Source organism: Gobio gobio, assembly GCF_949357685.1.
Source record: "Gobio gobio genome assembly, chromosome: 19".
Lineage (NCBI taxonomy): Eukaryota > Metazoa > Chordata > Actinopteri > Cypriniformes > Gobionidae > Gobio > Gobio gobio.
Window position 1 is genome coordinate 41,661,052 of NC_137112.1, and position 144,179 is coordinate 41,805,230.

The 144,179-nt window shown below is 37.9% G+C and overlaps 4 protein-coding genes across 6 annotated transcripts; 3 read left to right on the top strand and 1 right to left on the bottom strand.

Moving 5' to 3' along the window:
* Positions 1–43,206: 43,206 nt before the first annotated feature.
* On the bottom strand, positions 43,207–49,463 carry traip (TRAF-interacting protein). Of its 2 annotated transcripts, none has more exons than XM_079843815.1 (16): positions 49,313–49,463; positions 49,080–49,184; positions 48,664–48,721; positions 48,501–48,587; positions 48,368–48,407; positions 48,141–48,268; positions 47,945–48,039; positions 46,439–46,552; positions 46,168–46,255; positions 45,972–46,061; positions 45,662–45,750; positions 44,986–45,141; positions 44,861–44,900; positions 44,656–44,766; positions 44,015–44,065; positions 43,207–43,905 (listed from the first exon to the last, which is right to left on the bottom strand). In XM_079843815.1, the coding sequence occupies exons 2-16, from the start codon at positions 49,175–49,177 to the stop codon at positions 43,789–43,791; spliced, it is 1,362 nt and encodes a 453-aa protein (XP_079699941.1). In that variant the 5' UTR covers positions 49,178–49,184; positions 49,313–49,463; the 3' UTR covers positions 43,207–43,788. The 2 variants fall into 2 exon arrangements, with proteins under 2 accessions (XP_079699941.1, XP_079699940.1); XM_079843814.1 differs by having other exon boundaries at positions 49,038–49,184.
* Positions 49,464–49,710: 247 nt separating this feature from the next.
* mon1a (MON1 secretory trafficking family member A) lies at positions 49,711–65,463 on the top strand. Of its 2 annotated transcripts, none has more exons than XM_079844916.1 (6): positions 49,711–49,780; positions 50,410–50,681; positions 53,429–53,845; positions 56,277–57,042; positions 59,023–59,170; positions 62,378–65,463. In XM_079844916.1, exons 2-6 carry the CDS (start codon positions 50,537–50,539, stop codon positions 62,516–62,518), a joined length of 1,617 nt encoding a protein of 538 aa, XP_079701042.1. In that variant the 5' UTR covers positions 49,711–49,780; positions 50,410–50,536; the 3' UTR covers positions 62,519–65,463. The 2 variants fall into 2 exon arrangements, with proteins under 2 accessions (XP_079701042.1, XP_079701043.1); XM_079844917.1 differs by having other exon boundaries at positions 50,444–50,681; positions 62,378–65,184.
* A 9,625-nt stretch (positions 65,464–75,088) lies between these two features.
* On the top strand, positions 75,089–78,103 carry LOC307143389 (uncharacterized protein). The gene is made up of 5 exons (XM_079844918.1): positions 75,089–75,150; positions 75,348–75,455; positions 75,556–75,687; positions 76,376–76,480; positions 76,632–78,103. Exons 1-5 carry the CDS (start codon positions 75,099–75,101, stop codon positions 76,850–76,852), a joined length of 618 nt encoding a protein of 205 aa, XP_079701044.1. The 5' UTR covers positions 75,089–75,098; the 3' UTR covers positions 76,853–78,103.
* A 5,685-nt stretch (positions 78,104–83,788) lies between these two features.
* mst1rb (macrophage stimulating 1 receptor b) lies at positions 83,789–111,874 on the top strand (the record flags this gene model as incomplete). Its single annotated transcript, XM_079844799.1, has 20 exons — positions 83,789–84,991; positions 94,416–94,592; positions 94,674–94,796; positions 94,962–95,132; positions 96,460–96,620; positions 97,222–97,360; positions 97,499–97,635; positions 99,214–99,393; positions 99,483–99,582; positions 103,087–103,305; positions 103,576–103,722; positions 103,831–103,984; positions 104,123–104,215; positions 105,369–105,581; positions 106,071–106,151; positions 106,420–106,601; positions 106,786–106,895; positions 109,757–109,922; positions 110,022–110,158; positions 111,643–111,874. The coding sequence occupies 20 exons, from the start codon at positions 83,789–83,791 to the stop codon at positions 111,872–111,874; spliced, it is 4,125 nt and encodes a 1,374-aa protein (XP_079700925.1).
* Positions 111,875–144,179: the final 32,305 nt, after the last annotated feature.

The window sequence follows — 144,179 nt, forward strand, 5'->3', positions numbered from 1 at the left end:
GTTGTATTTAATCTTTACTAATCACTGTCAGTCCAGCATCTTTGCTCATTATACCAGTTTCTCTCACAGTATATTGATTAAGACTGAACTAAATTGTTTTTAACTCAAGGCTACGTATAGTAACGAAACAGCATAGTTTACCACAATATGAATAATCTGCCATCATTTATTTACCAATCAACTCATGGAAGCATATTGGGTAGCAATATTCAATTTGAAATGTATTATATAAAATGACAATGCATTTCTGTATTTAAATTTACTTTTTCCATATGATATGTGCAACGTCTGGTGCAAAATTCAATTATAGAATTTACATTTGCCATTTCATACACTAGTTTTAATATGAAAATTGAATGCATTTTTTAATGCTTTATAAGTTTAAAAGCAATCACAAGTATCTTAACTGTGAGTGTCAATGCAATTAAGAAAAATTTAAACGATCATTTTGCTATAATTTTAGCTTGAAGGTGTTAAACACATCTAATCATTTCTGTAATACATTTGCAACTTACAAAGCATTAAAAGATGTTTAAATGATATGTTAAAACTATTTATTGTAAATTGTAAATGTAAATTATAGTATTTAATTTGAATTATCATTTTGCTCCAAATTAATTTGGTATGAAAAAAATGAAATGAAAAATGAAAAAATGTAATATTGCTACCCATATGCTTCCATACCAATGGCATCATTGATTGACATCCAATCTGGTGTGATTTTTGAGAGCTTGTGGTGGATGGGAAATATTTTCAGTGAACAAAAAAAGTTTATTTGAATTATAGTCATATATATATGGACCACTTTAATGGTGCTTTTTGTCCCTTCTTTTTCGGTATATATGTAAGAGCTGTGTCAACATTATGCTGAACTTCTCCTTTTGTGTTCAAAAGAAGAAAGAATGTTTGGAAAAATATGAGGGTGAGTAAATAATGACTCATTTCACGTTTTTAGCTGAACAAACCCTTTAAAACAGGATCATTTCAACACAGATAATTTACCAGGAGACTAACATTAAGAGGTTTCCAATGAGAATTAAGCCGGGTGCACACTGTGCGATTTTGGCCGTCTGAGACAAATTTAGCAAATCCTAAAAGATTCCTCTGATCCTAGGCTAAAATCTGAAGTCTTTGATTGTTAGTTTGACATGTTCACCGACAGCCGATTAATGACCGCTGCGATCAAATTTTTCCTCAGACCAAATTCTGTCAGTGTCAGAAGATTTGGCGCACAATCCTGCAGTGTGACTTCTCCTGCGACGACCGTCAAATTGTCTTCATTTTTCATGGCCAAAAGGAGCGCTAGAGATTTCTTTGTAGCCACCATTTCAGTCCTGCATGTAATGCAGCTCACTGCCACCGAACAAGTCTTTGATTGATGATATAAAACTCCAGACAAGTTTTCTTGCGTGTCCGTTTTAACCCTTGGCTATCGTACAGTCTGACATTAATGACAACTGAGATCTTACAGTGTGACATGGCTTACAGCGGGGATCATGTTCGACACTCTGACAAGGAACAATCATAAAGAACTATTATAAATCGCACAGTGTGCACCCGGCTTTAGGAGGTTTTTACTATACATTAGGAGGTTCTCTATGAGAATCCGTCTCCAAACCAGTGAGGCAAAGAGAGTTTAGCACAAAACAGTCTTAAAGGGATAGTTCACCCAAAAATGAAAATGACCCCATGATTTACTCACCCTCAAGCCAACCTAGGTGTAAATGACTCTCTTCTTTCAGACAAATAGAATCGGAGTTATATAAAAAAAGTCCTGGCTCTTCCAAGCTCTATAATGGAGGTTAATGGGGGTTGAGATTTTGAAGCCCTAAAAGTGCATCCATCCATTATAAAAATAATCCATATGGCTCCAGGGGTTTAATAAAGGCCTTCTGAAGCGAAGTGGTGCGTTTGTGTAAAAAAAATCCATATTTAAAACTTTATAAACTAAAAGTAACTAGCTTCCGACAGACGGACGTATGCATCGATCTGCATCGATTTACATCCTACGTCATACATCGTGTCTGGGGTTACTCTTTTTGGCGTAAGCCGACTTTCATAGGCCGTCTGCCGGAAGCTAATTATTTTAGTTTATAAAGTTTTGAATATGCATATTTTTCTCACACAAACCCATCGCTCCGCTTCAGAAGGCCTTTATTAACACCCTGGAGTCATATGGTTTACTTTTATGATGGATGGATGCACTTTTTTGGGCTTCAAATTCTCAACCCACATTCACTGCCATAGAGACAGAGCGCATTTAGGCCACACCCACACCGGGGGGAAACAATCCAACACTCTCCATTGACTTTGTATTGCGTGAAGCGGTCTCCTTGTCATTTTTGACTTTTAACAAAAAATAGAACAGTGTCTAAAAGCTGATATGTGACAAGATGTACAGCAAACAAGCTAAAGAAACACAGAAGTATGCTTTTATAAGCTGTCGACCCAAAAAAACGAGACAAAAGTGGAGACAGGCAATTAGATGTGAAGCATCAGCAGGAAGAATGGGTCCATTTTGGGATCCTGACACTCAGTATGTGTATATGTGCAGTAAACATTTTGTCACTGTTTAGTCAAATATCCAAATGTCAGTTTTATAGATTATATTTCCTGTCGCTGATTACGTTCCCCTCTAGTGGGTGTAGTTTCTCTATTGTCTCAATTGTCTGTATCCAATTTTGTGTCCTTAAACGCTTGTTTTTTGGGTCAACAGCTTATAAAAACTTCTGGGTTTTTGGTTCTGGGTTTTTGAGCTTGTTTGCTGTCACATATCAGCTTTTAGACACTGTTCTGTTTTTTGTTATAAGTCAAAAATGACAAGGAGGCCGCTTCAGCCAATAAAAAGTCAATGGAGACGGTTTGATTGTTTTGTGGACGTGGTCTTCAGATTATGACTTGTGTCGCTCTGTCTCTATTAAAAAGCTTGGAAAAGCCAGGATATTTTTTTAATATAACTCTGATTGTATTCGTCTGAAAGAAGAAAGTCATTTACACCTAGGATGACTTGAGGGTGAGTAAATCATGGGATACTTTTCATTTTTGGGTGAACTATCCCTTTAAGTGTCCCTCGCCAATGTGATCATAATAAGTGCCAGATCGTTTGCTTTGTAATCCACTTCCTAACACACATTTTATTAAGCATCTGGGCAGCCAGTGGCCCTGATTAAAGAGAAACAGAGTCCCTTTAAAAGAAAAGGGCCGGGTCTTTAATGTGGCATGCTGAGAAGTCACACAAAGTCTTGGTAAGTTTTACCCGAACCAGGCCCTGGAGGCATCCGTCCACGTAACCGCTCTTTAAAAGTGCTGCATGAAGGATGTTGTGCACAAATAGCTGCTCTCTTCTCCCACTAAACACATTAGCATTTAAACGGCGATCATGCGGATAGCATTTTCTCCTCTTTTTCCATTCTTTTTATGCTCCCTTGTGAACAGAAGGGCTTTGATGACCAAAACTAAAACATTCTTTGTCAATTATTTTGACATCGATGTATGTCACGTTGTGCTTTATTTATTTCAGCATTACGTCAACACACAAATAATCGGCTCTGTCTGCTTTAAGTTTCCTTGATGAATTCACTTTTGATGGGTTTTTTTGTGTTTATGGCAGTGTTTTTATGAACATCTGGTAGACTGTTGTATGTAACGGTTTATGGATTGGAGCCGTTTTAGTAGTTCTGATGACAGATCTGAATAATAAAGACTTTTTGATGTTACAGGCCACAGGAAATGGGGCTCACTTTTAACCTTTGACCCAGGGCGTAGCACAGGGCCCCAGTCAGTTTGTGTGTGTGTGTGTGTGTTTGTGCCTGGGTGAAAGGATGGAAGGATGGTGTGTGTGTATATGTGGATGACTATAACTTTTCTGTTGAGAAGATAGGCAGCATAATTATGATTTAAGCAAGTATGATAATAACTATGCTGTCTTCAAAGAGGCCGCCTTTTAGCTAAGTTTCTCAGCATTACAAATATCCTTCATGATTACCAGAATGGATTGTGAAAAAAAATCAATTGCAATGCAATAATAATGACTAAATTCATAATAATTCATTGTGATAATTGATAAATGATCATTAGTGTCTATTGGAGAGCCTGTTGTGTTAGCAACAACATGCTAACATCAAACTCTACTGGATTCAGCTGAGACACAATGACAGATAGACAAACTGACTTTGAATAATGGCGGCTCCCTTTTGGGACACAGCAGATGTCAGTTTTATTTTTGGCATTTAACTCAGTCTGCTGGGTCAGACTGAACCAAAAAGGACCAGCTGTTTTGAATCTTGGCTCCGTCTGACGGTCAGTGTAGGCCGTGCTGAAGAGATGGTAATTACAGGGCGGATGTATTTCAATAAGTTGAGTGGGAGCTGGTTCATAGCATTGTGTTGCACCTCAGATCTGGAACAAGAGATTTATGATAGATTAGATACTTAAATATTTCACTATCATATCACAGACTTTTTTACGGGTTATATTGTTCTCTTGTAGAAAGTAGCCTATGTTTATGGTCATTTTATGTCCGATGAAGATGATAAAGATGCAAAAAGGTTCCAAAACAAAAGTATTTATTAAATAAAACAAACTCAGATAATCTACAGGTTTGAAGACAAAGTTAGAGCGTGTTACATGACAAACACAACCAATACCAAAGAACTGAATGAAATGAGGAACTTAAATACACAGTGTGAATGAACTCAATGACAAACAATTAACAACTAATTAATCAAAAACCATGGTAACAAATGAAGAGCAAATGAAACAAATGAAAACGGATAACTGAGAGAAACAAACTAAAAGTCCATGAAAATGAAAGTAAATAGGCATAATGCAACAGTTTTTTTTTTCTGTCTCAAGACCATGTTAAACAGATTTAAGCACCATTTTTTTATGAAACTATCTGCTGAATAATGGGACTGTTTCTTCCCCCCTCAACCTGCACTGGTAATGCTGACAATATTGTTTCTAGCCCTTATGTCTCGTTCACCTTGATTAAGAGCTGTAAATCTAAGCAGGCCAGCTGACCTCAGTCATTCCCTGCTGGGTTAAGTGCAATCACTGCACCAATTTACCCCAAATCCCTTGTGTGTTCCGCCTCTACTGCTGTCCTCATATCCAGTTACATCTAAGCTGTGCCGTTCTCACACCTGACCACACACCACCATATGCATATATACAGCTCTGGAAAAAATTAAAGGGGTGATGAATTGAGAAATCAACTTTCCTTTGAGCCTTTGATATCTAAAAGTTCATCGTGATATAAGAATATCCTGTAAGTTTCAGAGCTGAAAACTTCCTTGTTAGTCAAAGAAAAGCTTTTATTGACACCAGGCCCAGAAAACGAGAGATCTCAGAATATGTCGACCATTGACGTAATAGAATGCAGAAGCACCGCCTCAAGCCCGCCCACCGACTCGTGGAGCTAAACGGGTCACGCTGCCCAGCAATAAACATGCCGGTTCCAGCTCACGTGCGCAAGACATTACACGTTTGTTCACTTTGTTTCACCGCGGAATCGATTGTAAACAAGATACAGGTCGAGACTGGATTTGCAGACATATTGAGATTAAAACACAATGATGTGCCTCCTATATTGAATGAATCCGACAGGAATGGTGCAACACACTTATGTGAGTAAAACATGTTTTTATCTGTGTTAGTATTGCATTGTTACAGATCGTTTGATATCTATTGATTACATACCTAAGCACGCTGTCACAGGCTCCTTTATTTGAGGTGTTATTGGTTAATTCGTGATCAGACTCGGACTTGTAACGTTATGGGCCAGGGCTCGCAAAGCCCAACGTCCTGGGGCTATGTGTTTTTCAGACGGGCTACCAAAACATATCACTGGCCTGCCGACTGGCTATCTTTAATAGTGAAATAACATTCCTTTCTTGTGCGTGAGTATGTGTGTGTGCGGTTTGCGGTTATATTCACTGATCGGCCGGCCAAGTAATACAAAAATAACATTCCAATCAATCGCGGGTGGATGAGAGATGAATCATTGTGTTTGTTTGATAAAGATATTTTGCGAGTCCTGTGAGCGTTTCCCCAGACGCTTTCAAAACAATCCCCACATGTACTGAGGGGAGCTGAAGCTCATTCAATATGCAAATCTTATCCAATCCTAGCCGTGGGCATTTACTTCCAAGTCTTCAGTGCGGCACGCCCATCAAAACCGAGCGTTTCTTCAGAGACCCTCTAAACCAAATAGCCTATTACTTATTCATTATGATGTTTTTGAATGTAAAAACAACGTGAACGTCATAAGTTGACCTCAGACAACAGTATACAATTTTTTTTTAAAAGCCAGTTCATGACCCCTTTAAGAGACCATTTAACATTGAGAAATCAATGTTAAGTGGTCTCTTAATTTTTTCCTTAGTTAAAAAGTTGTGGTGCTTAACATTTTTGTGGAAATCATGAGACATTTTTTCAGGATTCTTTGATTAATAGAAATTTCAAAAGCACAGCATTTATTTCAAATAGAAATCGTTTGTAACATTATAAAGGTCTTTACTGTCACTTTTGATCAACTTAAAGGGCACCTATTATGCAAAATTCACTTTTACATGGAGTTTGAACATAAATGTGTGTTGGCAGTGTGTGTACACAACCACCCTATAAATGGTAAAAATGCACCCACTCCTTTTTTTTAATCACCATAAATCATAAGCAGTGTCTCAGAACAAGCCGTTTGCAGAATCCTGGTAAAGTGACGTCACATTTCACATGCCCCGCCCACGAGTGTTGATGGACACTGCCGTATTAGTGTAGACCCCACCCTCAGAGAGCTGTAGAAAGTTTGCCAGGTTTATCTCCTCGCCAGAGCATTAACAGCAGCATTCAAGTCAGAAATGTGTTAATAAAGCTACTAAAGTTCATTCAGTCAAGAGCAGTGCGTGATTTTCTGTTTATCTTTTGTTGTTTGATTCATATTAACAGCAGATATAGCAGTAGGTACTGTACATTACACTGCTTTCACTTTAGCACAGATCTAATATGCACACGGGATTTCTGTACTTGCTGCATACGTGCACAGACATAACCAACTGTTTACATGTGAACTTTGTGTGTTTCTGACATAACCTTTTGTGTTGACAGTTTCAAAAATGGTATATTAAATGATCTGTTTGGAATTTTGATCTGAAACTTCACAGGCACACTCTGGAGACACCTGAGACTTATATTACATCTTGTAAAAAGGGGCATAATAGGTGCCCTTTAAAAAATCTTACAAACTTGTGGGTGATAATAATAGACACATGTTTGACTTCATTGGAAGTTTGTTTGATAAGAGTAGAAATTATGGTGTTTATGTATTTTGTTCATTCACATCAGGATTAGAGTTCAAGCAGTATGATGTGGTCTCCTGCTCTGACTCTATAGGCGATCATTTGCATTGCAAGTATACAGAGCTGCTTTCAGCCATCTGGACCTCCAGCAAGAATATCAGTGTCATATATAATGAGGGCGAACACACACACACACATGCACACCACAAACCATTCACAGCAAAAACCACCAATTAGTCTGTAGAAATAACAATCCATTTGACAGTTGAGAGGAAGAGACTGAAAAGCCACATATGAGATTCACATGGCTTTATTCTTTTCTTCTTTACTTGTTACCCACAAAGAAGGCAATATCCGAAATCCTTGTCCTTGTGGGGACATTTTTTGTGTGTGCTTATAAATCATACAGAATAATGTTTTTTTGCAAATGTAAAATGCAGAAGGTTTTCTGTGATGGTTAGGGTTAGGAGATAGAATATACAGTTTGTACACTACAAAAATCATTGTCTGTGGAATGTCCCCATGAAAACCCAATGTGTGTGTGTGTGTGTGTGTGTGTGTGTGTGTGTGTGTGTGTGTGTGTGTGTGTGTGTGTGTGTGTGTGTGTGTGTGTGTGTGTGTGTGTGTGTGTGTGTGTGTGTGTGTGTGTGTGTGTGTGTGTGTGTGTGTGTGTGTGTGTGTGTGTGTGTGGATGTCTTGATTAGAGCTTTAGATCAGACTGTGCTGTGAAAAGAAAGAGACGCACAGGTCCCAATTAACATTCAGTGCTTTAGGCCACTTAATTACACCCACATGCCCAAGACCCAACACACACACACACTCCATCTATCCATTTATCTACCGTTCTGTCTATCATTCTATCTATCAGCCTGTCATACATTCTTTAGTTCAACTGTTAGTTCTTTTGTTCGATGCTTATTATAACAGGTTTTTACAATGTAAAATTTTCCACTACATCTTTGTTCATAAGTGCAGCTTCTGTGACTGTTAGCTCCTCTTTTATGCGCATTAGTTGCTAACTCGACTGACTACGAGCAGAGAACATTTACAGCAGTGGTTTGTTTGAGAATACAGTGTGAGCTGTTCACCCTCCTGCTTGAACACTTTGTCACAAGCCATTCCAAAAGAAACTGCCTCTTTGAACTCTGTCAAAGCGCCTGTTTATTCTCTGGATCACTTGGTGTACAAATATAGGCAAAATCTGCGGAACAGAATGATATACTGCGGCCTGTGCTTCCAGCAGCCTGTTACAGAAACATCCCTGCTGCTGTTGCCAAAACTGCAGTGCGTCCCGGCGCTGTGCGGCTCCGCTGAGCAGATCCAGATTGAGCGCGAGCGGACTCAACCCGTAATTTCACCCTTGGATGTGCTGTGCTGTGCGTGACACTCAAATAGATCTTTCTTTTCTTGATTTCATGGGCGTTTCCAGTGACACAACCACACATATTTTCTGTTTCGGACCGAGATAGGTGCGGCCCTTGATTGACTGCACAACGGACCACAGTGGGTTTCAGTTTTAGTCATACTGCATCTCTTGTGAGATTATAAACACATTTATGTCTTTTTCTCAGTAAATCATAACCAGTCAGATTCAAGGCCGTAACCATGTCTTGAACATTGTGGGGACCAATTTTTTATAAGGCCTATAGAAACAGAACAGTGAAGGAAAATCTAGGTCTAATTCTAGTTGGAAAATAATCATATTGAACTATTTGCAAATAATATTAGTATTAATTTGCATTAAAATATGTACTTTTATTTGTATGGCTAAAATGTCGAAAGCGTGAAACGTTTCTTGTCTCTTCACACTAATATTTTCAATTCAAAACGGCCACATTTAAGACAAAAAGTTGAGTAGTTTGCGTCACTGGATGTTACTGTCAGTCGTTTAACTGCTATCACAAAACAGTTCACATGTATTAAATGTTTCGCTTACCTCACTTTCTTTCAACGTTAAAAGACAACTTCGGTGAAAAATGAACCTAGGGGTAATTAACACATGGTTACCGAGTAGATCGTTGTGCTAAGCTGCGATAATTCCTATCGACCAGCTCACTTAGCACAGCATTCGTGGCTCGACTTGTCGTGACTGTTTTCCAAGATGGCTCCTGTCTGTATACTCGTAATGTTCTGTCTTTGTAAAGTATCTTCTTATTAAACTGTTTGTACACTTACAAAGTTCTCAATGCTTCGGTTTGCATGTAGGGACCCTCATTATGCTACCGTGTTAGTGTGAGGCTATTTTGAGCCTTGTTAGTGGTTTTAACTAGCGATTTCATTTTACTTATTCTGTGCCCCATTTACTCGCGTTATAAGCTAATCTGTTTTTAGAGATAAAACTCTTTACGTTCGATTTTCATGAAAACGCATCCCAGAGAACGATCTACTCGGTAACCATGTGTTAATTACCCCTAGGTTCATTTTTCACCGGAGTTGTCTTTTAAGGCCTGTGCACACCGGGACGATTATGGTGCACGCTTATCGCCAGCGTTTTTTGAGACATTTTCCGGCGCGTCTTTGTGTTCACACCCAAGCGATTTTCACTGGCGATGTGGCGAGTGAAAGTGCACATTCAGTAGATGGGGCTCCCGGTACACAAGGTGGTGCTGCGCCACTTTACTCTTCTGACACTCGCTTGTCACAGAAGAAGAAGAGAGACAGTATTAGCAGCTCATCTTCTTCTTTGTCTACTTTCTTTTCGTCGTATCAAAGTGTGCTCAGCAAGACCATTTTGTGCTTGAGCGCCACCAAGTCGTGTTGTACTGTAACTTCAGCAGCTCCAGGCACGTGAAAAAAAGCACCAATCTCATTGGTCGGCCAGTTTTTAACGCGCCATGTCAAAACAAAAAACTAGCTTTTTTTTTTTTAAATTACGCTTTTACGCCTGCCGTTTTGCGCATCTGTGTGCACACTTACATTGCCGCCGTTTGTTTAGTCACAAGGCGTTGAATGCACGCGAAAATCGTCCCAGTGTGAACAGGCCTTTAAACGGATGCTTAGCGCTGGAATTTGCGCTGGGAAACCCCACCTACTTTGGTTTGATTGGCCCTCTCAATCATTTGATATTGATGAGCGCTGTTAGACCGCTGAGGCAGACCAGACTAAAATGCTACTAAAAATCCCAACAACATCATACATAGCGCTTTGTAATGAAGTGCAAGAACTTCAAATATTGAGGAGGACAATTTGACCATTGGAGGGGACTTGTCCCTCTCAATGTCTGTGGTGGCTACGGCTATGGTCAGATTGCAACAGGATTTACAGTATTATTTTGTTCTGAATATATATATATATATATAAGTTAATTTTAAATCTAAATGTGCTATACCTATATATATGTTAAAAAGGTTTTTACATACTTTCTAAAGTCTACATAAAGAATCTGATCCACTGACCAAAAATAAAATGAAATAAAATTGCATATAAAAAATAAAAAAAAATTCTAAATTATTTAATCTATTGATAGCTGCAGTTTTAAAATTGTATGGTGTCTACTGTCTAGGGTCAATCATAGACCATGTGTTTTCACTTGAGACATGTTGGCGGCAATGCTAGTCTCCCTTATTTGTGTGGAACCTGATAATTTAGGACGCAGCCTCCCCATAGATTCACAACTGCCCGCCTCGGCTAACCCTCAGCCCACCTGCTGGGTTGCTATAGGAAACCTCCGCCTGGCTGCCAGCACCTGCCCAGGTAAAGTGAAGGGCTTACCTCACCGTCCAAGAAAACAAAAAGCTTTGAAGACGGCAGGCTGTGACATGCACTGGCGCAGAAGAATCTGCTCAAAGAAAAGAAAAGACTCAGAGTGTGATGAAAATTCGAGGAAGTGAAACAAAATACATTGACTAGAAAGGTGAAAGAGACTGAAGTTAACTTGCTTAGATAAACAAAGAACTGAAGATTAGCCTTGAACGCCAAAATGTACTGGCCATGGGGACCAGTATTCAAAAGACAGCTCAATTGCGTTAATGATTGGGTGTACTGTGTCTAGATGTTTTCAGACTTACAGTCATGTAGGTTGTGTCAGAATGACTCGGAAAGGAAACTTTAATCTTGTGTCCTTTTGACTCTTTTGTCCTTTTTAAACTAATTGAACCTCCACAAGTTACTGCAGGGAGCTTTTTTTTTTCTAGCGGAACTCAGGTCATCTACTCACAACATCGTCATAGAATGACAAATCTTTCCATGTCTTAACACTTTTCAGCACTGTTCATTACACAAATAAGTGTATGGAAAAACTAAAAGTTTGATTGGAATTCTGTGACATTTGTGAATAGAAACAAATACTGATTTGCTGTGGATCTTTCCTCTAGGATTACGTTTTACAGAGAATATAATGAGTAATATGTGGCAAAAACCACGGCCATTTCAAGCATGGGGTGCATCCCAGTGCAATATAGAGAAAGTGGGGCCCTCCTATGTCCGTCCAGTCACGATCGCGTTCCTGGTGTGTGTGTGTGTGTGTGTGTGTGTGTGTGTGTGTGTGGGTGTCCGTTCCCCCCTCGGTCTGGTCGCCACTGGGCCCCTGTTGCACCTCTCAAAGAACGGCCCTGGTTAAAATCATTCTCCAGCCAATTCATGCATGATGTTGCTTTTTAACATTATTTATGTAACACAATGAAAGGAAGATGGTGTTGATTTAAACCCAGAACATTTTTAAATGTAATGCTCATGATGTTATAAATACCTACAAGTCTCCAGGAATGACCTATCTTCCCAACTGACTTCACTTTTGGGAGTGTGTTCAATTTGAAATATCTGTTAGCCTCCCATATAGACTTGCCACATTCTTACAAAAGGGAAAAGATCAACAAGGCATCCCTAGCGCTACAGTAATGTACACAGGACAGCCCAGGGGTCCTGCCTCAGTGTGGGGGGTCTCACTCTGGCACACTTCCTCCGACCCCAGGGTCATCTCCATGACAACCCACTTCTACAGCTCCCATAGGGAACGCTACTGGATTGAACTCAGATGATCTGTCTGGTGATATTAATTTAATATTTTATTTTATTTTAAAGTAGCCTATAATAAGTATATCTATCTATCATTCATCCATCCATCACCTATCTATCTATCTATCTATCTATCTATCTATCTATCTATCTATCTATCTATCTATCTATCTATCTATCTATCTATCTATCTATCTATCTATCTATCTATCTATCTATCTATCTATCTATCTATCTATCTATCTATCTATCTATCTATCTACCATCTAGACCAACCATCCATTCAAACGGTTTGTCCATCCATCCATCCAAACGGTTTGTCCATCCATCCATCCAAACAGTTTGTCCATCCATCCATCCATCCATCCATCCATCCAAACGGTTTGTCCATCCATCCACCCAAACGGTTTGTCCATCCATCCATCCATCCATCCATCCATCCATCCATCCAAACGGTTTGTCCATCCATCCACCCAAACGGTTTGTCCATCCATCCATCCAAACGGTTAGTCCATCCATCCATCCAAACAGTTTGTCCATCCATCCATCCATCCATCCAAATGGTTTGTCCATCCATCCACCCAAACGGTTTGTCCATCCATCCACCCAAACGGTTTGTCCATCCATCCATCCAAACGGTTTGGTCATCCATCCACCCAAACGGTTTGTCCATCCATCCACCCAAACGGTTTGTCCATCCATCCATCCAAACGGTTTGTCCATCCATCCATCCAAACAGTTTGCCCATCCATCCATCCATCCAAACGGTTTGGTCATCCATCCACCCAAACGGTTTGTCCATCCATCCACCCAAACAGTTTGTCCATCCATCCATCCAAATGGTTTGTCCATCCATCCATCCAAACAGTTTGCCCATCCATCCATCCACCCAAACGGTTTGTCCATCCATCCATCCAAACGGTTTGTCCATCCATCCACCCAAACGGTTTGTCCATCCATCCACCCAAACGGTTTGTCCATCCATCCATCCATCCATCCATCCAAACGGTTTGTCCATCCATCCATCTATTAATAATGCAGATGACATCCTACAAAACTGAGAGGAAGACATGTGCTTCTCCCAACCGTATAAACAACAAAATAAACTACTCTGAATAGTTTAGAAATGCTGGCAGTCAGTGTTCATAAATCCAAATAAATATTATGCTCCATAAACAAATATCCCCTGACAAACAAAACCGAACCGAAGCCATCCCCTCAGTGCTGGATGCATGAGGTACGGGACTGTTACACAATCAAGCCATAGATCCTGCTGGTCAGCAGGTTATATAACTATAACAATCCTCCGCTAATGTAACCACCCTGACAAACACACACACACACACATTTCATTTGAACATAATCAGCTGTATTTTTATGGCGTGTGTGTGTGTGCTTGAAGTTTCAGGAGTTCTCCAGCGCAGCAGGACGGGGATGTTTGGGTTGACGCCAGGGTCAGTTGGCTCTGCTTTGACAGTTTTATATATACCCAATAGATGGCTGGCTACATTCACTGGAAGGTTTCATATCTTCACTCCCACCGGTATGGCTTTCTCTTGATTCTGAACTGGCTGTATTATTTACGTTTGCCGAGCTGATGAGACTCAGCCTGCGTGGGCGGCCCGTGGCTCCTCTCATGATTGGGTGTCTCCCATATTTGGCTCTCCTTTGTGTTTATATTTGAAAATCTTGCCCTGAAACAGGAGCTGACTGAAGGAGGAACATTCAGAGATGGAGTTGATATTTCTAATAGATAAAAAGTGAAAGGAAAAGGAAGTGAAAAGACAAAGTGGATGAGTTTCAAAACCTCCTTTTCCTCCCCTGGCTTCTCTCTCTCTCTCTCTCTCTTTCTTTTTAGCGATTAGCAAAGAGGTCTAGATCACAGGCACCGACGGGAGAGCAAATCTGTTTCCAATATGACTTCTTCCTGTGAAGGCAGGAAATGGCCCTTCACTCTCAAAAGCCCCAACAAAGCCTCCCTGTCTTCTGCACAAGCTCTGAAAACTGCTTCGCCTGCGTTCCTAAGGTCAGTTTCCCCACAGGAAGCCACATTAGAGCTGCAGAGGCCTGGGGTGAAGCCGTACCCGCCCGCCTTCAAAGGTCACGGAGTCACCTGAAAAATCTGACGCCCGTCAGCAACATGTGGAGCTGACCTGACACCAAACTCGATATGATAATGATATTTTCTTAGGCAAAAATATATGGGTCCCCCCCCCCCTCCCCCCCCCCCCAAGTCTGGGCTGCACACCTTTCTATGAAGCGTATCAGACAAATATCTGAGCGTGAGGTTTGGGTTTCCACATTCACAGAAAACTCCAAATGTTGCACTCATTCCAGATCCCCATTTGATAAATATGCAGGGAGATTGTGATTGGAAAGGCAGATGTGGTTGATGGCACAGAGTTTTCCTTGAGGAGCCATGAGATAAGAAGTTGATCTCACATTCTGGATTCATAAACGGCATCAATTATCTAGGTTATTTCCTATTGGCCAACAGCATTAACATTTGTACTTTATTAGTAGTAGTGTTTTTTTAAAGGTAAGCATTAATTAGGGATATACTGATATTAAAATTACAGGTAAGCTGAATATCATGTTTCATATAATTTCCAATAACCGATAAATGGCAGATATTAAAAGTCTATACTTTTTTGTATTGTATAAAAATTAACACTTATTAATTGTTTTAAATACTAAAAGTAAATAAGCCGTAAAAACAGAATACTGTACATTATGAAATTAGATGTTTATTTAGAGATAAAAGTCTGTTATTAAATTTATAATTGTTTTATAATTTAGTAACTTTGCAACCTCCTGGAACCCTTTTTTATTTTGTTATTTAATTTTTGTATTATTATTTAATTACATTTTGTTTGTCTTTTTTTTTTTTTTAATAAAAATGTAACAGTGTTACTAAATTATGTATAAACCTCTCAGCATCCTAACATTCTGACATAGACTTTTACATTTTCATGTACCACTCAGATTTTCATTAAAAATAATAATAATAATTATATATATATATAACATAATCTGTTGATCATATGCAAATAATACTCAAATAATAACCTCAAGAAAAATAACCCAATTGCTGTGTTGAAAATGGACTAACCCAGCGATTGGGTCGTTTTAACCCAGCGGTTGGGTTAAATGTTTACTTAAAACAACCCAATCGCTGGGTTAGTTCATTTTCAACACAGCTTGGGTTATTTTTAACCCAGTATTTTTTAGAGTGAATGTCCTGTGTAAAGTGTGTCAAGCATGTACTGTGTATGCTATTACTGTTGTCAGATGTCAGTGTTTTTTTACTTTAGTTAAGTGTCTAATATAAATATATTTGGAGGAATGCCATGTACCCATGTTTGAATGATAATAACATTTGCCTTAACTTGTTTTTGTCCCTATGCAGTGTGCATCATAAAGCAGTTGCCAGACATTTTTAGTCTGCATCATTGCATTAATGGATTGTCCTGTTCTTCTGAAAGTAAACCCTTCTCATTATCATTGCTCAGCGTTTTATTTTGTTATACTGCTTGTGATATTATAAATGAATGCTGTCTCTGTCTTTATCTGTCTCTGCAGGTGATTAACCTGTGGTCAAACCATCTAATGACCGACATCCACCATCATCGAACGGTACGATGTCTCACCTCCTGCAGGATGATTAGCTTCTTTTATATGTTTGACACTGTTAAAATGCCTGTAAACATTCCAACTGCATGTTCTCTCCCAGCATGGTGGCCATTAGTGTCTCAATAGAAACTGTCCATGGTGAAAACAAAGAAAGAGTTTGCCAAACACTATATTATATGGAGATATGAGGAGCATTTTGGAGTGTGTCTGGGTCAATGACAAAATACGGTTGTCTGAGATGATAAAATCTTTTAAAAACCTATATTAAATCCTTTAAAGATGTTTGGGATGTGGTGGAATGGGAGATTCGCATCATGGATGGGCTGCAACAAATCTTGTTGAACTTGCTGAATCTATGCCATGAAGAATTAAGGCTGTTCTGAAGGCAAAAAGGGGTCAAACCCGGTACTAGCAAGATGTACCTAATAAAGTGTATATATAATGTATACACACACACTTATGCTTTAATCATATTCAGGATGCTGTCGTTGATATCTTTTTTTGATATCTTTGTCTTTGATGTATTTTTTTGAATAACTTTATAGATCTGGCCAAAATTGTGCACCACGTCATTGACTCATCTGAGGCATGAACTAACCCATTCGTTCTGGGCAGCACAAAGTGAACCTCACGCCAAGGTCTGTGTATTTTCAGCAACACACTCACACACCCTGTGCTTTGGTGCGCCAAGTGTTTGGTGATATGAAATAGTAACTGCAGTGTAATTAAATACGTGTTTGCATGATGCTACTTGTGTGTAATTGTACTAGTGTACACAGAATAACCCTTTCTGAAGGTCTCATGGGCATTTAGGGTAGGTGAGCTGTAGATGAGTGTGTGTGTGTGTGTGTGTGTGTGTGTGTGTGTGTGTGTGTGTGTGTGTGTGTGTGTGTGTGTGTGTGTGTGTGTGTGTGTGTGTGGACTGGTAATCATCACGTTATGGGGACAAAATGTCCCCACAAAGATAGCAATATCCGAAATCCTCATCCTTGTGGGGACATTTTTAGGTCCCCATGAGGAAAACATCTTATAAATCAGACTAAGTGATGTTTTTTGAAAATGTAAAATTGCAGAATGTCTCCTGTGAGGGTTAGGTTTAGGGGCAGGGGCAGTGTAGGGGGATATAATATACGGTATGTACGGTATAAAAACCATTACGCCTATGGAAAGTCCCCATAAAACATGAAAACCCAACATGTGTGTGTGTGTGTGTGTGTGTGTGTGTGTGTGTGTGTGTGTGTGTGTGTGTGTGTGTGTGTGTGTGTGTGTGTGTGTGTGTGTGTGTGTGTGTGTGTGTGTGTGTGTGTGTCTGTGTGTGTGTGTGTCTGTGTGTGTGTGTGTCTGTGTGTGTGTGTGTCTGTGTGTGTGTGTCTGTGTGTGTGTCTGTGTGTGTGTGTGTGTGTCCAGGTAAACCCTACATTATGAGGACAAAATGTCCCCCCAAAAATCTGAAAAAAGTCAGAAGTTCTTGCCTACATTTTTTTTTGGTTCCCATGAGTACAAAATAAATCATAAATCAGCTTATAAATCAGACTTAATGGTGTTTTTTGAAAACGTAAAAATGCAGAGAGTTTTCTGTGATGGGTAGGTTTAGGTTGAAGGGATAGAATATATAGTTTGTACGGTATAAAAATCATGTCTATGGAAAATCGCCATAAAACATGAAAACAACATGTGTGCGTTTGTGTTTGTGTGTGTGTGTGTTAGCACGTTACTGAAGGTCGCTGGTGCAGATCAGGTAGCTCACTTGTAATCTGAGAACCTAATTAGTGTACTCCAGCGCCGTGCCAAATGCCCTGTTTCTCTCTGCCTCATTAGGCTAACACACACCACTATGACCATTTACAATTTGCCAAGAACATCTGAAGACTGTTTTTAGGTCCAGTAAACAGTTTGTGAAAAAGCAGCATTTTACAATGTCAGCCTTCAACATTGTGCACTTCACTCTTAATGCAAAAGCACAAACATTAGCTCTCAGAGAATAATTCAGTTTGGCGTGTGGGTTTATTTGGATTTAAATGAAACGTATGTTCACTTCCTGTCCTTCATTTCTGCCATCTGTATAGTAGCTCAGGTACACCAGACTCACACAAAGGAAGCATCATGAATTACCGCTATAGGGTAACTAAATACAGGGGCAGACTAAATCCCATCTGGCCCTTAAATCTCCTACCTGAGACCGTTCACCACAATGGGATGTTTTTTCCTTTCAGTTGAAGTCATGGATTTGATGTGACTTATTATTATGGTTTTGTAATGTTAAAGATGTGGTCAGATTTTGGATGCAAAATAGCATGTAGCCACACCTAGGAATCGTGACTTACATACAGTACAGTTCAAACCTTTGGGGTCAGTAAGATAAATTAATAAGAATACTTTTTCCCCCAGCAAGGATGCATTCAATTGATCATAAGTAACAGTAAAGACTTTTACATAATATATAAAAAAAAAAATTCATATGAATGCTGTTCTTTCCCAAAACAATATTAAGCAGCACAACACTGATAATAATGATAAAAATGTTTCTTGATCATCAAATCAGCACATTAAAGTGATTTCTGAAGACTGGAGTAGGCTAATGATGCTGGAAATTCAGCATTGCATCACAGGAATCAGTTTAATTTAAAAATATATTAAAAATAGAAATCAGTTATTTTAAATTGCATACACTGTCAGAAAAAAAGGTATAGTGCAGGTACAATTTAGTTCCTAGGGGTACAAAACACATTTAAAAGTCCACAATGGGTCCTTAGGCTTAAAAGGCTTATAAAGGTACAACGTTTAAGGTTTAGATAGTTATAAGGTACAATTTTGTACCTTGCTTTAAAGGTACAAAAAGGTACCTTTGAGGGTACCACCCCAGTGATGGCCACTTGTACCCTAAAAGGTACAGTTTTGTACTTTTTTGTACTTTTTTTTGACAGTGTACCATTATTGTTTTTTCTGTATTTTACAGCCTTTGTGAGCATAAAAACTTATTTTAAAAACATTTAAACAAAATCCTACATACCCCAAACTTTTGAAAGATAGCATACATGACATAAAATATCAGCCTTATTGAAAAGACATATGATTTCAAAATGACACATTAGTAAATTATGACAAAATTGTTCATTATCACTATCCCCTTACATTTTTCTGGTCAACAGCATGGCCTAATCCACTAGCTAGTTTCGAGCCAGACCAGCCAACACCATCATAAAAGCAAGCTTATCTTTTCAACAAGTAAAGGAAAACTGACAAACTTTTCAATATTATTATTACATTTATTTATTCATACAACAGTTATTTCTAGTCATCTAATTTGATTGACCAGTTAGAGTGGCAGTGCTGATATTTTGTATTTTATCCCTTATTGCACAGCTTGTATAAAGTGCCCCTGTTATGCTTTTTTGGATATTACCTTTCGTGCAGTTTTTAATATAGATGTTTGTGAATGTAAAAGGTCTGCAAAGTTTCAAAGGTCCAAGTGCACGATACATGGAGTTATTGTCTCCTAAAAGAAAGAAATTAACTCTGAAAAGAGTCGTCTGTAATTCCAGGCTTACTTTCTGCTCGAACCTCTAGGTTTGTATAAAATTTGCATAATGCCATCCTATTGTCTTCATTGGCTGCCCGTGAACGACGTCTTCTTTGACCCGCCCTCAAACACTAGTTGTAGCTGAGGCCTGGAAGAGTTTGGTTCGGGTTGTCGACATGTCGAGAAGACACTGTTTGGTTTCCGATATGTGCTTAAAGCAGTTGACAAATCCCAACAGACTGGGCCATATGACCAATCAGAGCGGAGTAGGCTCTCTGAAAGGAGAGGTTTAGAGAGAGCGACTCCTTTATTGAACCGTTTCAGACACTGCGAGAAAAGAGGGGATGCTGCAAAGTATATTATGATAAAATTGATTGAAGTGTTTTCTGACCTTGGATGGATGTAAACCTATTGTAGAAGACCTCCGAAACAAAACTACCCATCTTTAAAATAGCAGAATGGGGGCACTTTAAAATCAGTGTGTAGACGCAGGTTTTCACAGAAAATAGACTGCTTTATGAAAGCACAATAGAGAGGATTACACTATCAGCACGACCTTCACATGAAAGCTAATATAATCTCTCCCCCTCTTCTCTATCACAGACACTCGTTCGCCCTCATAAGAGCTGCATTCATAATTCTCACCTGAACTGAAGCACTAGTTCAAGCTCTTACTCGCGGTGTCCTGCACGTAAACACGTCATATACTGTAAATCTATTTTAGATATTAGACTCAGCTTTCCTTCTCTCATTATCACAGGCCTGGTGCCCAGAGTGGCGCTTGAAGATGCTGTAATTCATCCCAGATGAGTGTCGGTCAAAGCAACTGCCACTGGTTCAGGGGTCACCAGGGGTCACAGAAAGGGGTTACGATTGCCCGAGGGGGCAAGAGGTGACGGCAGTCCTGAAACAAAGCCACTTGAGTTACTCCCCGCTCAATGATCACTTCAACAAGGAGCTTTGAGTTTTTGACAAGTTTAACCGATAACCGGCTGTGTCTGATTTGAGATCTGATACTCATCAAAGCATTTTTATCAGACCTCACTTTTACCGTTAACTGGTTGCCATGCGGTATCCGTGTTTAATCAAAAGGCCTGAAAGGGATAGTTCATCAGTACGTTTAACTTCTGTCATTATTTACTCACCCTCATGTCATTCCAAACATTTATGACTTTCTCCTTTGGACCACAAAAAGAGCTTAGCAAGATGTCGATGCTATGCTTTTCCATACAGTGAAAGTGAATGGTGACCAAAAGCCACCATACAAATGTTGCACTATAGCTTTTTGTGAGTAAAGACAATTTAAGTTAAAGGATAGGATAGTTCACCCAAAAATGAAAATCACCCCATGATTTCTCACCCTCAAGTCATCCTAGGTGTATATGACATTCTTCTTCAGACGAGTTAAATTTAAAAAATGTCCTGTTTAATCCAAGCATTATAATGGCAGCCGAAAATTTGAAGCCCAAAAAAGTGCATCCATCCATAATAAAAATAATCAAAACGGCTCCAGGAAGTTAATAAAGACCTCCTGAAGTGAATCGATGGGTTTGTGTAAGAAAAATATCCCTATTTAACACGTTATAAAGTAGAATATCTAGCTTCCGGTGGACCTCCTTCTGTATTCAAACCCCCCGGAGCCGTGTGGATTACTTTCATAATGGATGGATGCACTTTTTTGGGCTTCAAATTTTGTGCTCCCATTATAAAGCTTGGAAGAGCCAGGACAATTTTTAATATAACTCAGATTGTATTCGTCTGAAAGAAGAATGTCATTTACACCTAGGATGCCTTGAGGATGAGTAAATTATGGGATAGTTTTAATTTTTGGGTGAACTATTCCTTTAAGTCATAAACTTACACACAATAATAAATGATGATGGAATAAGATTTTTGGGGGGTGAACTATTCCTTTAACCATGTCAAATCCATCTATATACATTAGCATGATATTTTTTATAATAAACACACTCGCTTGCGACAGACCATGAACCATGATTTTTGATCTTTAGCTTACAAAACAGCTCTGGAATTTAAGGAAAATGGGGTGTTTTTCGTGAGAGGCCCAGTTACAACTTCTGGAGGAACTCTCTGGCCCTCAAGCATGGCTCTGAGCCCGGACTCGCTCCTCTGACAAAATCTATTATGTCAGAGTGTGGTTACATTCAGTGTAGGGTGAACAGAGACGTGTAGTTAAATGTGTTGAGTGTGTAGAGTGCTTTAGTATGGTTGGTGCATGTGTGTGTGTGTTCGTGTGGAGAAAGTGAAACGTACACTACTGTTCAAAAGTTATATATTTTTTAAAGAAATGAATACTTTTATTCTGCAATAATGGTGAATTAAATTGGTGAAACGTGACAGAAACATTTATAGTATTATAAATTAATAGTTCAATAAATGGTGTTCTGTTTTGAATTTTTTATTAATCAAAGAATGCTGAAAAAACATTATCAAGGTTTCCATAAAAGTATAAAGTAGCGCAACTGTTTTCCAACCGGCCTCCTGTGCTGAAATTCAGATATGGTAAGGAAGGTTTGGTTTCGTGCTGCAAGCAGTTGACCAATCACAACAGACTGGGCCATCTGACCAATCAGAGAAGAGTAGGCTCTCACAAAGGCGGGGTTTAGAGAGAGAGAATCCTTTATCGAGCCCTTTCAGACACTGCGAGAGAAGAGGTGATGCTGCAGATATTATGAGGAAAATTTAATTAAATTGTTTTTTGACCTTGGATGGATGTAAACTTATTGTAGGAGACCTTCAAAACTGAAGACTATTACTACTACTAAGACTATGAGTTATGATGCTGAAAATTCAGCTTTGCCTACACAGGAATGCATTACATTTTAAAACATAAAAAACTGTTCACAATATTACTATTTTTCTATATTATATTTTTGATCAAATAAATGGGCAAAAAACTGCCTTCAGTAATCTTACATACTAAACGTTTGATTGGGAGTGTATAAAGTTTACATAAAGATTACATACATCAATATGGTAGGAAATACAAGAAAATGAAATTGACATATTAAGAATAAAATACTCAAGTGCATATACATAATAAATAAAAAGAATATGATAAAAATGGGAATAAATAGATGTCAAAATTGCATGTGGAAAGGCCCTAGTAAGCGAATGTTAATTGAATAGGTTGCTTACAGACGTTTTTGGAATGAGTTCCCCAGCTCGGGAGTGTGTGTGAAGTTAAAGTTAGTGTGTATGATGAATGTAAAGTGTGTTTGGCTGGTATGAAGATGTGAGACTGGGGACAGTCTGATGAATGAGCTTTGGACCAGAATGACATGTGGAAACCAGATGGTGGAGAGGGAGAGAGAGAAACTATGAGATGAGGAACAAATAGAAGAGTGAAAAAAAGAAATTGCAATAATGACAGCATGACCATCATCATAAAAGCTCGTCCTGTTATAGGAAAGAGACAATTAGTTACATTTTTGCGAAGAAAAAAAAAGTGGTGTTTGTTTGTGCAAAACATGCTTCCAAGTAGTTATGGCATTCTGGGTGGTCACCAAGGTGTTGCTAAAGTGTTTTAAATGCTTCTAGAATGTTACTATGCAGTTGCTAGGGGATTCTGGGTGGTCACTAAAGTGTTACTATGTGATTGCTAAAGGCTGGAATACACTACAACACTTTGCCCAGTTTTTTTTTTGCCCCAGTTTACAGTCTGGACAAGTTGACACTATAGTGGTTGAAAGTCAGAGCCAGTCTGCAGATTTGAGCTCAAAGTTTGATTGCATTCAGTCGCAGGATATCAAACATGTTTAATATTTTGAGCAGATTTTAGAACACATATTGTTTTCATTTGTCACGTGTCTCCTAGCAGCAAGGCACGTGTTTCTGCATGAGTTTTTTTGTTTTCTGTTCATAAAGACTTGAAAGTCTGGCAGTGTATGAAGCAGTTTTAGTGTATGATGTCCAGTTTTTCCTCTGTATTTGCTCCTGTTTTCCTCCTATTTACAAAGTCGGCAAGTATATGATGCCTAGTGTTTTAAAGTCTGTAAGTCTATGTGATTCTCTAATTGTATTCTGCATATTTCTTATATGGGGTTTACAAGTATGAATATAACAATTTTAAGAACATATTGGTCCAGTTCAAAACTCATTCTAAACTGTATATAGACAAAATATGCTTTTGTTCATGCAACATGCTTTTATTTGAATGTGTGTGTGTGTGTGTGTGTGTGTGTGTGTGTGTGTGTGTGTGTGTGTGTGTGTGTGTGTGTGTGTGTGTGTGTGTGTGTGTGTGTGTGTGTGTGTGTGTGTGTGTGTGTGTGTGTGTGTGTGTGTGTGTGTGTGTGTGTGTGTGTGTGTGTGTGTGTGTGTGTGTGTGTGTGTGTGTGTGTGTGTGTGTGTGTGTGTGTGTGTGTGTGTGTGTGTGTGTGTGTGTGTGTGTGTGTGTGTGTGTGTGTGTGTGTGTGTGTGTTTGGTCCTGGTAAACCCTATGTAATGAGGACAAAATGTCCCCACAAAGATGGCAATATCCTAAATCCTTGTACGTGTGGGGACATTTTTTGGCTTATAAACAGCTTATGAATCAGACTAAATGGTATTTTTTGAAAATGTGAAAATGCTGAAAGTTTTCTGTGGTATAGGTTTAGGGGATATAATATACAGTTTGCAAAGTATAAAAATCCTCATGTCTATGGAAAGTCCCCATAAAACATGAAATCACAACGTGTGTGTGTCTTTGCCTTGAGTCTGTTTATGCACGCTCTCACTGGAGGACCGCCCGGCCTTCACATGTCTGCCAGAAGAGTGTGTGAGGGAGTTGGGTCAAGCACACTCACACACACTTTCACACACATAGATTATTTCTTCCCTCCACCTGGCTTGGCTGTTTGTGAAAAGATCCACTGCGGTAAACTGTTGGGTTTGGTCTTTGGATGAATGTTAAGTTAGCCCTAGTAATGCTGGGTTTTCTCCAGAACTGGGCCGCCTGTCTGACCTTGAGGTCTGGTACCCATCAGACGCCGGAAACAGAGAGCCACTTTAAAACATGCAGGAAACAAGGTCTGGACCTTATACACTCCAACTCACACTCTTAGCTCCCCATGAGGACCACTAGCCAAGACCCCAGCCGACAGAGCTGACAAGACTGTCTGACGTCTCTCTAAGGCTACACTCACACACTTCGCCATACATTCACTCTGCCTGTTCTCCTCACTATAATCTCTTTCCAACTAAAATCACTCTTCATTGAGGGCTTGAAGATTTATCTGAGAAAAGCACAATCCATCTGTAACCCAAGGACTGAAGTCTACCCAAGATCCTCTGTCTTTCTTTGCTTTCTCTCGCTTGGACATGTAGATAATGACCAAATACAAATGAGCATCCATTCATCTTTGCAAGTCCGAGGAAGCAGCTTTATTCATTACCCTTCCAGCTGAGCTCCGCGGAACAGAGCGCGGCTGTCGTCACAATCCCTCTCTGAGAGAGATAATGAGCCGCCTGCGTGTGTTTACTCTCTGATTAATCACAGTAATTATTTTACCAAGGCCTTTTTCACCGTGCCAGAATATCTGTTGATACCTCAAACTCGTTTTTCACCTCTATGTGGAAGAGAAAACAGTGAGTGTTTAGTGTGGCGGCAGCAGGGAGTTGAACTTGGATTTTTGTTTGTTATGAAGGTGTTAGTTCAACTGAGAAGAAGGTAGTGAAGAGGGAAATTGTTCAAATGCTGCTCATTCATAGCACAGGATGAAATAGAAATATACTGTAGATGTGAGACAATGGTTAACATGCTGTAAGTTCATGGAGCTGAACATTTATTGTATTTATTGTAATATAGCTTCGATTATTTGATTTTGAGTGAATTTGAGGAGAATATTTTTACTTTTGATTGCAGACTTTGGAATCTTGTCTAGTCTGAGCGTAGTCTGACAGATTTTCGAGGTCTTCTGATATAACTAAGTGTAGTCTGATGGCAAAAGGATGACTTATTTTGAACCAGTTCTTTTAGTGAATTAAAAGCTATAGCACCCACTTTAGTCTGATTCCTGAACGAATGACTCTTGTTTTTTAACACTTTTATCAGCGTTTGTAGTTCTAATCGAATCCTCGTCCAACTCGCAATGGTTTGTGGTCAATATCAGCCGTTAGAGTGAGCGTCGATCTGCACTTCGAATTCTGACTGGAAATAGTAGACCATCCGAGTATCTTTGGAATACTCTTTTCAACATACTACGATTTGGGACATACTAATTCTATTTTCGAATACTATTTAGGATTATAGTATGTGAATTGGGACGCACCATATGTGAGTCTATAATTGTATATAACAAATGTAAAAACATATTGGTCCAGTTCAAAACTCATTCTAAGCTGTGTATAAAATATTGTTCATGCAAATGAGCAACATGCTTTTAGTTGAGTGTGTGTGTGTGTGTGTGTGTGTGTGTGGTATTACGACGTTAAAATATGAGGACATTTCATATTTAAATAGCTTTAAAATCATTCTAAGCAATGTTTTATTAAAAATGTAAAAATGCAGCATGTTTCCTGTGATGGGTAGGTTTAGGGGTAGGGGTAGTGTAGGGGGATAGAATGTACAGTTTGTACAGGATAAAAACCATTACGCCTATGGAATGTCCTCACTTAGATAGCAAAACAAACCTGTGTGTGTGTATCCTGTAGGGACATTTTTTTTGTCCCCATGAGAAAAACAGCTTATAAATCAGACTAAATGGTGTTTTTTGAAAATGTATAAATGCAGTTTATTACTGAGTGTAGTCTGATGGCAAAAGGATGACTTATTTTGAACCAGTTCTTTTAGTTAATTAAAAGCTATTGCACCCACTTTAGTCTGATTCCTGAATGAAAGACTCTGTTTGGTTTAGTGAATAAAATCAGTGTACCCAGTGTAATCTGATTCTAAAACGAATGACTCTTTATGAGCCAGTTTGTTTCAGTAAATCAGAATCATATGCATTTCACCCGGGCTGCATATCGCATATAGTATACTATATAGTAGGCGAAAAACAGTATGTGACAAAAGAAGTATGAACGAATTCACAGTAAAAGAGTAGGCAAAAAGTACCCGGATGACCTACTACTTCCTGTGAGATTCTGAAGTGTGCATACGATGGAAACTTTAATATCCCATGAGGCCAGAAAAATGTATGGGAGAAGATTAATGAATGGTGAGACACAACTGACACTGGTAGGGCAACATGGCGAATGTAGTACATCCAGATTAGATTCATTCTACACACACTCATACTATAGAACATAATTTTTTAGTTGTTGTGAAGTAATTACTTAGGCCAGGGGTCTTCAATGTTTTTCGGAGGAAGGAAGCATGGAGCAGAGACCCCCGATACAAAATGTGTCAAACAGAGCTACATATTAAGCATATAGCCTTCAATATTAATAGAAACTAACTATATTATGATTGTTCTATTATGTTAAGATAGTAGATCAGAACTATGCACATTATTGTTGTTGCACGCATGACTGAATTTAACTTTTCATTGTTAAAACTGAGATTGATGCATCATAATAAACAGCATGCCCGCGATAAAAATCACAATTCATTAGTTGTTTGCAGTTGTTGTAAATTATTTTAATTGATTTACAGAGTCATACATTTATTTTACTAATCAGATGGACAATTAAACATTTACCTGAAACTTAGCGACAAGTTTATTAAAAATGTCCATTTAATTTTACTGTCAGATGGGCAATTAAACATTTACTTAAACTTTAGTTTCAATTTTACTAAACGTTTTTACTGCAATTTCGAGAGTGAGTGAATCGCGCATAATCATCATAATCTATAAGTATATAAGTAGACGAAAAACAATACTTTTTTATTCAGTGGATTATAGATAGCCTCGAAAGAGTGCTCACTTTACAATCACAATTAAGCGGTCACTCATCTCAGTTCGCGATCTCTCAGCGTTCCATCAAAATAAGTAAAGTTGTCTGCACTGAATAATGAATCTCTTACTTACATCGTGTTAAAGAGAAAATTCACGAGATCGAGCAGAACCCAGCACTGAATAAAAACTCTGGCGGTTTGAGCGGTGCGGATTCTAACTTAAACACCCCCGATTGGCCATTACGTTCCAGAGATCATCAAGCATGTCCTTAGGGGTCGTGGACCCCCGGTTGAAGACCCATGACTTAGGCCTATTCTAAATAAGTCAAGTCAAGTCACCTTTATTTATATAGTGCTTTTTACAATGGATTTGCAATTACGATTGTTTCAAAGCAGCTTCACAGTGTTTAACAGGAAAATAATGCAACAGAATTTGATTCGGCTGAACAGCCGCTCTGGAGAAAATCATGATGTCATCAGCTACTTTCAATTATCAAATAGTGACAATGCGGGCAGATCAGTAATTTAGTTGAAAATGTATTTGAATATTTAGTTGAAAATGTTGTCCCCAACTAAGCAAGCCAAGCCAAAGGCGACAATACATACTAAAATAAGCACCTACTCAAGAGAGAATGCGATTTCGGTCACAGCCTCAGTCTGAATACGTTAGTTTTTTGGCTTTATGAGACTAGCAGTATAAGCTACATCAACATTAGAACATCATAGTGATGATATTCTAATATTTCATCGTGTTCAGCTACATAACATTGATTTGTTTTATGAACATCTGTCTAGGTGAGCACATGCAAGAATGGCATCTCTGTCGAGTCGAAGTTTGTTGCGAAGCTCTTGCCATCTTGGAAACGCCACGTCGATACAGGTCCAAAGTCTGTTTGCCATGGTCCATAATGTTTGAACAAAACTACAACAGTGTGCCGCGATACGTTATGTAGTTGTCCATATCTGTTACCATGGTTTCTACGGCAGTAAAACCATAAACCGAGTGTAACGTGGACATGACGCCATTGACAGGCGACTCCCTCACACGTTCCTTGGTTAAAATCGCAATTTTCTCATGATTTAAAAATTGTTAAAAACATTTGGGATATTGTAAGTACTCCACTGAACAAAATATATAACACTGGCCTAGTGGTGTTTTGATATTTTACTGCAAAAATCCTTCATGTTGCACCTTTAATGAGCTGGAATCAGAATTGGAACCTACATTTTGTGTTTTTCTTTCTTTCATTGTGTTCTGTGTATTCCCCCATTCTGAGGTTAAATGCCCAGCTTTAAGAGGGGCAAAGTGGGGAAAGGGTTCTCTTAATAACTCTCAAGTTCACAGGTCGCCCCCACTTAGGATGAAGCCTGTGACAGAATAAAAGCATGTGGCTCATGTACTGCAGTTTGAAAGGAGGAAGACATGGGTGGGTGGTTTCTCTTCAGCATGTTCAGACAGTTCCACTGAAACTGACGCACCGCAGCGAGTTCAGTCAGCACTTCTGCTCCCTGTGACACGCGAGCCTGTGTGAACACACACACACACACACACACATACTGATACCCACATTAATGTATGCTTAGTGTAGGGGGAGGGAGTATTCTTTCATCACCTGTCTTTTCTGTCCTGAGTGGGCAGAAGGTGCTTAATTGTTTGTGTGTGTATGGATGGCTGCTCACACAAGTTTTTACCATCATTAGTTGTGTGCCTTTGGCTACAAATTTTGCTATTACAGGGGCGTACGCAGGCATAAAACTAGCAACACAAACTGATTTCACAAGTAATTTAAAGGAATAGTGCGTTACAAAAATAAACATTTGATTTTCTTTCTTCTGTGGAAAAGATAGATATTTCAAATAATATTCACACTTTTTTCATAAAACAATTGTGAATGTTAATAAAGACAAGTAAAACGTCTGATTTTAAGCCATTTATTTGCAAACATCATTACATTTACATTTATTCATTTAGCAGACGCTTTTATCCAAAGCGACTTACAACTGAGGAATACAGGAAGAGATCCATCATGAAGAGGCGAAAAATCACAAAAAGTGCCTGAAATACTAAGTTTTGGACATTGCTTAGAGTAGCATAAGGTCTCCAATTGAACATTTTCTAGTGAACGATCACATCAAAATTTTTCAGTTGGCGAAATTCTGTGAATGGATGCAATTTTTATTAACAGAAATTCAATTTGGCCAACTAACATTTTTTGATGTGATCAGTCACTAGAAAATTTTCAATTGGAGACCTGATTTTTTTTTACAGTGTAGAATAGGGAGGGAATAGAGGAAAAATTATTTTTTTTATTTTAGTTTTTTAAGATGAGGTTAAAGGGATAGTTCACCCAAAAATGAAAATGTGATGTTTATCTGCTTCCCCCCAGGGCATCCAAGATATAGGTGACGTTGTTTCTTCAGTAGAACACAACTGAAGATTTTTAACTCCAACCGTTGCAGTCTGTCAGTCGTATAATGCATGTGAATGGTAACAAAATCTATGAGAGTAAAAAACATGCACAGAGAAATCCATATTAAACCCTGCGGCTCGTGACGACACATTGATGTCTTAAGACACGAAACGATCGGTTTGTGCAAGAAACTGAACAGTATTTATATAATTTTTTACTCAAATACACCACTTTGTCCAACAGCCTTCTGTGCACGATCACTTCCGGTAAGTGAGGTCTGTATGCGATATGGCGTAGATTAACCAAGCGCCAGAAGTGATCTCTGGCGCGTATCTCTATGCCATATCGTGTACATTGACCTCACTCACCAGAAGTGATCGTGTGCGGAAGGCTGTGTCGTCACGAGCCGCAGGGTTTAATATGGATTTCTATGTACAAGTTTTTTTTTTAAATGTTTATTTACTCATAGATTTTGTTACATGCATTATACGACTGACAGACTGCAACGGTTGGAGTTAAAATTGTGTTCTACTGAAGAAACAGTCACCTATATCTTGGATGCCCTGGGGGTAAGCAGATAAACATCACATTTTCATTTTTGGGTGAACTATCCCTTAGGATCATTGGTTGTAAAGTGCCTTGTAAATAAATGTGATGCAGCAGTTTAAATATGTGGATATGTAAATGAGATTTCATATGGATGAGAGGGTTTAGTCAATCACACCCATTTTATCCCCCCTACACTGGCTACCCATCAAATTTCGTATTGATTTTAAAATATTAGTTTTAACTTTTAGAGCTTTAAATGGTCAGGCCCCACAATATATTGCTGATTTGTTGTGCACCTACTCCCCTTCGATCCTCAGGCCACTGTCTTTTAAAACCTTCTTTTTAAAACCCGGGGAGACCTGTCCTTTCAGGCTGTAGCCCCCAGACTGTGGAACGCCCTGCCCCTGTTCCTCCGTGTGGCAGACTCTGTCAATTATTTTAAAAGGCAACTCAAGACACTGTTATTTAAGCAAGCTTTTAGTTGACTGGGTTTTATATTGGGCTTTTAAAATGTTTATAATTTTGTGGTTGTATATTGCTTAATTATTTTGGATGCACTTTGTAAAACACTTTGTGATTTTATCTGTGAAAAGTGCTCTATAAATAAACTCTACTTACTTACTTACTTACTTACTTACTTACTTACTTACAATAACATCTTACATTTTAGTCTGTTTCTCACATATTGTATGACTTCAGAAGACTATAATGCTTAAGTCATGTGGACTACTTTTTAATGGTGCTTTTGTTGTTCTTTTTGAACCAGCGTTATTGTGACTCAAACTATTAAAAAATTAAATACAATTTTTTTGATATATTGAAGTAAATCTGAAATAAAATCAAATATAAATATTAGATGGAAAAACTTAAACTATAGAAATAAAAATAAAATGGAAATAGAATAAAAAAAAAACATATAAAAGTACACTGAAAATATAAAAATAAAAGCTCATTAAAAAATTTATAAATGCTATAATAGTATATAAATAACATTAAAATAGTTATTTTCACTTGCATTTTATAAAAATGCTAGAATGAGCTAAATTATAAATATAAAAATTATGTTAATTTATAATGATATGAGTAAATAATTATTAAATGACTTTTTTTTGCGTGAACTTAGCCCTCTGTCTTATACAAGTGACTAAATAAAACGCAAATTTCAGTTTTTCTTCCATATCATTTTTTCTGCATTGAAAGCCTATGATGTCACTTGAAATATCTTGCTGAAAGCAACAAGTAAGCAAATGACAGCAGTATCATTTTCATAGAGCAGCTACAGACTGATTTAATCGTGACTGAAATATTGTCGACATGAGGTCACTCTCTTTGCATTGGTGTTTGAGTGTGTATAAAGGATTTCGTGAAGTGACTTCTAGAGCCAGAGGGATATTTGCAGGATTTCGTCGTTTGTTTTGGGAAATCCAACACCTCTGGAATCCCAAAGCGGCCGTTCTGTTCATTGGTTGGCTACCTGCACAGGTACTGAGGTCAGTGATGCGTGATCCAAACCAACACCTCCGCTCTGAAATCATCCGTCCATAATGCGCTCCGTCATCTCCCACTCCGGCTGCTCATCCCCAAATCTGCGTCTCAGCTTTAGTGTGGGGAAAAACAGCAGAGCTCGGAACAATAGGACCGCCACTCAAACCAATCTCCTGCTGGAGGGAGTGTGTGTGTGATGCTTCAAAGAATGGAGGGACTGTGGTGTCATCTAACCGCAGGGTGAAGACTGTATTCAAGGGGTTCTTCAGAAATGTGTGTGTGATATTTTACTGGACGCCCCCTCCTTTCACCTCATATGCTTTTTTCTGTTCGTCTATTCATTTTCCACTTACATAATAAGAAAAAACACATTTTTGAGAGCTTGAGTTATGCACAGTAATGGATTTGAAGAGAGAGATTAACAGAAAGAAATCTTGCCCTGCCAAAAGTTTTTGCAAGAGAATGCAAAATATGTGTTTGAAAAAGAAAGAAATTGAGGGAAACTTTTCACATTCATCAGCTATTTATTTGTCACATGTCAGGCGATGTTTGGGATAATGCCTACTCAATACTGCACATTATATACTGAATATGTATTTAAAGGGATAGTTCACCCAAAAATGAAAATTAGCCCATGATTTACTCTCCCTCAAGTCATCCTAGGTGTATATGACATTCTTCTTTCAGGCAAATAAAATCAGAGTTATATTTAAAAAATCCTGGATAATCCAAGCTTTATAATGGCAGTGCATTGATGGGTCATTTATGAAGTCCATAAAAGTGTATCTATCCATCATATAACTGCTCCATACGGCTAAGGGTGCTTTCATACGCCATGGCCAATGAGTGATGTGGATGTTGTCATGTGACTGCATTTTGGTTCGTTTCAACTGGTTCGGACCAAAGCAATCAGTGTGGTGTGAAAAGGAACCAAAAAAGCAGAAAAATGCCTAAAATGTATAATAGTTTGCCCTTGGTTTGGACTAAATGAACCGAACTAGAGATGTGAAAGCAGCCTAAAATAACTAACTTACGGCGGAAAGCCGTACGCAAAAGAGTAACCCCTGACGCGATGAGAACCACAAGCTTTGACGCCTCTCACGGATAGTGCTGGGCAACAAACTCAAGCCCCTCTTCTCTTGTATCGAAATCCTCCGCCGTTTCTCTTTAGAAAATCTAATTTTAGACTCTAATCCATGACTGGTGTTTTATTTTGCTCTATCCTCTGCGCTTCTGCGTTCGACAATACGCATGCGTCAAGGGTTACTCTTTCGCCGTAAATCGATGCGTACAGCAATCCGCCAGAAGTTATTTTAGTTAGTTATTTTAGTCTATAAAGTTTTAAATATGGATATTTTTCTTTCACAAACGCACCACTTCGCTTCAGAAGGCATTGATTAACACCTGGAGCCGTGTGGAGCAGTTATATGACGGATAGATGCACTTTTATGGACTTCATAAACGACCCATCAATTCACTGCCATTATAAAGCTTGGATTAGCCAGGACTTTTTTAATAGAACTCTGATTATATTCGTCTGAAAGAAGAATGTCATATACACCTAGGATGACTTGAGGGCGAGTAATTCATGGGCTAATTTTCATTTTTGGGTGAACTATCCCTTTAATTATTATTATTTTTTTTTTACTTTTTTAATTTATGTCTGTGAAACATATATACGATAGCAAAACAGTTTGAAAAGTAGTTTTGGTGCATTCAAAACAGTGTTAATTTTGACAGCAAATTTTGATTTAGTTTTAGTCATAGTCTTTTGACTAAAATGCCATTTAGTTTGTCATATTTTAGTCACCTGAATTGTTTTTAGTTTTAGTCTAGTTTTAGTCGACTAAATATCATAAGATTTTAGTCGACTAAATCTACAGTAGATTTAGTCTCCTAAAATCGAATGAGTTTAGTTAAATTGTAATACATTAAGCATTTAAGCATTACATAACCGACTGTCACTTGAACTGATATTGACATCATTTTGTTTTTGACATTAAAAATACATGAAAGAGAGCTCTATTCACGTTTTTTGTCTGTTTTTTAAAAACAGCTATATAGTTTTTATAACTTTGTATTTGTGTTTTAGTTAGTAGGCCATATCAGGTTAAGCTAAAGCTTCAAATAATTGTTTTTATTTATTTCTTTTAATTTGAGCCTGTAGAACGCGCCACAGCACCGTGTTTTCCAGCGGTTAGATCAGCGCGTTCAAATCAAATGTTACACAGGATATCAGTTCTGACTGGATCTCTTCCCTAATCGTCCCTCCCTAACATTTTCGTCTCGTTTTTATTTGTTGACGAAAATGACAGTTGATTTTCGTTATAGTTTTTATTTAGTTATCGTCTCGTTTACGTCAGTGAAAAAAGGTTGTTGACGAAAATTATGACGAAAATTATTCGTCAACGAAATTAACACTGATTCAAAATAATATCAGTTTTATTGTAGTTTTGAGCTAAAAATGTACACTAACATTCAAAAGTATGTAGTGAGTAATATTTTTTTGAAAGAAATGTACACTTTTATTCAGCAAGGATGCAATAAATTGAACAACAGTACATTTGTTACAAAATATTTCTATTTCAAATAAATGCTGTGCTTTTGAACTTTCTATTCATCACACAAAATATGTATCACGGTTTCCACAAAAAAATATTGAGCGGCATGACTGTTTTCCACATTGATAAAAATAATAAATGTTTCTTGAGCAGCAAATCATCATATTAGAATGATTTCTGAAGGATCATGTGACACTCAAAACTGAAGTGATGATGCTGAAAACTCAGCTTTGATCACTGGAATAAATGACTAAATACAGTAATAAATAAATATATGAAAATAGAAAACAGTATATATCACAAGATATTTACTGCTTTTTTATATATGAAATAAATGCAGCCTTTTTGCTACTTTACAAAGAAAAAACTAAATAAAAAACAGTGTAGTGTACATACTGCAGAATATGTAAGAATTACATGGTTGTATGCAAATTCAAACATAACCTTTAGCAATTTTCCAGGAACTAAGCATCCTTACTCGGCTCTTACCTCATTTCCTCTAGCCCAACACCTCCTCACTAGCCACACTCAGAGGAGTGACGCTTCACATAATGAGACAAACGTGAATAGCCAGACTGGTTTTAATCATTTTGAATGTGTACAGGTATGAGTCACATGATTTCCCGTAAACCTTTGTCTCCGTGTTTTGCTTAATTTCAAAACCGTCTGTTATGTCACCGAGCGGGCAGGCTCAGACATGGATCTGGTCAGGTGAGAGGTGGAGTGGCACAAACAACCCAAAAGGCCAGTATGATCAGATGAAGACCAGAGTAACTGCCCTAGTGTTGCATTATAGGGAGGGTCAACCTGTTTTCTTGCAAACTACTTCACTGATTTACCAACAGCTTAATTCAGTGTGTGAATTAAGGCTAGCAATTTTAATGAAAGAAATGTAATGATTTCTAATATATGATTATGATTACTAAAATGACATTTTAAGCATCAAAACAGCTTTTAAAAAATCACATCGGGCCTTTATAAAGTGTAATCACATTATAATCTGATCATTAATACAGTCCTTTGTGATGGAATATACACATTATCATTGGACTCTATTAGTTCAGTTTGAACTGTTTTTATGCTCTTTTTATTGTATTCTTTGTTTTGACCTTTTCACAAAGTCTGAGATCAGTAAAATAAACATCAGCACTGTCTCAGGTAAAGGTCAAAGAATTAAAGAAACTGTCATCCGTTCTCCAGACAAAACAGTGTCTTCAGCAGTGGATGAGTCACGGTCCACCCAGCTCACACGTAACCTCTGACATTTAATAGTCAATACACTGATCTGAAACCAGCTTAGCTGATCCTTTGGAATCACACAGGAGAGACTGTTCCTGGATCAGAGCGCAAGACTGACATTTACAGTAGAGCCATCCAAACACAACAACACAGTAAAGATGGTACTGTAAATTTTGTGAAAATGTACAAGTGTTCATGGCTTCAGATCTCTATAGGACACACTTAGAAACTTTCTAATCTTTTATTTTCCCATTACTTCAGATTTGCATGTATTATTATTGTAAGATATTCCAATCTTAGTCATGAGGCAAGCTTCATTATTGTACATACAAGATTTATTTTGTAGATTCCATAGTTGTGCATACAACATATTTCATCGGTCAGGGGTTTTCAAACTTTATGATGCCAAGGACCCCTAAATATGATGAACCTTTATGAGGGACCCCCTTCCTAAAATCCATCTATTTTTATGTACGAAAAAACATTTAAACTGTTAGATAAATAGTAAGTGTGACATTATAAATACATTGTTTCCCTACTTAAATTGGCTATTAATGTTGGATGTATAACCCCGAAGAAGAATATTTTCAATTAAAAATTATTTGTATAAGCAACTTTCACAATAAATGTATGTAAGCAGTTTACATACTGTGTTAAGAAAACCCCAGTGAGCGAGATAAAGGGGACTATAGTGAGAAAAACCCACTAGAAAGATACAAAGCAAACACAATTCTGGAATGTATATGGCAAGAAAGGAGAGAAACATTTAGAAATTAAACCGTAGACTTTATCCGCTGACATTTTCTGGGGACCCCTTAGAACCTTCTGGAGGACCCCAGTTTGAAAACCCGTCATAGGTGGTCATGGCTGGTATCTTTACATTGTATTTATTGACACATAACACAGATTTAATTTCACATAACATGGCATATTTCTTAGGATTTGTGTTATTATGATTTATTCTGCAGCCTCAAAATGAAATGGTCCGTCTGGGATTAATAAAGTTGTATTGTTTTGGCTCCCTCCCTACAGAAAACAACAAAAGAGAGACAATGAGGGTAGATCTTCTTTCTGTGTCCACACCAAACCCAACACTTCTCTGTTCATTAATGTGGCAATAAACGCCTGTGCATGAGTGAAGTTGATGTCAGAGCAGGTCACTTCATTTGAGAAAACACAGTGGCTCAATGGGAGTCTTTCCTGTTTATGGCTCGTCCTTCTTAATAGAGTTTATTCCCATGCTAAAATGAAACTTTGACACAGGATGTGAGCTTCTGACTGATGTCTGGACCGTCCATGAATAGCAGCAGTCAGATTTTCACACTGTCTTTTTTCTGTTTTGTTCCTTTCTTCCAGTCACCCCCATACAGAGGTTTTATCTCATGAGAAAGTCCAGTTTCTTTTTATTGATGGAGAGACTTTCCGAACAAACAAAAACCCTCTTAATCTAGTTTTAATTCAACCCAGAGGATAGTGTAAGAGTTTCATATAGTGCATTTCCATCAATCTGCATTTACTTTTTTTCATTATGGCTAAAACTCTTATAAAGAAGCCGTTTGTTTTTAAGATGAGATCATAATCATCTTATACTGCCCCCTAAAGGGCACACACTGTCAGGATTTATTATTCAGTTTTCCTTGAAAGTCAAGGTCTGTGGGTTTCCATGAAAATGTGTAAAAACATAACATATGTAAAAAGATATTTGTACCAGAAGTAATGACCTGCTCTTTTATTTTTGACCCTATACATGTCTCCCAGACAAGTAAAGTCAAGTAAATATATTTTCTCCAGAAAATGTACAAATCACATTCCACTTTCATCAGCCAAACATAAGATGAATTCAAAATAGCAAATTAGCTTACTACTCTTACTATTTCTGCCATATAAAAATATATCAGACTATATTGCCAAAAGTTTTGGGACGTCTGTCTTTACATGCACATGAACTTTAATGACATCCCATTCTTAATCCGTTGGGTTTAATATGGAGTTGGCCCATCCTTTGCAGCTATAACAGCTTCAACTCTTCTGGAAAGGCTTTCCACAAGGTTTAGGAGTGTGTTTATGGGAATTTTTGACCTTTCTTCTAGAAGCGCATTGGCTCGCAGTCTCCGCTCTAATTCATCCCAAAGGTGTTCTATCGGGTTGAGGTCAGGCCAGTCAAGTTCCTCCACACCAAACTCACTCATCCATGTCTTTATGGATCTTGCTTTGTGCACTGGTGCACAGTCACAGGAAGGGGCCGTCCCCAAACTGTTCCCACAAAGTTGGGAGCCTGAAATTGTCCAAAATGTATTGGATTGCTGAAGCATTAAGAGTTCCTTTCACTGGAACTAAGGGGCCAAGCCTAACCCCTGAAAAACAACCCCATACCATAACCCCACCCTCCACCAAACTTTACACTTGGTACAATGCAGTCAGGCAAGTACCGTTCTCCTGGCAACCGGTAAACCCAGATTCGTCAGATTACCAGACAGAGAAGCGTGATCACTCCAGAGAACACCTCTCCGTTGCTCTAGAATCCAGTGGCGGCGTACTTTACCCCACTGCATCCCATGCTTTGGTGATGTAAGGCTTGTTGCAGCGGCTCGGCCATGGAATCCCTTTCCATGAAGCTCTCTACGCACTGTTCTTGAGCTAATCTGAAGGCAACATGAAGTTTGGAGGTCTGTAGCTATTGACTTAACTATTGATTTAGTTGTGAGGAAATTTCATGAATGGACTTTATGAATTGCACATGTGGCAACCTATCACGGTACCACGCTTAAATTCACTGAGCTCCTGAGAGCGACCCATTCTTTCACAAATGTTTGTAGAAGCATCTAGGTGCTTGTCCCAATCATTTTGGCAGTATAGTAGTGGAAATTAGCCTGATTCCACATACAAAAAACCAACAGGTTTTTTTCAACTGGCTTTTGGATTATTGCAGACAATATGATCTGTGACCAACAAGACATTTATCAAAGTGCAACGGCTTCTCGAATAAGAAAAAATGTAGATGGGACTTGATTTTGTCCATTGGGAATTGATTGGATGGTTGTGGTTGGCTATCCATAGTTTTCAGTCACGTGACTGTCGCGGAGCCTTGGAGGGCAAAACCGCCATAGAACTCCATAGACCGGCAGCACAAGCCTGTCAAATTTCCATCTTAAAACAAAAATATGTGAACAAGATGCACGCTTTGGTTACTTATGATCCATATACAGCACCTGCTGCAGTATTTCAATCACTGAAAACAGCGGGACGTTTTTAAAACGCTTAACCTGAAAAACACTATTGGGTGAGTTGCACCATTAAGGATTAAATTAAGCAAAGTTGAAAGGATTTGTTGATATGGGTTTTATTTTAAATCGAGTCGTTGCACCACTTCATTTTAAATAGATAAATTACGCAGTAAAACCGTTCTAGAGCTGATCAAGCAGCAGACGGAGGGTGAACTGAAGACAGGCTAAACTTAGTGCAACCCACCCTTAAAGTGCTGTAATGTACTAAAACAGTGATATTAAAAGATCAAATTCAGTTTACACCTTTTTGCTGATGCATACTATATACAGGCGAGTAGATGAGGCAAGAATATGAACGCAACGTGTTTTCTTTATAATGGGTTTTGATGGGGAAAACACCTAACGAGAAATCTTGTGTTGCACTAATATTCTGTGTTCGTCTGCTTTCCTGTACAAAGTATGCAACATCAATAAGGTGTATATTGAATTTGGTATTTTAATATCACTTCTTACCGCATTAATACTGACTACAAACCTGGTAAAAATGACTAGCGGGCAATGGAGAAGAGCCTTGTTTTGCCCTCCAGGTGGGCGTTCCTATAAAACTATGGATTGGTGGATCTCATGTGAGTGACAGGTTGGCCCGCCCTCATGCCATTAAACACATCATCAAAGTGGAAGTGGAAGTTATTTTGATTAAAGATTACAAGAGCACATGAATTTAAAAAAAAATGTGCACAAATAAATCATTTATAATAAATACTGCAATATTTTGATTTCATGGTGATTTTAAGAAAATTGACATAAAACCGGCCCCAGGAAAGAAGAATGTAAATGTGCACGTGTCTACCCACATATATTATTGGTGTAGTATACTTGGGAGCAGCAAAAATGGAAACCTGTTATATAAGATGGAAAATTCGGAGCATTTCTCACTTGCTTATAACACTTGTCAAGCGTCTCCCGCTAGTGTTTGGGGTGATAAAGCATTTGTGCAAAGATCTCAACACAAATCTACGTGATCTATGATTAGTTTCCAGATCTGTATAGACATAAAATAGAGGAAACGGAGGCCCAGCGGAGACCCTCTCCTGCTTTAGCTCTGCCCACTCGCTTTAGTTCACATGCTTGTCTGGCTGCCCGTTCCCCCACTGGCTCTATGTAAACACTCCAGGATCTGCTTTAAAACAGCCCAGAGGAGCAGAACGACCAAATCAGCCACAGATGTTTATACTGCCGCCCCAGCTGCTGCCCTGAACAGGAAGTGGCCATGGCCAGAGCAACTTAACTCATCGCTAAATGTGGCAGTAAATATTTTCTGTTTAGGGAACATGAGAAAAGCCACTAATTTCTCAATCCAGTCTTGTAGGAAGTTCAAGGCACTAGGGAGAGAGCGAGAGAGGTCAGTTCAGCTTAGTACGTTCTGTGGGACTTTCATGCACAGCTTCCTGTCAGTTCTGCTTTCCCATGAGCCTCATGGTCCATAAAAAGACCTTGTATCTTATCTTCCAGCTTCATTAACCTAATGAAAACAGTTAAAGACCACAAGTCAGCCCAGATGGTTCTTATAAAGCGAGTGCACTGATCTGACGGGAACACCTTCTGAGAAACATTCAGAGAAATCTGAGAAGGGAAACTTTCACATCAAAAGTCCAAAACCACGAACAGGACTCTTAGACGAGATATACAAATATTTCCTACGACACTGAGATCTTTTATATTGACCTTTAGATTTCCGTAACAGAACACTTTTTCGTGTTTCCTGGAATGTTTTTTATTTCTCAGTACAACATTGAACCTTTGGTTGTGGAAATCATAGAATTATATACATAATATAACTCCAATATAAACCAAATATTTGTATTTCTGATCGCCGTCTTTCTGAGAGCACTTGGAAAATTTCCTCTTTCCTAAGATAATATTCAGCCACTTAAATGTAATTAACAAATTATTAGCAAAAATGCAGTGTCAATATGTTAATGTGTTAACTGTGGCATTGAGGCTCTTCAGGTTGTGGCCTGTGCCTTGAAACGACCCTGACCATGTCATTCCAAAAGCCTAGACGGCATGGCTATTTGAACAGGATAAGTAGAGATTGCTCATTCCTTTCAATAGGAGAAACAATCTTCCCAAAGGAAGAACAAAGACATAGAGACTAAGACATAGGTGAAAATTGCATGAAAACATCACTCAGTGCTCCATTCGTGTACCTCAAAGAGAATTATGGGTACTCCGAGAGGCTGTGGCGAAATAATAACCTCTACAACACAATTACCTGCTCCATGAGAGGCTTTCAAGATCAGTAATCATCCCATCAAAAACAGATTCCCTTTGTGCTCGCTGAATAAACCCCAGGCTCCGCGGCCTGATGGAAGCCTTCCAGAGTATGAACAGCATTCAGCAGGTCGTCCACACACCTCATAAATGAAAAATATGGGACAAAATTGGAACCGAGAGGACCCGATGCACAAGAGGCTTACAGGCGTGTAATGATGTTGAAGTGGCAGAACTGATAAGATCAAAATTATTCTCCACAGGACGTCACAATACCTTTATGGTGATCTATAAGCTATAAGATTTTCAAATAGATGGGGTTTGCGGTGTCTGCACTTCAGTGTTAAGCTGCTTAAGGAGTCTTTCCATGAAGGATCAGGATTGAAATAATTATTTAATGGAAAGATGTGCCTGGAAATAGACACATTGGATACAGTTGTTCATGGTATTGACAACAGCTAAAAAAAAAATATTTAAAGGCACAGTATGTAAGATTTTTTAATTAAAATATCTAAAAATCACTAAAACAATGTTATATATGTTGTTGACTTGTGCATTATCCCAAATGTTTCCAAGAATGTTTAAATCCAGAGAAATAAGCAATTTTAACCAGAACACGGACCGTGTCCATGCGTCGCCTATCAATGACATCATACCCGCGTTACCCTCGATTCCTGGTTTTATTTTGAAGAAACCATGGCAACACCAAAGACATTTTAAAGGGGGGGTGAAACACTCCATTTCAGTCAATCTTGTGTAAATCTTGAGTACCTATAGAGTAGTATTGCATCCTTCATATCTCTGAAAAGTCTTTAGTTTTATCATATTTAGAAAAGAAAGATATGCTGTACCGAGTCTTTCCGGAAAAACCGAGTGGCTGGAGGTGCGTCGTGTGGGCGGAGCTAAACAGCCACGAGCGCGCGCAGCTATTGCGTTTAGAGCGTCTGAAAGCTGTGACATCCTTAAACGTGGAAAAAAAAAACGTTATCCTAAATAAACCATGACTATCAATCAGATTCAACCACACATAAATGATCCAGAATCTGATCTGGAGGCCGAAATTGAACAGGCAGCAGCAACTACTACAGCAGGACGTCTCTATGGTATGGACTGTAACTGTATATATTTGCCAATCGGCTTGTCATGTGTATTTTTCGCACAGAAATACTCCATCAAACGTCCAACTTTTTTTTTGTTGAAACTTTGTCCATGTTTAGGATGGGAATCCAAGTCTTTAACAGTGTAAAAAGCTCAGTATGCATGAAACAGCCTTTCACCCCCCCTTTAATATATTGTGTGTTTTATTATACAGGTGAGCAACTGTTGGATACATTCATCGAGAGAAAACGAATGATTGTTATACAGATCAACACAGTTAGTCTTATTGTTTAAATCTCGTTTTCATGATTTACCGCGAGTACCATGTTTTACCATGCCTGATATCGATCTAGCTCACTGCAGTGTGAAAAAGGGTCTCCTAGTAGCCGCTGAGCAAACACATAGAAGCATTATAACATAACTTTTACCACTCAAATGTATCTAATATGATAAAACAGTGCCGCGTTACCCCACATACGCATGAGCAGAAGAAGTTGTCTGCGGGCCAGACTGCGGCATAATAAAAGCTCCGCAAAAATCAAGACGTCATCAAGCTATGCCATTGTTTTAAATAAACGACCTCTAGCAGCGAAAAATTACGTATTGTGGCTTTAAAAATGCTTTTTTTCTCATCAACAGACCATTTGGGTGTCTTCATGACGTGTTTTGTGTGCGGATTCTACCTGATGGCAGAAAAAAATGACAGTTCTGCAGTGGCAGTCTATGGAAGCTGCGGAATAAAATTGTAAACAAGGTAATTCCAAGTTTATATCTCACAAGTGTTTCTATTCTTATATATTTTAAAATATAATTTAGCTAAAGCTTAATGTTCAGCTTTCTAATATGCTGATTTGGTGCTCAAGAAACATTTATTATTATTATCAATGTTGAAAACAGTATTTTTTGTGGAAATCATGATGTGGTCCCAGTTCGTGTTTTCAATTGCTGGATTATCGAAAGGAAAAAAAATGCCCTCAAAAACAAACATTTAGCGCCCTCTGCTGCCCGTACATGTACACTCTACACCTCCACTTTTTGTCTGGCTTATACTTTGATGTTTGATATATTACAAGGCACCTTTTTAAGAATCCTTATAGGGATTACAATGGAGATGTAAATATTATTTTAAAAAACTATAGTTTATTGTTTCAAATTATATTCATTTGTACAGAGATAAAAGAAAAATATCAAAGAACAAAGACAGAAACTTCTACAGATCAAAGGAAACAAACAGAAACTGGACACAAATTCTGACCTAAAGACACTGACGCCAATGACAGAAATGCAGCCCGTTAAACTTTGATGGTGAGCGAAGTCCAAGTAATAAATAAAACTCATGACAAGTTCATTCCAGCGTAATCTGAGGTGCCCACTACCCAGTGGCACGATTCAGTCTGTACAAGGAAGAGCTAAAATACAAACACAGAGAAACATACAGATGAGCTCAGAGTGGCCATTGAGGTTTCCACAGTTAAGCACTAGACAACTTCATTTTCAGTCTCTACTGAAAAAGTCAGAAAGCAAGTGGCATCAAGTGTTCTCTGTTTATCACCAGCTCCCAGCAGATACAAATCCTCCTGAAACTGGTCAGACGCACACTAAAACTGTTCTTAGCGAGGGCCCAATGGAACCACTTCTCTTACTGAATTTGCTGTAAATAGTTGCTTCCCATATTGCATTATTTTGGCAAGCATCATAAGGGAGATATTTTATTCCAAGAAACCATCCAGAGTTGTCAGGCTGGAGGTGGGCTTGCTTGTAATGGGCCTGGAAACCTTCTTCCTCTTGGACTTCATGGCAAGGGGTCGGATCTCAGATAGAGGAGACTGGTGCACATAACTGTAGTTAAGGAAATGTTTTGAACAAAAACAATGACTCAAATAATTATTTCCATGCACAGCGGTAGCAATATTACATTTCACTGGATAAGGATACAGGTTGGATAAATTTGGCTCTTCCTCCAAGTCCATCATAGCCGGATCTTACCTGGAATAAAAAGCAAGATACATGAAGGAAAACTGCACAAAAACATTTAAAAAGTTGGGGTCAGTAATATATATATTATAAAAAATATATTTATACATTTCTTAAAAAAAAAAAAAAAAAAAATTATATATATATATATATATATATATATATATATATATATATATATATATATATATATATATATATATATATATATATATATATATATATATATATATTTTTTTTTTTTTTAAAGAAATGAATACTTATTCAAATAAATGAAACCACAACAAAATCATGGTTTGAAGCAGCACAACTGTTTTCAACATTGATAATAATAATTAATATGTTTCTTGAGCAGCAAATCAGCATATTAGAATGATTTCTGAAGGATCATGTGACACTGAAGACTGGAGTAATGATGCTGAAAATTCAGCTTTGATCACAGGAATACATGACATTTTAAAATATATTAAAACAGAAAACATTTATTTAAAATTGTAAGAATATTTCACAATATTACTGTTCTTACTGTGTGAAATAAATGCCTTCATGGTGCGCATAAAAACTACATGAATGATTTTGGAGAATATATAAAAGTCTCTCACAGTGCCAAATTTGCATGGGTCCAGCATGCTCCCAAACGCGTTCTTTCTGAAGAGCAGCGAGTTCCTTAACATGGGCCCCATCATGGCATCATCGTCTTTAACACGAGCATTCTAAGAGCAAAAACACAAACATGTAAATATTACACCCTCCATCTAATCCAATGTCTTATTCTTCAATACCAGGACAGCCCGCTTGAACACATACACTACGTCCGTGCTTATTTTCCATGTTGTTGGATGAGGATCTGTGGAAAAATGAAAACAAAAGGATATCACTAGAAATCAGATGAACAGTGTAACTAAACAGTACGGCGCAGACTGAAAACTCACGCCGAAGGGTCCAGACGAATCTTCTTAGATGGGAGCTGAACGGGTTTCTTCTCCACCTGTTCAGGTGTGTTAATGTCAAAGGTCAGGTTGAGGTCAATTTCCTGAGAGTCTGTCATCAGACCATAACCAGGTTGTTTATACTCCAGAGGTGCAGGGCTGGAAATGCAGAAATAAACATCTCTTTCAGAACAGCTCTATCAAATTAATTTAAAGGGTTAGTTCACCTTCAGGTCATCCTAGGTGTATATGACATGCTTCTTTCAGACGAATAAAATCAGAGTTATATTAAAAAAGTCCTGGCTAATCCAAGCTTTATAATGGCAGTGATTGTGGCTCTGTTTTTGAAGTCCATAAAAGTGCATCTGTCTGTCATATAACTGCTCCACACAGCTCCGGGGGGTAATAAAGGCCTTCTGAAGCGAACTGATGCATTTGTGTAAGAAAAATATCCATATTTAAAACGTTATAAAGTAAATAAGCTACCGGCCGATCGCCTTCCGTATTCAACTTACGGAAAAAGTGTAACGTCTGACGACATTGCATGTCATATACAGGTAGGATGACTTGAGGGTGAGTAAATCATGGGCTAATTTTCATTTTTGGGTGAACTAACCCTTTAAAAGTATATGATCTACCAAAGGAAGGATTTCCTTCAAAAATAAATGTAATTCCTGACCTTTCAAACACCAGTCTGCTGATGGCCTCATTAGTGCGAGTTGGAGTGCTTAACGTCCGCTGAAGAATTTCCACCTTCTTCTTCAGGCTCTGCGAAACATCAGATATCAAACCAGGGGTTTAGAAACACAGCTGTTGGAATAACTAACATTCAACTCAGCCACAAGAGGGTGCATCTTTTTAAAGCACTTGGACACTTATATGAATGCATTTATATAAGATTATGTAATATTTCTCAGTTCATCTTTCCCTTGAACTTCATTTGCATACGTTTGTGTATATTTTACATAACAAAATAGTGAATTTCTAACCGTGATCTCTTTGTCAGCGTTGGACATGTCATTCTGAAGCGCCTTCATGTCCTCCTTTGTCCTGTTTGTCTCTGTAGTGGCTTTCTGCAACTGCAGTAAAAAATAAAAATGTGAACATGAATGGATGGCTAAAGAAAAGTATAATACAATCAATAAAAAAGTATACATTTTAAAATCATGATATTTTTGATGTAACCTTGCTGTTAGAGGAGATCAGTTCCCTTTTTAGCTTCTCGCACATCTCATTAGTTGATTTCTTGCTTTCTTTCAGGTTTTCGTACTCCCTAAGGACAAATACAAGTCTGAGCAAGTTCTAGTATATATGAAGAAGCACAACTGGTGTTTGGGGGAGGGAAGTATGGATGGTTTAGGAAGTAAAACTACTGAGGTTTTAGGTTTAAAACTACACAACTGCGCTAAATATACAGCGGTGAGAGTGTGTGTATTTGCTGGAAAGTAAAACTTACTTTTTAAGCGAGATGCAGTATATGGAGAGCTGTTCAACTGCAGACTGACCAACACCCATATCAGTAATCATGGCCTCCACCTCTGACCTTTGACCCTGTAGGACCACATCTAAACTAAAAGCACAAAACAACACAGAGAGCACATAAATGTGTAAATATTTATTATCCATATAACTTGCATCAAAACCTCAAAAGACCATTTGGAAGTTTGCAAACAGTAATGACGTGTTTAGTAGGCATATATATAGTTTATATCTAACAATTCTGAGAATAAAAATCAGATTTGCAAGATATAAACTCAATATTCAGATTTTTTCCCCATCAGAATTGTGAATTTAAGTTTATATCCTGTAATTTGGAATTTTTTTCCCTTAGAATTGTGATATAAACTGATAAAGTCCAAATTGGGTGATATAAACCTGCAATTGCAAGAAAATGTCAGAATCGTGAGATAAAAAATGTTATAGGTTAAAATATTATTTCATGCTGTAACTTATACATTACGCCCCCTATGAACTGCACATGTAAATATTATATTGATCAATTGTTTACAGTCCAGTTTGTCCGTATAATAACTTGCAAACATAAACGTCAGCATTTTGCTTCAAAGTGCCTCATCGACAATGGTTTTCAATAAAAATAAAGACCATCTTTTTATGCATTCCGATTCTGACATCCAAAGGCACAACGAAATATTTTTTTCCCTTTATTCAGTGGCTCTTGTCCGTTTTCCTTCACTTGTTCTCACTGTTTTTCTGCAGTGATGGAACTGTGACATCTGCTGCCAAATGGTCTCTAGTGATTCACACTCAAAAATCAAAAGGTTCATTTATTTATTGATTAGATAGGCATATGGACACAAGGACTTCTTTAGTTTGTCACAACAGAAAGGTTTGTGTCTATCTCTCCATGTGATCGATAAAAATAATTAAATTAGATTTTTGAGTGCAAATCACTATCGAGGTGTTCATAAAAATACACTGAATTATTGATGTTAGAAAAAAACAATCATTTACTCGCTGTCTATTTCTTTTTCTATCTCACGCATTAAACCAGTGTTTTTTTTACTTTTAGATGCCAGGAACCCCCAAATATGGTCATCCTCATATGGAGGTCCATGCTAAAATTTAAAAGCATCCATCTCTAATAATAAACATTATAAATATAAAATTTGTTTCTAAGTTACAATATATATATATATTTTTTTTTTCTTTTTTTCTCTTCTTCTTCACTATAGTACTGTTAAATGTATAATTTATTTATTTAACTTGGATTTTTGTTTATTCATTTGTATTTATACATTTTTATTTATTTTAATATAATTTAATCTATTTCATTGAATAATAACTACCTATTTTTTATTTTAATTAAATGTATTAATTTATTTTACATCATTTTGTAATTTATACATCAAATGTTTGTATTTTTGACAGTTTTTCCTCTAGAATTTTCCCTTGTACCTCTGCACTAAACAACAAAATCCTGTCTTAGACACATGACTTGTACCTCTCATAGGTTTTCATTTTGACTCGGAGGCGCTTGGCTTCCTCCTTGGCTGCGTGTCCTTCATTTTTCTGACTCTCCAAGAAATTCATCTGTTTCTAAGAATTTCATACACAACACAAACAAGACCAGCATTAAATTACAGTGCAGAAAGCATGTCGGACTAATAGACAACAGTTTTCCACTGAAACAAACGTACCCGGAGGACAGAACACAGCATCTCTTTATCTCCGATTTCCTTCCGGACTCTTTCCAGGTCCTTCTTCTGCCTCTCAATTGTGTCTTTTAGAGTGTCCACTGACTTCTGCTTTTCCCTCCAATCTTTCTCTGAAATGCACAACACATGCAAACATTTAATATGAATGAAAGGATGGATGGACATTTTATGGATCAATCAATAACTTGTGGAAATGATTTCCGTCTTACCTTTTTCAGACAACACTGCTTTCATGCGATCAAGCTCATTCTAAAATCAGGACAATAAAACAAGGCAATTTTGTCAATATACTTCAGTGTCAAACTCTGAGCACTGAAGACATTTAACGGCATGCTTTATCACCTGTAAACTTTCAGGGTCCACTGGCGTCCCATCATCCTCTGGGGCTATGTCAAAGAACAGCTTGGTGATAATGTGTCGCGTGCTGACCTTAAACAGAAAGAGTGAGGGTTTCATTTCAGTCCATAAATTAATTTAATTACACGCAGATCAAGCCAATGGTTACCTGTTTCCTACACTGTGGACAGGTTTTGCTTGGGGCCGACTGAAACCACTGGAGAAGACTTTGTTGAAAGGGAAAGAAACATGGAAAGTCTTTAAATGTCACAAAGAAACATTTTTCACAGTTTAACATCCATACATTGACAATGAATTGTCATACATTTTTCACCAGGCATTTAAAATATATATATTTTTATAGACACTACATAAAGAGCAATATCTAGCCAATTAAATATTGTTAAGAATAGGAAAAATATTCACATTCACTAGAAATTTACATGACTTTTCCATGTCTTTTGGCAATGAGGATCCTGTGTTAAGCAATATGTAATGCAATAATAATTGTTGATATTATGAAGAAATGTATAAAAGTCTCACCAATAAAAACAAACATGCAGTAGGATGAAAAAAGACACTGACCAGGCATAGTGAAAAGTGTGACCACAGTGAATTGCAGCCACATCTTTGGAATTATCAAAAAAATCTGAGCAGATGGTGCAGTATGCGCGAATGGGCATTGTTGATCTGAAATATTAGACACAGAAAGCTCAAAAACTCCATGTTGATGTAACGTTTTGTTCATTACTGATGTGTTGTGTAACGTCAATACCTTGTGCTACTGGTTAATTACTTAATGTGCTGTATTTACTCACCCAGATGACGCTGAGATGATTGAGGTGCCTTATTCGTACGAATTTGTTCAATTAAACGCCATAATCATGATTATATTGCTTGTTTTGGTTTAGTTTTAAGCTCCCGAATAGAGTGAAGCAGCGCGCTTAGTTCAAACGTAATGACTCCTCCTCTTTGGTTGCGTCACCAACACGCGACTCCGAGCTGCCTGAGAAATTGACAGAAAACATAACTTATTTGTATCAGGTCGTTATAGAAAAGGCGATATTTATACGGTTTACTTGTACATTTTAAGTAGACTCATAAGCGTGGACATTGTATTGAGCAAAGTAATAATACTTAAACAAAACTACATGTTCCCGAATTAAGAACTACATTTCCCATAGTTCCTCTCTTGTCTTGTGTTGCCTGTGCTGCTGTGACAGTCTGGGTTGATTTTTGACCCAAGACAGGTCAACTTACACTGATTTGGATAAAGAACGTTTAAGGTACAGTAACGATAAATTGTGTTATTAAGAGCCTAAATTGTGCGGAAAACATCTGTTAGACGTAATTAAATTAAAGTTGGCGCAGAAGAAGATGTCTTGTTGTGAAATTCAACAGTTTTTAAAGGTTTAGCTCCGTGGCTAGTGCGTTAGCCGATGTTAGTGGATTTTATGCACACATGAGAAAATTCAGGTGCATGAATATCTCAAGAATTTCATTAACATACTCTGTTTTAAATCGAGGAGCTTTTTAATACAAGTTGTTACTTTGAATTTTAATTAAACGTGTTATTATGAATTATTATTAACTATAATATCGAAAATAATTATTGTTGATATTAGAAGTATGAATAGTCTGACTCCCTGTGATGAAAATATTTGCTAATAATACTTTAATAATCACTAATATAACACATTATTAATAATATTAACGTTTCAGATAAATAACAGTTTCAAAACAGTTGGTCAGAGTTCACAAACACATATAACTTTCAACCCAAAATGAAAATGATGCCATTATTCACTTTTGTTGGTCACTATGAACCAATGTCAGAAGTTAACTTGTTGAAACAGGAATTTTCTCATTTCTGGTTCCTCTTTTTTAATGTGTCTATCTGTAATTTCACTTCCAGACACTGATGGAAACTCTGTAAATTCTGCTATTAGCCCTTCAGAGCTGCAGGGATCATGCAGTGAATCGCTCCTGGCGCTGACTGGCACTACAGGACACAGCGTCCTCTCCTCTGCCGGGTTCCTCTTATGCCTGATGCCAGGATGGCGGCAGACGTCTACAATAAGGGTGTATCCTGGGAGGTTAAAAATGGCAACTTGGCGCCATCAGATCGACTCCGGCAGGACCGATCGGACAGTCCGACCCCTGGCCTGGTGGAGGGGACCGAGCCAGGTTAGTTTCTCAGTTATAAAGCTGTGTAATAATTAGATTCAAATAGATGTAGTTATTGTCCATGATTGTAATCTTCATTGTGCTTAGAAACATTTTTTTCGTCAAAAGTTTTTATGACGCTGTAACAAAGTAGTTAATGAGACCTATATTGTTCTCAGTCCTACATGTTGGTCATCTATAAACAAACCACACCTTTTTTCTTAGTCATGCATATCCTCATAAATCCCATTGTAATGTACTTCCTGTAGTGAGTGAGCAAATAACCCATATGTCTGTCTATATGTGATAGATGACTAGAATCTTAGAATTAGTTTAGTCGTGTAAATGATTCTTTACAGAAGTTGATGTTTATCACAAACGTTTCATAATGATATGAAAGCTTCAAAGAAATCTTCTGGAGGATTTCCCAGAAGCCTCAGGAGTGTGCGGGGCTGTTTTCTGAAACTGGAAAGTGAAGGAGTGTGCCTGTATTGTATTCCAGTGGCTACTTTGCTTTGTCTTTGCACAAAGACAAGTACAAAGCCACATTTAGTTGATGCACCTCAATTTCATTGACTGTCCAGTCTCAACCAGCAGGTTTTTAAGAGAGGGCTTGACACTTGCTTTTCCCTCCAAAATTTAGGAGCACATAAAGAACTTTAGGGGCACAATGAAAATGTAGAAAATGTATGAAAATGATTTTTATTCGCACACATGCTCCTAAATACATTTTACAGTTCAGAATCAGAAAGAGATTTGCCGCATACACAATGAATCAGAAGAAGCTTCCAGCTTCATTTGTTTGATCTAGAGTACAGTAAAAACTGTTTTATTGTGACATTTTATTACAATTTAAAATGTTTCCTGTGATGCAAATAACCTGTTGTTCATTATATACAGGGTTCCCACGCTTCTTGAAAGTACTTGAATTTCAGACACATGGGTTCCAGGCCTGGAAAGTACTTGAAAACAAATATAGGTCCTTGAAAGTGCTTGAATTAAATGTGAAATATTTTTTGTTTAGAATGGTGTTATTTCAAAAATTGTCCTACAGTATATGCGCTATCAAAGACAGAACGAAACGTTGCTTATGTTCGGGGGGTGGAGGGGTAGCGGGGAAAAAAAAAACTTGAACCGATGGAGAGCAGTACATACACTTGCTGAAAATGAAAAGTTGTGATTTTCTAGGCCGATATGGCTAGCCTAGGGTCTATACTCTCATTCCTGTGTAATAATCAAGGAACTTTGCTGCCGTACCATGAGTGCAGCGGAGCAATGATATTACGCAGCGCCTGAAAATAGGCTAACTTCCATCAACATAACCAATGTGACAACCTGCTTGCACTCTGAGCGTGCTGGGGGCTATTTTCAGGCATTGCGTAATATAATTGCGCTGCTGCACACAATGAGATGGTGGTCCAGTGGGTTAAACCATGGAACTGATACGCAGAAGGTTGCTGGTTCGATCCCAGCGGTCACCACCAGTGTGTCCTTGAGCAAGGCACTTTACTCCATGTTGCTCCAGGGGGATTGTCCCTGTAATAAGTCGCTTTGGATAAAAGCGTCTGCCAAATGCATAAATATAATATATATAAATATGGTACGGCTCAAAGTTCCTTGATTATTACGCAGGAAAATCACAAGTTTTCATTTTCCGTCTGTCTTAGTACACGATGTAACTATACACATCACAACATGTAAGTAGGAAAATGTTGGCGTTATTTTGTCACTTATTGAGCAGTAGGCTAGCTGGAGCCGTTTACCTCCAGTCTTTGTGCTAAGCTAGGCTAGCGGTGGGTGCGTCAGACAGAGTTGAGACACAACCAGACACGGAGATGAGAATGGTATGGACTTATCTAACTCTGGGGGATATGGTGAATGAGCTAAAGTCCCCAAAATTCGGCGTGTTCCTTTAAGTAGCCTACTTTAAGATGTCTTTCGTGATGCTACATATGCTGGATTATGAATCTGATAGGTGCTTGAAATAAAATAAATGGTGGTTGAAAAAGTCCTTGAATCTGGTGTTCATGAAAGAGTGGGAAACCTGTATATAAATGATCAAAATATACACTACCATTTTCAAGATTTTTTTCACAGAGACTGAATTTATTAGATAAAAATAAATAATACAAAATACTAATATAAAATAAAATGTAATTAAAATGTAGAATAACTGTTTTCTATTTTTAATATATTTTAAAATTAAATTTATACCTGTGATGCAAAGCTGAATTTTCAGATTAATTACTCCAGTTTTCAGTGTCACATGATCTTTCAGAAATCATTCTAATATACTTTTGTTCATACACCTTGAATTGGTGTTCAAGTAACATCTAATATTATTATCAATGTTTAAAACTGTTGTGCTGCTTAATATTTTTGTGAGAACCATGATAAAAATTTTTCATGGTTCTTTAATGAATCGAAAGTTCAAAAGAACAGCATTTATTTTAAATAGAAATCTTTTATAAAATTATAAATGTCTTCCCTGTCACTGTTGATCAATTTAATGCATCCTTGCTGAAAAAAAATCTTACTGACCCAAACTTTTGCATGGTATATTCTATATAGAGAATTTAGATGTAATACAATTTTATGACAGCAAAATGAGTTGTACAGAAAATTGCTGAAAATTAATTGTTTTTTGAAAATGCACAGAAAAACTTTATCATCTATTGACAACACTGTGATTACATAAATGATACCTCATAGCTTGTTGAACAGAGGTATGCTATTACTTTTCTAAGCAATGTGTCACTCCTTGACAGGTGCTGGACAGGAGGGCGCCATGTTCGTTCACGCCCAGTCCTTTGAGGACCTGACTGCTGACAGTGAATCTAATGTTGAAGACAAATCTGCAGAGGGGGGCGACTCTAATCTAGAGAACCCTCAGGAAGCGGCTCTGGAAGCAGGTGAGGAGGAGGCGCAGGAGGAAAGCTTAGAGGCTGAACAGGAGGAGGTGGGCAAAGAGGAGGTGCAGAGCAGGAACAAGGCAAAAGAGGAGGATGTGACAAGCGAAACGTGGCGGAGTCACAGGAAGCATGTGTTTGTCTTGAGTGAGGCAGGGAAACCCATCTACACACGCTACGGCACAGAGGAGGCACTCTCCAGCATCATGGGAGTCATGATGTTACTCATGTCAATTGTAGAAGATAAGAAGAACATCATACGCTCCATCCATGCAGGTACGAAATGTCCAGAAAGAAAACAAAAAGAAAAATAAGTACTATTGATAAATGTGCACTACCATTCAGTTTTGGTTCAGTAAGATTGATTTAAAAAGATGTATGCATTTATTTGGTGAGGATGCCTAGAGTGTAATGTAATATAGTGTTAAAAAATATTTGAAATATAATCTGTTCTTTTGAATTTTCTGTTAGAATCCTGAAAAATACAGTCATGGCCAAAAATGTTGGCACCCCTGGTAAATATGATCAAAGATGGCTGTAAAAATAAATCTGCATTGTTTATCCTTTTGATCTTTCTTTAAAAAAAAATCGCAAAAACCTAACCTTTCATTGAAGTAAAAGAATTGGAAGTGGGGGGTAGATCACATTATAAAATAAATGCTTTTCTCCAAAACACGTCGGCCATAATTATTGGCACCCATTTATTAAATACTTTTTGCAACCTCCTTTTCCCAAGATAACAGCTCTGAGTCTTGTTCTATAATGCCTGATGAGTTTGGAGAACACTTGACAAGAGATCCATTCCTCCATACAGTATCTCTCCAGAGCCTTCAGATTCACAGATCCATGTTGGTGGTGCTTCTCTTCAGTTCACACCACTCATTTTCTATAGGGTTCAGGTCAGGAAACCAAGATGGTCAGGGCAGAAGCTTCATTTTGTGTTCAGTGACACATTTGTGTGTTGATTTTGATGTTTGTTTTGGATCGTTGTCCTGAGGGAAGATCCAACCACGGCCCATTATGAGATTTCTAGCAGAAGTCGTCAGGTTTAGATTTTTTTATCTGTTGGTATTTGCTAGAATCCATGAAACCATGTATCTGAACAAGATGTCCAGGACCTCCGTAGGCCCACAACATTAAAGATCCAGCTGTATTTTTAACCGTGGGCATGGGGTACTTTTTATCCCTGTTTGAACCCATCTGGTGTGTTTGCTGCAAAAAGCTCTTTTTATAATTTCATCTGACCACAGAACCAAGTCCCGTTTTAATTTCCAGTCGTGTCTGACAATTGTCTGGCTATCACCAGACCAAGCTCGATTTAAGATTGAATATTGGTCTGGGGAGTCTGCTCTGTATTTTCTTCTGCACAAGAGGCGTGATAAATGAGCATAAATTAAATGACTCTGTACGCAATTGGATAGTCCTTCAACCAATCAGACCACAGAGGCGTGATCAACGGGCAACGACCCATCGCTTCTCTATGCGTCATCGTGTTAAACCCGCCAAAAGCGCGCCAGGTGGATAAGCCAGTCTGTGATTGGTTCCCGCAAAAGTGTAACAGAAGCAGTAGAAATGAATGTACAGGTTTCCAGACTGAGCTGCAGGGCGAAATCAAATAGCTGGCAGATCGGCTGGGTTTACCCAGTCTAGTCTGACAACTGAAAATGCTGAAATTTGTTTTTGGATGAGCGAGGAGGATTTTTCTTGAATCTCTCCCAAACAACATGTTGGTTATGAAGGGGTTGTTTGATTTTTTTTTAGATTGATTTTTTTAAGGCTTTCTGACCCCAAGACTCAACTAATCTCTGCAATTCTCCATCTGTGATCCTGGCCACTGAAACGGACGATATAGACACACTAGGCAGATTCATAACATCTTTAGTTGATTGGAACTTCTTAATTATTGACCTGATGATGGAAATGGGGATTTTCAATGCTTTGTGTGCTAAAAAATTTAAATATTAATGGGAATATACTACAGAGACATTTTACTCATAAACAATTCTAGTGGGGCCAATAATTGTGGCCAACGTGTTTTGGAGAAAAACATTTATTTCGTAATGTGATTTTCCCCCACTTTTCTTTTACTTCAATGAAAGGTTAGGTTTTTGCAAATGTTTTGAATGATAGATCAAAAGGATAAACAATGCAAAAATTTTGTTTACAGCCATCTTTGATCATATTTACCAGGGGTGCCAACACTTTTGGCCATGACTGTATGTAACACGGTTTCCATACCAACATTGATAATAATAAGAAATGTTTCTTGAGCATCATATCAGAATGATTTCTGAAGGATCATGTGACACTGAAGACTGGAGTAATGATGCTGAAAATTCAGCTTTGCATCACAGGAATAAATTATATTTCACAATATTACTGTTTTTACTGTATTTTTATTTTTTATTTTTTAAATCGAATAAATGCAGCCTTGGTGAAAAAAATCTTACCAGAACTTTGAAAATGGTAGTGTATACTTTATTTTTATACATATTTTTGACCATTTTTTTATCATTAACATCAGGTTATATTTATTTATTTATTAATAATAATAATAATTAAAATTATTTTATTTTATAATAAAAAACTGACTTGTTCTTTGCGTTTTGGCTTTATATTGTGTTTGAACTAAATGCAACAAAATGCATTCTTCCATGAGTTTGTGTCCTATGAACAATAGACATTTTTGCATAACATTTTCTTTCAGATGGCTACAGGGTGGTGTTCCTGCGGAAGAGCCCTCTCATCCTGGTGGGCGTCTTTCGTACAAGCTGCTCCGACCGGGAATTGACACGAGAGCTTCAGTACGTCTACTACCAGATCGTTAGCCTGCTCACCCTCACGCAGCTGAATCACGTCTTCCAGCACCGGCAGAGCTACGACCTGCGGCGCCTGCTGGCCGGCTCAGAGCACCTCACCGACAACCTGCTGCGGCTCCTGGACCGAGATCCGGGCCTGCTGCTGAGTGCCGTGATGTGCCTGCCTTTGGCCAGCTCGGCCCGTGACATGGTCTCCTCCAGCTTGCAGGCTGCTAAAGCCAAGAACCTGGTATTCTCCATCCTGCTAGCAGGAAACAGGCTGGTGACGCTGGTGCGCAAAAAGGACCAGTTCCTGCACCACATGGACCTGCACTTGCTCTTCAACTTGGTCGGCTCTTCGTCCTCCTTCCGTGAAGGCGAGGGGTGGACGCCCATATGTCTGCCCAAGTTTAACCCGGCTGGATTTTTCCACGCACACATTTCTTACCTGGAACCGGCTTCGGATCTGTGTCTGATCCTGGTATCCACCGATCGCGAGGATTTCTTTAACCTCTCCGACTGCAAGAAGCGGTTTCTGGAGCGTTTGCGCAGACGCAATGCATATCAATCCCTGCAGGAAGCGCTGAACATGCCAAGTTATCCTGTATCGCACGTGGGCATACCTGAGCTGCGACACTTTGTGTACAAATCTAAAAGCTCTGGGCTCTATACAAGGTAAGAGCATCAAGTGATGAAAAGGAAAAGACAATAAATGATGGTTGGATGGATGATTGAATAGATAGACGGATAGGCTCATGCCAAACATAAAAACAGCCTTTACAACCCCATTGCAAATGTTTTATTGAAAGTATAATCTATCAGATTATTTTCAGCAATTAACTAATAATGTAATGCCATTAAATATTAAGTGTCGGTATAATATATATATTCTTTTATCAATTTTCAGGGCTTATTTTGTTGGTTCTATGAGTGGGTCAGCTAAACAGAGACTATTAACTACTATTATTCCTTTTAATTATACAAATACCTCATTAAAACGTCCACAAACTCATCAGAGATCAGGAAATAGACACTTAGACACTTCATACTCAGGTAATAGACATAGGCCCTTGTTCAATGATTTGTCGCTTGGGGGCGAACGCAGTGAATCCACATGATACATGGGTTCACGGAGATCACCCCCAGTGGTGAACCATTGAAATTTTGAAACGTTTTGAAACAGTTATGATGTAACGAAGCCTTGTTTACTGAGATCACGTGACTTTGGCCGTTTGAAACACACTCCGAACTAGGGCTGGGCGATATGGCTGAAAACTGTATCACGATAGAAGTGTTTCATATCGGTCGATATTTTATTTATGACCTATTTAAAATAAGGACCAGGAGAAAAATATATTACATTTAAACATTTTTATTTTAAACTTAACCTTCCTTTGATTATAATCCCCTCAGTTATAAAGGCAGAAATGTCAACACAACCATGGAAAACACTCAAATAATGACATTTTTATACTCGACGCGTCACACGAGCACGAGGGTGTGCGTGGCAAAAATGACGTCAAAGCGGAGTGGCCAGTGGTGCGTGTTGAGAGCGCGAGACCGCATTTCGCTTGGCGGTGAACTTTCTGCGCGGCTCCGCAACCAAAGATGCGCGAGTTTGAGGCAAGTCTGGCTGAGCATGACGTCTCATCACACCGGCACCCAGTTTGCGCGTCTAAATCAGTTGCTTATATTAACAAAATTACCCAACAATAGCAGAAATACGCCCTTTTAATGAGAATAAAGGTCCATGTTTAATAAAAATGTTCACGAAACTAATTGAAAATGTTTAGAGAAATTAAAAAATGTTCAAGAGATCGTTAATTTAGTTGAATACATGTTCTCCCATCCATATATTCTGTTCTAATGTCACAAGTAATACTGGGTTTACTGGGTTTTACACAATTCTTTCGTAGTGTGGTTTTGGTAAAGTTTACTAAAGTAAACTTTGTCACGTGTCTACCTTACTTTTTCTCACTGCAGTTTCCTGATGGTTTATAGAACAATTACTCAGAGTACTCTGTCGTTTCAAAGAATATTACAATGGTGAGTGCGTTGAGTATAAACACCTCCCCAAACTGACAAGGAGAGCGCGCAGTGAGCGGAGGCTCGTGCTGGGGAGCCAGACAAAAGTATAAACAAGGCTTAAGGTGGTAAAACAAGTTTGTGGTATTACCAGTCTTGGTGGAGACAATGGTCTTGCATAATTTGCAGACGACATTGGTCTGACTACGGTCAGACTTATACAATCCAAAAAACTGCCATACTGGCGAGCTGACTTGTTTGCCTGATTTATCAGCAATTTCCATGAATCCAACACGAGACAACGATATGGCGCAACCAAACAGGATACTGTTACATGATTGGCTGTTAGCGTGTCACTCCCTACGTTGCTAGGTTACCAGAGAGTGAGTGCCTTTGTTCATGCAACCAAATTTGCTTCGCGACCTCTGGTTTCTTCCAACGAAGAAAAAAAAAATAGAATGTTTTATCGAACGCATTTTTTATTGATATCGATTACGTGTCTATCGCGATACATATCGTTTTATCGCCCAGCCCTAGTCCGAACCACTGATTCAAAACAAAATATTCATGAAGGTTTCAAAGCTTCCTCCTGCCTTTTATGTAACTCCCTGTTTTTTTTCTTCCTGTCAGCCCTGACCTTCCAGCACCATACCAGGGAGAAGAGGAGCAAGAAAGGCTGATGCGATTGTACCAGCAACTGCACAGCTGCCTGCATAACCCCACACGCCCCCTACGCTACATTTACCGCTGTGCAGACACCGAAAACCTTTATGCCTTGGTGAGTCTGCTGTAAATTGCATTATTAGATACCTTTCAGAGATTTAGTTATGTGTATGCATTCTTGAGGAGGTGTCCAGTTAAAGGTATAGTTCACCCACGAATGAAAAATCTGTCATCGTTTACTCACCCTCAAATATGAGTTATGAATGTATGGGCCCCATTGACTTTATATAAACAATATACTATGGAAGTCAACGGGGTCCATCAACTGTTTGGTTTAGATACAATCGACTGCGCAGACGCTGTTAATTAGTCGACATCAATATTTTTAGTCGACTGGGTAAGTTGGGTACGATATGAAATTGTATTAGTACCGGTACTTTGACAGCACTCTAATAAGAGCAGTATTTCAGTATTATTAATCTGCGTCGATGTGTGACAGCAGGACTGAGGACGTGTGTGTGAGCTCTGCTTCCAGCGTTCACTAAACAATGGAAGCAGAACAGTCAAATATGCGCAGCTCAGGAAAAAGAAAGCAACAGAAAAGTGCTCGCGCGCGCAGCCGCACACACGCCTTTCACTCAGACAGATCGCGACGCCAGTTTTGCGGATTATTGGGTTTAAATGGTAAAAAAATGAAAAAATACACGTCCTGGCGAGTATTCGGGTAAACGCAGTCGGATATGTCTTTAGTGAACGTATACAGAGTTGAATGAGAAATCGGGTGTTACAATGAATTTGGTCCGTGCAGCTCTTAAAGGGCCGGACCTAATATTCTGTATGAAGCAGGGCAGGAACATGCCGGCCAAGTGAGTTTTTAGGGTTTTTTAACCCTAAAACAATGAATAGTAAGTTCTGTCATATTATTCAATTACTTTTACAGTTTTTTGCCATGGTATCGATTCAGTAACTTATCGGTATTGAGGTATTTTAGTCTGGTATCGTATCGAAGTCATAATTTTGGTATCGTGACAACACTATTCTATATAAAAAGTATTTGCTGATGTTCTCTTTTTTTTTGTTATGTTGGTTTACAAATTTGTACCTTTTTTACATTTTTACTTTACTTTTGTCAAGGGCTTGATTACATTTATACTTTTTTTAAATAGTAGTACACTAATGAAGGCCAACGTTGCAAGTTAAATTAAATGTTTTTAAGTAAAATTGTTGAAAATGATTGCAATTAATTAGTCGATAGATTAATCGATATAAAAATAGTCGTTAGTGGCAGCCCTAGTTTGGTTAAATCTTCTTTTGTGTTCAGCATGAGAATGACATTCATACAGGTTTGGAACAACTTAAGCGTGAGAGTAAATGATGACATAATTTTCATTCTATTTTCATTTAACATCACATTTGCATATGATGTGGTTATTTCTGTATTGTACAAGCAGTCTTGGTTTACAGTTTTGCATTTTATATATTTATAAAAATACATCATAAAACACGAATATGCAAACAATATGACAGGCAGAGAGAGTTTATGATTGGCTAAGTTGGCAGCACCTTTAGTGCATTACAATCAGAGGTGTCAAAAGTATTTGCATTCATTACTCAAGTAGAAGTATAGATACTAGGGTTTAAAAAGACTTCTGTAGAAGTTGAAGTATCAACTCAAGCTTATTACTCAAGTAAAAGTGTAAAAGTACTGGTTTCAAAACTACTTAAAGTATAAAAGTAAAAGTAATGTAAAGGGAAAAAATGCCATTAAAGGGGTAGTTCTGTCATCATTTACTCACCCTCAAGTACTTCCAACCGGTATGAGTTTGGAAGATATTTTGAAGAATGTTTGTAACCAAGCAGATAGAGCAACTATTGACTGCCATAGTAGGGGCATATATTCCCATTGAAAATCAACGCATTTTAGGACAATGCAAATACATTAAAGAACCATATGTGTACTACTGAGCAAAAAGTCAAAATTCAGAGGCATGTTATCAATAACCATTATTTGAATACAGTGTGGCCAGATTGGGTCAACGATTTCCAGCCCAAAAACTCACCAAATGTACATTTATATTCAAAAAATGGTTATTGATAACATGGCTCTGAATTTTGACTTTTTACACCTTTACAATACTTATAGGCAACTAGTCACTCCAAGAAAAATCCCAAAACTTTAACTGCCAAAATAATGTGATATTATTTTATTGCCATACCAATCAATGTTGATAAGTAAGTTACCATTTTATCTCCTTAAAACATAACATTGAAAAAATCAATTTCCCAGTAAAACGGATCAAATATGTCCAGGTAGAAACTGTCAAAACGGCAATCCCTCAGAAAAACACATTGTCAACAATAAGAAGCCAATTTACGTGTAAAAAGTGCCCAATATAGAGATTGGAAAAAGCAATGTAAAAAACAGGCATTGCCAAAATGCGTAATTCATTGATACTGTACAATAATCCACCAACAAAAAATAACAACAATGCGTTTACCTTTGTGTTGCACTTTGCTTTGACAAAACTACAGTATGTCTTTCGTGAAGTACATGGCACATGCACTTAGCACAGTCAAAGCAGATTAATCGTTGATTTAAACCTCTTTCAGCAGCTGTCGGGGTTGCAGATGTCCTAAGTGTGTATATGATGATGGACAGGAGTCACTGTTATATTTATAAAGAGTCTTCGAGTCACAGGTGTAATTCACGTTGAGTTGAGTTGAGTCACTCTCCCACTCTTTACTGTAGATACAACTTACTGTATATTTATGCCACTGGCATAGCGATCACTGGGATATACAGCTAAGTTACTAGTTATCGCGCTAAAAACCCGGCTAAAGTCATGAATGAGCACGTCTGCCTGCTGATCGCTGATTGGCTGAAAGTGCGTGCTCCTCGGCGAGAACCCGCCCTATCTGGCAACATGGTGTGTGTGATTTGTGGTGTCAGAACGGGTGTCAGAACGGTTTGTGTTTATCCTTCTCATCCAACCACAATCAAATTCACTCTGTCCGGATGGCGCGATTTATCTGGATAGTTTTTTTTTTTTGACAAGCCGGAATTAAAACATGCCGAAATGGAATAGGAGTAACGAGGCTATTATTAAAATGTAAGGAGTAGAAAGTACAGATAATTGCTTGAAAATGTAAGGAGTAGAAGTAAAAAGTAGGCTAAAAAATAATAAGTATAGATACCCAAAATTTCTACTTAAGTAAGGTAACGAAGTATTTGTACTTCGTTACTTGACACCTCTGATTACAATCCCTGAGGTTTTTGCTGCTTTCTGCTATTCTTACTTTGTCAAACCCCACCTCTTTATAGGTAACAAGTGGTTTCGAGCTCTACCTCTGCTTCAGTCCTTTGGGAACAAAGAGCCTTGCTGTATCTGCTGTCAACAAACTCCTGAAGTGGATCAGAAAGGAGGAGGATCGTCTGTTCATACTCAGTCCCTTAACATACTGAGCCAGTAGAGGTAGTTCTAAATGCCTGAAACACTAGTGAACATCTGACCTCAGACTGCTGGAAGAGCAGCATCTGTGAGCCTAGATGAATGCATGGAGATGCAAAAGGATGCTGTCAGATATTAAGGGCTTGATTGCTATTTCGAGTGCTACTCACACTGGTGAACTGCAGTGGGGATGGTTTGAAACGGAGGTGCGGAAGTATACTATATTTACTAATACTTGCTTTTAAATGTGGCCCTGTAACCAGCAGCAAAACACTGAAGGCAGTAGATTAGAACTAAACAATCTAATAAATGCTTACAATGTCTGTACACTACTGGAAACTGAACATCTAGGCGCTTTTTAAATATATAATAGACCCGTCACTGTTTCAACCTAACATCTATAGTTTTAAATGAGCCAAGTTAATAAGTATTACTGATTGCATTAATAGATTATTAAGATGTGGCCTTTCTTTATTTTCATGAGAAGATAAACTGAATGTTTTTTTTATGTTTCCAGTTGGGTGACATACAAATGAGCGTTATGTGGTGAGACTGGAAGTGTACATTAGCTAACCAAACTGACTAGTGTGTCGTTGTGTCAAATGTTTCAATGTGTTGCTACGGTGCACCTCTCCAAAACTATTTCTAAGGACCAATTGAATCAGAGAAAGTACCTTTTTTATATTATGATTTTCTTTTGTTTCATAGGTGTACTTGATTTGTTAATTTGTTGCTAATGCTTTAATTTGAATTAAGAGTGTAAGTGACACTGTGTGTCAGGAGGGATTCTAATGCACTCAAGTTTTCCATATATGGTCTTGTCATCTCAGTCCTATGGAAAATCGTGAGATAAATGATGTAGATGTTAATATATGCCAGAGGAAAATAATTTGCATGTTTGGTGTTTCAAAAATATTTGTGGTGGTGGCGGCACTCATGCTTGTTTACTTTCTGTCTAAAGCAATTTAGACACATACATCAAGTTGAAAATATCTTAAGGAATTAAATGCATTTACAGAAGACATGAATTTTGCCATATGGTCACCTTTTTGCTTGGCTTTCTCTGTAATTCCTCAAATGAAAGTTACATGACACTGTGTTTTAGGATATGTACTAGCTACACTGAAAAAAAAAGCGTGTTGGATTTAATTGTGTACATCGGTCCCACATGAATCAATTAAGTTAAACATAATTTGTTCATGTAACTTCAACATCATGGCATGAGTCAATTTTAAGTGATCCTAGTAAGTAGTCTCAAAGTGAATTTTATATGGCTGCCTGACATGATTCAGGCATTCAATTTCATATATTCATTCATCCACTTCAATTTCATATACTTTAATGTTACACAACTGAATTCTGATACTGCACTAGTCGACAAACTTTTAGCTAGTAACAGCACACATTAGCATCTTACATGCTAAGCATTAAAATCTCCTTCAGCAAAGCCGTTATGACATTAGTTGTATTAGTCCACAGCATAAGCAAATGCTCCACTCTTCTCCAAAAGGGTAATTGTTCAGAATATTAAACACAATCAAGTCTCCCCCTTTCTCATCTTGCTCAAAAATACATAAAATAACATGTTTACCTATAAAATAACATTGACTCTCTCTTGATTTAGCCATATGCAAAGCATGCTGGGAACTAACAAGCTCCACTCAGTTTCAGTTAATGCAACACAAATCATTCATGTAATCTCAACAAAAACGGATTAAGTAAACTTCTATTTGACTAATATTTAGGTGGTTAAGTTACCTTTGATCATTTAATCATGTCTGATCCAGAGATTTATTCTCCTTAATGTTTTTACTTATGAATATAAAGTAGAATAAAATAGTAGCAATTAAAAAGGAATAGTAAATAAGACAAATAAACAAAGAATAACATGTCGATTTAATATCATCATTTGTAAAATGGTCGTATATTAAATCTTTTTGTGTTAAGATTTATTTGTGTCGTTATAAGCTATAAAAGCATGTTTGTGTCTTGTACACTACTGTTCAAAAGTTTGGGGTCGGTAAGATTTTTTAAATGTTTTTTGAAAGAAGTCTTGCTCACCAAACTTGCATTTATTTGATTAAAAAATACAGTAATTTTGTGAAGTATTATTACCATTTAAAATCACTTTTTTTTCTCTTTGAATATATTTTAAAATATAATTTATTCCTGTGATCAATGCTGAATTTTCAGCATCATTACGCCAGTCTTCAGTGTCACATGATCCTTCAGTATTTTGGTAATAAGACAACACTTGTTCAGCTTAATATTTTTGTGGAAACCATACTTTTTCAGATGATTATGAATAAAAAGCTATTAAAAGAACAGCATTTATTTGAAATAAAAATTGAATAGAAATTTTCTAGAATTAAAAAAATACTGTCACTTTTGATCACACTATTCTTGGGAAAGATCATACAAAGAAAAAAGATAAGAAATGCAAAAGTATGCAAATCAGTATTAGTGTCAATAGCATAATATGTTGATATTCAAATAAAGTTATGATGGTTGCAGTTGATGTGTTAGTGTGTTTCACAGATGAACGTCATACAGATTTGGAGCAAAATGAGGATGAACAGATGATGAATTTTCCTTTTTTGGTTGAACTATCCCATGAACAAATGGGTTTCCTCTGCTGTCAATATGTCATATCTTGCAGTGAATAAATATTTATCAAATGAAAAAAGGGATAGTGGGATTTCTGTCATAATTTAGAACAAATCCTAATGAAATATACTTTTGTAAGGAATATTTTAAGAATTAAATATCTATTAGACAAACTCAAGCATACTTGATGTACATAAAAGGGCAAAGGAATCACTATTCACTCCCCCGCATCCCTTCAACAACTGACAGTCTGTTTCCAAAGGTGAAAAAAAAAGTTATATCCTCATATGTAAAAATGACATTTGCATTCAGCTGTAGCCTGTAGAATAAATGAAACATGCAAATAAGTGGGTAAAAAAAAAAAAAAAAAAACTGATTTCATTGAATTTTGAAAAAACACAACAAACAAACACAAACTATTATTGATATATTCAGGTATAGTATATAAAATAAAGGGGAAATAGTTTATTTATTTTTAATCTGTGATCACAGGTTAGTCTTACTGAATCATTCACCCACTGAATATACACTCACCTAAAGGATTATTAGGAACACCATACCAGAGGTGGACAAAGTACACAACTCCATTACTCGAGTGAAAGTAAAAGTACTACTGGTCAAATATTACTCCGTTACAAGTGAAAGTTGTTAAAAATTATTTTTACTTAAGTAAAAGTACAGAAGTACTTGCTTTTAAAAGTGCTTAAGTATCAAAGTAAATTTCCTTTTTTATGTCAATGCATTATTTTATTATTGTTGTATAAATGCACGCTATAGCCATGGTGGTTTAAGCCAGTCAGTGATGCTCCATCCGACATGCTAGCATACGACTACCTTGAACTAATTTAAATACTTAAAAGTTACAATGCTTTTTACAAAGCTGCTGTCACTTTAAGGCAGAATGCACAAATCCTACACACTGATGCACATCCGATATTCCCCCAACTGTTTACGTTCACTTAAGACATAATCAACTTTGTTTACGTGAATACTTTCCAAAATGAAAATGTTGACATTTAAAGGGTTAGTTCACCCAAAAATGAAAATTCTGTCATTAATTACTCACCCTCACGTCGTTCGAGACCCGTAAGACCTCCGTTCATATTCGGAACACAAATGAAGATATTTTTGTTGAAAGCTGATGGCTGAGGAAGGCCTCCATTGGCATTCAGTACACTTATACTCCCAAGACGGATAAAAGGCACTCAAAACATCGTTACAAAGTCCATCTCACCACAGTGACTCTACAATAATCTTACGATGCGGCGACAATAGTTTTTGTGCGCAAAAAAAATCAAAATAACACCTTTTTCCAACTTGTTACTGCCTTCCGTGTGTGCCTCCACGACGCATGCGCGAGAATATGACGCAGATCCGGCGTTCGGACAGATGACCCAGAAGTGATTTGTTTACAATCAGAGGAAGACGCGCGTATCTCAGCTGTTGGATTCTACATTGATCGTGCTTTAGGTCTCGGCGTAGTGCTCAAAATGGGGCTTAAGTGTGCATTTCATGGAATCCCGAGCCCCGGATCTGCGTCATATTCTCGCGCATGCGTCGTGGAGGCACACGCGGAAGGCAATAACAAGCTGGATAAAGGTGTTATTTTGATTTTTTTTTGCGCACAAAAACTATTGTCGTCGCATCGTAAGATTATTGTAGAGTCACTGTGGTGAGATGGACTTTGTAATGACATTTTAAGTGCCTTTTATCGGTCTTGGGAGTATTAATGTACTGAATGCCAATGGAGGCCTAACTGAAGCCTTTCTCAGCCATCAGCTTTCAACAAAAATATCTTCATTTGTGTTCCGAATATGAACGGAGGTCTTACGGGTCTCGAACGACATAAGGGTGAGTAATTAATGACAGAATTTTCATTTTTGGGTGAACTAACCCTTTAAGTGCGAAAAAACGCAAAAGAAAGCTCTATTCAGTACTCGTGCTGTGGCATCTGAGAGGCACAAAAACCAGACTAAACTGAGCTCTTTCATCATGCTTTTTCAGATTCATCCATATGATTATGCTTCTCTTTCTCCCAGACATTTACATTTTGCAAAAAAAAAAAAAAAAACACTTTTAAAAGAAGAAAAAAAATCATCCACTGACTTGCAAAACTGCTACAGAAACGACTTTTGACTTCGAGGAACTTGATAGAAATTAGGGGTGTAACGGTTCGTGTATTCGTACCGAACGGTTCACGGGGTGAGTTCCAAATGGAATCAGTATTCCCTATTTGATCATCCCTATGTGAGCAGGACACACGTGTACCGTATGTAGCAGTTTGGAATGCACTTGGCAAAGGGAGCGGCGTAAATTCCTCATTATCTTCAGCTGGGATGTTCCGGTGACAACGCAGCACAGTGTCCGTCAGCAGATCAGGGTTGCCAGATATTCACAACAAAACCCGCCCAATCGCTACTCAAAACTAGCCCAAAACAAGCCCAGTCTCATTTCAGTGGGGTTTTTTTGGTAAAAATCTCTTATGGGGGGTAAAATATATGTCTTTTTGGCAGGGTTTCCTGCTGAAATACGCATTCCCGGTGCTAAATATCACACAATTGGGGTCGCTTCAACCTGCGGACATGTATGAACTTGGCAACACTGCAGCAGATGTCGCAGTTTTATCTGCATCATTTTCTTTTTTTTAGCCTAACTGTTGCAAATAAAAATAAACATTTTTTATTTTAAAATGTTTATAAAAATATGCTTTGTAATACTGTATATAAAAAGTAATATAACTCTTAAAAATATGAATTGTATATTTATTTATGCCGGCGCTGCGTTGTCACGGGAACATCCCAGCTGAAGATAATGAGGAAATTACGCCGCTCCCTTTGCCAAGTGCATTCCAAACTGCTACATACGGCACACGCGTGTCCTGCTCACATAGGGATGATCAAATAGGGAATACTGATTCCCGTGTCCTGCTCACATAGGGATGATCAAATAGGGAATACTGATTCCATTTGGAACTCACCCCGTGAACCGTTCGGTACGAATACGCGAACCGTTACACCCCTAATAGAAATGTAGTGGAGTAAAAAGTACGATATTTGTCTTTCAAATGTAGTGAAGTTAAAGTAAAAGTTTCCCTAAAAAATAATACTTTAGTAAAGTACAGATACTCAAAAAGTGTACTTAAGTGCAGTACTCAAGTAAATGTACTTCGTTACTGTCCACCTCTGCACCATACTAATACTGTGTTTGACCCCCTTTCTCCTTCAGAACTGCCTTAATTCTACGTGGCATTGATTCAACAAGGTGCTGAAAGCATTCTTTAGAAATGTTGGCCCATATTGATAGGATAGCATCTTGCAGTTGATGGAGATTTGTGGGATGCACATCCAGGGCACGAAGCTCCCGTTCCACCACATCCCAAAGATGCTCTATTGGGTTGAGATCTGGTGACTGTGGGGGCCATTTTAGTTCAGTGAACTCATTGTCATGTTCAAGAAATCAATTTGAAATGATTCGAGCTTTGTGACATGGTGCATTTTCCTGCTGGAAGTAGCCATCAGACGACGGGGACATGGTTGTCATAAAGGGATGGACATGGTCAGAAACAATGCTCAGGTAGGCCGTGGCATTTAAACGATGCCCAATTGGCACTAAGGGGCCGAAAGTGTGCCAAGAAAACATCCCCCACACCATTACACCACCACCACCAGCCTGCACAGTGGTGCGGATCCATGTTCTCATTCTGTTTACGCCAAATTCTGACTCTACCATCTGAATGTCTCAACAGAAATTGAGACTCATCAGACCAAGCAACATTTTTCCACTCTTCAACTGTCCAATTTTGGTGAGCTCGTGCAAATTGTAGCCTCTTTTTCCTATTTGTAGTGGAGATGAGTGGTACCCGGTGGGGTCTTCTGCTGTTGTAGCCCATCCGCCTCAAGGTTGTGCGTGTTGTGGCTTCACAAATGCTTTGCTGCATAACTTGGTTGTAACGAGTGGTTATTTCGGTCAAAGTTGCTCTTCTATCAGCTTGAATCAGTCGACCCATTCTCCTCTGACCTCTAGCATCAACAAGGCATTTTCGCCCACAGGACTGCCACATACTGGATGTTTTTCCCTTTTCACACCATTCTTTGTAAACCCTAGAAATGGTTGTGCGTGAAAATCCCAGTAACTGAGCAGATTGTGCAATACTCAGACCGCCCGTCTGGCACCAACAACCATGCCACGCTCAAAATTGCTCTTTCCAATTCTGACATTCAGTTTGGAGTTCAGGAGATTGTCTGGACCACACCCCTTATCTGGACCAGTGCAATTATTAGATAATTGCATTAATGAGAAATTGAACAGGTGTTCCTAATAATCCTTTAGGTGAGTGTATATTATTAGATGATTAGATGATATTAAGTGAATACATAAGGTTGCCTTTTTAAAGAAGTGAAAGTTCTTAAAAAAATTAATAAAAAAGTTGTACAAGTTTAAGTTTACTGTAAAACAAATGCACTGTACTAAACAATTTTTATTTTATACAAAATATTTTGCAAAATAATTCTCACTCTAAAATTGCAATAAAATCAAAGGCACATGTCCAACCAAGTTGTGTTCCAAAGTTGATATTACAAAAATTTAAGTTCCTATGAGATTTTGTGTAGGCGCTACACTAAAAATAGCCCATATTTATACATATACATATAGTTAATAGCAGTTACTACAATGTTAATATTGCATTACTCATTTGTTCCAGTGTAATTATTCATTAATGGCAGAACAGTATTTACCATTTTGACACACATTATCAGTAGAAAAAAAATGAAATAACCCATGAAATTATTATGCAATCATTTAAGATATTTCTCCTTATATAGAGCCTTTTTGACATAAAGGGCCCTATCATACACCTGGTGCAATGCGGCGCCAAGTGCGACGCAAGTGTTTTTTGCTAGTTTCAGCCTGACACAGTTTGACGTCCAGCACCATGTTGTTTAAATTGCAAATGCATTTGCTCGCCCATGGGCGTGCTGGTCTAAAAAAACAAGGTGTGTTCAGGCGCATTATTGGCGGGCTGATATTTTGAGGCAACTGAAAACGACTGCGCCATTGACCAACAAAAACCTGGTCTAAAGTCAATAGCGCAATTTTTATTTTTTTTTATTTAAAGAGCGCTAGTAATATGCGCCTATAGGTGGGTGCACTGTACACAATGCACGTACACTGTTTATTACTATATGCTCATATTGACCTTTTAACCGCTAACCGAAAGTAAGAACTTAACCGATTAATAATATCAGTTAAATGGTTTAAATGCTTTGTTTATTTGTTTGCTGCCTGCACGTATGTTCTTCTCGCCGACTTTACCTGATGGTTGATAGAGCAATTACCCCGAGTGGCCCTCTGTCGTTTCAAAGAATAGCACAACGGCGAGCTGTGCGCACACGGTCAGCGGAGGCTCGTGCTGCGGAGACATACGAAAGTATAAACAACAAGGCTTGAGAGGGTGTTTTCTGCCGCGGGTTTAACTGTCAACAGGCTGCGCTCCAGACTAACCCACATCACTTTGACATGTAACTTTAAAAAAATAAATAAAAACCATACAAGGTGCGGACTGAGGTAGGCCTGCTATTTTTATTTGACAAAAAAACTATTCCAGTTCTTCAAAGCTTCAAAAGGATTCAGTGTATTTTCGTTTTGTCATCTTAATTTGGTAATTACTTAAGTGAAAAATATTTAGTTTAGGCCTATTTATTTTATGCTTTTTATTTATATTTTTTCTGATCTGTATGCTGCTGTTTGCACGGTAAAATAAACGGGTCACAGACACTCGTCCATCGTATTTTTATTTAATGCCAATTCAATATTATAATCTTAGCAGTTAACTGTTAGTAATCGGATAATGAGCAGCGGTTGTCGGTTGGGAAAATTAACCGAAATGAGCATCCCTATTTATTACACAGGGTATCACACAAACTTTTTTAAATATAAAAAATAAAAGGATTCTTCTCTGGAGAAGCGTTCAGTCTTTCCGCTCGCAAATTCCGCCATGTAAATAGCGAATCCGCCATGGTGCAAACACAACTGGCTTTTAAAGGGAATGGGAGATGAGACTCTGATTGGTTTATTGCACGTTACCCCCAAAACACACCCATGACTCATTAAGAGACTAGGGAAAACCCTATTAGACCATGCGCCAGGCGATCTGACCATTTTTCCCGTCATTAAAAAAGCAAAAGTGGATTTGGACACGGCCTATAAGTGCACCTGCGCCATGCGCTTCAGACCATTCTCTTAGATTGTTATAATAAGGCCAAAAGTATTCTTTAAAATTGAGTCAAGAACCCTAGAGCTCTATATACACAGTACGGAAACGGCCCTGGTTAGAGTCACAAATGACCTACGGATGACAGCTGATGCAGGTTCACCATCCCTCCTCATTCTCCTCGATCTGTCTGCTGCATTCGATACAGTGGATCATGGTATACTCCTTAACCGGTTGCATCAAACCACTGGACTCACTGGCACTGCTCTTAACTGGTTTAAATCGTACCTCACTAGCAGAACAGAGTACATTTCACTTGGAAGTGCAAGGTCCCGGCAACACACAGTTACCTGCGGGGTTCCTCAGGGGTCAGTCCTTGGCCCCATTCTCTTCATCATTTACATCATCCCCCTCGGCCATGTCATTAGCCGCTATGGAGTCTCATTTCACTGCTATGCTGATGACACACAACTGTACATGAAATCAGAAACACGCAACTCCATTTCAACAACATCATCTCCGTCTTCAACACTCACCGCCTGTCTGGAGGAGATAAGGATGTGGATGAAGCACAACTTCCTCCAGTTAAACAGCTCTAAAACTGAGGCAATTCTTGTTGGCACTCCACATCAAACCCAGTCTTCCTCCATAACTGGTATAACACTCTCTGGTCATGACGTTCCCCTCTCCACAACTGTCACCAATCTTGGTGTAAAATTTGATCCACAACTCAGCTTTGAAGCCCATATCAAAAACCTCTGCAAAACATCTTTCTACCATCTCAGAAACATTGCAAAACTCCGTCCAACGCTATCCTTAGCAGATGCTGAAAAACTGGTCCACGCCTTTGTCTCCTCCAGACTGGATTACTGTAACGCACTTCTCACCGGGATCCCTAACAAAAGCTTGCAGAGACTGCAGTACGTTCAGAATAGTGCTGCTAGGATCCTGATGAGAGTTCGAAAATACGATCACATCACACCCATTCTCCATTCACTTCACTGGCTTCCTGTTACCGCCAGGATTGACTATAAGGTCTCCCTTCTAACCCACCAGTGCATCTATGGAAATGCCCCCCCCTATCTGAAAGAACTACTCACACCTTCAACTACAACTCGATCAACAAACTCAAACCACCTCCTTCTCCCCAAGACAAAGCTCAGCACTATGGGTGATCGGGCTTTCTGTTCTGCCGCTCCTCGGATTTGGAATGCCCTCCCCGACCATCTGAGGGCACCTCAAACTACTGAGACTTTTAAAAAAGGACTAAAAACATTTCTTTTTAGGAGAACTTATGACTTTTAACCATTCAATCTATTAGTATTTTATCCTTCTTAAATGATCTTAACTGTAGCACTTTGAGATTTGTTCCAAATGTAAAGTGCAGTACAAATAAAATGTATTATTATTATTATTATTATTATTATATAGAACTCCAATGAAACTTTTTTTAGGAGTGAGCTTTGTATGAGGAACAGACTTTTTGAATTCAAATGGTTATTCTCTGAAAACCGGATGTGATTAATTAACAAATCATTCTTTTGTTTGGGATCCTTTAACTGTATCAATTCTCAAATTCTGTGAGAATGATCTGGTTCTCAATTTCAAATCATTTAACTTATCATTTAACCAAAAGGAAGATTATCAGTGTCGTCCCCTCTGCTGAAACTACATCCGCAATTTCAGCTGCAGCCTAAAAAAACCTGGCCATGCAAACAAGTGAAAGACATTTGAGAAATATTTCCTGAATGATTTGAATGAAAAAACAACAACAAACAAACGCATAAGGAAAGCACAATAAACTATTATTCATAGATTCAGTTATTTAACCCTTCTCCGGCCTTCATTTGGGAATTACACTCAGGGTCTTTGGGGTCTCCACACACCCCAGGCAACAAAATGTAATTTTGTAACAAAACAATTTGTTTTGTTTTTTTTTAGAACAAATGTAATTTAACTATGTTTATTAATATTTTTACTCAACATCTGTGAAGTTTTTGGAGTATGTTATTTATAATAATTTTTTATTTAAATAAATAAATTAAATATATATTTTTTTAATGGATTTTCACACAAAATCTGTTTTTTATGTAAAATTCACTTTATAAAAGACCCAAATTTCTAACTTTCATTTGTGGGGATAACATGGATAATTTGACATGGTTTGGTGTGAGATTTTTGCCCATCTTTTGAAAAAATACAGTTTACAAAAAAATAAAATGGACTTTTACCAGTAAATGGCTGCAGAGCTCCGCTATTTGCTATGTGCTATTTGACTGACTGAAAGACATCTTTTCACAAGTATTTTCCAGTTGGATTCATATCTAAATGTTATGAAATCACATTTATAACAATTAAAATTAGTTTAGCATTTTTTTTACTGAAATTTTTTTTTTTTCAATGATGTTCCATTATGATTAGAATCAAACCTGAACAAGAGAAAAGTTGGAGTCTTTAGAGTTTATCATTTATTTCAAACATCTGATTTTCTTATAATTCTACAAATTTAATCTACACTTCAGTTACTAACTGTACCAGAACAAAAATGACCAGAAATGAACAGTTATATTACATATTGAGTAAAAAATACACAACATGAACATCAAAATGTAATGAACTGAACAGCAATAACAAGCAATAACAAATGTATTCCTGTGTGTGTGTGTGTGTGTGTGTGTGTGTGTGTGTGTGTGTGTGTGTGTGTGTGTGTGTGTGTGTGTGTGTGTGTGTGTGTGTGTGTGTGTGTGTGTGTGTGTGTGTGTGTGTGTGTGTGTGTGTGTGTGTGTGTGTGTGTGTGTGTGTGTGTGTGTGTGTGTGAGCATGATCATTTTGCATTGTGGATGTTTTATGCATTGTTGGATTTCTGTATGCATTTTCTGTGTTGTTTCTGTTTTTGAGGATGTATTTTGTCCATTTTCTAAGCGACCCTGAGTGTGACTTTTTTTGTCACACGAACATAAAAACAGATATCAATCCAATTATTTTTTTTATTTGTAGATCTAGAGAGTGTTGACCACCATACAAAGTCTGATGCCATTTGGACAAAGGGAACTTTTTTATTTTTTATTTGAGCAAACGTCCTTTGGGGTCAGAAAAGACCCCGAAGACCGCAGAAGGGTTAAAATGAAGGGAAAATAGTTAGTAAAATAAAGCCACATTTATTTTGAATTGGTAACCACAGCTAGTGTTACTGAATCATTGTCACTAAGTTTAATGTATCATTTACTTACAGTTTTTATTTCTTTATTTGAGATTTTGCATTTATCCACATGTTAACAAAAGAATGAAAAGACTTATTTTTGAGATGTGTTGTTAGTGTTCCGAGATGATACATTTATAAATACTGACATTAAAACATTTAAAGACATCTCCATTTGTAAAATTAGAGAGTCATGAAATGCATTAACATGTAAAGTAGTTGTGTGATTTCTTTTTACGGAAAAAATGGTACTTTATATGTACTACTGACATACTGTATGTGCTGAAAATAATTGAAATACAAGTGGAAAGTTTACAAATGGTGAATGTCATATTTGCATGTATATTTAGTTAAAAGTAAAGTAAACAGTAGAATGCATTATTACCTTCATTGTATTTATATTATTTACTGTACACAATGTGTAATTCAGTTGTTGCATTGTGTATCACGTAATGATGGTTAGGTTATGCGAAGTAATGCCGCTGAAGACTTGAGCATCATCGAACAGTAACCACACCTCTGCAAAGCCAGTATATAATAATCTCACACTGTCCATCTCACACCCTTCAGCTGGATCATGGCACTGCAAATCATCACTGTGGTTCTTTTCTCTGTGTTTTTCTCCGAAGGTAAGTCATACAGGATTTATTTTCATGTGTCCTTTGCTTTTATAGGCATAACTTTATTTAAAGCTTTGCTGATAAATTAACTTTTATTAGATTTATGTGAGGCTTTTGCACACATTTATTTAAAAAAGAAGAAATGTTTTAAAAGGCTTTATATGCATGCTATGAATATCCCTCATTGTCTTCTCATTGACTTTCAGCACTGACACTGATGTGTTACAACTGTACCACAGTTCCACCTGCAACAACATGCACAGCAACGGATACCTGTCCTGCAGACTCACAGTGCAGTTCCGTGACCACATACTGTAAGAATAACATGATTATGAAACGTGTGCATTTGGTTAGGAATGTTATTGACTGGGTTTGCTAGTGAATCTTTATTATTTGTAATGTTGTTGATTGTAGATGGCAGTAACTCTCCTGTCAGTGTGAAGAAATGTGCTAGTTCTCCCGCGTGTGTTACTTCGAGCATAAGTCTTGGATGGGCCGGCATGTCCTCCCAGTGCTGTTCTTCAGATCTCTGCAACCCTGATACAGGTAATACAGACTTGAAAGTAAACGAAACAGAACACTGTGATGTTTCCCATTATTATTTCTTAATTACATTACATTTTTGAAAAGGTCTGTTTTATCATAAATTGACATTTATTCCTAATAATGGTACTGTGAACTTTTAGTTACTATTTTGAATCAATGTGTACATTAATTAAAAGTTCACCCAATAATGAAAATGTAGTCATTGTTTTCTATCCTCCATGTAATAGAAAATGATAATTTAATTTAAAGAATATACTAGCCATTTTTCTCAATGCAATTGCCATGAATGGAGGTTTCAAACTTCAAAAAGGGCACAGAATCACCATAAAAGTGGCCCATACAAATTGTATGTCATTATTCACTGATAATCTTCATTTATAGTGTGTCAATGATTTGAAATTGAGAACCGGTTCATTCTGACTGCTTTTGTGAACTAGATCAACTGAATCAGGGAAGATATCTTCCTCAAAAGAATGATTTATTTCTGAATCATATGTTCTTTTTTCTGGGAGTAACTGTTTAAATAAGTATGTTCATCATACATAGCTATTGTATGAAGATATAAATACAACGCACAAACCCTATGGATCACATTTATGATACTTGTGGTGTTTTGGGTCTTTTTGAAAGTCTCTGACAAAGATGCTAAGGCTTTTTAAGGTTCAAATGTCTCTGCTTTTCTTTATAGCTTCGGACTCAGTGAAAAATTTGACGTGTTTCACCTGCAATGGCGCAAACTGCACAACCACACAGAAATGTAAAGGTGTTGAGAACCGGTGCATCACTGCAAAAGGTGATTAATGGACAATCACTTATTAAAATCTAAAGTAATAATCTACTACAGACCGAATAGCTGTTTCCTAATGTGAACGAATAACAGTTCTTGAATCATTTCTACTTAAAGCTTTCCACCAAATCCATTTCCTCTTCTCTTTTTTTCACAGTAAATGTCAACAAAACCGTTTTGAAAGGATGTGCAAGCGAACACTTCTGTAAGAACGGCACTGAATTATGGACTTTGATCAGTATGTTGAACATAGAATGGATCAGTTTAGTATCCTCCGTGTCTTGTTGTGAAGCAAACCTGTGTAATAATGCCCAGAGTATGACACTGGGACATGTGCTGCTGTTTGTTCCAATACTTCCCCTCCTTTTTTACATCTGAGATCTGTTTGAGCTTTTCTTATTAGTTTCAAGCTTTTCTGATTAATTGAGGGTAATTTATTTGTTTAAAATGACCGCCTGTCTAATAACAAGCATACTGTTGTATTTCTATTAATGCGTCATGCAAATTAATACAATAAATATAACAATAGGATTACTTTATTAGCAGTCTTATTAAGCACTAAAATTCATGAATAGTCAAAATCCTTTGCTATGTTCTTGTCAATGTGCAGAGCGATTAGAACGATAGAAGAGTAACAGTGATTGATAATTTCATATTGATGAAAGTTGAATTATAGCACTTTCACTGTTACGTGAGCCTCCGTTCACTTTAGGTGAGCTATGTATATTTGTACACTAGTAGTATTTTTAAGATGATAAATACCGGTATACTTCTTTCAATGGATTGCAGTTTGTGGACAGAAGAAGAGATCATATGACATTAGAGTTGTGATTGTGATTTTTAAGCGTTACTTTACTGATGATAATGTAATGATAATGAATGTCAAGTTGAGTGTGCAAGCCCCTTTATATTCTATTATATTATAAAATCCTATGTCCAAGGACGTGTTTAATTATCATAGCGGTGTGTCTATGTGAATATTCTGTGTATTTGGATTTGTGTTTTGTTCTCTACCCTCTTTCTCTCTCCCTTGTAATGGAGGTCCTCTGATTGATCTGCTGAATTCAACGAGTTGATGCCTGAGGCACATGGATGGTGTAAGGGAGTAGTAGAGATATAAGCAGCATTGGATCTGTGGAGAAGAGAGAGAGAGACTTCCTTTCACAAGGTTGAATTCTTCCTCCTGCTTCCCAGTATCATGTGCTGATTTATTTTGTTGAGTTGGTTATGAGTAAGTGAGCTCAGGATTTTGTGAGGAAGTGCTTCTTATCACAATTAGAAGTACATTTGTTGATCATGATTGGATTTCCCTTTATATCCCACTTATGTTGTAGGTAGCTTGTTTGTTCAGTATCTTTATTTCTTTCTTGATTGGGGAATGTATAGGGGAGGCTACCATTTTTATACCATTTTCTCCTGTTTACGGGTATGGAGAGGGAACGGTTATATCATTTATTATTTTCCAGGTGTGTTAGTTATTTTAAGTATTGTTTGTTATTTTGGCAGGGCTCTCCCCTGAAGCTATTGTCACCTATTTCCATTATTATTCTCTTATTTATCTTATGGTTATTGTTACTTTTGTGACTGTTAACTTTCTTTATCATTTCAAATTAAAAGTTATTCTTCTTGAGTTGTTGGCTGTGTTGTTGATTTTGGGAGTTTGGATTATCCTGGTTCTCTCTCCAAGGTTTTCTTTTTCTTTCTTTCTTTTTAATTTTTCTTCACTTTGTTACTGACTCCCCAACCCTAGACAGAGTTTTATGTTATATAATATAATATAATATAATATAATATAATATAATATAATATAATATAATATAATATAATATAATATAATATAATATAATATAATATAATATAATATAATATAATATAATATAATAGTTTCAGATAAATCATACATAACCATAACATAGTATTTTTTTTGTGAAACAAAACAATAGAACAATTAAACGGCATTATATGAGGCAAAGGACTTTTTAAATATAATTTGGTATGGTCTGGCATACATATTAACAATGTGTAAAATTCACACCAGCAATTAATCTCTGGATTTAGGAAAAAAGCCTGTTACTTATTCATTATGATGTTTTTGAATGTAAAAACCATGCGAATGTCATAAGTTGACCTCAGAGTATAATGAGGGGTCAGAGCATGACTACTTTAAGATCAATTTTGGTACTTTCACTGTAACACATTACTCTATTTGGACAGTGTGTGTGAGATGTTTTTATTATATTCATCAAATAAATAATATTTGAATACCTGACTTATGAATATTAATTAAATCACGTTACTGGAAGGTTACCAATGGATGTCTGCATGGCATAAATAATGTATGGTTGACTTCATACAGCACTGCATGCCGGTTTGAAATTTTGTGAGAAACAATATTTTAAGATTAGTAATCAAGCACAAAATACCCTCTGCATGTTTGTCTAAGTACATTTCACAAACAAATGTAGAAGCATTTAAATACAACCACAACTTGAGAAATTAATCCACATTATAAAATATGTTTTCGAGCTTTTCATCAATTTTGATTCCTGCCTGGCATACATAATTCTGCACATATGATTTGATGAGTTATGCAGAATTGATTGGTAAAGAGTTTCTCTGTCATAAGAGTTGAACACTTTGTATGCCAAAAAGCTGTTTTTATTCTCTTGATAATTATTAACAATGTGACCTAGTGTAAGTTCACACCAGCAATTCAACTCTGAATTTAGGATTTAAAGCAGCACTAGGTAACTTTTGCTCTCGGGCTCCCCCTACAGTTGTGAAACAGTATTGTCCTCTACTACTGTCGTAAACTGTCATTCTACATCAGCGGATGCATCGCACGTGCATTTGTTGACATGACAACCATGATAGCCCTGAACACTGCAGCAGGAGTTCACATGCAGGTGTTCTGCTTGCGTCGCGTGTGAAATGTCTTCATCCCAGGTACAGTGGCATATGTTTCAGCATGTCGTATGAATATAATTTCATGGGTTTTATTTTTTTTCAAACGCCAAATGATCGCGATGCTCACGTTTACAAGCCAGCGTCATTATAGTAGCCTAGTCTATTGGTTCCCGTTTTACAGAATCTATATGATACTTCAGTTCAATGTTTGAGTGGTAGGTAATAACCATATATCGTCAATATTATAATATCAAGCTACCCTAGATGAATCTGCAAATTTGAAAAATCGATTTGCATTATAGCTTGAGGAAAGACAAATAAACCAATATCACAGACATGTTAGGTATCCTAAAATATGATTTTGTATGTATTACGTATTTTCTTGCAAGAATGTAGCCCCTCCTCCTCCAGCTCACGCCAACGAGCAAACGCTGGCCCAATGTTGAGCCTCCTCCTGCCTTTAATCCGATCACTTTCGCGTTTCCTCTTTTTGCTTTCCTCCGACAAAACCTTTGCTTTCTTATTTTTCTGTGCTGCTTCGGCCATGACTATAACATTTGGCAAACAAATGATAGTTTGGCTCACACGTCCGAATTTAAGGAAGTGGGGGTGGTGGTGGAAGTTACGTATATGCTGTAAAGCAGTCGAATTTTGTAGTTCTTTTTTTTTCTCGGGTTACTACCCGAAACCCGAAGTTTAAAAGTACGATTAAAAACGATACAGACCCCGTCAGGCTATGGCAGACGTGTCATTCAACCTATTGTAAGTCGATGTATCATCACAAGAGTTTTGAAAATATATTATGAAGGTTGAAAAGTTACCTAGTGCTGCTTTAAGATCAAGTTTGCTACTGTCAAGTAAACACTAGCTGTATGTAGATGCAGGGCCGTGCACAGACCTTTTGAGGGGCATGTGCTGAAACTGAAAAAGGGCACCCCCTCTGTTCACCCGCCCCTAAAGGCCTTTGCACACTGAGTCCGAAATTTCCGCATGCGTTTTTTCGTATTCGTGATCCGAAAAATTCGTCACGCACAGAGACCTTGCACACTGAGTCCGATGCGTATTAATGAATGCGTTACAGAAAAAAACGCAAAACAACACAAAATGCCGTCTTCCACCTGCTTATCAAGGAGCTGCGGATTATCCAGACCGATTCAAAGTTGAATGTCAGTGGCTCCGTTTGATGCTTTGCTAGCGATACTGGAGCCACATATTAAAAAGAAGACCACCAATTACCAATCCTGAACAGAGACTGAAAGTATGTCTAGGATCCGCGCGCACGCACACACACACACACACACACACACACACACACACACACACACACACACACACACACACACACGGTTTACAGGGAATTGGTGTGCTATAATTATAGCTGTGATATTGTAGTATTTTTGATACAATAATATTTGTATATTTAATTGTAGGTATCTGAGGAGCACTGGCGATTCATTCACCAGCATTGTCAGCAGTTTTAGGTTGGGCATCAGCACTGTAGATGGGAAAATGGATGCGAAAAACGCAAAAAAATCGAACCTGTTCCGATTTTTTTTTTGACGGACGAAAGTTTCGGAGGCTTTCGGAGGCAAGCGTGATTGACATAACGTGAGGTCGAATTTATTTTTTGACGTGCGAAAATTTCGCATGGGAATTTCGGACTCAGTGTGCAAAGGCCTTAACACTTTATTATCAAACACACATGACATGCTTTATTTACATTTTTTGAAGATTTTCAATATTTTTATTGGGGGGAAAAATGCCTTTTTGAATTTCTGTGTGATGGGAAAATTAAGTAGAGCAAGTTCGGCAAAACGCGGATTCGAACCGTGATCAATTTGCGTCAAAACTAAAACAAGCCATGCGCTTTACCCCTGTACTATCACAGATATAATTTACATGGTGTCTTCTGCAATTCTGACTGACCCAACCAGACCTTCTGTGAAAAAGACGGCCTATTTGCACTTAATGTAACGACAACATTACTGTAACCATGTTTTACTACACATGGGAAAACGAGAGAGTATAGAGATTAAAAAATTAGAGAATATGTGCATATATCAACAACGTAAATGAATTAAACATGCGACCATGATATTATTACATGTTAACAAATTAATTGTATTAGCAATCATAAATCCAAGAACAAATTTCTACAAAATATATTTGACCTAGATGACGAGGATCACTCAGTCACTTTGTGTAAGTTCCAGTAGGAAACAGCGCGGGCGCTCTTGGCGGTCTATGGGCGCACCTTTGCTTATTTATGATTTTTCGGTGGCAAAAACAAATTAAATGTGGTTGTATTACTTATCAATATATTATTAACATTTTACAAAAGTCAAACTCAAATGCACTTACCAAAACTATTGATTTATTGAAGCAGGAACAAAAAACACTACCACCAAAAAAAGGGCACTTCGGAGTGTAAGGGCAAAAAGGGCATGTGCTCTGACCAGGTTGAGCCCTACCTGTGCACGTGCCTGTGTAGATGTAAACCTAACCCAACAAATAATAAATCATGGTCTTATTGTTTTTAATAAATCTCTGATAGTAATGAACACTTTCAGTTGTGTGTTCTCACAACCACTACTGATTTACGCTACTCTATTTGGACGGTGTGTGTGTGAAAGATTTATTATATTCATCAAATGAGTCATTTTGAATCCTACTATGGCGAAAACCGGCATATTAATATTAATTAGATCACGTGACGAATGCTACCAATAGACGTCTGCATGGCGTAAATAATATTAATGAGCAATGCCGTCACCATAGTAGTAGTTCATTCCCGTATGCTGGTGGGCGGGGCCTATCAGCTCCAGTCAGTGGCGCTCGTGCTTCAAACGAAACAAGAAGTCTCGCAGAACACCAAGGCAGCTCTCTAATGATGTGTTTTTAACTTTTCTTATCATCTGGTTTTATGTATAAACGAAAGTGACTATACTAAGTTAATATTTTTGGGAAGTTGTTTCCTTTCTTTCATTGTTTTCACTCGTGGAAGTGTCTACATGTTTAGAGCATTATTGGAAATGCAGTTATTGAACTGTTATTCACCGGGATATCATCACTAACAGGTGAGTGTGTTCTTATTGCTATTTTATCCTAAACTTGATTTAAATATTATTTAATAAATAAATAGTCTTGTAAAAAATCATTGTCAATTTTGTCACTAATAATGATTAGCCTTTACAAATGGCAATAGAGACAGTGCATCACAGATACGTTTTGTTTATTTATTAATAAACGTTTTAATATCACAAAAATTCCCAAGCATCCTTCACTTTGAATAAGCAGCCTGCATTTAAGATATTCTACAAGCTTTGGGACCCTGTTAGATTTATATTTTGTCAATTGAAATACAAATAATCAGAATAACATTTATCTGAGACTAGTACACTGCACATAGTGCACTCATTTTTAGAGAAATGTCAGCAAGTATGCAAGCCTGAATCCAATATTTATGATAATAACATAGTAGAGTAACGTTACTTGGCTTGACTGCAATCTTGCACAAGAAGTTGATAAGTCTATATGAATTTTTCTGCCCTAACTATGCGTTATTATATGGTGATTATTTGCATTAAGTATTCCTTTTCAATCAAAAGAGACCTTTGAGTCATTTCTGGGTCACTACCCACCGGTTGAGGTCTGTTCTAAATAAAACCCATTCCATTTTCCATCGTTTCCCCAAAGATGAATAAATTCTATACATGTAATGCATTCAGTGCCGCGGTGCAAATGCTGTGGCACGATTTTGAAAAGTAATTAGTTCATTTGTTACTTTAAAAGGTGCTTGACTGAAAAGCACAACAGTCTATTTGCAACTTTTGCTAAAAAATAGCACGTCTAGGTTGTGACAAGAATGTCAATTAGAGAGGCCCTCAGTGCAGAACATGGTGATGAGTTCTGTTAATCAATAACCCAGAGGAGAACCAAGAAATATTACACAGAACATTCTGTTATCTCAGAGTTATATAGAGCAAAATAACTATTTTTACATTTAATAATTCTCTCAATTGCAGAGACATGACTTGGCGCAGACAGACATGAATGCGCAAAACCTCTGTTAGTGTTTGCAGAATTATTTGCGGTCTTTGAAATGGTTTCCCTCCCTTTATGTAATCGAATTATAATTTAGAATCAGAAACCTTTAGTTCATGACAGTAGGATCACTTAGTAATTACTTTTCCAATATGAAGTTAGGCTGGTGTGTTTTGTTTTTTACAAGATATGGAGATGACTAAATGATGACAGAATGGTCATTTTTGTCTCAGCAATTGATGAAGCTTCTTTTGCAATTGTTCTTTTCTCAGGGCTTCCTGTTCTCAGGATGTGTTCATTGACCGATGCCTGCTGGAGGTAACCGAAACACACTACAGCCATTTTTTTCACCCTGGCGTGGACATGGTCCATTGGGCCACTCATCTGGTGACATGTGTCTGGATACAGGCTGTAATGTCTACTGCATTAGACACTTGTCCCCCAACGGCCCCCCTCGCTGTGGACTTCTCGGTGCCGTACGCCATGACTTACTTTCAGACCCGCAATCCCATCCAGAACATAGTTACCAATGACCTTTTCCAAGAGATCTATGTGGCCTCTCAGAACGTCATTGAGGCGGTGAACATCACTCTAGGGAAACTGTGGGAACTCCGTACGGGACCTGTGGCCAGCCCGGAGTGCGAGATATGCGATTTTTGTGATATCGCAGGAGATCCCTTCCATGAGGACACAGACAATGAGGTGCTGCTTCTAGACACGTTCCTGATGTACTTGTATTCGTGTGGAAGTTCCCAGTATGGAGTTTGCTATTTCCATCAACTCCATGAAAATGGGAAGCCTCCTGGGCCTTCAAGGTGTTTATTCCGGAAGCAGTTCAACTCCCCGCAGTTCTGTCCGGATTGCATCGCTAGTCCTTTGGGAACTAAAGTCTCGATGGTGGAAGAGGGTCAAACGGTGTACTTCTTTGTCGCGGCAACGGTGAACAGCAGCGTGACTCAAAAATACGGTCGCATGTCCATTTCCGTACGCCGACCGGTTGCAACCGAGGATGGTTTTTACACCGATGTCAGAGGCTTGACCGTTTTGCCTTCTCTACGGCAGACGTACAGCATTGAGTACATCTACAGCTTCTACACGCAGGACTTTGTCTACTTCGTGTCTGTCCAACGAGAGAGAACCGACTTGGACTCTTCGCCCTTTCAGACGAGACTAGGCCGTCTACCACGCCACGAGTGGGAGATGCGACGGTACCGCGAAATTGTCTTAGAATGTCGCTTTGAACCCAAGCGGCGAAGGAGAAGCAACGTCAGCGAACCTTTCAAAGACGTGGTCTACAACGTGGTTCAAGCGGCCCACTTTGGGAAGGCTGGACGGGAGCTCGCCGATGAGCTGGGTGCTGAAGAAGAGGATGATATCTTATATGGTGTGTTCGCTGTAACTGATGACTCGGGTGTTCCTGAACCTGACTCGGCTCTTTGTGCGTTTCCGATGGATACAGTAAACACAGCAATAGATGATGGGGTGGAAGACTGTTGCAAGTCGGGACCAGAGCAGCTTTCCAGAGGCCTTTGCCATTTTCAGCCCTGTGAGAGCTGCCCACACGAGGTTGGTGCATTTCTGCTTATTATTTACCCATTTGTTTTTGTTCCCAACAATCTGTTGCATATTTGGTACGATTTTGAACCTTTTGCAGACAAATATTCCTGGTTAAAAAAATTTTTTTTTGGATTTTGTTAATATTTTTTTCTGTAGAAAGACAAACATAAATGGTGATGAAAGCCAAAATATTAAATGTCACAGATGTATATTTACTGAGTAATCCACTATACTGAGAGAAAAATTACAATTTTCACCTGAGACCAATTTACAGGGGTGTAAAAATGACTTTAGAAAGATGGCAGCATCAATTTTTACACAGAGATTGGTAGGTCTATTAGTAAAATCTGTTGGTGTTAGCAATCTTTGTTGCATTTTATGCCAATGGTGACAGTTCAGAATTGGAAAAAAGCACTTCTTGCGTTTTTTTGCCTCAAGTTTGCATGCATGTAACTCGAGAAGTATTAAAGATCTCTTAATATCCTTTTAGATTCTGGTTCTTATCTAACTTTCCTTTTGGTATCTTAATTTTAAGGCCCTATATGGTTCAATCCCAGAGACAAGGCCATAACCATGTCTTGAACATTGGGGGGGGACCAATTTTTTATTATTTTTATAAAGCATAAAGAAACAGAACAGTGAAGGAAAGTATAGGTATAATTCTAGTTGGGAAATAATCCTTTTGGGACTATTTGCAAACAATATTTCCATGAATTTGCATCATTATATTATATATATACATATTTAATTACATATATTATTAGTCCCGAGATTCTTCGCATTAGTGAATAAATACATATATCTGCTGTTAACATACGAGTTCCCAAGTGGTCTGCTGGTAGAATTTTTGTAAACCGTGTCAAAGGTTCCGGTTTGTAATCCGCCCTCATATAGTTTTTTTTTTTCCTCCAATGAAATCAAAGCCGTTCATCAATGATTGTATATTAAGATCATGGACACGTTTGTGTGCATTTTGTTTTGTGATTTCACCGGAAAAAATAGAGTCTCTATCCGCAACGGCATTAAGCGATAGATTGACGCACTCGTCTGTGTGAAGACTGTGCACGAGCCAAAAGAGAACGCAAACCCCGCCTACTTTGATTTGATTGGCCATTTTAATCATTTTGACATTGACGAGCGCTGTTAGACCACTGAGGCAAACCAGACTAAAATGTAACTTTTAAACCTTTTTGTCATCCTAACAACAACAACATACTTTTATGTTGTGATACTTTTCTCTTTTAAAGAAGAATACACTCTAAAAAAAAAAAGGTTCTATATTGCACCAAAAATGGTTCTTGGCTCGTAATCATAGGGGAACCTTTTTTAGTGCTATATAGCACCAATTTTGGTGCTTCAGTGGTTCTTCAGCGGTTCTTCAGAGGTTCTTCAGCGGTTCTTCAGAGGTTCTTCACCGGTTCTTTGACTAAGGTGCTATATAGCACCTCTGAAGAACCGCTGAAGAACCACTGAAGCACCAAAATTGGTGCTATATAGCACTAAAAAAGGTTCCCCTATGATTACGAGCCTTTTTTTTTAGAGTGTATCTACAGATAATGAACAGATCATGTTGAACCTAGAAATGTATCCCGTGTTTTTCTATCAACACAATTATGCGCTGTGACCCAACTGCAGTTTTATCGAAAGCATCCACGACCTGCTGTCGATTATCACAGAAAACAATCCTTGACTTATTTCAAAGGAAAAATGCAATTAAGCACCACGAATAAACATTTAAAATATGCAAATGCCACACTGTTTAGAATGTTTAACTTTAGCACATGACATTAATTGTGGTTTTGAAGAATTGGCTGGTGGACTGCATTTCTCATCCATCATTGCTTTCCATATGTGGGCTTTTTTCCCCTCTGTCTGTCATTTGTCATGTTATTGTTTTACCTTGAGACTTGTAAAATGGTTTGAGTGACCACAGTCTGGGTCATAAGCCACTTGTATATTCAGTCTCATGTCTTTGTGTTTGTTAGGATTTCAACTTATAGAGAGTAACAGTGGCACTGAAAATGCACTACATTGATAAAACATTAACTGTATGTTCCATGAAACCATGTAAAAATCCTTTTGTAACCATTTACACTGAGGTTCAGAGATGCAATCTGTTTTTCAAGCACTATTAAGGTTTTTTTTTCTTTATCTTATGTTTGCGCTTGTGGCACACAAAATACAAATTTTTTTTTTGTTAATGCAGGAATTAAAAGCAACTATTGTAAATCCAATAGAATTCTTAGGAATAACACAGTTGCTGGAAAGCCCAAAAAAGAGGATTTCTGTCCCTCCATTGACTATGCAACTACCACTTTCACACTTCAAAAAGTTCATAAAGAGATCATGAAACTAATCCATATGAATTGAGTGGTTTAGTCAAAATTTTATGAAGAGATACAATCGCTTTATATAATGAACAGATTGAATTTAGGCAGAAGCTCAACTGTACTTGCTTCATGCACAAGAACGAACCTCAACGGTTCTTGTGGAAGATCAAACGCACAACACACGAGAATGAACCTCATTGATTCTCGCACATCAAGCAAGCATGCATGAGCTTCCGTTTACCACAACTGTTGTGTGCATTGAAGGTTTAAATGTGCATCAAAGATTAAAATAAAAGACTATATTTCAGATAGTCAAAGATAGTTAAAAGGTTTATGAGGTTGATATTGCATTATAGTCACTGTTTTTTTTTGGGCTGTGCTTATTGTGAGTCTGATCATCTGAGACATTACTCATGTCTAGGAAATGATTTAACACTTGACTCAGACTTGCAAAACAGTGACCCATGCTTGGCCTGTTTGCAAAATAACACTTTAAAACCCCCAGTTTTTAGGTTTTTGGTGTTCATCATTTTGAGTTTTATCATAAATTTGAAAATATGAAAAGATGCTTAAGTAGTCTGTGCTTTGCTTTGTGTGTGTTTAAATAATAATAATTATTTTCATTCACAGGATTTGCTGCACGGTCTCTGTTATGTATATTTTATATCCAATCCTGCAATAGCTCTGCTACTGCTAGACTATCTAACATCTGTTAAATAACTCAAATCTAATGTTCCCCTTGTACAATCTCAGCCACTTACAGGATATGCTACACTCAAAAAAAAAAAAAGGTTCTATATGGCACCAAAAACGGTTCTTGGCTCGTAATCATAGGGGAACCTTTTTAAGTGCTATATAGCACCAATTTTGGTGCTTCAGTGGTTCTTCAGCGGTTCTTTTTTTTAGAGTGTAGCTTCATTTTCTTTCATTATAGAAAGCATTAAAATGTCTGATTTTTGATTTCCTATCCAGGAAGGTTTTTGAACATTTAAAAAAGATAATAGAAAAATGCACTTGTAAGTCAAAGTGTTCTAGTGGAACATTTTCTGCAGATCGAACACTGAGGGTGTCAGAGAATCTTGAAATAAGGCAGGACATTGAGTTCATACTTATGTTAAGTGTTCTAAAACTACCATGAGTATGTGTACTAAGTAGGCTCAAAACAAAGCCATTTTTGCTATTACTTTCAATCAATTAGGCGTCAAGATTATTTTTAGTGGATATATGAAGTCAGATCCCCTCAATTTCCTCTAGGTTTGATATTGACGAAAGTTTTGGGACGCCTGCCTTTACATGCGTGAACTTTAATGACATCCCATTCTTAATCCGTATGGTTTAATATGGAGTTGGCCCATCCTCTTCAGCTATAACAGCTTCAACTGTTCTGGGAAGGCTTTCCACAATGTTTAGGAGTGTGTTTATGGGAATTTTTGACCATTCTTCTGAAGAGCATTTGTGAGGTCAGGCACTGTTGGACGAGAAGGCCTGAGGCCTCGCAGTCTCCGCTCTAATTCATCCCATTCAGGACTCTGTGCAGGCCAGTCAAGTTCCTCTACACCAAACTCGCTCATCCATGTCTTTATGGATCTTGCTTTGTGCACTGGTGTGTAGTCATGTTTAGAGCTGCAACTAACGATTATTTTTTCTGTCGACTAATCTAACGATTATTTTTTCGATTAGTCGACTAATCTAACGATTATTTTTTCGGATTAATCTTATGATTCTTTTTTACTGATTATTGTACTTCAAAGAGGGTAGTGAATTTGTATATTATTTTAACATGAAATCAATGAATGATGACAATATTAATTGTATTTTAGGAAGGGTAGTGTACATAGTAGGCTATGCCATTTTATAAAGAAATATATGAACACAAGAAGCTTTTTAAACATAATATATAATGATACTATTCATCATAAAATGTATACAGACTAGGCCTAATTAGGAAAAGTTGTTTACTATAGTAGTTGAGTATGATTTACTTATTGATTTGTGTCAATAGTAAACGAAAATGCACTTGTATTTATCTGCAAAAGGTTCACATACAGGAGCTTTCAGCATAGTTTTAATATAGTATAACTAGTTGTCTATTTTGAAGATACATGTGCATAAACAACGACTAAAGCTGCCAGAAGTTTTAGCCCAAACTTCAAAGACACATTTAAATGATTAAAGCTAGAGGCATATCTTAACTTTAATGTTACTTTAATCATGCAAACTACCTATATACAGCATGTTATTATGCATATGTGTTTGGGACAGAGCGGAACCAGGTCGCATTAACAGGAGATATATGCAGCCCATAATAAATAAACGCACGAGACGTACTGGGGTCGGAGAAGAACACCGGGAAATGTGACCGTCTGTTGCAATACATGCGCCACGGTTCAGCTGCGCGAGAGAACACTGGCAGCAGGGTTGCCAGGTTTACACAACAAAACCCACCCATTCGTTACTCAAAACTAGTCCAAAACAAGCCCAATCGCGTTTCGGGGAGGTTCTCTGGTAAACATCGCGTTCGGGGGGTTAAATATGTGTGTTTTTTTGCAGGGCTGCCGGCTAAAATTCTCATTCCCGGGGCTAAATATCATATAATTGGGATCGCTTCAACCCGCGGACATGAGACACAGCCCGCGGCAACAGTGTAGAAGTAGCCCAATTCCGCGGAAAAAAACGGGACTTGGCAACACTGACTGGCAGTGTGAAAGCTCCCGCTCTCCACGCGCACAGCACCTGCTCTGCCACCGCGCGCAATGTGAAACCGGCATTACAGAGCGAACAAAGCACAGTTTTACTCGGCTTCTGTTTAAAGTACTCCCACACTTTTGAATGTCGCGGTCTGGCTTCACATGATAAATGATCATTTTCACTATGCCCGGGAGCAGAAGCTGCCATTATTCTAGATCTTCTGTTCCATTCTAGAACGTAAATAATGTGCCGCCGACGCGTCGACGCATTTCACGCACGTCGACGTATTTTCGTAGTCGACGTCATCGACGACGTCGACGCGTCGTTGCAGCCCTAGTCATGTTGGAACATGAAGGGGCCGTACCCAAACTGCTCCCACAAAGTTGGGAGCATGGAATTGTCCAAAATGTCTTGGTATGCTGTAGGGCTGGTCCGAATACCATTTTTTGAACTTTGAAGCTTCAGTAGAAATCAACATTGAATATTCAAAGCTTCGGAGGGAGCAAAAAAAAAAATTATCAAATCCCAAAATTGAAAATTGAATACCAACCCATCGAACGAATATTCAAATATTTTAGTCCAGCCCTAGTATGCTGAAGCATTAAGAGTTCCTTTCACTGGAACTAAAGGGCCAAGCCCAACCCCTGAAAAAAAAAAAAAACACACCATAATACCCCCTCCACCAAACTTTACACTTGGCACAATGCAGTCAGGCAAGTACCGTTCTCCTGGCAACTGCCAAACCCAGACTCGTCCATCGGATTGCCAGACAGAGAAGCGTGATTTGTCACTCCAGAGAACACGCTCTCCACTGCTCTAGAGTCCAGTGGCGGCGTGCTTTACACCACTGCATCCGATGCTTTGCATTGCACATGTTTGTAGAAGCGTCTGCATGCCTAGATGCTTGATTTCATACACATTTGGCCATGGAAGTGATTGGAACACCTGAATTCAATGCTTTGGAGGAGTGTCCCAATACTTTTGGCAATATAGTGTATCTAATGCAGACACACTGGATTCTTATTTGCATGACTGAATTCTTTTGAAATGAGTAAGACTAAAAAGCTGCATAAATGTGTGGCAAGTGTCTTAAGAATATGTGAAGTTTTCACCAGAGATCACCGTTTTAGTGTCCAGACGAGGAGTGCCTACTTTTGCACAATCCAAATATCCCAGTAATGTGTGGGAGAATGTCTCGGAAATCTCAGAGTGTGATTGGGCGTTTGGTGCTCTAAAAACACAGTTTACAGATGGTATGTGTGTGTTAGTTTATTTAAAAGAAGAGGTTTTTCCATTGAGGTCAATGTTTATGGGAAATGAGTGGAAAACGGAGAAAATTACAGGGTAATTTACCAGATCACTTACCAGATTACTCAGTTTGGATGCACTTGTTAAAAAGGATGATTTAGCATTTTTGAACAGGTAAAATTTTTTTTTTTTTTTTAAACAATCTGCAATAGAGCTAGGTCTGTAGTAAATCAGTCTACATAGTGAAATATTTAGATTAGAGTGTTTCCACACTGGAAACACGCACACACAAAGTGGAAACACAAACTTTAACTGCACACTTTAAATGGTGAGACAGTCACAGACACTTATTTCATAGTTATGTAGGGTGGCACAGTTATTTGGTTGAACAGGGGTTGTATGATTGTGTGGTTAATGTCTGTTGTTTTGAGTATCAGTTTCCCAAACAATACAGGAAAGGCTTCAGAGAGCCTCATGTAAGAGCTCACCATAGTTCACAGCAGAATACCATAGAAACAGCACCACAGTACTGAGGTACTCAGAAATCTGAGAATGAGTTTGTGTTATGTTTGGAATTCTTTTGGTAAGAATCTAAATCTGCGGCCTTGATTACTGGAATATCCAATTTTTTTATTTTCCTCATAAAACATTGTTATACAACTGTCATTTTATCTGTGAAAGCATTTATGTAAGCAATAAGGTACGAGAAGCTGTGCTGTATCATGAATAAGTCACGGATGAAGGGCGCAAACTGGGGTGCCTGCAACCCCTTCAGCCGTGACTTATTCACAATACAGCACTAGCCTCGAGTACCTTTATTGCTTTTATAAAATGGTTACAACAAAATACAAATATTAAAGCCAAAAAATATGAATGCAATGCAACTTTCATGAAGTAAAATCACTAAAAGCCTTCCTTTCACTGGAAAAAATAGTCCAGTGACCGCAAACAGCAATAGAAGTTACATTATTACGCCATTAGATGGTGGCAAGAGTGAGTCAGTCAATGGCGTAGTCTTTTATATTGGAACTTGTGAACACGGAGAAAGACGCAACTGACAAAGGCTTTCACTAGCAATGTCAGTGTCAGAACCATAGACTGTAAAAAAATATGGATGTAGTGTCCGTGACGTCACCCGTAGGTTTCTGAAGAGCATTTTTGAAGCCTAAAGTGGGCAGAGCTGGCCGTCGTCATCTTGGCAGCGCGTCACTCCCAGGTTAACTGAAAATGGGCGAAGAGGCGGGACGTGGGTGGTGCTGAGGTGCCTGGTTGCTGAAACCACGCCCGCCTAACTTGACCATAGTGGCCATCCACCTGTCACTCAAAGTAGCCACGCCCTTAATTATGCTTAATATAATTTAAACGGATGAGTTATAAAAAAAAAAATCACCCCACTCACAGTTGTCATGAAGGGCAAAAGTAGTTGTATAGAGGAAAACCAATTTTTGTACCAGGCTGTAAACATATTTTTTCTGCTGTAAAGTTGGGCATTTTAACATGGGGGAGATACAGATTTGAATCCTCTTTGGAGCCTGTCTCTAGTGGCCAGTCAGCTAACTGTCTTATAAATTACATTTAATCATTTATCCAAAGCAACTTACAAATGAGGAGAGCAATAGAATCAATCAAGCCAACAATAGGGCAACAATATGCGAGTGCTGTGACTAGTCCCGGTTAGTCAAGCACAGTACACGTAGAACGTTTATTTTAATTTTTATAGATGTATAGAATAGTAAATGTTAGTATTAATGGGTCAAGTGTTAACAAAAAAGCAGTTTTCCTTGAAAATGGCTAAAGACTCAGCAGGTCATTCCACCAGCTTGGAACAGTCAAGATAAAGGTCCGTGAAAGTGATTTAGTGCCTCTTTTTGTGCCCGCAGAACGCAAGCTTCTGGAGGGCACATACAGTAGTTCTGAAGTAGCGAGTTAGGTATTAGGGGTGCAGAGCCAGTGGTTGTTCTGTAGGCAAACATCAGAGAGGTGTAACGTGCACTCTCTTCGGCTTGTTAAAGACCCCTCTTGTTGCAGCATTCTGGATCAGTTGCAAAGGTTTGACAGTGCATGCTGTGAGGCCTGTCAAAAATAAAAAAATAAATTCTACAAGGAGTTGTGTAGCATGCTCCGATTTGTATTAGGTAAAATCGCAGGACCGGGCAGTTCTAGCAGTCAGTGAGGTTTAACTGATCATTGATCACATCTCCAAAGTTCCTGCCTCTTCTGGATGGAGTTATGGTTGAATGGAGAGTTATAGTTGAATGGAGAAGTTGTGATGAAGTGTTGGGTTGGCTGAGACCAGCAAGCATTTCATTAAAATGTGTTTTCTTCTCAGATCCAGACCAACAAAAAAACTATCTATCTATCTATCTATCTATCTATCTATCTATCTATCTATCTATCTATCTATCTATCTATCTATCTATCTATCTATCTATCTATCTATCTATCTATCTATCTATCTATCTATCTATCTATCTATCTATCTATCTATCTGTCTGTCTGTCTGTCTGTCTGTCTGTCTGTCTGTCTGTCTGTCTGTCTGTCTGTCTGTCTGTCTGTCTGTCTGTCTGTCTGTCTGTCTGTCTGTCTGTCTGTCTGTCTGTCTGTCTGTCGTTCGTTCTGTCTATAGTTCATTCTATTGCTCTGTCATCCTCTTGTCTATCTATCGCTCATTCTATCGTTCGGGTATCGATCGTTATCGGATTGTCCATCGTTCTGTTGTTTGTTCTATTCTCCTGTCTATCATTCTATCCTTCCTTGTGTCTGTCTGTCTGTCTGTCTGTCTGTCTGTCTGTCTGTCTGTCTATCTATCTGTCCATTGTTCTATCTGTGTTTTTTCGTCTATCTTTTTTATTTTACCATTTAAAAAAGTTTTTACTTTTTCTTCTATTTACTTTGTATTTAACAATTTTTTTATTATTTTTTTTATTTCCCTTTCGAACATCCCAAATGTTATTTTCATGTTATGTTCATTCTAGTTATTTATTTACAAACATACAAACAACTTTTGTGTGGGTAAATTACTGATTTTAGAAAATGAATAAAAATGTTTGTGAAAATGACTAACTTTTGGATGTTGTACCTCAGAGCATCTATTATAAAGATAGACAAAGAAATATCTGTAATACAGCAGTGCAACCCTGATTATTTTATTGCCTATGTGTGATCAGAGCATGGAGCACAATATGACCTGCAGAGATCAGCCCACCCTGGTGTCTCAGCCGTACTACAGAGTAGACCTCTTCAACAGACAGATGAGAGGCGTTCTGCTCACTTCTCTACTGGTCACCAGCATCGAGAACAAGACAGTTGCTCATATAGGCACATCTGATGGGAGACTGCTGCAGGTGTGGGTCATAAAGAAGACAGTTCTAGCTATGCCAGTTTGATTCATCATTAAATCAACCTCTTTTCTTTCCATGCTACAGCTTGTCCTGAGAAGGTCCAGCCCTATCATCTTTGCTAATTACTCCCTTGTAGAGAACCAGAAGGTGTCGTCTACCGCAGCGGTTCTCTCCCCAGACCATCTACTGTTTGTAGTTGGAGATAAGGTATGTGTCAGAAGAAAATGAAAGGAATGAACCAACCGTGATTTCAAATAAATATTTTTAATCAGTATGCAGTATGCAGAAATATTCCAAGTGGACATGGCCAAGTTTCCAGAATGCTTTATTCCATCTTTGGGCTAATAACCGTTATATATTCATAACTGGCAGATGATTCAGGTGCCTCAGAGAGGTCCAGGTTGCCGACACTTCCTCACATGCGCCATGTGCCTGACCGCACCAAAGTTCATGGGGTGTGGCTGGTGCTCGGGTCAGTGCACCTGGGCTTCTGAGTGCAGGGCATACTGGGGAAATGAGTCATGTCCGCCCGGCATCACAGAGGTGAGATATGATTAACTGTACGCTCTACAATAAGACTGTAGATGTAAAGAATGGATAAATTGATATACATAGATATATGTTTATATACTGTATACACTCCCCGGTCAAAAAAAATTGCTGTTTGGATTTATGATTGGATCATTATTGTGTAGTGGCTTCTCTCGTCTCTGTGATAAATCACTTTTCAAGGCTTGGAGTTTTGATGCCAGAAGATAGACTTTATTACAACGAATAAAGCCAAGTTGGTCTGTAGTACCACAACTGCCGGACCAGATCTTTTTATACAGTTTTCCTATAGCTTTCCACCCAGATGGGGTCAATGCATCTTATACATTTTCAAACTCTGCACCAATATTGTTTATAAATTCTTCCATTTGCTAGTTGTGAATCCAGTCTGTTTTGAATAGTGGAACGAGAGACCCCAACCTATTTATATTAGATGCCCCCACTCATCCTACTAATATTCATTAATGGCAGAACGAGACACACAGCTTACCATTTATACCATACAGCTTAACATTTATACCATATATCTAATGGCAGAGGCTCCAACATATGCAAGCACATTCCATTGTCTACACAGACTCGCATTATAATAGTAGAATAAAAATGGCTGTATTATACTTAAATCTTTATATTATGAATAATACAAATGTTCGACAATTGCTGTGACTATTATGTTTCTAGCATGTTGTATGTTTGGCAATAGCTCCGCTAACCCTAATTGATGGAGAGTGTAGCTTTTCATTTCTTAGGAAGACAAATCATGGCCATATTCCAGGATGACAATATCAAGATTAATCAGGCTCAAATTGTGAAAGAATGTTTGGGAGGGAGCATGAAGAATCATTTTCACACATGAATTGGCACCACCTCTTTTGGTGGAAATACATTTTGTGATGTTTCTTCCATCAAGAGGTGCAATACAGATCCTGTATTGACAATGCAAGAGTCCAGCACTCTGTAAAGTCTCCTCCAGCACATCCCGAAGACTTTAAGGAGAATTTAAGGTCTGGACTCAGAGGAGCAAATTCATGCGTGAAAATGATCCTACATGCTCCCTCCCAACCATTCTTTCACAGTTTGAGCCTGATGAATCTTGACATTGTCCCAGGATGGCCATGATGTCTTCCTACATGGTTATTTAAGAAATGAAAAGCTACACACTCCATAATTTAGGGTTGGAAGAACTGTTGCCAAACATATAACATGCAAGAAACATTATATTCACTGCAATAATGATCCAATCATTGGCTCTTAAGTGTTTACCCACAGGGTAATAGAAAGCATTTAGCAAATAAAACATGTATGGAAATGTTCTGTGCAGTTTTTCCCCAAGACAGCGCCACCTGATGGTCAGAGTGAGATGACTCTGTGCGGATGGGAGTTCCAGTCGCCCCTGCGACCCACTATCACGGCCAGAACCCATGATGTGAAGCTGGGTGAGGCCGTCTGTGTGGTCCAGCCTCACAAAAGCAACAACACACAGTAAGTATTACTGATTTCCTCTTCTTACAGACAAGGAATAGCTATAAAAGGGTTATTTTTCCACTTACACACTACTGTTCAAGCTTTGGGGGCAGTGTTTTTTTTTAAAAAGAAATGAATACTTTATTCAGTAAGGATGCAATAAATTCACGTTTTTTAAAATGTACACTGTTAAAAGAAATTATTTCAAATAAATACTGTTCTTTCTACGTTATTGTTCATCAAAGAATCCTGAAAAAAATGATCTTTGTTTCCACAAAAATATCAACATTGATAATCATAAGTGTTTCTTGAGCTGCAAATCAGCCTATTAGAATGATTTCTGAAGGATCATTTGACACATTAAAACAGAAAAAAAACGTTATTTTAAATTGTAATAATATTTTGTTTTGTTTTAATCAAATAAATGAGCACAATGAACACTTGAAAAAGTCATTAGGATGTTAGGTTTAATTTTCACATAAATATTTGCAAAGGAATTTTGTATGCTCATGGAAAGAAGATGCATAACAGTCTTGTATCAACATGAAGATTTGGGATTTGGCATTGTTGTATGAAGATAAGTGTTTAAGTCATGTAACTGGTCATTTTTTCTGCCCAGCTTATTTTGTAAGATCCGCTCTGGGGCGACAGAGCCACTTTTTAAACCATTGAACGTCACAGCAAAAGTGCATGAGGGCCGAGTGGAGGGCCGTTACTCTATTGAAGGAAGTGCAGAGATGCCTGGATTCACCTTTGTGGTAATTAGTGTATTTGTTACGCAAGCAAAACATGCATTTCCTTCTCTTAAAATCGTCAACCTGATTTTTTTCTAACAATAGTCATTAGCAAGTGTGTTGACATTAGATGACCTTTGCTCAACATCCTTTTTACACCAGGTTCCAAACATCACTGAGGTTCAACCTGACTATGGGCCAGTGGACGGAGGAACCCTCATCACCATCACAGGTCCTTATCTGGACTCTGGCAAGAACAGGAAAGTTACACTTGATGGAGAAACATGTCCAATCCGAAGGTGTGTGTGTATCCATTATATCAGTTTTCATCTAGTGGCCTGAAGAAGCACTGCCAATTATAGCAAACTACATTTTGTGTGAATATGCCTAAAACACATTTATTATATTAAAATAATGTACACTAAATAAAAAAAATAATGTTAAGGTTGGTTTGTAGCCATACGTCGTCATACTTAGCCATAGTCTGATACTGCTCCATTGGGCTGTGATTATGGGGCGTGTTTCAACTGAACCAGGAAAGACCTAAATTGGATAGACCTACAACCAATCAGAGCAACGGAGCGACGCATAGTTGTCAACAGAACTCAACTGCACGCACACTGGAAGAAGTAGAAGAAGAAGAAGATGAGTGTAAACGATCTATGCCGGTGTTGTAAAATAATTTAAGGATACACGGAGTACTTACCAACACGATCATAATTTGTGAGAGAAATAATAAAGGTGAATGCATGTACGAACAAGTTCTCCGTTTAGGATTAGAATTAATTCAACGCATTAATAATTAATTTTGATTTGGTCCGAACAGCTCCTGTTCGGGTATAGTTGCTCCACATCAGATCAAGTTCAGACCGAATTTCCTGAAATCAAATGTTGTGGGCGGGGCTAAATTTGTCTGGCATCCGGGCTAGTTGGTTTGATTTTTTTTAATGTTTTGAAATAAATCTCTTTTGCTCACGAAGGCTGCATTTATTGAATCAAAAATACAGTAAAGAGATTCTTTGATGAGTAGAAAGTTCAAAAGAATAGCATTCATTTGAATTAGAAATAATTTGTAACACTATAATTATCTTTACCGTAACTTTTGATCAATTTAATGTGTCCTTGCTGAGTAAAAGTATTAATTTTTTTAAAGGAATATGCTGACTTCTTGGAACTTTAGCTTTTTCACTGTATCCCCCAGAGTTAGATAAGTCCATACATACCATTCTCATCTCCGTGCGTGCCATAACTCTGTCTGACGCACACACCGCTAGCCTAGCTTAGCACAAAGACTGGAGGTAAACGGCTCCAGCTAGCCTACTGCTCAATAAGTGACAAAATAATGCCAACATTTTCCTATTTACATGTTGTGATGTGTATAGTTACATTGTGTACTAAGACAGACGGAAAATGAAAAGTTATGATTTTCTAGACCGATATGTCTAGGAACTATTCTCTCATTCCTGCGTAATAATCAAGGAACTTTGCTGCCTTACCATGAGTGCAGCAGCGCAATGATATTACGCAGCATCTGAAAATAGTCCCCAGCACGCTCTCTGTGCCCGCAGGTTGTCACGTTGGTTGTGTTGATGGAACTTAGGTTATTTTCAGGCGCTGTGTAAAATCACAACATTTCATTATACGGTGAATAAGCTAAAGTCTTAGTGTTCCTAAAAAAAAGTGTTCCTTTAAAAAAAAAAAATTACTGACCCCAAATTGAATGGTAGTGTACATGTATATGATATACAATAGTAATGATTATTTTAATGGTTTTGTAAAATGTATGAAATATATCAAAGTATGTAAATACATTTTATTGTAGGCCAGGTCTAAATCTAGAATGTTTCATACAATATGTAATGGTGTTCATCCTTCAGTGTATCTCCGGCCAGAGGAAACCTGTCCTCCATCATATGTGTCTCTCAGCCTGTGACGGAGGTAAAAGACGTTGTGCTCCGTGTTTACATCGATAAGTCCCGTGTTGTGACTACTAAAGTTTTCCGCTACAAAAAGTCCCCTGAGATTCTTGCGGTGCTGCCCGATTGCAGCTTTGACAGGTACTGTAGATGCAGGAAGTCATTGTTTACTTACTGGCAGTTGAGAAAAAAATATGGATTGTCTAACATTTTATTTTGCTGAATTGCAGTGGGTCAAGAATCGTCATAGAAGGCCGGAATCTGGACTCTGTCTACAGAACTGTTGTCTACTTTAAACCCAAAGAAAGCCACCTCAAGTCTGTTTTCACTGTAAGATCAATACACTTTTGCTCCAGAGATATTTGACAGTACTGACCCTTTTCCTTGTTCATTTAAAGGGGTCATATCATAAGGACGTTTGCTTAATAGTTTAAAATAAAAAATAATTGTATCATGCTGTAACTTTCAGAACTCAAAAGTTCTAAAATATTTATTGAAAAACTACTGTAGGATGGAAAAACGGTTAACGGGATAGTTCACCCAAAAACGAAAATTATCCCATGGTTTACTCCCCCCTCAAACCAATAGTAACTGAGATTTTGAAGCCCCAAAAAAAGTGTATCCATCCATCATAAAAGTAATCCATATGACTCCGGGGGGTTAAAAAATTATGATAATAATAATAATTTGTTACATTTATATAGCACTTTTCTAGGCACTCAAAGCTCTTTACATAGAAGGGGAGAATCTCCTCAACCACCACCAATGTGCAGCGTCCACCTGGATGATGCGACGGCACCCATATTGCGCCAGAACGCTCCCCACACACCAGCTTATTGGTGGAGAGGACACAGAATGATGAAGCCAATTGGTATATGGGGATGATTAGGAGGCTATGATGGACAGAGAACAATGGGCAAATTTGGCCAGGATACCGGGGTTACACCCCTACTCTTTATCGATGGAGATCCTGGGATTTTTAATGACCACAGAGGATTTTTAATGACCTTCTTAAGCACCGTCCTTCAGATGAGACGTTGGTCTCATCCGAAGGACGGTGCTTGTTACAGTATAGTGTCCCCATCACTAAACTGGGGTGTTAGGACCCACACAGACCACAGGGTGAGCACCCCCTGCTGGCCTCACTAACACCTCTACCACCAGCAACCTAGTTTTCCCAGTTGGTCTCCCATCCAGGTACTGACCAGGCTCAGCCCTGCTTAGCTTCAGTGGGAAACCAGTCTTGGGGTACTGGGTGATATGGCTGCTTGCCTTTTGAAGCAAACCGATGCGTTTTTGTAAGAAAAGAAATCCATTTTTATAACTTTATAAACTAATCAAATATTGTACCAACAATTGGCACAAAGAAAAACGTGGCTAAATGTTTAAAGAAAAGTATGAAATTACCTTTTTAAGCCATAAGTATACATTTCCAGCACTGTTTATTAATTTTCTATGTTTAAGGTTATATATGTAGTGTTGGGTGAATCTATCTAGTCTCTTTAGGGTGTGTTCACACTTGTAGTTTGGTTCTTTTGGTCCAGTCCAAAAAAGAAAATGATACATTTAGTACTGGTTCACTTAGCGTTCACACTGTCATTTTTAACACCAAACCTAAAGAAACAAAACAAACACAAAAAAAAAGGCTTTTATGATGTATATTTTAACTTACTGAAACAATTCTGTGTGCTGGGCTCAATGCACTGATTGTATGTGCGTACATATGATGGTATTTTTACAAGCTACGAACTCTCAAAGAGCTTAGAAAATGTGTAAAGGAGTCAAAACAGAGGCAGGAATGAAGGGAATGGGAAAACCAGGTATGCTGTTGAACCGTACCAGAGTTCATTTGGAAGCATCTCCGGGGTCTTGGTCCGCTTGTTTGGTGCACACCAGGGTTCGGATGGCAGCATTCACACTTATTCAAATGAACCGCACTAACAGAGCAATCGCACCAGAGTTCGTTTTAATTTAACCAAACCTGCCAAGTGTGAACACACCCTTAGTGACCACAACGATGGTGGTCTTCAGATCATGTCAAACTTTCATAATGTTGTCTCTGTTCTTCCACCGAGAGCTTCGATTATAAATTAAAGTGTTTTAAACCTTTATGTTTGCAGTGCAGCCTTAGTGTTTGTACAACCCCAAATCAGAAAAAGTTGGGACAGTATGGAAAACGCAAATAAAAAAAAAAGAAGTGATTTCTAAATTTACTTTGACTTGTATTTCATTGCAGACAATATGAACACAAAATATTTCATGTTTTGTCTGGTCAACTTCATGTCACTTGTAAATATGCATCCTTTCCTGTCATTCAGACCTGCAACACATTTCAAAAAAGTTGGGACAGTAAAGCATTTACCACTTTGTAATGTTGCCATTCCTTTTCACAACACTTAAAAGACGTTTAGGGACTGAAGACACCAAGTGATGAAGTGTTTCAAGTGTAATTTTGTCCCATTCTTCCTGCAAACAAGTCTTAAGGTGGGCAACAGTACGGGGTCTTCGTTGTCGCATTTTGCGCTTCAAAATGCGCCACACATTCTCTATTGGAGACAGGTCGGGACTGCAGGCAGGCCAGTCAAGTACCCGTACCCTCTTCCTCCGCAGCCAGGACTTTGTAATGTGTGCAGAATGTGGTTTTGCATTGTCTTGTTGAAATATGCATGGACGTCCCTGGAAAAGATGTCTTCTTGAAGGCAGCATATTATGCTCAAAAATCTCTATGTACTTTCAGCATTAATGGTGCCTTCACAGAAGTGCAAGTTACCTTTGCCAAGGGCACTGACACAACCCCATACCATGACAGACCCTGACTTTTGGACTTGTTGCTGGTAACAGTCTGGATGATCCTTTTCTTCTTTGGTCCGGAGCACACGGCGTCCATTCCTCCCAAAAAATACCTGAAATACTGATTCATCTGACCACAGTACACGTTTCCACTGTGTGATGGTCCATCCCAGATGCCTCCGAGCCCAGAGAAGTCGACGGCGCTTCTGGACACTGTTAACATAGGGCTTCCTTTTGGCACAGTACAGTTTTAACTGGCATTTGTGGATGTAACTACGTATTGTACTTGACAAGGGTTTGCCAAAGTAGTCCTGAGCCCATGTGGTGATATCGCTTATAGATGAATGACGATTCTTGATGCAGTGCCGTCTGAGGGATCGGAGATCACGGTTGTTCAGCTTAGGCTTGCGCCCTTGTCCTTTACGCACTGAAATTCCTCCAAATTCCTTGAATCTTTTAATTATGTTATGCACTGTTGAATGTGAAATATCCAAATCTCTTCCTATCTTTCTTTGAGGAACATTGTTTTTTAACATTTTAATAATTTTCTCATGTATTTGTTGGCAAACTGGCGATCCTCGGCCCATCTTTGCTCCTAAAGGATTATACCTTTCTTGGATGCTGCTTTTGTACCAAATCATAATTACAATCACCTGTTGACATCACCTGTTTCAAATTATTTCATTATTTAACCATTTTACCTCATTACTAGCCCTAAATTGCTCCTGTCCCAACTTTTTTTGAAATGTGTTGCAGGTCTGAATGACAGGAAAGGATGCATATTTACAAATGACATGAAGTTGACCAGACAAAACATGAAATATTTTGTGTTCATAATGTCTGCAATGAAATACAAGTCAAAGTAAATTTAGAAATCACTTCTTTTTTTCTTTTTTTTGCGTTTTCCATACTGTCCCTACTTTTTCTGATTTGGGGTTGTAGATTGCAGAATAAAATCAAACAGATATAGATTTGTGGACTCATCGCACAACAACCTGACATTCTTCTTGTTTTACATTTGTTTCATACTATTATTCTCTGAAGGAGTGCAGAGGTAAAGCAAAACCCACCCGAATGGAGTGCTTCACCCCCGTCTTCCATCGAGATGAGACCGAAGAGGGCGAGCTCTCGTTTGACATGGACGGAGTGCTTGGCCTGTGGAAACAAGACTTCTCCTACCACCCCTATGGCAGACCCATCCCGTTTGAGACTGAAGGTCACATACTAAGACTCTACCCTGGGTTTGATGAAGTGTCCTTGCATGTATGTAGATACTTCCATTATTAAAATCACATTATTCCATTGCTGCACTTTTTCACTTTTAATCATCTTTCATGGTATGCCTTGAGAACTTTTTATGGGGTCCAAAAGTCTGAGACCACATTTAAAATCTGAGATTCAAAATCTGATTTAAACTAAATTTTGAGAGCTAAATCACATTTAAAGATAAATAATTTTCACTAGTAATAACTTTCACTATAAAGAAACTGTGTGTGAAAATAATAAATATATATATTTTTTCTTATGATGCAGCATCAGAAGTTGAACCTTGTGAGTTCCTGCATGTCAATCACGATGACGGTTGGAGACGTTGACTGTGGTGCTAAAGTTCTAGATAATGAGATCACATGCAGGATCCCTAATAATCTCACTATTCCCAGTGAGGGTGTACCTGTGAAGGTGAGTGTTTGACAGTAAATGTAGTAAATTACCTTGTCTTTAGCCAAAGCACATTGACGTTAGTTGCGTAATACAACCTCACTCTGACATCAGTATTTCTCATGCCAGGTAACAGTTAATGGGTACACGCATAATGTTGGCACTGTAATCGTGGTCAGTAACCACTACATGGTGGGTATTGTGCTTGGCATACTGGCAGCTCTGGTGACAGGTGCAGTTATGGCCTTCATTGTGCTGAAACATCTTAGGAAGCAGAAAAAAGGTGAGCAGATTTCACATTTTCCTTTAATTCAATTTAATTTTAGTTTGCGGTCAGATCTTTTTCAGTTACACATCTTAGCAAGCACAGTTAAGACAATCGATATTATAAAACATTTTTTTTTTTTTTTTAAATCCACAGCTTCGCTGGCAGAAAGTCGTCTGTCTTATTTTTCCCACAGTCGTTCACGTAATAATAGTGTGGATTTATGTCCCTTAGGAGACTACAGACGTGGTGAGACAAAACCTTCACATCTGCAACAAATTTAAAAAAAGATCATAATGATCTATCACTGAATTATCAGCGATTTCATATTTTTTTACTCACTACCGTTTTTGGACGGTAAGATTTTTTAATGTAAATCTAAAAAAAAAACAAAAAAAACTGTAATATTGTGAAATTTTATTAAAATGTAAAATAATGGTTTTCTATTTGAAAATATTTTAAAGTGTAATTTATTTCTGTCATGCAAAGCTGAATTTTCTGCATCATTACTCCAGTCTTCAGTGTCACATGATCCTTCAGAACTCATTCTAATATGCTGATTTGCTGCTCAAGAAACATTTATGATTATTATCAATGTTCACAGCAGCTGTGTACATTTTTTTAGGATTATTTGATGAATAGAAAGTTCAAAATAACAGTATTTATCTGAAATAGAAAGCATTTGCAACATTACACTACTGTTCAAAAGTTTTGGGTTAGTAATAATTTTTACTTTGGGGGGGCTTAAAGAAATTAATACATTTATTTAGCAAGGATGCATTAAATTGATCAAAAGTGACAGTATAGACATTTATAATGTTGCAAAAGCTTTCGATTTCAGATAAATGCTGTTCTTTTGATCTTTCTATTCATCAAAAAATCTTGAAAACATTTTTTTACACAACCGTTTATAAAATTGATAATAATTATAAATCAGTATATTAGAATGATTTCTGAAGGATCATGTGACACTGAAGACTGGAGTAAAGATGCTGAAAATTCAGCTTTGATCACAGGAATAAATTGCATTTTAAAATGTATTCAAATAGAAAACATATATTTCACAATAATATTGTTTTTGTCATTTATTTTGGATCAAATAAACGAAGCCTTGGTGAGCAGAAGAGAAAAACATTAAAAAATCTTACCATCCAAAAACTTTTGACCAAGTTTAAGATATTTAATTGAATAGTTTCTAGCAGGGATGGGGGGAAAGTTCTGATTCTACTTCCATGTGCAAGAAAAATAAATGGAATCAAACATTATATATCATAATATATGTTTTAATGTATCCTAATAAGAGCACAACCCTAATTTCTGTTCATATGAAAGATTAGGTCTACACATTTATTTGAAGGCTAAATATTTTGGAATCACTTCCATTGTTCTTTGGTCCTTGTAGAACTGCCCATCACAACCATCACTGCCTCCGCTGGGGTCGTGGCGTTCCCCGGCCTGGCCTACACAGGCCCCCTGGACACAACCCTGACCCCACTCATGCCCCCAGAGAAGATCTCCATCACCAGTTTCCGCCCTGAGCTGCTGGAGGAGGTGAAGGACGTGCTGATCCCAGCCTCCATGCTTAAGGTTCACCACCACCAGATCATCGGAAAGGGTTTGTTTGTAAATAAAATATGCTGTATGCTGCAATTTACTAGCGTTAAAAAGTTTGGGGTCGATAAGGTTTTTGAAAGTCTATGCTCATCAATGCTGTATATAATTGATCAAAAATACAGTAATATTGTGAAAAATTAATACAATGTCAAATACCTAAATTCTATTTTAATACATTCCTGTGATCAAAGCTGGATTTTCAGCATCATTACTCCAGTCTTCAGTGTCACATGATCCTTCATAAATCAATTCTAATATGCTGATTATGCTACATTATTTTTAAGGATGCTTTGATGAATATAAAGTTCAAATTTTTATTTGAAATAGAAATCTTTTGAAACATTATGAATGCCTTTACTGTCACTTACTGACCCTAAACTCCAGGGTTTAGAAGATATTGCTTCATTTCTCAAGAATGCAATTACTTTAAAAGGGAATACGGTCATATTCTGAACTTGAAGATTAATAAACATGCTTTTTTTCCCCGCAGGACACTTTGGCACAGTTTATCATGGTTACCTCACTGACCACAACAACAGAGAAATCCATTGTGCTGTGAAATCTCTCAACAGTAAGAAACTCCTCAATGGCTCATAAAGATACTCCTGAAAATCTGAACTGCACTCTCGGGATGACCTACCTGATGAAAAACATTTATTTAGAAAATTGGCTAGCTGTTAGCAGTGTTCCTGTTGCTTAAACCATGCATGGGTTTGAAACTGCAATAACTGAGTAAATGTATACCGTACATTTTTTAGAAGACCAATCTCTAAATGTAAATCGACTTAAATAATACAAATGCTTGCATGACAACAGTTTTTTCTTCTTCTCTCTGGTAGGAATAACAGATGTGGAAGAAGTGGAGCAGTTTCTGAAAGAGGGCATTCTGATGAAGGGATTTCATCACAGTAATGTTCTCTCTCTGTTGGGTATCCTGCTTCCCGAAGAGGGACTTCCGTTGGTGGTCTTACCTTACATGAAACACGGAGACTTGCGTCACTTCATTCGCTGTGAGAAGAGGGTCAGTTGCTAGAAATATGTTATGTATTTTTTCTTTGTATTTGTGAATGGATTTCACAACATGACCTCCTGCACTGTTCATAACCTTTATAGAAGTTCCAGGAAGTGATGTTGCCAAAAATCACACAAACTCACCGTGTGCATTTTCTATTTGAGTCTTATATAGTCTTGTTGTCTCATCCTAGAATCCCACAGTTAAGGATTTGATTGGCTTCGGGCTTCAGGTTGCTAAAGGAATGGAGTATCTGGCACAAAAGAAATTCGTACACCGGGATCTAGCAGCACGCAATTGCATGTGAGTTTTGCATGCAAAAAATTTACTTCAAGCCAAATCGAAGAAGCGAAGTTTGTTTGGAGATTGATTTTCCGTTCAATCTGTTCACTCCGACTGGGAAACACTTTCAAACTACTATTGGTCCATGCTGATTAAAGGGATAGTTCACCCAAAAATTAAAATTAGCCCAGGATTTACTCATCCTCAAGCAAGACGAGACACAATGGGAGGTATATTAAATAATGTCCTGGCTCTTCCAAGCTTTATAATGGCAGTGAATAGAAGATGAGATTTTAACGCCCAAGAAAGTGCATCCATCCATCATAAAAGATATCCACAGAGCTCCGGGGTTTAATAAAGGCCTTTTAAAGCGAAGTGATGCATTTTTGTAAGAAAAAATCCATTGTTAAAACTTTAAAAAACTAAAATAATTGCTTCAAGCAGACGGCCTATGCAAGTCGACTTACACCAAAAGAGTAACCCCTGACACGATGTAGGAGTAAACTTGCCCAAGCTTTGATGTCTCTCGTGGTTCAAACATATAGGGCTGGGCAACAAACTCAAGCTCCTCTTCTCTTATATCGAAATCCTCTGACATTTCTCTTTAAAAATTCAGTACGTCATGCATCAGGTCACTTTCGCCGTAAATCGATGTGAACGTCCGTCTGTCTGAAGCTAGTTTTTTTTAGTTTATAAAGTTTTAAATATGGATATGTTTCTTACACAAACACATCACTTTGCTTCAGAAGGCCTTTATTAACCTCCCGGAGCCGTGTGGATATCTTTTATGAAGGATGGAGGCACTTTTTTGGGCTCAAAAATCTCATCCTCTATTCACTGCCATTATAAAGCTTGGAAGAGCCAGGACATTATTTAATATAACTCCGATTGAATTAATCTGAAAGAAAAAAGTCATATACACCTAGGATGACTTGAGGGTAAATGTAGGTGTGCTCTGAAGCTCCGCCTTCTTTGACCTGGAAATCTTCTCAAGCTCATTTCTTCTGTTCAGTCCGTCAAAGTCAGAGAAGGTAATGAACTCACTGGAGAGCTGCTTTATAGATGAAATTGGTGTAATTTTAATTAAAGGAGTAGTTCACTTTAAAATGAAAATTACCCCATGATTTACTCACCCTCAAGCCATCCTAGGTGCAAACGACTCTCTTCTTTCTGATGAACACAATCGGAGTTATATTAATATATATCCTGACGCAAAGTCTATTGAGTTTGAAGCTCAAAAAAGTGCATCCATCATGGCTCTGGGGGGTTAATAAAGGCCTTCGGAAGAGAACCGATGCGTTTGTGTAAGAAAAATTTCCATATTTAAAACTTTATGAAGTAAAAAGGAAGGCTTGAGGGTGAGTAAATCATGGGGTAATGTAATTTTAAAGTCGCATACTCCTTTAAAAATGAGACTGACACTGTTTTTTCATGTTCAGGGTTCCCTACATTTTAGGCCTTAAAAAGTCTTAAATTCGCTGAAGTATTGAGTTCTAGGTCTTAAATCATTTTAAACAGGTCTTAATTTTCCTACCTCCATGCAACGCTACCTCTATTGCTCATTGAAATGCTCCCGCAGCGCTTTAGTGTGTTTTATCTGGGGTGTTGTAGTTCTTTCTTTCGCTAGTCCAACTATAGTTCGCTGTATTACAACTACCAATGAGACCAACATGCATCTTATATTGCAGCCAATTAGCTTTCATGTTATATGCGCTAGTCTCTTTCAGATTGTACCACAGACACATCAAACGGATTTTATTCTTCAGCTAACAGTTCTCCAGTTCCGCACGAATCTTTCTCACCTGCCATCTCGCATAATGACCAAATAAAAGTAAGATATGCCTGATAGCACTAAAAAAAGAGTTAATAAACCAGTTCGTTACTGACCGATGTCATTCTGACTATGGATTCTGTGCATGCGTTTGCCGTCTGTCAGCGCTTGTGTGATTGGTTCTATTTCTAGGCTTTGAGAACTTTTTACTTATATTAAGCAATTGCTTATTGACGTGGTTTACTTGTAAGATTTTGGTCATATTTCCCACTTTAAGCGGTCATGTTATTATAGCACACCACTGGACCTTTTATTGTCATGTGTGACTATTGTGCATCTAACATAATAATATGGTAAATGTGGCATCCTAATTATGAAAAAAACAGCACATTTTTGGAAATTGCCGTGACAAAATGAAACATTTTTATATATATATAATTTGTTTCAATCCTGGTGAGATTGAGCTATGAGGAAGCGCAAGTTTACTACTACTAATAAATTAATTATTTTGCTTTGCAAGTAATTTTGTGATTCTGCATTTCCTTTGTATGTTTTTTTATTGCGTGATATAGGTCTTAAATTGAATTCATAATGGTCTTAAAAAGGTCTTAAAGTTTTACATTTGACTTGGTGAAACCTGCAGAAACCCTGATGTTTAATACCGTAAAGCTGCTTGCTTTAAATCAATCGTTTGTATAACGTGCTATATAAATGTGACATGAAATGCTGAATTGCAGACCTTGTGTAAACATATCCACATCATTATGATCAGATGCTTGTTTTCTCACCGCTGTTATTTTTGTTGGGTGTTTTTGTTATTGAGAGGAAAGCATGCAGCACATATTAACATGTAAATCTAAACGCTGCTCTTAACAGTGTAGTCAGCGTAATTTCGTTCTAAGCTAAGAACGGAAAAGCCGATAGTATATTGGGGCCTTCAGGGTTCCAAACTGATAAAAAAGTCTGCTTGCAAAGCTCCAAATTTTGTCAGAACATCTATGCATTATTTTAATTCACCTCTACCATCTATTCTTTCTTATGTATGTAACTGCACAGTGAAGTTCAAATTAAAATTGTGAATTTGGTACAGACTCAACCTATGTTCTCTCAGGCTTGATGAATCCTACACTGTAAAGGTAGCAGACTTTGGAATGGCTCGAGATGTGCTTGAGAAGGAGTACTACAGCGTCCAGGATCACAGGAAAGCCAAATTACCTGTTAAATGGATGGCCATTGAGAGCCTGCAGACGCAGAAGTTCACGACCAAGTCAGATGTGGTGAGATATGAAAATTTGAATATGCTTACCTTTAACTACTGGACTACAGTAAGTATTAATTATACACCGTTTCTCCTTAACTTTTGATTCTGACTGCAGTGGTCTTTTGGGGTTCTAATGTGGGAGATGCTCACACGAGGAGCCAGCCCGTACCCTGAAGTTGACCCATATGATGTCACACATTACCTCTTAAAGGGACGACGACTGCCTCAGCCACAGTATTGTCCAGATCCCTTGTAAGTTTCTCCATTTTTCTACAAGATGCACCAACTTACTTTCCTTAGTCAATCAATGTGTTGGTCAAATGTGTGAATTTTGGTTGGTTTACTCTGAGGCTGGTTCTATCTCCTTCCATTCTTCCATTTGTTTTAAGAAATTGCTCCACAGCATAACAGAGAGAGTGACATGGCCTTTTGGAATTGCAATGGTTTTTAAGTAACTGTCAGTCAGTCTAGTGTTTTTCCACCATTTGAGGTTCAGAGGGTTTAGAGCTTACTCAGTATTCAGAGCGGTGGAAAAGGTCAATCAAAAGGTTATTGTGAATGTCCCTTCAATTATCCATCACCTGAAGCACTATACCCAGAGAGTTAATCATCGTTCACTTTCAGACAGAGGGAAATATTTAAAAACCAACGTAGTTTTTAATGTTCTCCAAGTGACTCTGCAAAACTTTGTAAACCTTGAGACATTTCCAGCAATCACTAACTAAACCTTAAGCTTTTAACCAAAGTGGGGAAAATATGTCTGGGAATATTCCATGATAACAAAAGAAGTTTTAAAGTTCTAGATATTGAAAGTAATATAAAATATATACACACACACACACACACACACAAGTTAGTTCTGGTTCTGTAATCTGATTGGCTGAGAGCCTTTTCAAGTCATGCGATATTCTACTAACATCACACAGAAACCGTTTCACAATTTGTATCACTCCGCTTGTTTCTGCCGGATCTATACCGACAGCATTTCTCACAGCCAACGTCAATGGCTGAGGAGCAAACCCACTGTAATTTTACCAACACTGCTGATATTAGAATGTAGTTTTAAGAGTTTTCAAGTACCCATTGCAATTTTTTTTTCAATGGCTAGTCCTTCTGGAATTTGCATATGTAATATGTAGTGGTTAAGCATTTTGTTTTGGGTATATCAAACATGCAATCTTTGGTCTTATTAATCTATTACTTGTTCCAGAGAAAATCCATTTGGCTGAGGGCAAAGTTACGTTTCATAATTTTCTTTACTTCTAAGCACCAAATCAGCATATTAGAAATATTTCTGAAGGATCATGTGACACTGAAGACTGGAGTAATGGTGTTGAAAATTCAGCTTTGCATCACAAGAATGAACCACATTTTTAAATATAGTAAAATTGTAATATTTCACAATATTTCTTTGCACTGTATTTTTGATCAAATGCTGTAAATGTAGCTTTGGTGATAAATCATATTGGACAACAGAACAAAATTTTAAAGGGCAGAGTTGGAAATTCTGGAACACTGTCATAATTAAAGGAATGGTTAGTGACTCAGTGTAGGAACAGGATGTGGAAACATGACCGGTGATGAGGTTCAGCCATGGAAATTTGTGTGAATGTGTTCAAACGTGGTTACTATGACATCAGATGCCTGATTTGTAAATACAGCATGACAAAGCCGGTCACTTTTCAATTGAGGTGAGCCAGTTGAGAGATGACTGACCCTCACCTCTCTATTTGCAGGTTTGCCATTATGTTACAGTGTTGGGACCCTGACCCTGAGAAGAGACCTACCTTCTCCACACTAGTGTATGCTGTAATGAATATTCTGTCCAGCCTAGAGGGGGAGCACTACATCAGCCTGAAGGTCACATATGTCAATTTGGACCAGCCCCGGCCCTACCCCGCCCTAACAGACTCTGCCGATGAATATGATTCGTCAGATGCAGATGACGCAGGCTCATTCTCTAGCTGATTGGTTAACTGGTTTGATACTCACTAAAAAGGGAGTCTTTTTTGTGGCCGTGCTGACAAGACAGTAGGTGTGTTCGACTTGAAGTGGCGCTGCACAGCCCAATCGGTGTATGACATCAAAGTACCGCGAGAGCGTTTCGAAAGCATACAAAAACAAACCACATGCTATTATGCTTTTTTTTCTTTAGTGTGTAATGTGTCTGTTTGAGCACAAAAAAGGTCTGCAAAGTTACAAAGCCTACACTAAACGTCCACTATAAAGGGAGTTACTCTCTATATCAGTAAGCACTTGTTCTGAGCTAAGTTTCTGAATTCCCTGAAACGTCTTGATTGTAGTTTTTCTTCCAGGAATGTACACATCACAATATCCCTAATTTACAATCATAATTCCTGCCCAAAGACATACACAAAAAAAGTTGCAGTTGCATTAGCAGTGTGGTGAAACTCACGGTTATGGTAAGGGCCGTGACATTTACAAAACACGCCTGAAGCAGTTGACCAATCACAATGGCCCGGCCGACCAATCAGAGCACATTGTGCTTTTCGTAAGGAGGGGCTTCATGCAGACAGTAACTAAACAGAGCATTACTGATAGACTGGAAAGAGAGGTGCTGCAACCGTGTCAAATATGTGAAAAATAATGTGCTTTTTTAACATTCAAGCATGCAAACCTATTCTAGTAGACCCCAAAGACCGAATCAAAAATGTGTAAAAGCGCATAATGTGGCCTCTTTAAATAGCATGCTAGAATACTACTTAAACAGTACTATTTTAACAGGATCCATACTGGTGCTCAGTATATGGATTTAATAGGGGCTTTCGCACTCAGTCATAGGAACTAGCCAGCAGGGTAGGAACTCTGAAGTGATGTTATCCGTAACTTACATCCTACCATTCTGGTTGTTATGCGGGACTTTTATTTTGACAGCATTCATATTAGATAGAACTGTTAAAGATAGTAAACAGAATGTGAAAAATTATTATAGCATTTGGCTTGTGGTGTATGCCCAATGTCGCTATCTGAGCAGAAATACACAATCATGTTTTGCTTGTTCTTCCTTAGCCTAAAGGTTGAGAAGTGCCTGGACTTCGGCGTCGGTCCATCTATCACTGTTTTCCATATTCGTGGAGTAAAAATATAGGCTATAAACTGTGTGTTTACACAGCTTTTTAAAAATGGCGGGTGCCGGTGTTTCATATGTGTTCGGGCATTCAATGTACACTTACATCACTTGTAGTTCCTATTGTGCTTGGTTTATACCACAGACTTTATATAGGAAGATGGTACACTCCGATTACTTATGGAAGAAATGTTAACGCCTAATATGGCGAATAAGCCCCGCCTTCTAAATTAAAGAGACAATTGTTGATTAGTAAAGCCATTTGTCACTGCAGCTGCTGTTAGAAGCTCCTGTTGCTATAGAGACTGAGACGCGCTAGCTTTGTCCAGGCTGAATAATGCAGTTTTTTTGTCATGATTCGAGCACTTAGAAACAACATTTATGAGACAGTTGTTGTCAGATTTCTTGGCTGATTTCAAATATTACATTTAATCGTACGCTTGGCGAACAGTTTTGGAGATTTGATTTCCCCATTAAAAGAGATTCAAGAGGCGTTTCAAAAATGGCCGCTGAGTGAAATGATTTGTCTTAAAGGGACTTTGGTTATGCTGCCTTCACAGAATTATCGTAAATATGAGTTTCCTAGTTAAAAATTGGAAACGAACGCCTTCTCAAGTTGTATTTTTCACTGGGAAGCTTGGGGATAATTTTGATAAAGTTCCAGAGTTGGGCGGGCCACAAACTTTAAACATGGCGGAGGGTAGAATGATTTTTGCTGTGACTGCTATTCTTTATTAGATTTTTTATAGCTACAACAACAACGCTTTGTTTTGTCATTAAAGTAATGCATATTTACATATGAATAATCATTTGATACGATTTCCCAATAGAATAAATAGGCAAGAATAAACCTGGTGTCCTCCATGATTCCTGCTCTTTCCAACAACAAAGCACTTGAATATGACGAGCATAATCACGACGGGAAGTAGGACATTTCCGATAACACGTAAAGGCAGCATTCGATCCTACTCTGAAGTAGGAGCTAATGTAGTACCCTTGAAAGGTATTCCTAAAACTAAAATCGTTCCCAGTTCCTGCAGTGCGAACTCGCTAAAAAAACGTGTTCTATGAAAGGAAATATGCAATTGTTCCTCCAGTGCGAAAGCCCCTATTAGGCTTTTATAATGTAGCCTATTTTATCACTTTGAATTGTATTATGTAGCCTATGCATGCAATAGTTGGATACCACTACACCAATGCGATGCAATGCACTTGACTCATTTTATCCTCATTTTAATGGACATAGTCCATTATATGCCACATAAATCTTTGGGCACTATAAGTTATCCGTAGTTCATATGATATTTTGCATATAACAGGGCAAAACGCTTGCCAAAATACTGCATGAAACCTGTATGTTAGTATACACACAAAGCATTAAAGGTGCACTATGTAAAACATTTTCAGTAAAATATCCAAAAACCACTAGGCCAGTGTTATATATTTGTTCAGTTGAGTACTTACAATATCCCAAATGTGTCCAACTATTTGTAAATCATGAGAAAATTGCTATTTTAACCAAGGAACCGGGACGTGTGAGGGAGTCGCCTGTCAATTGCGTAATTTCTGTGTTACCCTTGGTCTCCGGTTTTATTTTGCAGAAACGCTTTACTCTCACTGCAGTGTGAACAAGTGTCATAGCAGCCGCTGAGTGAACGCACAGAGTAACGTCATAACATAATTTTCAACACACTCAGATGTGTCTAATATGATAAACAGAGCTGCGTTACCTCATACTCATGACCGGAAAAGCGCCGGCGACTGTGTCATAATAAAAGTCCCGCTGCTCGAGAGGCGTGTGTTGTGTTCACATTATTAACAATCGCTCAAGATTCTGCGCTCAAACTTGGCTTCATCAAACTACGCCTTTGTTTTGAATAGGCGACCTCTAGTGGACGGAAAAGTTACATAGTGCAGCTTTAAACTCCTTGTAAAAATCTACTGTTAAGTTACAGCAGTTAACACATTTATGTTTTACACTCAAGCACTGTCCTCATAACAATGCATTTCAGTTGTAGAGGATGTATATTTTATTTATGAAACAACTACATTTGTATGTGAATAATAATTTTCAGTATTTTCCTCTGTTTATATATCGCCACCACTTAATTTTGAAGATGTGTTGTAATCAATGAGCCTTAACTTGGTATTTGGTTTGTGATTATATCAGATGCTTGTACAGAAAAGGGATTGAGGGATGTTTGGGATGAGTCAGCGCTGAAAGGTGTTGAGCTGAATATATCACCGTGCTGTAGTTATAGAGCCTGTAGAAACGAGTGAGAATTTGACATCTATGACGCATATCTCTAAATAAAATCAATTTTTGCCAAAGGTGCCAGTGTTTTAGTGTATTCTTGAATTATCTAGGGTAATATACATTTTTTAAGGAACTTATTGAATGGTTATTAGCATCTGGAAATGACGAACGAAACCAAAATGCTTTTATTGTATTAAAAAAGGTTTTGTTCTGATGTAATGACAAGGGATTTTTTTGGAGTAAAATATGACCCTGACATAACCGACATTAAATGTGTCTCAGCGTATTGAAATGGGAGAGAAAAAAGTATTTTAAAATCATAAAAAGGTGTTGTACCTTTGAGCTTGTGCTAGAGGAGAACACTAGGGGTCAGTAAAAGCCTTCTTGTGATGGAGCAAATGTTAAATGGGATGCACTTTTCTTTTCTCACCGTTTGCTGCAAAATGAACTAAACAAATGATGATTCCCTTATATAATTATGCAGTTTAAATGTCAATATTCACTTTCAAAGCAATGTGATTTTTTTTTTTTTTGAGAGCGAGAGAGAAGAGTTCACGTCTTTCATATGATGGTTTTAGTATATGATTCCTAGTCACTGTGTGTTATATTCTGTTATGCATATCCTTTATTCACTTTTAATGCACAGGCTATATAACCTGCAATACTGAACTGACTGTGCAATTGCAAAACTTGTTGGCCAACAGTGTCAGACAAAAGAGAGATCCAAGTCGACAAAAGCCACTCCAAAGTTAGAGGTAGTAAGTCTCATTCCAACAACAGAAGCCAATACAAATAAAACAGGAGGAAACAAACATCATAACGTTAGTTTTTTCCTCCCATGTCCCTCGCTCACTTCCTCTATAACAAGATAAAAGAACCAAAGTAAATTCCCAGAAGATGCAGCCTTTGATTGTGAGCTCGTATCTGCACCAGTGTCAAAAGTGTGTGTTTGTGTGTGAGGGGGGAGAGAGAGAGAGAGAGAGAGAGAGAGAGAGAGAGAGAGAGAGAAATAAAATTTCCTACTGGGTGAGAAGATGAATAGTGAGCTGTAGACACAGGCTGCTCTCGCCGCATAGACACAACCTGCAGCCTTGAACCCTTTCATCATGTTCTAACAGCTCAGATTTAGATCCTCTCGCTCTCAACACACACACACACACACACACACACACACACGTTGTGTTTTCATGTTTTATGGGGACTTTCCATAGACATAATGGTTTTTATACTGTACAAACTGTATATTATATCTCCTAACCCTAAACCTATCCATCACAGTAAACTTTCTGCATTTTTATGTTTTCAAAAAACATCATTCTGTATGCTTTATAAGCTGTTTTCCTCCAAAAAAATCCCCACACGGAGAAAGATTTCGCATATTTCCATCTTTGTTGGGACACTTTGTCAACACACACACACACACACACACACACACACACACACACAAAGTGATACCAACATACAAATCACAAAAGCTAAGACACCAGGCCTATCTTTTGGAACAAAATAATTTTGCATTGCCTGCAAAATATGAAAGCTTTAGCATAAGTTCTGCCGGGAAGACTTAAAGGATTAGTTCACTTTCAAATAAACTTTTGCTTATAATTTACTCACCCCCTTGTCATCCAAGATGTCCATGTCTTTCAGTCTTCAGTCGAAAAGAAATGAAGATTTTTGATGAAAAGATTTCAGGATATTTCTCCATATAATGGAAGTCAATAGCCTCCAAATGGTTCAAGGTCCAAATAAGAGAGGTTCAGTCCAGCTTCAAAAGGGCTTTAAACCACATCAAACGGTACCAGACGATCAATAAGGGTCTTATCTAGCGAAACGATCGGTCATTTTTTTTTTTTAAATAAATAAAGTTTAAGTTTTATAAGCACAAATGCTCGCCTTGCTCTGTTCAGTGATGCGCGCTCGTGACGTCACGTAAAACACAATTACGTTGAAAAGGTCACGCTAGATGCAGGCGCAAAGACGTTTGAATATGTGGATACGGTCCTCCTTCCGCTCATTTGTAAACACTGACTCAGTACTTCCGCCTGCGTCTAGCGTGACCTTTTCAACGTAATTTGCGTTTTACGTGGCGTCACGAGCGCGCTAGTTTCGCTAGATAAGACCCTTATTGATCGTCTGGTACCGTTTGATGTGGTTTAAAGCCCTTTTGAAGCTGTACTGAACCTCTCATTTGGACCTTGAACCGTTTGGGGTCTATTGACTTCCATTATATGCAGAAATATCCTGAAATCTTTTCATCAAAAATCTTCATTTCTTTTCGACTGAAGACAGAAAGACATGGATATCTTGGATGACAAGGGGGTGAGTAAATTATAAGCAAAAGTTTATTTGAAAGTGAACTAATCCTTTAATTGTCACGTCACTTCAACTTTTTATCTATCCAATCACATTCTAATACTTGGGGTCGGCTGCGCCTCTGCCTTCGTCTTCAGGCAGGATATGCAGAGTCCGGACCCTCAGATTGCGAGCTACGGACGGTGGTGCCAAAGTACTTTATTGCTTGCTGGGTTGTTAATTAATGGATAATTGTCACAGTATTTATTCTCCCGAGTCTTTCTGGTAGAACTATTCTACTAATTGCTAATAATATGTGAAAATAAATTGCAGATGGTGATTTTAAAAATATATTATAAAAGTTACATAATTTTGCTTCAAGTAAATTCCCAATGTTCAAAGAACCTTTTGCTAACATTCCCATTCAATTATGAAAACATTATTTCAGAATGTTCACTGAACGTTCACAATTGTCCGTTTTTTCATTGTTTTTAAAATGTTTTTGTCATGCGAACATTCCGTTTTATCATTATGCATTTTGGGAACGTTGTTTTCTGAACATTCTGAAACAAGAAGTATCATTTAAAAAATGTTAGACGTAAGTCCAACAAAAACGTAAACAAAAACTCATGAATGAGGTATAAATAATGTTTTTGTGGTCATGTTTTGAGAACATTATTAAAGACCAGATAACTTTGAACAAACATTCTGTTCATTTTAATGGAATGTTTGTTTTAAGGATTTTGGATATTTTTACTGAAAAACAACACAAAAATACAGATTTTTCTCAGTAATTTTTGCAGTGTTGAGCTCCATATGATGCTTTCTATGAAGGCAATTCACTAGGTTTTATTACAGAGCTCATAATTTGAGTCATTAATGTCCGTGGCTTTGATGATACATGCTTCATTCTAATGAATTTTAATTGTACAAGATTGAAATCAAATCTGATTAAATTAGCTGGCGTGATAGATTTATGCCGCTGGTATTAGAAAGAGAGATCGATGAGGCTGGTGGCTCATAAACACAAGAGAAAAGAGAGGAATTTGGTTTAGGTTGTTGTGTCCAAGAGAAAGACAGCTCCAGAGCAAACTCGGAAAGACAGAGAGGCAGGAGGAAAGAATCAAAGACGTTCCGGCATGTGTGAGTTTCATAACACGTCCAGGTTTGGGTTATGATCCGTAGGGATCCGCTCCGGTGGTGTTATTCTGACTCACTCATTACTGAACTCCAAAACAAAAGTTCTATAGGTGCTGGGAGAAGTGAAGGCTGAATAAACCCAGACTCAGTCTGATGGAGCTTCTGTCAGCTCCTCTTGTAGATGCATCCTGCATGTTTAATGGAAGCTTTCAATAATTTAGTTTCTTTTTTCATACATAGGAGATAGGAAGGAAATATATATATGTATCAGGATGTCTGATGGGTTTATTTATATCTTTTAATTCTGTAATGATAGCAAAATAGATGGTAAAATGGAAATTGAGACAGTACTTTATTCTGCTCACATGATGTCAAAAGGCACGTTTTGCTTATGGTTTGCGTCTTCATTTTTTATTTATAATTTTCCCAACATGTGAAATCTTGTTGGAGATTCTGGTATTAAAAAACAACTTGGCATGTTTATTAAAGATATGGAACTTGCACATCAAAAATATTACTTTTTAATATATTACTGTGTAATTTATTTATATGATCATTTTCCTTTTATGTTTGCATTTTGATAATCCCAGCTAAAAGGACATGTTCTCAGAACTTTAACTGTCAAAAGTTATGAACAAACATTATTCTAGTAACATTAACAGAACATTTGTTCAAAGTTCTCTGGTCTGTAATAATGCTCTTAAAAATTTAGCACAAAAACATTATTTATACATCGTTCATGGGAAGTTTTCTCACAAAACAGAAGCTCAACCATACTTCCTTGAAGCTCAAACGTGCTGTGTGACACAAGAATGAACCTCATTGGTTCTTACAGAAGCTCAAACGTGCTGCGTAACACAAGAATGAACCTCATTGGTTCTTGCAGAAGCTCAAACGTGTTGCGTAACACAAGAATGAACCTCATTGGTTCTTACAGAAGCTCAAACGTGCAGCGTAACACAAGAATGAACCTCATTGGTTCTTACAGAAGCTCAAACGTGCTGCGTAACACAAGAATGAACCTCATTGGTTCTTGCAGAAGCTCAAACGTGTTGCGTAACACAAGAATGAACCTCATTGGTTCTTGCAGAAGCTCAAACGTGTTGCGTAACACAAGAATGAACCTCATTGGTTCTTACAGAAGCTCAAACGTGCTGCGTAACACAAGAATGAACCTCATTGGTTCTTGCAGAAGCTCAAACGTGTTGCGTAACACAAGAATGAACCTCATTGGTTCTTGCAGAAGCTCAAACGTGCTGCGTAACACAAGAATGAACCTCATTGGTTCTTGCTGAAGCTCAAACGTGCTGCGTAACACAAGAATGAACCTCATTGGCTCTTGCAGAAGCTCAAACGTGCTGCGTAACACAAGAATGAACCTCATTGGTTCTTGCTGAAGCTCAAACGTGCTGCGTAACACAAGAATGAACCTCATTGGTTCTTACAGAAGCTCAAAAGTGCTGCGTAACACAAGAATGAATCTCATTGGTTCTTACAGAAGCTCAAATGTGCTGCGTAACACAAGAATGAACCTCATTGGTTCTTACAGAAGCTCAAACGTGTTGCGTAACACAAGAATGAACCTCATTGGTTCTTACAGAAGCTCAAAAGTGCTGCGTAACACAAGAATGAACCTTATTGGTTCTTGCTGAAGCTCAAATGTGCTGTGTGACACAAGAATGAACCTCATTGGTTCTTGCTGAAGCTCAAACGTGCTGCGTAACACAAGAATGAACCTCATTGGTTCTTACAGAAGCTCAAACGTGTTGCGTAACACAAGAATGAACCTCATTGGTTCTTGCAGAAGCTCAAACGTGCTGCGTAACACAAGAATGAACCTCATTGGCTCTTGCAGAAGCTCAAACGTGCTGCGTAACACAAGAATGAACCTCATTGGTTCTTACAGAAGCTCAAAAGTGCTGCGTAACACAAGAATGAACCTTATTGGTTCTTGCTGAAGCTCAAACGTGCTGTGTAACACAAGAATGAACCTCATTGGTTCTTACAGAAGCTCAAACGTGCTGTGTGACACAAGAATGAACCTCATTGGTTCTTACAGAAGCTCAAACGTGCGAGTGGTTATTTTGGTCAAAGTTGCTCTTCTATCAGCTTGAATCAGTCGGCCCATTCTCCTCTGACCTCTAGCATCAACAAGGCATTTTCGCCCACAGGACTGCCGCATACTGGATGTTTTTCCCTTTTCACACCATTCTTTGTAAACCCTAGAAATGGTTGTGCGTGAAAATCCCAGTAACTGAGCAGATTGTGCAATACTCAGGCCGGCCCGTCTGGCACCAACAACCATGCCACGCTCAAAATTGCTTAAATCACCTTTCTTTCCCATTCTGACATTCAGTTTGGAGTTCAGGAGATTGTCTTGACCAGGACCACACCCCTAAATGCATTGAAGCAACTGCCATGTGATTGGTTGATTAGATAATTGGATTAATGAGAAATTGAACAGGTGTTCCTAATAATCCTTTAGGTGAGGGTAGATGGAACATGTAACTGACTGTTCGGATATCCGATGTCAGTTGCTGGATTACACAAAGCCTGCTGAGAGAGTGGTGGACGTTGGTACTGAAACAATGACAGAACACCCTGGGAATCTTGTGGCCGTTGATGAACATGAGCATTCATTGGAATTGACAAATGGCTTGGATACATATGGCTTGATACTGGCGGCCAAAATCCAGAATATACTGGGCCAAACAACGGTGGATTTAAAGCCCAGGGAGGTAGGGTGACTTCAGGTTGAATGGGACACTTTCCCCCAGTCATCTCAATGGCAAAAATTGTCCTAACCAACCTGAATTCGCCCTATTGGTGGTTGCACTACAGATCTAGCTGCATGGTATTGTCCTGACAACTGCTGATGCATATCAACCCAAGGATTTAGAGGAGGTAATATAGGGAGCCTAAACTGACTGGCCGTATGCTGTAAACTTCCCTCCAAAGTAGGCAATTGGGAAACATAGCTTTGAACAGCAGGTAGTTGCCTTAACACCGAATGATTGACAGGATTCACATTTTCTACACTACGATTATGTTCACACACAGTACGGTTATTTACGGTAGTGACAACCGCATTCTATAACCAAACTCACACCCATACATTTTCAGGAATCACAACCGCATTTCTGGAAAAACCTGCGCTGTGTGAATGTGGACAACTAGTTGTCTGTCAGTGTGAGCGAGCTGCTCTGCTGAGCGGTTTTCGTGTGGTTTCACTTTCGGTAACTTATGAGCTGTGTGTCATCTGAAGGTTCTAACGTAGGTTCAGTCACTGTTCTCCACCAGTGCGGCTCCCGTCAGTTTTGCGTTCTAGGCGCGACTCAAATGCGTGTCATGCGTGAGAGGCTGCAAATATGGGGTCCGGCTAGCGTGTTTACATTGAAGCTTTTGTCAGAGATTTAATGAAGATTTAACGGATAAACTCGGGGCTCAATTGGACTCTTGTCGTGTCAAAAGTGATGTGACTTTCCAGTTTTATGCACGTCGCCATCTTTGATACTTCTTTGGTCACAGTCGCTATGGTTACTGGTAAGAGAATACTGGCTTGACCCTGGTTGCACGTTCATACAGACAGTATTCGAGACGCTACTAAGTCGCTGTGTGAATGAGAATCACACCTGTAACTAAACGCGGTTGTCAATCCCAAATATTGACAGTGTGAACATAATTTAGAGCATTGAGGGTGGGTTGCACCAACAAGGATTAAATTAAACTCAGTTTAGAGCTAATCTAGGACTTGTTGATCTAGGCTTTATTTTAAATCGAGTTGTGTTGCACCACTTAATTTTAAACCCAGATTAACAAATCGGGATTAGAATTTAACCTGCGATTAAAACCTCCAATTAGCTACAATTAATTTTCGCCGCCATGATGGATTCTCCATTGACAGCAACAATAGTAATATTCAATTTCCTTCTTTATTGACCCCCAGAAACTCCCTCTCTCTGACAAGTAGCTCTTGCCGATAAAGTAAATAAACTTGTCAAATATCAGCTGTCTTTATAAAGTGCTAGGTAGAGAGACTGTTACTGATCAAGCAGACAATGAAAACATTGCGTCAGCGCGTGGAAATATATTTTGTAGTGTCAATTAATGGAGTGTATTATGGCAGCGTAATTTATGACAAACAACTTATGGTAGTACCCTATTTTGAACATCAGTAATTGGAGAATGTAAGGAATCTCAACCAATTGCATGTTCTTTCATTTCACCTGACAACTTCAAAATGAATTAAAACTGAACTTGATTGATATCTAAAATTGATATTTGTGATGGCGTCCTCATATTAGGAGTCATAGTGATTCAGAAACAGACTGGTAGCAGTTATTGTATTCGCAATGCATGAAGACTCGCTTGATCTGATTGTAAAGCCCTGTTGTGTGAGGTTGATTGGCATCACCTCCCAAAGCACGTCTATATAGAATCTCATGTGAATCTATATGCATTTGAATTGCAGAAATAAACTTGTTTTTCTCAAGCCTAAAATAATCATTATACAGTGTCTTTCTTCCCTCCAAAACCAAACAGAGAAGTCAAGTCACCTTTATTTATATAGCGATTTTAACAATGCAGATTGTTTCAAAGCAGCTTCACAGTGTTAAACAGGAAAATAATGCAACAGAATTTGATTCAGCCGTATAGACGTTCTGGAGAAAAAGGTGATGTCATCAGTTCATTTCAATTATCAAACAGTGACAGTGTGGGCTTTATTTGGATATTTAGTTGAAAAATGTAGTGTCCCCAACTGAGCAAGCCAAGCCAGAGGCAACAGTGGCAAGGAAACCAAAACCCCATCAGGTGACCTAATGGAGAAAAATAAACCTTGGGAGAAACCAGGCTCAGTTGGGGTGCCAGTTCTCCTCTGGCCAATTAACAAAAAGCAGATTATTATTCTGGCAACTTTACAGGTCAGAGGTCATAATAGATAGGAATATTTGAAAGGTCGGAGTCATCACGCCGGAGATGGGTTTATTGAGGATGCCGTATTGATGATACAATTATTAAAGTGCTGCAATATTCGAAAGATCGGAGTCATCACGCCGGAGACGGGTTTATTGAGGATGATGTGATGATTAAATAATTATTAAATAGGAATAATCGAAATATCGGAGTCATCACGCCGGAAATGGGTTTATTGAGGATGCCGTATTGATGATACAATTATTAAAGTGCAATATTTGAAAGATAGGAGGCAGCACGTCGGAGACGGGTTTATTGAGGATGTGTCGATTAAATAATTATTAATTAGGAATAATCTAAATATTGGAGTCATCACGCCGGAGACGGGTTTATTGAGATGCCGTGTCAATGAGGCACTTTCAGGGGGCGTCTAATTGACACGGTTTCTGCAGACACTTCAGGGTCATGCGTTGGTCTTGTCTGGGCGCAGGTCCACCATCTGATCTGGATACAGCCCGGATCCGGCTGACTGCAGTAGACCTCGGGATAAAACAGAGAGACTAACATTAGCATAGATGCCATTCTTCTGATGATGTAACGAGTACATCAGGTGTTATGGGAAGTGTTCCCGGTTCCGGCTGACCTAGTTAATGCAGCCTAACAATCATTTAATTGAAAAAGTGTTTTATGTGTATGCCATAGTAAAGAGATGTGTTTTTAGTCTAGATTTAAACTGACAGAGTGTGTCTGCTTCCCGAACAATGCTAGGAAGACTGTTCCAGAGTTTAGGTGCTAAACAGGAAAAAGGATCGACCGCCTGCAGTTGATTTCGATATTCTCTGTATTATCAACTGGCCAGAAGACAATTGACAAGCATCTCTGAACCATTCTGGACATTACGCCTGACATTATATTTGTGCATTTGGTAGACAACCACTTACCAGCAATATGAATAATGTAGCTTGTCATGACTACTGAAATTACATGAATGCATTCATGGAACATAATCTAATCGGCAAAATCAATCTCACTGAATATTTAGTTGCAAGTGGTGAAATTATTTATTCACATGGGTATAATGTTCATATATTATGTAAGGAATTTCTGTATTTCTTAGTGTTTGGTGGACTTTTGAACCCTACTGTATATTATTCTTAATGCAGAGGCATTAAGAAAAAGCTTAAAATATCTTTGGAGCATTATGTAGATCAGGCACTTGCCTCCATCAGTTTAAATATGGAAAATCCTGCGTCTTTATGCTTTTGGCTGGCGCTCATTGCTCGATGAAATAAGACATTAGAACTCATCACAGTCTCAGATTTATCAGTATCTAGAGGGGCATTAGCACCTCTCTTAGCGTGTGATGAAGAGCGGGAGTGACAGGAAATCATTGTCTTGGCCAGTCTGCTCAATCTGAGAGTCAGTGGATGGGATGGGGGAGATCTCTCGAGGTTACTGAGGGTTGTGTTGGAATAGGAGACTTCATTTCAATGTGTGTTTGTGTGGGTGTTGATAACATAGAAATGTGAAATATCACAGGTACTGTAGTTGTTGTCGCTGTCATCAATTAATGCAGTTTAGTTCTGTTCAGATCAGACCTGTGCAGATCAGTTGGCTTCAACAAATATACAAAGGAAAGAATTGTTCTGGGATGCTACATAGCAAGTACACAATATAGTCTTTCCATATATACGCAGTGTTATTCACTCATACATTCATACAATTCAGTCTGTTCCTTTTTTCCTGTGGGTGTAGTTTTTTTATTTTTTTACAGTGAATTTAGTTACTGGAAACTAAAACAATTTTGGTAATTGGGTAACACTTTAAGGTTCCCTTTGTAAAGGGTTTATAAAGGTGTTTGGTAATGACTAATAACTCATTTACAAATGCATTGTAAATCGAATAATGAATAAAACAACCTGGTCTCATTGTGAAAATGTACCTCTGGCAACGTTTTTGCAAACCGCCAAAATACGTACCAATATGTACATATCTCTGCAGTTTCAAAGTGAAATGAACACTAGAGGCAGTAAAACAGCAAGCACTTTTTATCGTTTTTTTTTTCCCCATGTAAATGAATACATTTTGGAGTTTGCGTCACTTAATCTGCTCCATATGCTCGGCTTTTTTTGTATAATAAGTTTGCTCAGTAGCTCAGCTGGTACAGATTTGTACTTGTAATAATGAAAGCTCAGGTACGAATCCCGTGAAAGACAAGTCATGATAAAAGAGCTCAAAGATGAGTTCACAGAAGCTAACAAGACATGGTTACTATTGTATTTTTGTCACATTTGCTTTTGTTAACACTATCGGTTAGGTTTAGGGTTTAGTGTAGGTGTACGTTAAAAAAACAATGTCACAAAACGTCAGATTGACGCTCATCTGTTCCGGGAAAAAAACGAAGCTTTTGGCGGCACCCAGTGGACATATCACTTTGAAACTGCAGTGATATGTACATATTGGTACGTATTTTGGGATTTGCAAAAACGTTGCCAGAGGTACATTTTCGCAATGAGACCAGGCTGGAATAAAAAGAGTAACTTGAACTCAATTTTTGAGACATTTTTAACTTGCATGTTATAAATACTTAATAAATGTATTTATTCACACTTATTTAACTCAATACCAGATTCCTGATTTATTTCATGATGCAGCAAAAATAGACTATTTTAGTGAGACTGAAGGGTGTTGTATTAGTGGTTTTCTCATTAATATCTCATGACTGCCACTTTTCTTAAAATGGTCCTTGCCAGAGGTTACTGTCTTACCCATGATATTCCACAAAAAGCTCATGATGCCTATCCACAGCAGTGTATAAAAACTTATTTCTTGATGAGATATTAATAGTGAATATTTTAATTCCAATATTAGTTCATTGTGAACCTTAATGTAGGGTGGACACTTGCAAACCATTTATTAATGAGTTACAAACATGTATAACCTGTGAAAGTGAACCTTAATGTAAAGTGGACACCTGTGAACCTGTTCACTTCAGGAATCAGGACTCTGGTATTGACTTAAATAAGTGTGAATAAAAACATTTATTAAGTATTTATAACATGAGAGTTAAAAAAGGCTCACTATTTGGCAGGCATTGCGTTAAAGTCACTCTTTTTATTCATGCGGTTATAACTGCTTATCAACGTTTTACAATGCATTTGTAAATGAGCTATTAGTCCTTAACAAACACCTTTATAAACCAGCTGACAGGACAGAGCAAGTTACTTTTGATATGAAACAAAGTCTCAACTTTTAAATTGTAATTTTTTTTAAAGAAATTTAAACAATAAATAGCATTTTGTGGCTCTTTAAAGTCCCAGTGAACCGGAAGTTGCAACCAACTTTATTTCAGTGATTTGACGTATATCCGAGAGAAACGGAATATTAAATGAGCAGAACAGAGGGCGTGGTTTGTTTTTTCCTCCTTGTGACCTGATTGGATATAGAAACGTAGGCGTTTCATTCAGAAAACGCACCTCCTCGCTATTAGCTCGCGGGCAGCAGACTGCCAGTTGGATGGGCGTGTTTAATGATGGCATGTCGGTGTCGAAGCTCAAGCTGTCAAACAGACGTCATCAACAAAGGCCTACCAATGTAGAGGGGAGGAGCATTTTCAGATTTTGATTAAAGATTACGAAGCCAAATAATTTTTTGATGCGGATTGACTTGCACGGATGGATTGTTCACCACAAAACTAGCAATTTGCGCTAACAAAGTAAATATGATCAATTTTGATTTCACGAGGACTTTAATGTGTCGTGATCGCTGTAGCGCCTCAGTTAAAGCTGCTCGTGAACCGATTGTCTTCCTTCTAGTTCATTGATAAGCACGAAATAAACATGAATGAACACTAAATGAAATGTTGTTTCAACCACGGAAAGACGTCAGTACACACCGTTTTTCCAAGTTCAAGTCCACCAACGTTAATCTACTAACTCTCCTGACTGCTTTGTCGGACAAAACGGCAGATTTGGCGATGTGATTGGTCAGATCGTCTGTCAATCAAACTTGTGGCCAATTAAATAAAATATAAATATTAGATGTAAAACTTAAACTTAAAACTGAAATAAATACGTTTGGTGAAGTACTAAAATTACTAAAGCTAAAAGTAAAAAAAATCTCATTAAAAATAATATATATATATATATATATATATATATATATATAATAAAATAAACTATATAATCAGATTCAGCTTAACCAAGTGGATTAATCAAGTGTTATGGTTGCGCTTACATATATACATAACAATAAAATAAATATATATTTTTTAATGAGACTGCTTTAAAACAAGGAAATGAGACAAGAATAACCACCTGGCTCTTATCACTTGATGAAAAAGCTGTTTGCTGGCTTTAGATTTATGCAATCTGTCCAATATTCAACACCTTAGAATGGTTAAAAGCATTGGGGTTTCACCCTTGTAAATCACAGCAGAAGCATCATCCCAGTATAAATAACTGCAAACTCATAAACTTCTTCTGACCATTACAACTTTAAGGCATTTCATATTATTAATAGTGTTAGCTAATACCCTTGCACGAGACAAATATCTAATACATGTATCCAAAAATATCAGAACCACAGAGAAGCATTCCATATGTTAATAAATATTGCCATTTCGATGCCGGGGAAATACATAAAGCAAATTTCCCTGTGAACGCGTTATATAAATAGAGGTTGGTCTAAATCCGGGTGATGAGTCTTGTATCAGTGTTATATCGTCCAGCCCTAAAACTTGTATAGTTTTTGTGTCAGTGTTTGTTTAAAAACATCCAATTTATGCAGAATATAAACTGGTAAATATTAAACTGATTGATTCATTTCTGTTGTAAAAACTGATTTCCAAATGTAAAAAGGCATGTAAAAATGAAAACAATAATGTAAATATTATATTAAGTGTGAATAAAAAAATTAAAAGCGCATTTAAAAAAAATATATATAACAAGCATAATTTCATCTCTTAAATGTCTTTGTGTGTGTGTGACTTTTTTCAATCTAATTTAGCTTTTAATCTCATAATTAGGAATCATAATTTAGATTTTTAAGTCATAATTTTGACTTTAAATCCAAAATTTTGAATTTTTAAAGTCCTAATTTCAACGGTTCATTTGACAATGACTTAGTATGTAATATTTTTGACTTTTTATCTAATAATGAGGTCTTTTTAAATCATATTTGCAACATTTTATCTTATAATTATGACTTTTAAAATCATATTTTTTTTACTTTTTATCTAATAATGAGGACATTTAAAATCATATAATTTAAAAAAGTTCTCTTAATTATGACTTTATGATCATTGAAATGAGCTGATCAGTAATATAGTTTAATATTTAGTGTATTTATAATTTAGTATATTAGTTTAATATTTAGTATATTTAGCCCCTCTCAAGCTACACAACGTTAGCCAGTCCCTCCAGAAAAACGCGATTATGCGATCGCATGATTTAATGCATAATCAGCCAAAGTCTGCATATTTATGCGGGGGGCACATTTTTTCAAATACGCCGCTCTTTCGCCGTGTAAATTGCCTATTTCAGCGTGCAAAATATGCGGGGCTAGCATGATTTCATGATCCCCGCATTTTCGTTGCAAAAAAGTCATATATATTAGCAGAAAGTTTAAAAATGTTCGTTTACTTCACACAAGAGCTGCCATTTCCCCCTATTGCCATGGGAACGTTTTGAAGTGACGTAATTACCCGACGTGAACTTCATCGAAAAGCTGCAAACCCCGTGAAACCATAGATATCGGTGAAACCATGATGAAGCACGCAAATTCCCATTTGCCAACAAAAATAACAGCAAAAGACTGCGCAAAGCAGTTTCCCGGTGTGTTGACCAATTTCAAAAAACAGCATCATGAAGCTTCGAAGCGTTATGAATCAGTGAATCGATTCAGCGGTTTGGATCGCCAAAGTCACGTGATTTCAGCAGTTTGACACGCGATCCGAATCATGAATCGACTCGCTGATTCATAGCGCTTCGAAGCTTCATGATGCTGTTTATTGAGATCGGTCATCACTATATAAGTCATTATTTAGTTTTTTTTTGCGCACAAATACTATTCTCGTCGCTTCATAAAGTTATTGTAGAACCACTGTAGTGAGATGGACTTTGTAACGACGTCTTTAGTACCTTTTATGGGTCTTGAGAGTGTACAGTGCATTGTGCCAATGGAGGCCTTTCTGAGCCATCGGATTTCAACTAAAATATCTTCATTTGTGTTCCGAAGATGAACGGAGGTCTTACGGGTGTCCAACGACATGAGGGGAAGTCATTAATGACAGATTTTTCATTTTTGGGTGAACTAACCCTTTAAGACAGTGGTTCTCAAATGGGGGTCCGTGAAGGCACTCCAGATTTTAAATATAGCCTACAAATATTTAAAAAGTAGCATCCATGCAAAAATACTTTAAAAATAATTATTAAATAAATATTTCAGGAAAATATAAGTATAAGTTCATAAAATTAATTTTATATTCAGTAGGCTATTCAATTTCATTATCCTAAAAACCCAGAGTCTCCCCCATACCAGGATAGTTTGACCCAACCTGTCATATGCCGCCTGGCATCACCTGTCAATCACTTGGATCAACGATAGGATGACCAGACGTTTCCCGGGGACAGTCCCGGTTTTTAATGTTCTGTCACCGACTGGAGTTGTCCCCGGAAATGTCCCCGTTTTACAGCTCGTTCCAAACAACCCGCAGATATATTGGAAAAAAGCGCCCAACCAACATACAGCTGCTACGCTGACTCTACTTGGTAGCGCGCGCGCCGGCGCTACTACTTCATGAAGATAGAGTCGAGAGCAGACAGAGCGCCATTATCGTCAAATATCAAAAGAAACCTCGTTGTCGCTTTCAAGGTAGTAACATACTAACTATTCGTTATATTGTAATATAGTAATATTGTATGTGCTTTATAACAAAGCCTCAACAAGGTGCGGGATTGTTTTGTCCCCAAAGGTTCCGCAGTCACAACGCATTAGACATGTGCCGGTAAACGGTAATACAATATACCGCAATAATGAACATGCACAATATTGTTATCGTGGGCACTTCAAAATACCGTGAATAATTATTTATTACGAATTATTCCGATTTTTAGAATTAATTTTAAGAATACTTTACCCATCAACCGTTTAAAATGAAAAACACGTCAAAGAGGAACGCGCACTGATGTAAATAGACCGTGCATGAGCCGAGCACATGGCGGAATGAGGAGACACGCTGAAGTGCACATTCATTCTTCGACAGCAGAGGGCGCTGACGGAACAGCAGAAATGCAGCCGTTTCTCCAGTAATCACATAACCTAATACATAATACATAATACTTAAAGACTTAAGGCTATTCATTTTCAAACTTGCATTTTATATTTTAATCTGGACTAAATTACATGCCCTTGAATATGTTCTGACTGTTGTTCAATCACACACTTTACAAGGCTCCAGTATTTAACATTAGTTCCTTCATTAACAAACTGACAATGAAAAATACTTCTAAAGAATGAATTAATCTTAGTTAAATGTACATTTCAGCATACCTATTGTTCTTTATAATTCTTTTGCACTTTAATCTGTTTTAAATATTTGTTTACTTTATACATTTTTGTGTATTGCTTTATTGTATTTAAATGTTTGGTTCTTTTGTTATAAGAAAGTGATTTAACCTGTTATAGTATGACAACACTTTTTTTGCAACTTATTTCAATATCGTGATAATACCGTATACCGTGATAAAAGCTTCAGCAATTAATCGCAACATGAAAATTTGATACCGGCACATGCCTACAACGCAGTGATTACCACACATCTGAACTATAACTTAAATATAAAAACCTTAACCCTAACCTCAAACAATTACACTTGCAACCAATACATGTGCAGAATACATATACTTTCTGCTTAACATAATCCTAAAATGCTAAATAACAAGACCAATTAAGGACAGTAAGAATTATTTTCAAGCATAAACGTAACAAAACTTTTGAAGTAAAACAAGTAATTTATATAGTATAAACTTAAATACAATTACAAAATGTTACAATATTTGTTGAATAGTTTTATTTATCATATTTATGTTTTATATTTGTAATGTGTTTTTGTTAAGTCATGTTACAATATTGTTTTGAACTGCTTATTTACAATGGTTAGCTTACCATTAACTGTTTTCATTGTTTGTTTGTTTTTTTTTGTTTTTTTATTGTATTAAATCCAGACCAAAAATCCTAATAATCAAACTAAATCATAATAATTATTGATGTTAATAATAATATAGGGACTCCACAACAACAACAACAACAACATTCAAAAATGTATTGTACCTGTTTTTTAATTAAAAGATAATAACAAATTAGATTTTAGTGATATTTTGACCACTCAAATAGGAAATGTCCCCGGTTTCCATTTCAGAAATTTGGTCACTGTTTTCACTACATTAGTTTGAATCACTACATTTTAGTGATGAGAAATATTTGCAATAAATGTAGTCATGGATTATTATCATTTAAAATGTTCAAATTAGTTTTTTTTAACTTTTTTTGTTTGAATTTTGTATGTGTTTATCTGTTCCAAAGTTTAATTAATCAGACACTGATGGCACAGTGCTCTGTTTTAAGTCTTTTTTTTTTCAACCAAAAATGCTTTGCGCTGATATTTCACAGGGGGTACATCACTGAAAAAAGGTTGAGAACCACTGCTTTAAGAGATTGCACTTTGTGCATTGGAAGCACTCAAATGTCTGTTTTGTATAGCTAGCTCTGTAAAACAGGAAGTTATTTATTCATTTTTTTCAGAAGTTGTAGCATATTCCTTTTTGTAAAGCTACAGAACTTGTTTGACTCAATGTTTTGTAAATTTGAGCCATGTGTTTATTAAGGTCTTCCATAAAACAAGATGAGAACTTAAATATTCCCAGCATAAAATTGCATAAATATCCCGCATTTTCCATCGCATTTTTTAAGAAAACGTGCCGCATAATCAAGGATTTTTGCCCGCAACAATCACAAAAAAAGCTGCATTTTTCTGGAGGGACTGGTTAGCTAATCATAACGGTGTCCATTTACTGACAAGCCTTAAAGGAGCCGCCATAAAAAATATTCCATAAAGCATATTCACAAATGAACTATTTACTAAATAAACACAGAAATCAAATCCAAAAAAAGATTTTTCTTCCAAAAAGGAAGCTAAACAAGCCCCTCTCAAGCTACACAATCTCATCAAACACATCATGCATGTGATTATGAGTAGCATGATGTTTACTGTGTGCTCGAATCTTTCTAAAAATAAGTCAGTGTTGGTCCCTCACTCAAACAGACCGTGCTGTTTTTAAGCCCATATAACCAATGTTCTCTCTCGACCCCACTGACACAGCCTATGACTACTGGGAAAACAGCAGCGCTACTCTTGCCTATGTGATGGGTTTGCTGCAATATCACACCAACAAGTTCGCTCTTCACATTCACATCCATATTTAATATGGGGAGCTGTCAAGTACCCCTCACACACAGGCACACACATGCACACGCACACGCACACGCGCACACACACACACACACACACACACACACACACACACACACACACACACACACACACACACACACACACACACACACACACACACACACACACACACACACACACACACACACACACACACACACACACACACACACACACACACACACACACACACACCTGACCCCTGTGGGTTTGCAGAGGGAGATAAGGGCTCTTGTGGGCATCAAACTGAAGCTGGAAGAGTTGCATGGGTACTATTGGTTCTGTACCAGTCAAGAATTATATTATATAAACCCGTCTGTATGCTTCTCATGAGCACGGTTACTTCTATGCATAAATTCAATAATGACGTCAATGCTTTTTGATTATGTACTTTACAGCTGTTAGATTTCTATTTCTAGTAACGTAGGTAAAAAGAACAAACTGTCCCCCTTCAAAAACATAATCTCACATAGTTTATCTTTTACCTCTGAAATTCAATTGCATATCAGATGCTGGAGAGAGTATGTTTTGATGGAAGAGGTCTCTTATGAGCAGTGGAGGAAAGAGAGAATATAGTTTTAGTTTAGTTTTAGTTTACCAATATTTTGCTGCATATTTCCCACACTTGATGCAGCACACTGAACCTCATCCCTGCTAACAGGAAACTTTCTCAGAACATTCTGGCAAGGTTCTCTCAACATTATGAACAAACGTTCTTCAAGTAACATTAATAGAACATTAAAGTGTTTTATAAAGTACATAGTTCATAGTTCATAGATGTTTTTTCTGAAATGCTTAATGGTAAAAAAACGTGCATTTACACAAACTGACCAGCAACAGCAACTTTCGGACGCCATCTTTTTTTTCCCTTCAGCTCAACTGTCACAGAATGGAACGCACAGGATTGTGGGATATCAAAGGCAGAGAAGGATACATATATGCTGCCTTCAAATATCAATCAGATGAAGGTCTCTCAGGAGACAGGAAGTGAAGCTAACATTCGATTCGGGCGTGCCTTGATGCCCTCCTACCTTGAAATGTGTCCTCCGAAGGCAGCATTTTCCAGGTTTCGGAGGCAGCCAGAGACATTTCACACAATAACCGGAAATACATAATCGTTGTGGATGACTGGAAGCGGAGTTCCTGTCAAGCGTCAACACAAGAGAAAATGGATCAGAGAGTCTACAAAACTTTGCTATAAATCTCAGATTATGTAGCTATAAAGAATCAGCGTTACATGACACGTCTTCCTTGACCAAGATGACATCTTGTTTGTCCGGACTTTGGCTACAGTTCAAAATAGTTTAAACATCACGCAGTGTTCTATTTTTTTAACATACAACATAATACTTTTTATTAAATTATAGATATATTTTTATTTTAAAAGACAATCTATAATAATAATATGTTTACAACATTTTTTTAGAGGAGGCATAGCACTGAATATGAATACATTATACATATGAATAGACATGAATCAAAATATAATTAAAAATAATGTTGATTAACATCACGGTTATATAGTTTAAAACAAAATATATTCACAATATGTATGGAGGCATTTTGCAAAAGTTTACTTAATTTGATCATGTAACATGTTAGTATACACACATACATAGGCCTATTTTGCAAAATGCCTCCATATTGTGAATATAATTTTGTTTTATTAAATATTTTGTTTTATTACATTTTAAATAGCCTCATTAAATCAAATAGAATACATTTTGAAAATAAAAAATAAATAAATGAGGCTCAACATCCATTTAGCATGCGTGTTTATTTTTGTAGTTTAGTAGCCTAATAATATGCTAGACTGTAAAACATTTAAATAGATATCAGTAAATAATGGTAATATAAATAATATAAGTTAAATATTAGTTAAAAAAAATATTCGTTTTATATTTCCCCACAGAGGTGCGTCAAATGCCGCTTTGCGCTGGGATGTAGCCTAGGACACAAGCAGGGAAGTTTGGTCCTTCATCCCGCATAGCCTGAATCCATTTCCGTCGAACTTCACCATCAACAGGGAAGGAATGAAGCGACAGATTCACAGATATGACTGTATTTGGGAATAACAGCCCGGTAAGCTACAATAACACTTGCTCGTTGCTTGCGCCATTTGTTACCTGTTGCCCTGATCTGTGAGGAAGAAAATTACCACGACGATTGGGTATTTCCGGTCAGAAATACAGAAGTTGTGTGAAAGGTCTATAACTATAAAGGTATTGTTTTCAAAAGGTTAGCGTTTTCTGGTCCCCAAAACGCTGTTGTCGTGTAAATGAACGGCCAAAACTTTTTTCGTCGTGTAAACGTCCCTTGAAATGGTCATGAGAGCACGAACTAGCCTACACACACTGCATGCGTGCAGAATTATTAGGCACGTTGATTTTCTGATCATATTTTTTTTCCAGGCACATAACAATTCCAAACCACATTAATCTTAATAACTACTATTATTTTTTGTATTTAATCATTTATAAGTGATACATAGTTGTTCAAAGGCTGGAAATGGAAAAACACCTTATATTCAGGTGTGCAGAATTATAGGCACATTTTCTCTTACAGATAAAATAAGCCAAAAAGAGATTTAACTCAGACTGAAAAGTCAAAAATTATTAAATGCCCTTGAGAAGGATACAATATAATGCAATAGAAATTGCAGTTAAAGGTAGGGTAGGTTACATACCTGTCAAGTTTTGGATTTGAAAATAAGGGAAATTTTTCGGCGCCCACCGCAAGCAGTCCCACCACCCCAACCAAGCTCCAGTATCCCTTACATTTTAAGACAGGTGTTATAGCCCAAATGAAAACACAAAAGGGTATATATAATGAGCATTTATTTAAAGGCTTATTTGCATATTTTCTGTTCATTTAAAATTGCTTGTCTTTAGATTTTATTTTCATTCCACACATTCTTTTCATTTCATATTGCTTTTCTTTTACAGTTTTTCTTTTCTTTTCATTTCACACAACTTTTCTTTACTCTTTTAGTGAGTTATTGTACACATTTGTTGCAGACTTTGCATTCTTTAAGACTGTTTTGGAAGGAGTGTATTTGTGGGCTGGGCCAGAGTGGTTCATTTTACATGAGAGTAGAGCACAAACTGTTCTGTTGTCTAATGTCATCCTATTCTCTGTAACAATCTTTCGTACCATAAATACCCTTTCTGAACTTGCATTGCTATGGGCAGGGCTCGACATGAACGCTTGTACGCTTGACAAGTGGATTTTTTGAAGGGGCAAGTGAAAAATAATTTTACTTGCCCAACAGACAAGTATCCTGAGTAAAATGTCAAAACAAAAAAATAACTAGGGAATCACCAAAGTGCAATAATGATTCGGCATTCAGTTAGTGTAAGTGGCGATCGATAGTGGATAATAATATCAAACGAACTGACAACAATGTTGAGTGGTTGAGGCTCGCGCAGCCTCTCGAGAAGAAAATCGAAAACAAATGAGCGGCGCTCACACACAGAAACTCAGTTAACATACACGGTTAAAATGGTGTAGTTATTATATTTATAACATATGATACAGTTAAGCAACATTACACTAACAAGAGTGTTGTTTTCCAGAATACCATCACGACTGGAAATGACACTGATTTCATACGCCAGTTCCATAAACAATTAATTAACATTAAGTCACTTACATTTTATAATTAAATTCGCTGTCCCATTGATCACGGTATTTACACGAGGGTTTTTTTTGTTTGTTTTGGCAGGAGTGCCTTAATCCGTCTCTATCGTTACGTCCATCATCATCCGTCCCTGTTTTGTTTTTTTCCTGCGTTGTCACTCGTCATCTGACCTCAGTCACACACTAGCCTCGCGACAACTGGCACCTATACTGTAGGCTACTGCAGATGCCAGTTATCGCGAGGCTAGTTACAGAGCTCAGATTGGAAATGTTTTTGTTTTTTTACTCCGATATTATTGTTTTTTAATAACGCAGGTTAAAATACGGGAGATTTACAGGAAAATACTAATACGGGAGGACGGCGGGAAAGAAGGGTAAAATACGGGACTTTCCCGGCCAAAACGGGATACTTGACAGGTATGGTAGGTTAGCCTGGCGTGGCCATACTCGATTCTAGTCAGAATATGAGTCTGGTACCGCTCCATTGAGCTTTGATTATGGGGCGTGTTGCAACCGAACCAGGAAAGACCTCAATTGGATAGACCCACAACCAATCAGAGCAACGGAGCGACGCGTAACGTTAGTTGTCAAATGTCAACAGAACTCAACTGCACTGTGTTGCCAAGTCCGTGTTTTTCTCCATGTCCGCGGGTTGAAGCGACCCCAATTATGTGATTATATAAACCCAGGAATGCGAATTTTAGCAGGCAACCTTGCCAAAATAACATATTTTGCCAACCAAACGCCATTTTTTTCCGGAGAACCCCCCGGAAAGTTATTGTTTTGGGCTATAGTTTTGAGTAGCAATTGTGCGCGACATTGCAAAAACACTTGGAAACCCTGTCTGCCCGCACGCTGGATTAAGTAACGTTACAAGAAAAAGATGAGTGTAAACGATCTTTGCCAGTAATAAAATAATTTAAGGATACACAGAGTACTTACCAACACGATCATCGTTTCTGAGAGAAATAGTGAAGGTGAATGCATATACGAACAAGTTCTCCGTTTAGGATAAGAGCAAATTCAACCCAAGAGCCGTTCGATGACGTGGATGATTACCTTACTGTTGATCATCTGTCAATCATCGTCTAAAGCCCGCCCTGACAATTTCATTGGTCCGAACAGTTTCTGTTACTCCTCTATGGAGCGAGTCCAGACCGAATTGCCCGAGCAAAAAAGTTTGTGGGCGGGGCTAAATTCGGCTGGCATCCAGGCTAAGGGTAGGTAGGATTTGGTTAAAAAACTTTTTTTCCAAATTTGTTTAAACTTTCTTTATATATCAATACATAATTAAAATGTAAGTACTCTGAAAAAGAAAGTATGAAAATTGAGTGTCTGTAGACCTCTCACGACTGTGTTAAAGACAGCTTATTATTTCCATTCACTCCACCTTCTCCCTTCTGGGCTCTTTCCAAAGCCACGCCCCCAAAACACATGAACGCGCCACGCCGACCGCTCAGCTCAGCTGAGACGAGCGGAGGAGACGAGCGGAGAAGAAGGAGCGGAGTGCATGTAGTGACATCATGTCAGAATCACATGTAATAAAAAAAATCTAACTTTATCATTATGAATATAAACAAATAAGATGTCTTTTAGTACTCACTCTCAAGCTAGAATAACGATACTGGTAAAGTTTAAAATACACACACAACACAGTGTCTACGACACACACAGATACAAGATGTAAACATTGGTAGAGTATATAAAAACAAACCAAGGGCCGAAATAAACGTGCAGGTAAAGTTCCCGGTGAACATGGTAAAAGAGTTTAGACAAGAGGGTAGTAGCTAAAGCTAACTTAGTTCTAAAAAAAGTTCCTGGATGCGATGTACTAGCTTTTACACATGCATTTTGTTATCTAAAGTTACATTTTGCGAAATTCAACACGACAGCGATCAACTTGAGCTAAGCATATTGAGTATTTATCATCAGCATTCATGTATTTATGGTGGACCTACAAACACTAGACCTTAAGTGGCCCACATTAGGCAGTGTCCTAATTTAGGGCAATTCATCCTAGTGACTTTAAGCTGCCATTGGTGATGCATAGTGCCATCAGCTTTCAAAGTATCTTGCTGTAGATTGTTAATTATTCAAGATAGAACATGCTAGTTTGTTAAATCTAAAGATAATCCAACACATTTTGCATTTGAATGCCTGAAGCTGTCTAACATTGACTGGTAGTAACTTCAGAGACAGCGCTTTGTGAATCAATGGTTATTGACTAACATGTTGAAGATCACTGCAGGATCGCTTTTCAACTAGGCTTTGTAAAACTGTAGCCGAGTCATTCTTACTATGCAGCACATTTTCATGTTCTGATAATACATGTCGTAATTGTGACGTCTGTTCTGGGTTGTAGTTTTTTTGAATTATGAGGATCGTATAGGGATCGTTTTGACAATGTTGACGTCTGTATTCAAAAAACGCAAGTACATAATTTTTTTAGTACATCATTGTAGTGTAAAAGTTTCCTATAAAATAGTTCTGTTTATCACGTTTTTGTTTCCAGTTCTCCTGAGAGTTACTTTAAAGCCACAATATGTAATTTTTTGCCGCTAGAGGTCGCTTATTCAAAACAAAGCCGTAGCTTGATGATGCCTGGATTTCGCAGAGCTTTTATATCATATTAGATTAGGCCTGACACGATTGGTCGATACAATCGGCTGTCAATATTTTTAGTCGACTGGGTAAGTTGGATAAGTTATGAAATTGTATTGAACCGGTACTTTAAAAATGACAGCACTCTAATAAGAGCAGTATTTCTTAATCTGCGTAGATGTGTGACAGCAGGAGTGAGGACGTGTGTGTGAGCTCTGTTTCCACCGTTCACTAAACAATGGAAGCAGAACAGTCAGATATATACGCGCAGCTCAGGAAAAAGAAAGCAACAGAAAATTGCGGAGCGGCCGGGACGTGCTCACGCGCTGCCGTACTCTGACCTGAAGCGCGCGCAGCCGCACACACGCCTTTCACACAGACAGATCGCGACGCCAGTTTTGCGGATTGCTGGGTTTGAATGGTAAAAAATGTGTAAAAATGCACGTCCTGGCGAGTATTCGGGTAAACGCAGTCGAATATGTCTTTAGTGAACGCATACAGAGTTGAATGAGAAATCCTGTTACAATTAATTTAGTCCGTGCAGCTCTTAAAGGTAGGGTAGGTTAGATTTGGTTAAAAAACTTTTTTTCCAAATTTGTTTAAACTTTCTTTATATATCAATACATAATTAAAATGTAAGTACTCTGAAAAAGAAAGTATAAAAATTGAGTGTCTGTAGACCTCTCACGACTGTTTTAAAGACAGCTCATTATTTCCATTCACTCCACCTTCTCCCTTCTGGGCTCTTTCCAAAGCCACGCCCCCAAAACACATGAACGCGCCACGCCGACCGCTCAGCTCAGCTGAAAGACGCAATATTTACCTGTGGCGAGCGGAGAAGAAGTGCATGTAGTGACATCATGTCAGAATCACATGTAATAAAAAATCTAACTTTATCATTATGAATATAAACAAATAAGATGACTTTTAGTACTCACTATCAAGCTAGAATAACGATACTGGTAAAGTTTAAAATACACACACAACACAGTGTCTAGACACACACAGATACAAGATGTAAACATTGGTAGAGTATATAAAAACAAACCAAGGGCCGAAATAAACGTGCAGGTAAAGTTCCCGGTGAACATAGTAAAAGAGTTTAGACAAGAGGGTAGTAGCTAAAGCTAACTTAGTTCTAAAAAAAGTTCCTGGATGCGATGTACTAGCTTTTACACATGCATTTTGTTATCTAAAGTTACATTTTGCGAAATTCAACACGACAGCGATCAACTTGAGCTAAGCATATTGAGTATTTATCATCTCTACTAATGGTTCCCTAAGTGTATAACATTGTAACTTTATGCTAAGTAATGTTATGTTAGCTATATTAGGCAGCTACGTGTGCTAGTGAGACATGCTTCATGAAAACATAAACCAAAAAAATTTATAATCAAAATGAAAGATTACCTGTCCAGCAGAAATACAGCCTCTTGAACTCAAATCAAACGGGTGCGCCAGGGTTGCCAGGTTTTCACAACAAAATCCGCCCAATTGCTACTCAAAAGTCCAAAACAAGCCCAATCGTGTTTCTCCGGTAAAAATATGTGTCTTTTTGGTAGGACTGCCTGCTAAAATTGGCAAATCCCGGGGCAAAATATCACATAATTGTGGTCGCTTCAACCCGCGGACATGAAAAACAGCCCGTGGCAACAGTGTGTGAAGTAGCCCGACTTGGCAACACTGGGGTGCGCGCATGTGGGCAGATCCTGTAGCAAAAGCGGTGGTAGCCATGGTAGCGAGAGAGAGTGACAGTCGCCCAAGCCAATCACTTGTTTCGGCCCGAACGAAAATAATGAGCGGTGTTTATTGCAGATTAAAAAGTCTAGAGTCACTCGATTTTTATACTCTCTTTTTCAGAGTACTTAAATTTTAATTATGTATTGACAAATAAAGAAAGTTTAAACAAATTTGGACAAAAGTGTTTTAGATCATTCTTACCTACCCCACCTTTAAAAGGCCGGACCTAATATTCTGTGTGAAGCAGGACAGGGCTGGAACATACCGGCCAAGTGAGTTTTTAGGGTTTTTTTAACCCTAAAACAATAAAACAATGAATAGTAAGTTCTGTCATATTATTAAATTACTTTTACTGTTTTTTGCCATGGTATCGATTAAGTATCGGTATTGAGGTATTTTAGTCTGGTATCGTATCGAAGTCATACTTTTGGTATCGTGACAACACTATTCTATATAAAAAGTATTTGCTGATATTCTCTTTTTTTGTAAATGTTGGTTTACAAATTTGTACCTTTTCACATTTTTACTCTTTTAGTTTTACATTTTGTCAAGGGCTGATACATTATTTGAGTCCTCAAAGACGTCCTCTGGAAGTTCACAGGACGTCCAGCGGCCATTCAGGACGTTTAGGGGACTTTCGCTTTTATAGAGTTATTTGACATTTCGGCAAACCAAAGAAAACAGATACGTAGAAATTGTAAGGGACAAAGTACATTTATTTGAATTAAACTATTGTAAAGGTTATGTGCTCTTTCCGTGTGTGTGTGTGTGTGTGTGTGTGTGTGTGCAAACGCACAGGCAGCTGTGTGTGTGTGCCTCTCTGGTTGGCTGTGGGGTTAGTCCGATGGCAATTCTTCCCGTTGGCTTCTAACCTAAAACATCAAAAATGAACACATTCAGTAGTGTTATGATTTTATATGTCTCGGAGTATCATCGCTTGTCCATTGAAAATTTTGATTTCGTTAGACCATGGTCCAAATTAGCCTATAGCCTATTTATCACACATTGGAAGATGTGGAAAGTATGGAAGCCATACTCACAATACCTCTAGAAGCCATACTGGAATCTATCCAGATTATCATAGGATGAGGAGATATTTTAGTCGACCAAGGTACACCATAAGGTACACCATTCTCATCGGTCTCCCTTCTAAGCTAATAAATAGACTTCAACTTATTCAGAACTCTGCCGCTCGAATCCTCACTGGTATCAGATCATCTGAACACATCAGACCTATCCTTATCACTCTACACTGGCTCCCTGTGCACTACCGTATTGATTTTAAGACCCTCGTCATTACCTACAAAGCACTCCATAATCTTGCACCCAGCTACATTTCTGACCTCTTGTCAGAATACGTCCCTGCACATTCCCTCCGCTCTTCCTCGACTGGCCTCCTTGTCACCCCCAAATTTCGCCTCTCTACCATGGGGGCCAGGGCCTTCAGTTGTGCTGCTCCAAGACTTTGGAATTCCCTTCCTTCCCACATTCGACAGGCAGACTCAGTCAATTCATTTAAAAAATTGTTAAAGACCTATCTCTTCAAGAAAGCTTTTAATCTTTAAAACAGTTTAGTATTACAGCGCCCTTGTAACCCTCCTGACACTTTATTTAAATATTATATTTTGGCGCTTTTAGCACTAATCAGATTTATATTATTTGGTACATATTTTATTATGAATGTAATGTATTTTAATGTATTTCTTTCTTTTATGACTGTTGATATATGTAAGATGTCCTTGGGTATTCAGAAAGGCGTCGGCCAAATAAAATGTATTATTATTATTATTATTATAAGCTTTCAACGAAGATCTCAATCTTAAATACAGAAAAAAGATGAAAACGGGTTTATTATGGCTAGTTAAGTGATACAGTATAAAATCCTAAATTCAATCTGTTCATCATATAAAGCAGTCGTGTCTCTTCAGAAAATTTGGACTAAACTGCTCAATTCATAAGAATTAGTTTTATGATCTCTTTATGAACTTTTTGTAGCAAGCAACAAAAGGGAAGTTGCATAGACTGGCAATGGAGGGACAGAAATATTGCTGATTTTTTTAAAGACAATCCGAGTAGTCAACTAGTCATTAAGGTAGTTGATTTTGAAGAAATATGCACGTTTGCACACCACTAGCAAGATCTCAGATCTGTAATTCCTGAAAGTGAGCAGTTTACCAGCCCTGCGGCAAACGGCAGAAACCAATGCAGACAGCAGCAAAATGTCATGGTGTCCTGATTAGCCGTATGTCATGCAAATAAAAGTGCTGCTTTCTCATATGCCATCCTGTGCTTTGACATTACCTTCCTCTTCTGTTCGCTTAACAATAATGCCAAGAGGATAAAGTACCGTCAGTGCGAGTATGGGTCCTGTTGCTCCGCTAGTTACTCTGGTCGCTCATTAGAAGTCTGTTGAGTCATGCATATAATGATATATTCTGAAAAACCACTCGCATTCCTACCACAGTCTTGAACCCACATCCCTGTAGGTTTGTTGAACAATAACGTGGTAATGTAGCTCATAATCTCCCTACGTCTTGCTGACATGAGGAAACTGATGTTATATAATGTGTTTACATAGTGAAATACTAAAATGTGCAAGACACAAAGTGGGGAATTCATCAAGAATGAATGATGCTGATGATAGCGTTTGATAATTGTCCGCATTGTCGGCATTATTTTAGCACACGATTCACTAAAGGAATTATGCAAATGAGGTAGTGCCGCAAACACCCCGACAATTTAATTTGCAGGCCAGTTTTGAGTGCTAGTTTGTAGGAAACAGTCGACTCAGGAAACGTTTAAGCCAAGTTTTGTTTTCCTTTAATAGTCCTTTAACATTGATAATAAATGAAAACAGCAATGTAAATGGTCCCCTTTGGTTTTTGTGAGTGATCATAATTGGCTCTTTTTTTTATTGTGAACTCATTAAATCAACACTGTTAATCACGTAATGGAGAGCATATTTACAAGCCATCCTCTTTAACACATATTCTCTTCATATCAGGATTATGAAACTAATTATCAGAGGAAATTGCTGTGGAAGTGTTGAGTTTTGGCTTGAATTCAGGGTTCGCCTCAGGGCAGATCCTAC

Excerpts from the sequence above, each read along its gene's own strand:
- traip (XM_079843814.1), bottom strand. The coding sequence starts at position 49,177 with ATGCCCATTCGCGCATACTGCACCATCTGCTCAGATTTTTTTGATAAT. Across the intron at positions 45,142-45,661 it reads AGCAGACTGGTGTTTGAAAG|CCCTGCACCTCTGGAGTATA; the intron begins GTCAGGAATTAC and ends CTGCATTTCCAG. Across the intron at positions 44,066-44,655 it reads ACCCATGCAAATTTGGCACT|GTAAGATCCGGCTATGATGG; the intron begins GTGAGAGACTTT and ends TTTTTATTCCAG.
- mon1a (XM_079844916.1), top strand. The coding sequence starts at position 50,537 with ATGCCTGATGCCAGGATGGCGGCAGACGTCTACAATAAGGGTGTATCC. Across the intron at positions 50,682-53,428 it reads GGTGGAGGGGACCGAGCCAG|GTGCTGGACAGGAGGGCGCC; the intron begins GTTAGTTTCTCA and ends ACTCCTTGACAG. Across the intron at positions 57,043-59,022 it reads AGCTCTGGGCTCTATACAAG|CCCTGACCTTCCAGCACCAT; the intron begins GTAAGAGCATCA and ends TCTTCCTGTCAG.
- LOC307143389 (XM_079844918.1), top strand. The coding sequence starts at position 75,099 with ATGGCACTGCAAATCATCACTGTGGTTCTTTTCTCTGTGTTTTTCTCC. Across the intron at positions 75,688-76,375 it reads TCTCTGCAACCCTGATACAG|CTTCGGACTCAGTGAAAAAT; the intron begins GTAATACAGACT and ends TTTTCTTTATAG. Across the intron at positions 76,481-76,631 it reads CCGGTGCATCACTGCAAAAG|TAAATGTCAACAAAACCGTT; the intron begins GTGATTAATGGA and ends TTTTTTTCACAG.